The sequence below is a fragment of the Nyctereutes procyonoides genome, unplaced genomic scaffold (assembly GCF_905146905.1).
Source record: "Nyctereutes procyonoides isolate TBG_1078 unplaced genomic scaffold, NYPRO_anot_genome, whole genome shotgun sequence".
Taxonomy (NCBI): domain Eukaryota; kingdom Metazoa; phylum Chordata; class Mammalia; order Carnivora; family Canidae; genus Nyctereutes; species Nyctereutes procyonoides.
In genome coordinates, this window is record NW_026575032.1 from 4330829 (window position 1) to 4475007 (window position 144179).

The window sequence follows — 144179 nt, forward strand, 5'->3', positions numbered from 1 at the left end:
CTTTAAAGCTTGTATTTTTTTTTATTATTCTTCAAGTAATTTCTTCCTCCATCTTGTTTATTTATTGTCTGGAATTTTGCTCAAATGGATAAAACACTGATTTCTTAGGTCCTCATGATAGCTTACTCTGGTATTCTTAATGTCTGTAGTATAGCTAATTTCCAGGTCTTTACATTTCATTTTACTTGTTTAAAATTTACAATTATATTTTAACCTATTTAAGGATTTTTCAGTTTTTTTTTTCTGTCAGAGATTCATTTATTTTATATATCTTCTCAAACTACTGAGAGAAATTTGCTTCCCAAAATAATTTCTATTTCTTCTATTTCTTTCTAGCTATTATTTTGGTCTTTCTGTTTTACAGTAATAGTTTTCTGACTTGTAGGATGAACATCCTGTGACCCTTTCACAATTAAAAACAATCAATCAAATAGCTGCTAAAAAAAATTCCTATCTCCTTCAGTTATATACAATGTCTGAGATGGAGCTCTATGTATGTGAATGGGGTGTATTAAGTACACCCTCGTTTGTAACGAGTTTGTAACGAGTACATACCTCGTTAAGGTAAGCATGTATGCAACTACTTATCAGAAAAGAAAGAAAACTTAGTCCCCGGAATATCATAGTGTGCAGAATTATGTTGGTTCACAGATATCCACGTTTTGATCCCTGGAAACTGTAAATACATTTTCTTACATGGTAAAAGACTTTGAGGAAGTGATTAAAGCTGGGATCTTGGGACACCTGGGTGTCTCAGTTGGTTAAGCATCCAACTATTGATTTCAGCTCAGGTCATGATATCAGGGTTATGAGATTGAGCCTCAAGTGGGGCTCCATGCTCAGGATGGAGTCTGCTTGAGATTCTCTCTCTCTCTCTCTCTCTCTCTCTCTATCTTTCTCTCTCCCTGTTCCACCACTTGCTCTCCTTTAAAATAAATAAATAAATAAATAAATAAATAAATAAATAAATAAATAAATCTTTAAAAAAGATTAGGCTCTTGAGATAGGGAAATTGTCCTGGATGACCATAATGCATTCAATGAAATTTAAAGGGTCCTTACTGTGAAAGAGAAAAGTAAGAGTGTCAGAGACAGAGGCAGAGATGTGATGACAGCAGGAGAGATCAAAGTGATGTGGTTTTGAAGATGGAAGGAGGCCATGAGGTCAGGAATGTGGGTAGTTCTCAAAGCTGGAAAACAGAAGGAAACAGATCTCCCCCAGAGCCTCCAGAAAGAAACACAGCTTAATCAAACCCTTGATTTTAGCTCAGTGAGACGTATTTTAGACTTCTGGCCTCCAGAAATATAAGATTTTCATTATTTAAATCAGTAAGTTTGTGTTGATTTGTTATGGCAACAATTAGAAACACATACTGACTTTGGCATCTGTAAATGGATTGCTGCTTCAGCAAATAATAAAAAAAAAACGTGGAATTAGCTTGGGATTGGGCACAGGGGAGAAGCTGGAAGGATTTGGGGGAAGATTATGTAAAAAATGCCTAGATTGACTTGAACAGTTAGTAGAAATATGGACAATAGCGACTCTGCTAATAAGGACTCAGAAGGAAATGAGTAAGGAGAAGCGATCTATATGATGTTAGAAAACACCTAATTCATCAAAAACACAGTAGGCAGAGATTTGAACTATGAAAGTGATGCTAATGAAGGCTAAGATGGGAATGAAGAACACACTACTAGAAACTGAAGGTAGCATTATCTAGTGTTGTAGAGCTGAAAGCTTATAGAAAGCTTAGCTGACTAGTGTTCTGCAGTTAAATGGTACATGAGACATGGAGGTGATGAACTCCAATATTTAGCAGTGATTACCAAGTACAGAGTTGAAGGTGTGGCTTGTTTCTTCTTTGTACTTAGAGTGTGTGAGGAAATGGATGTATTGAGGGATAAAAATGTTAAACAATGAGGACCTAAGGCTTTCTATTTGGGAAATTCTCAGGCTATCCAGATTGTTAAAATTAGGAGATTCATTACCAAGAAAACATGCTCCAGAGAAAGCACTATGGTGTAACTGAACACTTTTTTCCTATTGTCTCAGAAGAATTTAAAGATCAAAGTATTCCATCACATAGAGGGCTCTTTGAAGAAATTGGGTGCATTTCTCATGGATCCATCCTCTCAGTCTTCTCAGCACAAATTAAAAATAGAGTTGGGTTTATCCAGGAAAGATCTTTGGATGATCCTCTTGTCTAATTGAGTGAATCTAGGAAATATAGATGATAGAGAATGTTATCCCAGCACGAACACTGCCAGTTTGGACAAAAGGGACAGAGAGAGGATATAATTGAAAGGGCTCTCATGCTCCCAAGATTCTACTTGAAGGAAACAGGTTGATAACACTACTCAAAAAAAAAAAAAAAAAAAAAACCTACTCAGCTGCAAATACATGCTATCCTTCAAGAAAAAGGAGAGGTAACTTCACAGGCAGAGGCGCAGCCTCAGGAAGCAGAGACTTAAGACACAGAAGATTATATTCAGGCCTTGGAACCTTTGGGAGTTTGTCCTTTTGATTTTGAAATCCCTTGGGACCAATGACTCCTCTTTTTCTTCCATTTCCCTAATTTATAATAGGAATGTCTATAATTTATATCCTATTCCTGCTTCACTAATGTATTTTGGAAGTAGATAATTTGTATTCTATTTTCACAAGTCCATATGTAGAAAGCAATTTTGCCCCAGAATGTATCATACTAAGAGCCTCATCTATAGCTAATGTAGATGATTTAGATTATAGAATTTGGGACTTTTGAGCCGATAAAACTTAGGCGTGATTACTGACATAATGGGTTGAGGTTTGGGGGTAGTTTGGGATAGAATGAATTCACTCTTTGGGAGTACATTCACATCTCTTTGTGGGAGAGATGTGAATTATTGGGTGCCAGAGAGTAGATTATGGTGGCTGAATAACAGTTATCTAAAGATGTTTTGCATCCTCTTCCCCAGAGTCTGACTTTGTTGCCTTACATAGAAAAGGCATTTTGCAGATTTGATTAAGTTAAAGATGTTGGGAATCCTAATTCTTGGTGGAACTAATATAATCACAAGGTTCCTTGTAAGAGGGATGTCAGACTCAGAGAAAAAAATATGCATAATGATAGAAGCAGAGATACAAGTGATATGGCCACAAGCCAAGGAAAGCAAGTAGCCACTAGAAGCTGAAGAGGAAGGAGCAGATTCTCCCCTAGAATCTGCTGACACTATAAATTTAACCCAGTGAAACTGATCTCAGAATTCTGATCTCCAGAACTGTAAGACAGTAAACTTGTGGTAATTTGTTATGGCACAGTAGACAATTATTATAAGAAAAGTGCTTTTTTTTTGTCCCCATAAAGCTCCAACATATTGGTGCATGGCCAGTAACCCTAAGGAATGGCTTAGCCCTGGCATTTGAGGCCCAAAAGAATATGTGGAATGTGAGGTTTCTGCTGTGGCCAGAGTAGGAGCTTTGAGGATTCAGATTCAATGCTTCAGTTAATGCAGTTGCTGCCATTGATATAAAGAAAAACATAATTCGCATCTTTTAAATAAATAAATATTTATTTATTTATTTATTTACTTACTTATTTACTTACTTATTTATTTGAGAGAGACAGACAGAAATAGTGGGAGAGGGCATGAGTGGGGAGGAGAGAGGAAACAGCTTCCTTGCTGAGCAGGGAGCACCATGCAGGGCTCTATCCGAGGACCCTGGGATCATTACCTGAGCCACCAGGCATACTTATAATTGCTCATCTTAAGTGAAGTATCTATGAGGAAGAAAAAGAGGGTATATTTACTAAATTCATTTTTGAGGCTAATTTAACCCTGAAGCAAAAAACATAAAAGACTAGCACGATAAAACAAAATTACCAATCAGTCTTCTTATTAACATAGAAGCAAACATTCTAAATAAAATACCAAGACAAAGGTATGGGTATCAAGTAGATTTTATACTAGCTATACATAGTTGGTTTATTTTTATTTTTTTATTTTTTTTAAAATTTTTTATTTTTTTTAAATTTATGATAGTCACAGAGAGAGAGAGAGAGACAGAGAGAGAGAGGTAGAGAGGCAGGCTCCATGCACCGGGAGCCTGACGTGGGATTCGATCCCGGGTCTCCAGGATCGCGCCCTGGGCCAAAGGCAGGCGCTAAACCGCTGCGCCACCCAGGGATCCCTACATAGTTGGTTTAATCCTTAAAAATCAATGTGAGTATAACATTAACAAATTAAAGCAGAAAAAAAAAGTATGCGGTTATTTTAAAAGATGCAGAAAAAGTGATAGCTAAACTTTAACATTTTTTCTTCCCCCTCTTTCCAAAATTTCTCTTAAATTATGAAGTACTTACAAGGATAGTGTGGTGCATTCTGATCAGGTGGGGGCCTGTAGCATGGGCAGTTAAAGAATTGACCCAAGGTAGAACAAAAGAAATAGAAGTTTATTGAATACACTGCAAAGGAGCAGCAGGCAGGACAGCAAAGGAGAGACTATCTGCCGCGAGGTGGTGGGGAGCGGCTATACTAATCTGGAGTGAGGAAGTGTGGGAACATAGGGGATTTTCCCTTCTTTGGTGACTGTCCCTGGTTGTAAGTAGCCCACTGATTAGGTGGGGCCTATGACCATTTCAAGGTGGGTCGCCTTTATAGATAGCTCTTTAACTATTGTAAAAACTGTCTACATTTTATTTTTTTAATATTTTATTTATTTATTCATGAGAGACACAGAGAGAGAGAGAGAAAGAGAGAGGCAGAGGGAGAAGCAGGAAATATGCAGGGAGCCCAATGTGGGACTTGATCCCAGGACTCCCGGATAATGCCCTAGGCGGAAGGCAGGCGCTAAACCCTTGAGCCACCCAGGGATCCCAAAACTGTCTACAATTTTAAAAGTCATACTTATTAATGCTCCATTGAAAATCTTACCTTTCAGATAGGGAATAAAACAGATACGTTCATTACTGACTCTTTCATCTACTTAACTGTTTATTAAGGATTTATGCCAGTGTGTTAATATAAGAAAAAAATTGACATGTATAAAGATTACAGAGAAAAAAATACTCTTTATTTACCATCAATGTCTGTGTAGATAGACATTTTTAAAAATTTATGAATAATTTAGAATAGGGATTTTAAAAGATTCTGAACAGAAAAATCACCCTCTTTCTAAATAATCTTCTGTGTTTATATTCTAGAAATCCAAAATTAAAAATCAAGCTTCAGGGGTGCCTGGGTGGCTGAGTCAGGTGGGCATCCAACCATTGGTTTTAGCTCAGGCCATGAACTCAGGGTTGTGAGATCAAGCTCCCTCTTGGGCTCCACATTCAGCTCAGAGTATGTTTGAGATTCTCTCCGTGTCCCTCCACCTCTGGCCACCCACCTCACATGCATGTGTGTGACCAGGCTCTCTCTTTCTCTCTAAAATAAATAAATAAAATATTTCTGAAAAATCAAGCTTTATTAAACTATATTTAAAATCATGAAAATATATCACAGGAAAAATAAAAATAAATGCAATTTGTTTATGAATAAATTTAAATATTTTATGAAGGAAATTAAATATGACTCAAAGAAATGGAGAAACATACAAAGTTCATGGACTGAAATCCTCAATACTGTAAAAATATACATTTTTCATAACTCAATCTCTAGTTATGACATAATCCAGTCAAAATACTTTGTTTTTTATTTTTCTTTTAGTTTTTCCTTATTTTTTAGAACTTGAAAGGCTGATTCTAAAATTTCTTTGCAAATGGAAATGCTAAGAATATAATGAATTCTTGAAGAAAACAAGAGTTAGAATACTTGTTCTTCCAGATAACATGACTTCTAAAAAGCTTTGATAATCACTCCTCAGTATATATACCCAGGAGGAATGAAAGCAGATAATCACATAAAGACTGTTGTACAAATTTTCATAAAAGCATTAGTTATAACAGCCAAAGTTTGGAATCAGCAGTTATAGGTTGAATTATGTTTTTTTTTTTTCAAAATTCATTTGTTATAGTACCTAACCTCCAGTACCTAGGATTACGACCTTATTTGGAAATAAGGTCATTGTAGATGTAATTAGTTAGGATGAAGTCATATTGGAGTAGGGTAGGGCCCTCATTCAATATAAGTTACATCTTTATAAATAAAGGAAATTTTTAACACAGATATAGCCACAGAGAGAATGCCCTGCAAACATGAAGGCAAAAACTGAGGTGATTTGCTTACAAGCCAAGGAATGACAAAGATTGTAAGCAAACCAAGCATAGAACTGCAGTTTCTTGGGCAGTCCAGGTGGCTCAGCGGTTTAGCGCTGCCTTCAGCCTCGGGCGTGATCCTGGAGACCCAGGGTCAAGTCCCGTGATGAGTTCCCTGTGTGGAGCCTGCTTCTCCCTGTGCCTGTGTCTGCCTCTCTCTCTTTCTCTCTCTCATGAATGAATAAAATATTAAAAAAAAAAGAACTACAGTTTCTTCCTCATAGCTGCAAAATGAATCAACATAGCCAATACCTTGATTTTGGATTTCTAGCCTCCAAAACTGTGAGACAATCAATTGCTGTTGTTTAAACCATAGAGTTTGTGGCATTTTGTTATGGTGATCTTGGGAAACTAATATACAATCCAAGTGTCAATTAACTGGTGAATAATTAAATATATCAAACTATATCCTTATAATGGAATACTGACAAGGTAAAGAATGAAGTATTACTATCCACAGCTACCTGGATACATATTTAAAAAATATGCTAAGTGAAAGAAATCTCACCTAAAATACAACATACTGGATAGTTCTATTTATCTGAAAGTTTTGAAAATTTAAAATTCAAGTAACTGGGGGGCACTTGACTGGCTCAATCAGAAAACCGTGCAGCTGTTGATCTCAGGGTCATGAGTTTGAATCCCACGTTGGGTGTAGACATTACCAAAAACAAAACAAAAACAAAAACTTTAAAAAATAAATGAATAAAATTCAAACAACTGGAAGCAAATCAATGAATATCTGGCATTGAAATTCAGGGTATGGGAATGACCCAAAAGAGCATGAGGAAAGTTTGTTTGTGGTGATATAAATACTCTATATCTTGATTTTTGGTAGTAATAACATGGTTAACATAATTGTCTAATTTCATCAATTTATACACTAAAAATCAGTAAAGTTCACTGTGTGTATATTGTATTTCAATAAAGGGGGTGTTATGTCACAGATATAGACAAATATACCAAGGAAAACAATAGAGTTTCTCAAAACAAACCCACCCATGCATGAGTACTTTGATTATGACTGAGGTATTATTGTAGTATGGTGGAAGAAAGGGTGGTATGAGTAAGTGTTACTGGGTAAAATGGACATCCACATGGGAAAAAAAAAAGAACTGGACCCTGTTGAAGATAGCGATGTTTCATCCCTTCTCACAATTCTCTCTCTATAAGCAGGTTATTATAACTTCCATGTGGACAGAATATGTGTGTGTGTGTGTGTGTATATATTATATATATATATATATACATATACATATTTTACTTTTTTTTAGAGAGGTGGAGGGGCAGTAGAAGAAGAAGAGAGAGAATCTTAAGCAGGTTTTATGCTCAGCATGAACTGATGTGGGGCTCTATCTCACAACCCAGAGATCATAACCTGAGACAAAATTGAGAGTTGGATGCTTAATAAATTGAGCCATGCAGGCATCCCAGAATATATATTCATGACCAAAAGATTTTCATTTTGGCCATTTAGTTTGCCTTACCCAATGGAATGTGGGCTCTGTCAGCCTCTGAGTTGTAGGATTAAGGTCAGTCATATGAAACAGACCTGAACCAGATCTTCAGTCTGGAGCCAAACCAATTAAGGCACTGCTAAACCACACACAGCCAGAAAGAAGCCAGAAAGTGCGAGTGGAAAATAAATGTTGTTGCTGGAAGGCACTGAAATTTTGGTTTTGTGTTACCCAGAAAAACATATTAATATAGATCCCTACCTCACAGCACACACACACACACACACACACACACGCACACACACATACTATATGCATGTGGGTTTATGGTGATCATAAAGTTTATTATCTAAACTGGGATGTTGTTGAGAGAGAAAAAAAGGTGCACTTAAGTACCCCAGACAATAGGTATAAAATAGGAATGTTCAAGGCAAAAAAGATGGCCATCTACATGTGCAATTCCAAGACTGAAGTAAGAAAGTGTCTTCATGATCTTACGGCAGTAAGTTTTTCCTAAGACATTAAAAAGTCTTAAACACATTTAAAAAGATAATATCTACTGTGTTAAAAATATAAACTCTATTTGATCAACAGATACACTAAATAAAAAAAACACGAATTGGAAAAATCATGTTAAAGAATATATAGACAACAATGGATTCATGTTTAGAATACTCAAAGACTTCCATATTTCAGTTTGAAAACAGAGCAAGGATAGAAAAATCAGAAGGCTTTAATAAGCACTTCACCAAAAAAAGTAACCAAAATAAGATGCAAAAAGTAATATAAGTTTAGTAGTAAGAAGACACAGTGAAATGCCAATCTAAATTCACCATGTGCCTAAGGATGTAAGTCAAAAAGAACTCTTCTGCACAGTTGGTGGCAGCGTGAATTGGCATTACCTTGGAAAACAGTTTGGTGAAGTTGAATCATACTCTTTGATCCAGCAGCTCTAAGTCTGGGTGTTTGCTATAAATAAATGTATGTACATTAGCAGGTACAAATTTAAAATCTAAAATATGCTGAGGGTACGGATTCTATTCACTGAAGCTCTTCATGCAGGAATAATATATATAATAAGATACAAAGGGATTTTTTAAAGTTTCATCCGGTTTTAAATGTGAAATTCAGATGAAGAAATCTTCAGTCATGAAAATGCTCATTGTACAAAGTAAAATGTGTTTATGCATTTTTTAAAGATTTTATTTATTTATTTATTCATTTATTTATTATTTATTTATTTATTTTTATTATTTATTTATTTGAGAGAGTGAGAGAAAGCAGGAGCGTGGTGGGGGGCAGCAGGGGAAGAAGAAGCAGGCTCCCTACTGAGCAGGGAGCCTGATGTGGGTCTCTATTCCAGGACCTCGGGATCATGACCTCAGCCAACCAGTGCTCCACAAAATATGTTTAAAACATTAAATAGATATGGTGATATACAGACATATTAGTGGAAGTTTCTACATGCCTAGATTCAGATCTACCTCTTCAATTTATGAATATGTGGACCAAGTGATATGTGCTATATCTCTCTCAATCTTATAAATAAGTGAAAGGCAGGTGTTATTACTGTCTCCCAATTCAAGACTGGAAGAGGATTTTTGTGCATCACAAAATCATTTTTAGATTTCTTGACAATAGTTCTTGACATTATTTTAGTTGAATTACAAATGAAAGAGTCCTTGGTTTACTGAGTTTCTAAAATAGAATACTCAATATAAATCATAACACAATCTACTTTTAGACCTACAAATATACAAAATTAATGACATTGGAGCCCACTTTAGTACTTATCCACTGAGATGATTTTCTGTATTAATTTCTGGAAGACAGTGAAATCTTAAGTCCAACGTCAATAACTATGCTTCCTACCAACATGAAGGACATGTACCCAGATATTTTTTCCTGTATTTTAAGTAGGATGATGTACAACGTTTTGCAACCTTACTTGGTAGGATAGGCAACTCTGCTTCATGAGAGATCTAGTTAGAGATTATAGAAAAACTGGTCAAGGTTCAATTTGGCTAAAAGATACTTCATATGTGTTTGGAAAGAGCTGAGGGCCAAGAATCAGAAGACACAGATTCCCAGTACAAGATAAATAATTTCACTTGAGTTCTTATCCATAAACTTGTTTCCTTATCCATAAACAGATGGTGAAAACACATGTTATTTCTACTACTCAGGACTTTTATAAAATCAAGTGAAATAATGTGAGAACATTTTTAAAGCTATTCATGAAAGACTTATTATTGATACTTTATGATTAATATCACGCTGTAGAAAGAGCACATTTTCTTGACATACTCAGCCCATCATTTGTTAAGGTATGCAGGCCTTTGACTTGTAGCTAACTTCAATAGTCAATTAAAATATATGTGATTTGTCTGCTAATAAAATATTATGCTATGTGGACAATGATAATATGCCATGCTACACGAAGTTATGCTGGTATATGTATATGTTTATTTTTTTAAGATTTCATTTATTTATTCATGAGAGAGAGAGAGAGAGAGAGAGAGGCAGAGACACAGGCAGAGGGAGAAGCAGGCTCCATGCAGGGAGCCTGACGGTGGGACTCCATCCAGGGTCCCCAAGATCACGCCCTGGGCTGAAGGCGGTGCAAAAGCGCTGAGCCACCCGGGCTGCCCATATGTTTATTTTTTAATGTACTTGACACTTATATGGATATATTTAAGATTAGATTTATACATAGATTTATAAATAAAAACTGAGGACTGCTTTAACATACTAACAGAAGGCAAATGTGGGAAAAGAATGTGACACTGTGACACTAAATTGTCATTAAAGAAAATGTCAAGTACTACATTACTTAATTTTTGAGATCTTTCCAAAAGAAGCAACTTCTCTTTAGTTAAATGACTACTTTAAATATTTAGAGCAATCACTTTGTAACTTCTGACCTCAAGTTTTATTTCTTCTTCTGTAATATGGAAATCAAAATATTCATTCCTTAATCACTTTATGCAATGTAACTCTACTTTTTTTTTTTTTAATCTGTATTTTCAGACCGTGGGTGGCTCAGTGGTTGAGCATCTGCTCAGGGCATGGTCCTGGGGGCCTGGGATCAAGACTGACATCAGACTCCCCACAGGGAGCCTACTTCTCCCTCGGTCTATGTCTCTACCTCTCTCTCTTTCTGTGTCTTTCATGAATAAATGAATAAAAACTTTTTTAAAAAATCTGTATTTTATTAAGAATATTTATGAAAGAATCAAGTATTCAAATTAGTAGAGTCTGAATCAAGTCAACTTTTCTTAAAAAGTTCAGGCTATGAAGAAACAAAAATGGTATTAAGAATGAAAATATATTATCCAGTATCAATTGTGTCCTTCATTAAGCAAACCATATACATTTTTTTTATATTAATGTGCTTGGTTAAGCATTTGAAAAATAGTTTTAACATTTGTCAGTATTGTGACAATCGTTAGCATAACTACAGGTCTTACTACTGAAATTCTGAATGGTGTCCCCCCCTCCCCCTTTAGCAAGAAACAGTATAGAATAGTCTGTGGGCAGAGTTTTGGGCATTAATGTGATATGGAATTGGATTCTGGCTTCTTTTTCTAACTCTTTTGGGACGAGCTCCAAATCTCAGTTTCCTTACCTGAGAAATGAGAGTGATGACTGACATCTACCTTTATACATTTGTTATAAGTTATACATTAAAAATATGTAAACTATGTAAACTGTGCAGGCCATTTTCTGACTTATAGCAAGCACTCAGAAATTGGTAGCTATTGCTCTTGAAAGTGAAGAAAAGAGTATCTTTTTTCACTACTATATAATCAACAGATGGATATAATGGAAATATGTCCTTTAAAACATTCTCATTAGCTAATCTGAAGTGGGTTTTTTTTTTTTCTGAGTTTAGAAAAATATGTCTGAACTTGATAGATAAGTGGGTTTTTTTTTCTGAGTTTAGAAAAATATGTCTGAACTTGATAGTTAAGATTTAAAAAGTTATCCATCCTCACCTAATTTATGTTATCACGATTACCATGATGATGAAATATGAAGTACTTCTAAAAACTAGGGGTAAAATTTAAATATGAGCATTTCATTCTGCATTAAGAGGAATTTTGCCAACCTCACAATAACTACAGAAACTGGAAAACTAAAATGTATCTTTGAGGAAGTCATGGATGTAGGTGAAATACAACCAGAATTGTGATAAGAAAAGGCAACCCAGAAGACAAATTTCTAAATTTATATTCCAATGATAGCATTCTGGCATCAGAGGAAACTATAGTATTATGAGAAATATTTGTCTATAAAGAATCATGCACTGACACAATTTATATTAGATTTTTATGGAGTAGTACAAACACAAAATACTTACCAAAATGCCTCAGCAAGAGTCATGCATCTGCTTGCCTAAGGGTGAGCGTGAGATGATGCGGTTACTATAACCTACACCAAAGCAATAGTGGTAGATCGATTCTCACTCCTGTGGGTGGTGTTATCTAATACCCCTCTGAACCCCGGGGGAAATAAGAAATGAGGCAAAAGCACTTCTTAGCATTTTATGGCATTCTGCACGGAGGGACACTAATTATATCGTCCTTGACTTATTATATCGCTTAGCCATAAAAATTGCGAAGAGCAGAGACTAAACCTTATAAATGATTTTAAAGTGTGTAGTATGCTGTCAGAAATGGATTAACCATTATGAAAAATTATGAAATCAAATTGGTAGCCTACATAGTTCTCACTCCCCCAACCCTTACCCACCCCCCATTCACCCCCCAGAAACTGCCAAGCCTTTATTTGCTATTTGATTCCAGCAGATGAGTAAATTCATGCTTTTCCTCAGGCTGGGTGAGACCGAGATTTAAATATGCTCTGCCCTGAAGACATCATCCATGTAGGGAGGGCTGACAAGTTGTTTTCTGCCTAACGTTTTTCTTTGCACATAAACAAGTGACTTTGTTACCATAGATTTAAAAATATTTTTTTCACTTTGCCTGTAATACAGAAGTCAATCTATCCCCTGATTTTTATTATAATAGCAGCTCAAGGAACTGTTATGGTACAACAAACAAAAATTCATAGGCTATAAGGTTGAAAAAGTGATTTCAAAAATTAATAGAGTATAACAAAAAGTATCTGTTGAAGTATAAATTTAAATAAAATACTAAGAAATACACTTTTAACAACACTTTATGACTCTTTTGTTCCAGGTTTGCTTTCCTCTATTCATCGAGCAGTCCTTATTGAGAAATGGCAACCAAACTACAAAAAAAACCAGTTGTCTTTCATGGCAGAGCTATCATGTTTTTAAAATTGTTGTGGCCTCATTTAAAGAAAGGTGACTACTAGAGTTTTAATATGTGATTATGATTATCATTGAATCATTTCAAGCAAAGGGCGTTTCAGAAATGAAATAGGATGAAGAAAAATGAAATAGGATGTAACAGCACAATAAATACATACATATTTTTTTTAGTATTTGTCATAGGTTGTAAAACAAATATGACAAATTAAAAGCTTACTTTCTTCTTATTTTTTAAACCTATATTTTTTTAAGATTTTATTTATTTATTCATGAGATATATATATATAGAGAGAGAGGCAGAGACGCAGGCAGAGGGAGGAGCAGGCTCCATGCAGGAAGCCTGACATGGGACTTGATCCTGGAGACTCCAGGATCACGCCCTGGGCTGAAGGCGGTGCTAGGCCACCGGGGCTGCCCTCTTACTTCTTATTTACTACAGTATTAAAAGTAAATAAATGAAAATGATGGTAATGATTGTTTTTGAGTATCTGTCTTTATAGCAATTAAGATTATCTCACTTGTTTTTTTCTTTTATTTTACTCCAGTTTGGGCATTCTTTCTACACCAGTGGCTTTCCCTCTGTTCTTGGGACACACATGGCTTCTATATGTTTCAGTAGCAAGAAGGGGTAAGGCCCTGGGAATTCCCACTAAAAGCCCATGTTTTTAGTGTCATCCTTCATCACCATCTTCTTCTGTACTTTGCATGTCTAAATACAGAGCATCTGTAGGAGGAATTAAAAATAATTGGCTGCAGGAAGAATAAGACAGGTTGGTATGAGGGAGACAGATACACACGAAGCTACACAGGTGGGAATGAGGAATCTGCCTTTTAAACCACTCTGCTGACAGTCTGGAGCCTCCTCCCTACCTTCTACTGTTCCCCTATGCTTCCAACTCCTGAGTCATCTTCTTGGTTCAAAAATAAAGTTTCTGGTTACTTTTCCCACTTCCATTCTAAAGACTCTTAGCTAACAACTGTTTCCATTTTTTTCTAAGTAATGCACCAATTTTCTCCCAACTACCTATATTCCATAGATTTATTAAAATCTCTTGTGTCATTTTTTCCCCTCTGTCCTTGTGGGTTACACTTTAAAAAAAATTATCACTCTCTTTTTATGAGCTTTTGGTAAGCAGATGTGACAATTCTCCGTAGTAAAATTCCACATTAATCTAATTTCTATTAGAACTTTTGGGTGACTAATTTCACTGCAAATCACCTCATTCTTCTCAGATCTTAAATATTTAATACTATCTTTGAACCTGTACATAAATGTGAATTAGCAAGATTCTGGGGGTCAGGACTTAGAAGAGAGTGATGAAGAATGATATGCTGTACTCCCTGTCATTTAGAGACCCTTTAGCAGTATTTTAATGAGTTATTCCTGACCTTGTGAATGCCTTATGGAGACTCAGCTCATACACTCATCTATTTACCTACTATCTTCAAGGTATCAGTGGGATAATTTCTGAATGTTAATGAAACTCCATCCACTAGAAAGGCATCTTTGAAAAAAGGGAACTGAAGATGGGACAATTGGAATTTCAGTTCAGTTTCATAATCTAAGAAACTCCCCTATTGAAAAAGCAAATACAATTCTTTTGAGTGAATTTGACTAAGAAAGTGATTTTACCAGTGATTTGAAGAAAGAAAAATGTGAGGTTCTTATTTTCTTGGTTGCTTTTATGTTTCTTCGCCTTAAAAGGGCAGATAAGATCAGAATTGAAATAGAATGGCTGCTTTTGTTATGACAGTAATGAACTAGAATGGGACCAGATAAAAAAGACTGTAGATATGGGGTCACAGAGCGGTGAGACTTCATGAATTTATTCATTGAAATGTGGCCATGTCTTCATAAAATGTCATCATTACGAGTGTAGATTGCTTTGTTGCACAATACTGCTAACTCTGCTATAGGGGAGTAATCCAAAACTGGCTTATACATTTGACTAAAAATAAGAAAATTATTAAAATATCAAAGAAAAAAAAAGTACAGGGTTATGAGATTTAACATTTTGTTTTTTGATGATGTAACAGTAAGTGTGTATATAAGTGAATGTTTCTGAAAAAGAAATATGGAATGAGATTTTTGTAAATAAACTGTTAAGTTATAAGTTATTCTAGGAGAACCAAGTAAGAAGTTTGTTTTAATCTGAAGACAGTTAAGTTCAATGGAGCTTTAAAGCTATTTCGAATGGAAATGCTTATTTTAAAAAAGTTGCAATGTTTTGATGTCTCGAGGTATACACTGTTTTCACTCATACATTCATTCCTTTGGTAATCTCTAGCTGTTCAGTTTCTTATTTTCTAGAGTCCAGCATCATATTTACCAAATAAAAATAATAATAATTGCTAAGAGTAAACAGATTGGAAATGCATGGAAATTAATTTTCATAAATGCTCAAACTTAAAAAAAAGTAACTTTGAAGTCTGTTATGAAGCTAGATTTCCCCCAATTCCTGTGCTTCTTATTTAATTTCTCTGAAAAACATTATTTAGGCCTTCATTTCTTCTTTCCAACTTACTATATTTTTTCATGTAACAGAACTAGAGGACAAATATATTTTAATATGTATATATAAACACAATAAAAACTTCACATTCTGTTGGATCTTCTTTTAAAATATATGTACATAATTTTTGTTATATGTATTCAGACCATCTAGAAAAATACAAAGAATTACATGACAAATATTCACAAAAGCACCAAACTTGCTTTAATTAATCAAAAAATTATAGATGCAGTTAAAGCCTTCTTAATATCATGTTTTAATATAAATCTCCTGTATAACTCTACAGAAGTAATAAAAAACCTAATATTGGTTTGTATTCTGCCTGGTAGTCCTTTTCAAAGATCTAGCTACTAATTTCTCTTTTATTTTCTTTTCTATATTAATAAATTCTGTTCTTATCTTTACTATATTATTTTAGTCTTTTTCAGTTTTACTCGTTTATATGTATTTGATGCTTTATTTTCTAACTCTCTAATGATTAACATATTTAGTTTCAATATTTATTTAAACACATTTAAAGCATCAACAAAAAAAAGATGTACATTTTCATCTCTGCTAGTCAACATTGTACTAGAAGTTCCAACCACAGCAATCAGACAAGAAAAAGAAACAAAAGGCACCCACATTGGAAAGGAAAAAGGAAAACTGCTCACAGATGGCATAATTATACATATAGGAGATTCCAAAGAATATACAAGAAAGTTATTAGATCTAATTAAAAAAAAGTGTTCACCAAGTTGCAGGTACATGATTATCAAATGAAAAGTAGTTCTGTTCTACACACATGAAATAAAAAAGCACAGAAAGAAAATTTTAAGAAGCAATCCCATATAGCATCAAAAAGAAAAACCACACAGGAATAAATTTAACCAAAGAGGTAAAAGGCTTGTACACCAAAAACTACAAACCGTTGCTGAAAGAATTTAAAGACATTAACAAATGGAGAGAAATATAATGTTTATGTACCAGTAGATTTAGTATTGTCAATAAACCAATACCCCCACAAGGGATCTATAAATTCAACACAATTACTATCAAAATTCCAATAGACTATTTTGAAGAAATTGAAAATCTGATCCTCAAATTCATACTGAATTCTAAAGTGTCTTAGTCAAACTATCTTGAAAAAGAATAAAGTTGGAGGACTCACACTTCATGTTGTAAAAAACTCCTGAGAAACTATAGTAATAAAAACAATGTGGGGATCCCTGGGTGGCGCAGCGGTTTGGCGCCTGCCTTTGGCCCAGGGCGCGATCCTGGAGACCTGGGATCGAATCCCATGTCGGGCTCCCGGTGCATGGAGCCTGCTTCTCCCTCTGCCTGTGTCTCTGCCTCTCTCTCTCTCTCTGTGACTATCATAAATAAATAAAAGTTAAAAAAATAAAAATAAAAAATAAAAACAATGTGGTAGTGACATAGGAATTGATATGAAATAAAATCGACAGTCCAGAGATAAATCATGTCTGTTACCAATCGATTTTTGACAATGATGCTAAAATTCATTCATGGGGGAAAGAACAATCTCTCCTACAAATGGTTCTGGAACAACTGGATTTTGAAGGTAAAGAATGAAGTTGAACACCTGCCTCACATCAAATAGAAAATTAATTTAAAATGTATCAATAACCTAAATAAAAGAACTAAAACCATAAAAACCTTCAAAGAAAACATAGAAATAAATCTTCATAACTACATGAAAACCACATTCATCACAGTGTTAATTTAGTGAGGGAAAGATACAACCTCAGCGATTGATGTCTCACAAGCTAGATGAAAGACACATTCAGTGCAATAACTGTGTTAAATGGACAGTACTTTGATTAAAGCCTTAAAGAAACCTCAAAGCATTCAGCTTAGTCAAACCCTGATCTGAGACCTACAGAAACTATATAAGATTAAAAAATAAATGTTGTTTTAAGAAACAAGTTCTTGGGTTATTTGTTACACAGCAATAAATAATAAACATACATTGAATATCTCCTCACTTTATCCTTATCATATTTTCTGTAATTTAGGTGTAACTTCCAAAACAGAAAAAAATGAAACCAATATTTGTTTCATTCTTTTAAAGTCAATATTTCTTACCTTTTTGCCACTGAAAACTGTTTAACATCATTCTTCCCTATTATCTTTCAATTCATTACTTTCTTCTTCTTCTTTTTTTAATCCCTGTGGAAACTCTCATTCATTATAGAGTTAATTCTTTTTTAGATTATTTTTAATTTCATTGACTATTTTTAAATATATTTTTTTAAGATTTTATTTATTTATTCATGAGAGACACAGAGAGAAGAAGAGGGAGAAGCAAGTTCCCCAAGGGGAGCCTGATGCGGGAACTCATTCCCAGGACTCTGGGATCATGATCTGAGCCAAAGGTAGACACTCAACCACTAAGCCATCCAGGCACCCCTAAAAAAGAATTTTTAAATTGTATTGTGTTCTCTCTCTCTCTCTCTCTTTTTTTCCTGGATTCAGAAACTAGCATTTCTGCAGTTTCAGTTTTTAAGCATTCATTTTCCTTTTTTGCTTCATGGAACTAATCATATTGTTTTGAGATTGAGAGAAGTTTAGAATTTGTAATGCAATCCTAGCTAGAACTGTGCAGAATTTTTGGAATTCTTCATGAAAGAATTGTAAAGGAAGACACAGAGAAGAGGTGAAAGAAATCTGAAGTTTCAGAAATTGGTATGGTAATATGTTTTAAAGATATTTTTCACATAATATTATTTTCCTTTTAGGTAATATAACTATTCTTTTCAGTTTATTAAACATCTTTCCTGGCTTTTTCTTTTCTTTTCTTTCTTTCTTTTTTTTTTTTTTTGATGAGCATTTCTTTACTATTATGTCACGTGCATTATGATGTTACAATGCCATGAAATTCTTGGCTCATTTTTTTTGTAACATTTTATATATATTTTATATATTTATGAATTATTTTATTTTTATATACTTATGAGTATATCATTTTAAGGAAAAGTAACAGAGATAATTAGCCCAGTTTTGAGGGAAAAAAATCCTTGAAAACTGCAGACTTTCCTTGTTTACTCTCCACAGGTGACATTTCTGCTTGGAGGACATAGAACAAAGGCTCATGTGTTGCTTTTAGATGTGAAGTGACTGTCTGACTCTGTTAAATGCTGTAATCAACATGAATTCTCTTTTGGCAGTGGTACTGGCTCAATAGTTACCATGATTTGGAATAGATTATAAACCACTAAGGAAAGATTGCTTATTTTACTCTTTCTGTATGAGTGGAACTGACACAAATAAAACTAGAACTTTGTTTAAAATTAGGAAAGATAATTGTTTCTTTAGTTATGCATGTAAAATTTGGAATTATTTCAAATCTATTTATAAAGTTATTTGAAAAAATACAATATTTATAAATGCAACATTGTGAGGTATTCTTATCTATATATTATAATTTCAAGCTAATGAGAACACTAAAAACATTCAGTATCCCATTTACAGATTCTATAGCCACATAGTCAAATCATGATTTCTAGAACAATGCTCTAGCATTGTGAAAAGAATGTAAAATGAGAGAAAATGTGACTTTACTCTGAATCAATTGGGTCCAACATTTCAGTAATTTAATCTTCTCTGTGTTCTGTTTTTCACTACAGTCTTTCTGACAGAGCTATTGATGCTTTCAATCTCTCCACTAGAATTGTATAAGAAAGACTTGCTTTTCTTAATCAGCTGGGGGAAAAAGTAAGAGTCTTTGCTTTTATCACACATGGAAGCATTTACTGTTCACCTAGCTGATGTTGAGAGGTTGATTTCTCAAAAGATTTAGCTTTTAGTCAAATGTGCCTGGAATGAACACCCTTGCACACCAGCATGCAAGAAAGGATGATACTTGATACTACGTTAGTGAGATTTTTTCCCCCAATGTTCTTTTGATTGCACTACTTCCGCTTAAAAGTAACTCATAGAATTTAAAAATCCACTAAAAACTTAATTAGACTTATAGTTTAAGGTGACTCGCAATGGATGCAAAGCCTTCTTCATGATATAAAAGGAGAAATCTATTTTTTTTGTTGTGTTTTCTGACAGAATGATTCAAATGCAGGGGAAGGATGACCAAACAGGAAATCCTTTTTGGTGGCCAATTAATTAAAGTCACTCCTCATAGCTGACTTTTATGACACTTTTAATAATATATGGATTAATGGACCTATAACAGTCCATTTCTGGGTGGGGGAGAATTTTCTGAGGCTTTCTGGTCTATTCAATAAAATGAAAGTAATTATGGCTACATTTTAAAATGAACTCTTTTTAGACAAAGCTTTCCACATGAAGATTTAGTAAAGTTACATCTGTTTTAGATAGAGATCTTTAAGCATCAGGCCTCAAAAGCTATTTTGATAACAAGCAAACACACAAGACTGAGAGACCTCAAAAGCTTCTGATTTCCTACCACAATTGGCTTCAATCAAAATGACTGTTGTTTTTCATATTTTGCAGAACTCATTTTATTTAGATAAAAGTCAAATGCTACTGAAAATCAGTTTCAATTGGGATAGCCATCTAATGTTTAAAAAAGGAAAACATCTTTTGAGTCAAAATAAATTTTCCCCGAATTTTTAAAGCATTCAAATAAAGAATATGCTTTGAGCCAGTGGCCCATCCTGGATGCTGGTGGTGGGTGGTTATCACTGTACTTGTTTCTCATTTTGTATGCCTCAAAGTAACAGAAAAGCTGGACCCCTCAGATTTTTAAATGATCCCATATAATATGGGCAGAAGTTCCTTAAACACAAGGGAACTGTGTTTTAAATTTGTCTGCATGCTGTCTTTTAAGGGTTCTCCACTTAACTCAATGAATTATAGTGACCTGGATTTTTGAAGCACCTTGTGTTTTAGAAAAGTTTTAGGTTTTGTTAATTAATTAATATATTATCTATAAATGTTTCTCTATGAATGAAAAGGGGGAAGATTTTTCAATGGATAAGGTATAGGAAGATTAGTTTCTTACTTCTACAATTATATTCCCCTCCCCCAAGGACACTCACCACCTTCTCTATCTAGCTCACACCCTAAAAAGAATGCGAGCTTCAAAAAGAAATGTTTGTTTTGTTCATGTTGTAATCCCAGGGCCTAGAATAATTATGCAGAGTGCATAGCTGACATTCCATAAATAGCTATTGAATGAATTAGTTAACAATGATCCCACATTTGGGACAGTTTAACATAATAGTTTGAATGAGAGCTACTGAAGTGATTATAAGGAGCAGAAACAAAGATGAATAGCAAGACCTTAATAAATACTAGGAATTATAAGTGTCAGGTGTTTATGACTCCCAGTTTTTTTGATGAAAGAAGACTTAAGACTTCAATCTCAGGAAGAGATAAGGTGAGATATGTTTCACCTAACAAACATTATCAAGGAAAATATGCTCAAATACTATTTCTTTCAAAAGGACCTATTAATTTTTATCAAGTATGTGAAGTCCTTTAAACAAAGCAATTATTATAACATCTCAGATGCAAGCAATATGAAGATATGTAGATGGATATATATACATTTACATACATAAAATGCCATATACATATATATATATCGATATCTATACCTCTACATCATAATACATACATACACATACATGTGTATACATCCAGAGAGAGATATATGTATGCATTGTATGCATTTTCACTATTGTGGGAATTTTTTTTATCTGATTCTCATTAAATTTAATCATGTAAGAGTCCACAACAAATTATTTTCCATTGGGTTCCCAAATTAAGTACAAATATTTTAAGTGAACCCCTAAAAGAATGAGGAATGCAATACACACCTTACCTCATAGATTTACACTGAGGCAGCTAATACAGAGTTGTACCAAGTTGATTTGCTTGTCATTTTATTTTTCACTGTACCTATAATCAATCTTCCTTTCCATTTTAGTCGTTAAAGCATGAAACTCTGCTTTGATCTTTGATCAATCATTCCAGACCAGTGATTAACACTTCCATTATATTTGTTTAATCAAAAAAAAATTTTTTAAGATTTTATTATTTATTTATTTATTCATTCATTCATTCATTCATTAGAGACACAGAGAGAGGCAGAGACATAGGCAGAGGGAGAAGCAGGCTTCTTAAAGAGAGCCCAATGTGGGACTAGATCCCAGAACCCCAGTATCATGCCCTGACCCCAAGGCAGACACTCAACTGCTGAGCCACCCAGATGTCCCTAAGCAAAAAAAATAAAAAATAAAAAATAAAAAATTAACATACTCTTAGGTTGGAATAAGAATATTTCCTTTAAGGATCCAACTTCTGCTTTGTCAAAGATATTTTAAAATTGTATTAGGAGGAGTAAATAAATATTTATTGTTATTCTACCCAGACACTAACCAGTAATCTTAAATAACCCAGTGTTTTAGTAACATATATTAGGAATTTATATGCCATTGATCATACTGAGGAACACAGTAAGGGATATAGTGACTCAGCACAATTTATTCCAATAATTGGAACTATTAAACACAGATATAACACTGTATAACTTAGCATTCTATAAATTGTTTGCACACTAACAAAATCCATGTTTTTGCATTAGTAATTTTTACAAAAGTAGTAGTAAATAAATGAGTAAAAGATAGCATAATAATTTCAAGTTCTTTCTTATAAAAATAGTTTCAAGTGCTCAAGAACAAGGGACAAATAACAGAGCTAAAGTTCCCTTACAAATTCTGTCACCTCCAGGATAAAGCATCAGAGATATTCCTCGTAAAGGAATAAAATCATCTAAGGATTCCCCACCACCACCAAAAATGAATCTTCTGAGTCACAACCAAAATTCCTAAATAAAGGCTATATAGGAATGTTGATTCTAGGGATTGTTCATTGGAAAGGATTCATAGCAATAATGCCCTCACTGATCTCTAACATGCTTGATGTGAAGTGCATGATAATTAAAAGTCAAATCTATTTGTTTCTTTTTCTAAGCAGAAGGAGAATAAATACTAAAAATGGAATCAAATTATTCCCATGAAAAGAAAAAAAAATTATTTCCATGTAGTTAGTTGCATGTAGCCCTAGTACATTTTTTACACTACTATTCAGTCTTCTATTACACAAATACACTATTTATTTATTCCTTCTAGTATTGATAGACATTTAGATTTTTCCAATGTTTGAATATTATAAATAATATGCTTATGGACATTCCTGTACATATCTATTTGTGCACAGACAGATGCATCTCTCTTGGGAAAATACTTTATGCCTGAAGTTGTCAATATGCATATGTTGAATTTTAGTAGGCAGTGGCAAATAATGAGCCCAACCGATTGTATCAAATTGCATTCCCACCAGCACTTTGAGATTGATTTGCATCTCATTTCACCTACATGACCTATTTTTGTTGTTTTTGTTTTAACTTTAGCCATTCTGTAGATTGTGAAATGGTATCTCAGTGTTTTGCTTTGGAGTCCCCTGAGAAACGATGAAAATGATCACTTTTTATTTCTTTCATGGCCATTTATTACATGATCTTTGTGTACATCGTTTCATATCTTGCCTATATTCAGTTGGATTGTTTATCATTTCTTACTGATTTGTGGCAGTTGTTTGTTTGTAGATTGATACACATTCTGCATTAGATGTTTGAAATTTTCTCCCACTTTGACTTACCTATTTACTTTCCTAATAATGTGTTGATGAGCAGATTTTTAATTTAGGTGAAACATATTTATCAAGCCATATTCTTATGCTAATAATGTGTGTTTCCTATTGAAGAAGTTAAATAAAACCTTATTTTACTGGCCAGAACAGACTTTGTGACAGCAACACCTATTTTATTTCATCATAAGCAATATATTACATATTAGTGTTTTGTAGCTGGCTTTAATTTAATTAAGGAAGTTGTTATCATTTGCTTGCTAACAGGTTTTCATGAAAGATTGCAGAAATTTATTAAAGGATTTTTTTTCTGACTATTAAGATGTTGGTGGGCATTTTTCTTCTTTATTCCATCGATGTGATTGACACAGGTTTTGAATGTCACAACAATCTTTTTTTGTTTAGAAAAACCCACTTTCCCCCTAAACCATATTCTTTTAATACATTGCTAGATATTTGCTATCATGTTGCTTAGGATTATTTCATCTATTACAAAGAAACATCATTCTGTACTCCTTTTTTTTTTCAGAGCCCCATATTAGCATGGTATCAAAAATATGTTGATCTCATAAAATAAACAGTAAAATATTCCTCTTTTCTATTTTCCTGGAGTTGTTATAAAATTACTCAATGTTGGAATAATTCATCAGGGAAGCCATCTGGGTCTAAGCTTTCTTTTCGAGACAATTACTATGGATTCAATTTTTCTCACACATACAGAAAAGTTGAACTATTTAAGGTTTCTATGCATTGGCAGCCAGTTATTCTTGGATCTCTTATGTTTCTGCGCATCTTGCAAGTCATGGCCTGGGTGCCTCTGCTCTGGACTAAGTTCACAAATGTTTATATAGTGAACAGCCTTGTAGGAAAGGGATATTAAAGGGCAGAAGTCTCACTGTTTAGAATAATAAAAATAATGTCTCAGGTTAAAGTTTCAACAGGTTTGCTTTCAGCTCGCTATTGAATATTTGATTCCTTACCCTTGTGGTTCTTTGGCAAGGTTGCTTTTTTGGGATCTTATCACATTTCTAGACTTTTTACTCTGTGACCCACATGTCCCTTACATTAATTTCCTACTTTCCTTCCTGATATATATTTGTTGTGGTGTGACTATTTTTTTATTAATTTATTTTTTATTGGTGTTCAATTTGCCAACATATAGAATAACACCCAGTGTTCATCCCGTCAGGTGCCCCCCTCAGTGCCTGTCACCCAGTCACCCCCACCGCCTGCCCACCTCTTCTTCCACCACCCCTAGTTCATTTCCCAGAGTTAGAAGTCTCTCATATTCTGTGGTGTGACTATTTTTGATCCAACTTTAAATTCACTATTACTCTTATTTCCTAGGTTTAATCTACTTTAATCCATCTACAGAATTCCCTTTTTCTCACATTTTAAATTTTTGTTTGGATATATAAAATTTGTGCATTCCAATAATTAAAATCATTTGAAGAAAAAAAAAATGTCATTCTGATTAGACTGCATCTAACAGCCTGCAGGACACCTTGGACCAATTTGTTGTAAAAACTGGTTGTCCCTTCTTCCTTCACCAACATACATACAAGCTCTTTTCCTTCCCTGCCAGCCAGACAGACAGATTGGAGAGGAGGCTCTGCATTCAGGGACAGATTCTTTTATGAGAAAAGGGGCAGCAGTCATTTAAACTTGATCTAACCTCCTTGCATCTTACAACATTAAACAGCTAAAAGAAGTAAAGTGAGAAGGCAGTGCTTGTGGAACAGACAATGCGTATTGGCACTGCCAGAGACTCCTCATTACGATCCACCTGCTTCCTTCTCCAGTTCAATCATTTCTTTTGAAGACAGTGGATTTTTCTGGTATGTTTCTATCTCCTATAATTTTGACTTATCGAATATCTCAACTTCAGCCATACCTGGTTGGACAGACTTAGTTACAGAGGAAGTGGATCAAGGCATCCAGGGGAGTAAAGTCTACTGAATTCTTAATTAGCTGTTCATTCCTTTTCTATTTCTGTGTAATTCTTTTCTAGATTACATTTTGTTAAATATTTTCTTAAGTGTATTGTTTATAGCTATTTCCATATTTTGATAATGTTAATATCCAGATAAGCTGTGGGTCTCTTTTAATGATCTGGTTTTTCTCTTGGTTATTTTTTTAAATAGACTTTTTACTGAATACTGAAAAATTATATGTGAAATAACTTGTACTCATCCTTGTAATCTGTAATCCTTTTTTTCTAATTAAAGTTTTAAGCTCTATTTCAATAATTAATTTACAACTGCCTAATATTAGACTATTATGATGCCAGCTTTCTTTGATTCTTCAGACCAGATAATGTATTTTCAAGGGCTAAAATAGAATTAGAATTCTATATCCAGAGAAAATATCCTTCAAGAATAAAGGTTAAATTTGGTATTTTCATAAAGAAAAATGAGAGAATTTTTTGGCATTAGACTTTCTAGAAAAACTACAAAAGTAAGTTTTTCAGACAGAGGGAAATTAGCAGAAGGAAGCCTGGAATATCAGGAATGATAAGACCACGTGATGGATAAGATTTGCAACAACAGGAATGCTCTCATACATTGCTAATGGGAGTAAAAAAATGTTGTAGCTCTTTTGGAAGAAGGTTTGACAAGTCTTACAAAGTTAAATATACCTACTATAAGACCCAGCAGTCTTACTCTTGGGTTATGTTCTCCAAAAAAGACCTGTTTATTAGTATTTGTTGCAGCTCTATTCATAACTGCCAAAAGCTGAAAAGAACACAAATATTCTTTTATAGGTGAATAGATAAAGAAATTCTGGTATACTTGCACAACAGAATACTAATTAGAAAGGGATAAACTTTTTCTTTTAACTTTAATTGTCAGAGGGGTTAAACAAACCTATAGATATATTAAAATTTATTTGGACACCATTTCTTTTGTACCCCTAAAATCAGTCATTTTTAGTTTTTTTAAAGGTAGATTTATGTATTTATGTATGTATGTATTTATTTATTTATTTATTTATTTATTTAAGACAGAAGTAGAGAGAGAGAGAGAGCAAGAGCTGGGAAGTGACAGGGGGAGCGAGAAAGCATACTCTGTGCTAAGTGTGGAGCTTGATTGACATGGGGTTCTCACAACCCTGAGATCTTGACTTGAGCTGAAACCAAGAGTCAGACACTTAACCAACTGAGCCACCCAGGTGTCCTGAGTGTTATTTTTAAATGAGAAATTTAAAATAAAATTTTGAAATGGAAATAAATTTTACTTAATTAACTTAATTAAATTTAATTTAATTTAGCCTGAGATATTGTCCTTAATTTCTTTTATTTTTTTTTAAGATTTTATTTATTAATTCATGAGAGACAGAGAGAGAGAGAGAGGCAGAGACACAGGCAGAGGGAGAAGAAGGCTCCATGCAGGGAACCTGAGGTGGGACTGGATCCGGGGTCTCCAGGATCACGCCCCGGGCTGAAGGCAGTGGTAGACCACTGGGCCACCAGGGCTGCCCTTGTCCTTAATTTCTTTTAGATGACAATTTAAAACTACCACAAACTCTAATTTTGCTACTGAAACTAAAAGCAATTTAGTTCCTAATTAAACTTACACCTATGCCTAGAAATATTTTAATAGTTTTGGCACTTAGGGAAACCTGTGATGTAAGAACCAAAAATTAAGAATTATTTTAATAGATTAAATGAATGTTCAACTTGTCTAGAGTTGGTATTTCACTACATTTTGAAATTTGTGATTGTAAAGGATTTCATTTATTTACTATACTGTAGGGGCAGAAATGAGGAACAGAGGGAAGTTAAGACATTAAGAGATTTTGGGAAACAAGTAAGACGAGTTGTTCTCATTTGGGGAATTAAAAAAGGAGAGTGAAATTTCGGTTTTAATTATTTGGGTGCAAGGTGGTGCCACTTCCTGAAGTAGGAGATGTTGGAGAAGAGAGTATCTTAGATGTGCCAGTAGAGATAGTTCACTTTGGTATGTACTCAGGGTGAGATATCCCATTATGATGTAAAGTTGAATGAAAAGTCTAAAAAACTAACCATATGGATCAAAAAAATAATAATTTCTATTTCTGTGTTAGATTATTTTAGGATAAATATTATGAGATTCTTAGTCGTGTAGTCTTTTAAATCTCAGCTCTGCCACTTAGTACCTGTGTAAACTAAAGCAAGTTACTTAGTCTTATAAACCACTATTTATTCAATCATAAAATTTGAGAATATCACTAATGTTTCATAGTTACTGAGAAATTTTAGGGGAATAAAAAATAAAAGCACATGATACAGAGAATACAACATCAGTTATATGTATTATATATTATATATACTATTTTCTATATTATATATACTATATATTATATATATATATATATATATATATATATATATATATATATATATACTATTTTCCCTTCCTTTGTGGACTATGAATTATATGAATTTACAGACAAATCTTTTTTCCTTTGAGTTAAACTCGGCACTCGTTTCCAGGCTAGATATATTTTTATAAAATCGTTTTCATTATAAATGTGCCGACCTTAAAAGATATGTCACCACAGATAGCATGGGATATTCAGACTATAATTTACTTTGTATTGATTGAATCTATTGGCTAATTGATAAACACTTTTTTTTTATTTTGACTAATAAGTGAAAAATAAGATAAATTGTTCTCAAAATATTCAGCTGGGGAAATGAGAAAATGTAGTTTTTAAAAGTTTTAAATTCATCTTCTTTTTTCATGACTGCAGAGGATAGTCAGGGAAAGCTGAGATGCTGGAGCTACAGAATAAAAATCTATGGAGACCAAACAGCATGATTTCTGCTACTGGACCTCATTTGTTGATGTCTAATTAAAAGAATCATTTGCATTTGCTAATGAATGTGTTTAGCTTCTACTCAAATAATTATTGAACAACCATGTGATTTATTTAAATCTCAATTCCCCAGTGACTCACTTTTCACGCTTACTTAAATATTACCTTTCAAAATAAGTGTTATTAATGTGTGCAGCACTGTGCATTATCTTTCCATCATAATTTATTTCATTGATTTTTTCCTCCCCTTTCTCTGTTTCCCTGTTCCAGCGTTTATTTAGCATACTAACTCTGGATGAGCTTATATTCTGGAGAGGACTGCATCAAATTCCAGAGAATCAAGCCTATTTTTCCAAGATTGGGTGAGCTCCCAGAAGACATTTAATGCTTCATAGTTTTATAGTTTAAGCAATGAGGAGAGGAAACTAATTCCCTCCCCATTCTCATGCCTTCTGTCTAAACGTAACTGAAACAGAGCCTCCTGTATTCTTGGTGATTTGTTTTGACATCCATGAACAGTCTTGCTGAGGTGTGTTTTTTTAATTTTTTCTTCTGCTATATCCATTATTGATTTTATTAATCTTCCATTCCATATTATACGGCATGAATAGGAAGCTATGCGACTATTAGGCCAAATCAATAAATATTCAGATGAGAAGCAAGGTAACTGATTACAAAGAATATAAAGAATTCATGTGTGTAAGAAGCTTTTGTAAGGATAATACTTCTTGTTTGTAAATTATTTCATCTTTATGTGTATGCTAAAAGTTTGAACAACATGTTAGTTTTCATACCAGAGAAATCCATTTTACAGATAAAAAAATCACCAGTAATATAGCAATATATTTTACTTAGATTATTTCTAAAATCTACATTCTCAAATTGCTATTAATAGCATGGAAAATGACTCACTTTTGGATATTTATTGTCTTTGGGGGCCCAATTTTTATTTCTATGAAACTAATGATTCATTATATAGAACAATCTTAATAAAATTACACATTTGGCCAAGAAATATGGCATGAGTCAGTAGTTAGAATACCAGTAATGATTTTCACAGACTGTAGCTTGGGTTTTGCTACTACAACTTTTTCTCATTAACTTTATTTCACTTCATAAAAGTTGGAAAATATGCAGTTTAAAGTGAGATGCCCAATTCTCAGATCCAAGAAAAGATGGAAGGGAAAAATGTTTTAATTTCATTTTCATAATACTTTTGTATTATTAGTATTCTATTTTCCCTAAAGAAACAATTTGTGATTACTTGAAGCAAATAATGGAAATTCTCAAATGGTTATTTAAACGTTTTCCCTTAATTCATGAGAATGAGAGAGAAATCACAGTAACTACATTTACGGTAATTTATAAAAGGCAAATCTGAATATATGATCTGTACTGATTAATTTTACCTTTTTTCACCTTCTTCTAGACTTACCATCTACTATGGAATTTGATCACAGTATCTGGAAAATGTTTTAGAAGTCATCAAGTACATCAATTACTATTTTCTTTTGTTGAAAATATATGAGAGATTAAGTTTAGTATGTAGGATTTTATTTTATTTTTTATTTTATTTTTTTTAATTTTTATTTATTTATGATAGTCACACAGAGAGAGAAAGAGAGAGAAGCAGAGACATAGGCAGAAGGAGAAGCAGGCTCCATGCACCGAGCCCGACGTGGGATTCAATCCCGAGTCTCCAGGATGTCGCCCTGGGCCAAAGGCAGGAGCTAAACCGCTGCGCCACCCAGGGATCCCAATATGTAGGATTTTAAAGTAGGAGAATAAATTTTAGCATTTAAAAGGTTTTAAATTAAAAAAAAATAAAAATAAATAAAAAAATAAAAGGTTTTAAATTGCTTGTATACTTTTTATAATGTATTTAATACAAATATGTTTTGTGTTGATTGGGAGAATCTTGAGGATTCAGGAGTGGATAAAGAAGGAAAGGAAAGAAAGAAAGATTATTTTTTATTTCCCACACATAAATCATTATTTTACTACTTATACATAAATATAATAATATATTGATGTTCACTACTTCTGTTTCTTATTTATTCAATCATCAGCTATTAAATGAGTATCTGTTATGTGCAAACACTATTCTAGACAGTCAACCTTCTGTTTTCAGAGCCTACATTATGGTAGGAAGGACAATGAAAATAAAACCATGTAAGAACAACAAAATGTCTGATAATTTTAATAGAAAGAAAAAGACCAAGATAACATAAAATATGACAGGAGAAGGGCAAAAGGTGTGTAATTCAATTGAGTGATCAGGAAAGGAGGAGGTTATGATGTTAAGACTATAGCCAGGATAATAGGATGTAGCTATCCATGAGAGAAAGTTTCCAGACAGCATTAAAAAAAAAAAAAAAAAAAAAAAAAAAGCAAAGTCCTAAAGCAGTAATAAGCTTCAGTGTAATGGAACAGAAAAAAAAATCAGAAATTATGGAAAATTGAGCAAGGAGAGATTGATAATGAGGTAAAAATGGAAAAGCAATTGGACTAGATTGTGTAGGCCATGGTAAGAAGTTTGGATTTTTTTTTTTTTTTTACTGTTGTAAGAACACTTAGCATGAGATCTCTCCTTTTAACAGAATTTTAAGTGCACAATACAGTATCATTGGGGCTAATGTTGTACAATAGGTCTCTAGAATTTACTAATCTTGCATAATAAACTTTATACCCATTGAATAGTAACTCTCCATTTCCCTTTTTCCCCAGCACCTGGAAACCACTATTCTACTTTCAGTTTCTACAAGTTAGAATATTATGGATACCATATATAAGTGGAATCAAGAAGTATTTGTTTTTCTGTGACTGGCCTATTTCACTCAGCATAATATCATCCAGGTTAATCATAGTGTCACATATATAGGATTTCCTTCTTCAATGTTTGAATAATATACAATTTTATGTTTGTAACTCATTTTCTTTATTCATTTACCAATGGATGTTTAGGTTGTTTTCATGTCTTAGCTATCTCAATAGTGCTACAATAAACATGAAACCACAGATACCTCTTGAAAAACCCTGATTTCAATTCTTTTAGATATATACTCAGAGGTGAGATTAGTGATTTAATTACTTCATATAGTTTACTTTTCATTTAAGGAAAAGGTAATTAAAGAATTATCAAGCAGAGAGTGCTATGATTGGTTACCTAAAAAAAAAAAAAAAAAAAAAAAAAGGTAAGCTCTGGGTGGAGAATGGAACATTGTGGGCTAAGAGAGAAGCAGAGGCAGGGCATTGAAGTGCAGGCTATTCTTTAGTCCAGAAGAAAGATGAAGGTGGTTGGCTTGGAAGAATATCATTGAAAGCAAAGCAAAGGAGGTAAGAATATGTTTTTAGAGGTAGAGAGTCACAAGACTTAAGGATGGAATGCATGACAGAAGAGGATTAAGAAAAGAGGATGGATCTAGGACACCACCTATGTTGAGTGGATGGTAGTGACATCTATAGAGAAGAGGTAAGATGGAAGAGCAAAAAATTAGGAGGGAAAGAATTCTGTCCAAAATGTTTGCTTGCTTGTTTGTTTGTTTAAAACACTAAGTTCAAAAGATATTTGTTAGATTTTCTTTTTTTTTTTTGTTAGATTTTCAAATGGAGGTGTCGAATAGATCTTTCAATTCTTTGTATATAGACACACACATACAAACACTATATATGTATTTTTAGATACACACACACACACCATGTTTTTATAAAATGTTTATGCTTAGTCCTAATTATATAATTTATTTCTGAAATATACTTTTAATGACTACATAGATGTACATTATATAAATGTAGCATAATTTATATGCAATCATTCATGCATTATTGGGCATGTCATTGTTTCTATGTTCCTGGATTTTATTTTTATTATTTATAACTCTATGTTTGTCATCCTTGAAGATAAATAATTATGCATATCTATTTTATTTCGCTGAATAAAATTTTCAAAGATTAAATTACCAGACAACAGAGCTTTTATGCTTTTAAAGATTTTGACATTTAGCTGCAATACTGCTTCCTGAAGAGTGTACTATCACAACTTCCATCAGTAGTTTACAGGAGTGTCATTTATCAGACTGAGCACCTGACCTAATTTTTTTTTGTTAATCTGTGCCATTTTTCCCAGAAGAAAAATGTTGTATCTAATTCGTAGTCTTATATTATTTTTATTTTTTAAAATATTTTATTCATTTATTCACGAGACACAGAGAGAGAGGCAGAGGGAGAAGCATGCTCCCTGCAGGGAGTGCAATGGGGAACTCGATCCTAGGACTCCAGGATCATGGCCTGAGCCAAAGGCAGCCTCTCAATCACTGAGCCACCCAGGTGCCCCTAATTTGTAGTCTTTACTCCTAAGTCTGGGAAACAAACTAGGGGTGGTGGAAGGGGAGGAGGGCGGGGGGTGGGGGTGAATGGGTGACGGGCACTGAGGGGGGCACTTGATGGGATGAGCACTGGGTGTTATTCTGGATGTTGGCAAATTGAACACCAATAAAAAATAAATTTATTATTAAAAAATGAAAAAATGAAAAGGTTTTCTTTGATGCAGTTGAGTGTGTGTGTGTGTGTGTGTGTGTGTGTGTGTGTGTTTAGCCATTTGCCTTTCTTTTGTTAATTGCCTATATGTGGGCTTAGGCTATTTTTCCTTAGCAATTTTCATATTTTTCATATCCATTTGTCAAAAACCTTTGTTATTAACATTTTAATAAGCATTGAAAATATGCTACAGTTTTTAATATCATCCATTTTAATTACAGAAGGTTTTGATGTTTGTTGAATATTACAAAACTCTATCAATGGTTATTTTCATATCTATGTTTGAATGAGTACTTAATACAATAAGGATTCTGTTTCTGCTTTTTGGTGTTTGACTTAGGACAGGTTTTAAGCTTCAGATCTCACTATTTTCCTTCTGCCGTACATCTGAGTAAGCCACTAAGAAAGCCTGGGTGCTTTCTTATATGGCGTTTGGCAGGGGAGACTCAAACTCTGCAAGCCTGTGCTTGCACGTGGGAACCCTCATCCAAGCCCCACTTCCTAACCATAATAAAAACCCCAAGCCAAACTTTTTTTCTTACTCTCTCAAGCTGTTTCCAGATCAGCTTGGGGAGTCTGTTCTGCCCTTCCCCAAAAGCCTCATTATGTGAGTAATAAATGTTTTCATATCCTCTTGGTATGTGTGCAGCCTCATCTGTCTTGACATCTGAACTAAATTATGGTTGGGGGTCCATTGTGTTTCTTCAGATTAGCCACCACACTTCGAGAGTACCTTTACAACCATAAGTCCAATAACTATTTGCCAATATTTCCTTTTATTCCTTAAAGTTTTTGTTTATGTATTTATTCTCTGAAAACTAAATCATTTTGAATTATGGCATGAAGTAGGGATGTTTATTTTTTCAAACATTAACTCATTTGTTTAACACTTCCTGGAAGCTATTAGGAGGAAGATAAAAGACATAGAAGGAAAAGTACTTTCTTTAATGCCTTTTTCAAAGGCATGACCATTATTTTATTTTAGAACTTAATGAAATTCTAGAAAAATCCTAGATACAATTTTGATTGTCACTCCAAGGTTAGGAACCCAGAGTAATAATAAAAATGCAATTTGATTATATTTTGCTATCTTAGGTAGTTAAAATAGAAATCATATGAATTAAAAGGAATCTTCTGGTAATGAAAGATGATTAGCAACATGAAGTGATGAACAGCCTCCTCATTGATAGCATTGCCAAAAGACTGGAGAAACTGAAAAGGTTTGATTTTAAAAATGTGAAAGACAAATGACAGTGTTTAAAGCCAATTAAGAAGTCATACATCTATTTCCCACTTCTGAGACAATACCATTGGGTAGGCGTTTTAGATTCTTTACTGTGGACCTGAAATCACACTACATATTTTATTTATCTCATTTAATACTCACATCTCATATGTATGTATAAACTGCATGTATGAAAAGATTGTATTCTCCCTCTTTACACATGAGGAAACCAGAACTTAGAATGATTACAAAAAATTGACTAAAGTCAGGTTTGTAAGCCATAGGATAAAGATCAGAACTCAGGTTATTTTAAGTATAGACTTCTAGAAATACATTTCCTTGAAATTATATCATGCATTCTTTCTGTAAAATCTGTTGTTCACTTAAGAAAAGGCGCGAAAGGAAATGGCAAATAATGTTATCATCTTTGCAAGTCCTGAGCAATCTCCAAGTCTGAGGTAATTTTAACCAATAAGTTTTCACGGAAATAGAGATTGTACAACATATTATTTTTTTCACCTTATTCTCATTAATTTTATTTTTGGTAGAAATTCAATGAAGGTATTTGCTACAGACACATATTGACTACTCTTACTGTACATGAAAAAGGAACCAATACAAGGAAAAAGGAAGGGCACTATGAAATATCAACTGTACATCCGCTAATTGAAGAACTTGAGTAAGCCTTGGAACAACTGAAATGGTAAGACTCTACAGAGTTCACATAAAACATAGAATAGGTCAGTCAAAAATAGTTAAATGAGGTACCTAAAGATAAATCCATATTTTAAGTGACATATTTGTCACTGCACGTCATTGCATTATAGTCACATATCATAGTGGCTACTTTAGGCAAGTTTCTAACCTTTGGTTTTCTACTTCATAATTTAACTTTATGAATGTTTAAACTTTCAGACTTCAATGTTTTCCTTTGAGTAGTATCCAATGATACATATGTCATTACAAATATATTATTTAGCATTTCATTGCTTGAAAAATGTCTCATGTATATATTTAATCAACTTTAAGGAAGGATTAAAATGAGTCCTTTGTTTTCTTATCATAGAAATGTACTTACATAAAGGAAGCTGTGTTTGTGATCAAAACCTTATTTCAAGTATCACTATAAGTACACTATAGATAAGACTTATTTTTCAGGTAAGTATTCATAGTAATAAATTTTCTGAACTGGAAAAAGTAAATGTGTATCACCCTGTTCAGAGGTTCTATTTATTTTTGTTCTTAGTTTACATTTATAGGATTGTACTCTTCCCCAACATCTTTCTTTTTATATCATGATACACCATGAGCTTAATATAGAATAGATTATTGAATATTTAGAGTTTATTATCTTTTCCTGGAAATTTTTAATAGTACCTTTATTATGTTGTCAGGATAGGTAAAGAATACTTTTTCCTTTAAAGGAAATATAGGCTGATCTTATGATGAAATATATACAGTATAATGATATGAACTCTTGAGAGTTCAATAAAAATGTGTTGATTGACCCATTTTAAATAATAATCAGCAGGGGATCCCTGGGTGGCGCAGCAGTTTAGCGCCTGCCTTTGGCCCAGGGGCGATCCTGGAGACCCGGGATCGAATCCCACGTCGGGCTCCCGGTGCATGGAGCCTGCTTCTCCCTCTGCCTGTGTCTCTGCCTCTCTCTCTCTCTCTCTCTCTCTCTCTCTCTGTCTGACTATTATAAATAATAAATAAAAAATTAAAATAATAATAATAATAATCAGCCTTAAAATGACACGTATACTTACATACAAGCATACTGAGACGCATATGTATACATGTATATATACATGCACACACATATTTCTGTTTAGGAATACAAAAAAGACGAGGAATAAATAAAATTTTATCTATGATAAAAATATTTCATTTTAAATATTTCATTTTTAATATTCATTTCATTATAATGGCTATAATTTTATATATATACACACATTTATGTAACTATGCATATTATAACTATATTATAATTACATATACAAAGCTATATATAAACTATATATATGATTATGTATACAGTATATATTAAAACTATATATGTAACTATAAATTATAAGTAATTTATATAACTATCTATAAATAATATGTATAAAACTATATATTTATATCTGTTTGCAAATATAAAAAATATGTAATTGGGAATTATATAAAACAACTGTATATATTATCTAATAATTATAGTAATTTATCCTTTTCCTGAAATGCAATTTTCTTCTATAATTCAATTCAGTAGAAGAATGTCAATGACTACTAAGAGGAAACAAAGAGAAGATAATCTGTAAATCATACATGTCTCAACATAAGAAATAAGCATCGCAGTCATTTGGATCCACTTTCCTATTCCACAGCATTTCTTTATATACTGTCATTATTGTGATTTTTAGGATGATTATTCTCACATCTCTCCTTTATGATTTTTAAACCTATGTGTGAATCCATCAAGTATATAGAATTTTTATATTTAGAAAAATTTATTTAAATTGACACATACTTTTTTAAAATTCTTCTGTGATTGTATTATACTCAACATTTTCTTTGTGAGATTTAATTGTCATGACTCATCTTTCTGCAGTTTGATCATTTTCACTGCTGCATACTAAGTATGCTGATGAATAGATATACCACAATGTATTAACCTAAAACAGTATCAACAGGCCTTTTGTTAGATTCCAGTGTTTGCTTTTATGAACAGTGCTTCTGTGAACATTCTACTGTATATATTTCCTGCTGCATATGTGCAAAAGTATATTCTTAGAAGTAAAATTGATTAGATATTGGGTATATGGATTTTCAACATTGTTGGGTAATAAATAAGAGATAATTCTATCCCAAAGTTGTAACAATTTATACACTCACCAACAGTAAAGAGAATTCTCATTGCTTGGAACTTTCTTGCTAACACATAATAGTGTTAGAGTTTTTAATTTTTTTCCAATCTAGTAGATGCATAATAGTATCTCTTTGTAATTTTAATTTGCATTAACCTGATTCTTAATGATATTATAGATCCTTTTTGGTTCATTGTCATTTAGACTATCATTTTTTGGACTGTTGCACTTTCTCCTTTGAAATAGTTACATAAAACATCTCTAACATTTATGTTTACTAGTATCTTGTTGGCTTTATGTGTTTTCAGTATTGTTACAATGATGCTGCATAACAAATAAACATCAATGCTTAGTGGCAGAAAAAAATAGACATATTTACCCCGTCGGTTTGCAGAGCTAGGCTCGCCAAGAGGTTTTCCTGATCTTGGCTGGGTTTATCCACACATCCAGCAGTCTAATAGGAATTGGCTGATCTACTAATTACAGTCCAGACAAATTAATCTCTCCTCTCTTATTGGATACTTCGTTTTCTTTCTAATTGTTGACTATTATTACCAGATGTATAAGGAATATTCTAATAGAGAAAAAAAATGCATGTCTGAATACTAAGTTCTTTAGGACAGATTCTTAACATGGAATCACTGCAGCAACACAGAGTAAATTTTGACAATTTATGTATTCTGTTAAGTTGTCTGCAAAAGGACTGTACTCATTCATTCAATCACAAAATATTGTATGAAAAATATCTTTTTCCATTATTAACAGTCAGTATTATCAATTTTGAGTATTTTTGTCCAAGTAATTAGTTCCAAAATATCTCATTTTCAAATCCTTTTTATTGCCAACACAGTTAAGCATCTTTTTCAATTTCAACAGCTTTTGTAATTTTTCATACCTTTTGCAAATTTATCTATTAAGTTGTCTTTTCCATGTTGATTTGTAGGAGTTTCATTTTTTTTCAAACTATGGCTTTCTTTGGACATTGATTGTTATTAATTTTGACATGCACAAGACTTTTTTATTTAGCTAAATTTGCCAGTCTTTTTTCCTTAGCGATCTTTTCCCTTCCTTTTTTGAAAGGCCCTCCACATCCAAAGTCTGTTTTTAAGGACCATTTTATTTTTTTATCTGAAAGCTTTTCACCATGCAAAGAATGAGTTTTCTTTTGTTTTGGTTTGAATTTTTGCTGTTAGGATATTTTTTATAGAGATCTTATATTTATCCAGATTTATTGTTAAGCATAGGTATGAATTGGAAATGTACATTTCTTTTGTCCCAAATACTGAAACAAACCTTATGGCAATTTTCTTCAAATTTTTACTTAAATTAAGGAATAAACAAAAAAATCACTTAAATTTTAGTTAACATATAGTACAGGTTTGGTTTCAGGAGTAGAATTCAGTGGTTCATCTCTTACATGCAGCAGCCAGTGCTCATTGTAATAAGTACCCTCTTTAATACTCATCACTCATCTAGCCCATTCCCCATCCACTTCTCTCCTTTAATCCTGTTTGTTCTCTATCCTGAAAAGACTCTTACAGTTTGTTTCCCTCTCTCTCTCTGTATGCAAACTCCCCCCCCCATATGTTCACCCTTTGTTTCTTAAATTCCACATATGAATGAAATCACATGACATTTGTCTTTCTCGGATTAACTTATTTTGCTGACTGACATCTACTTTATCCATTCATCAGTTGGTGGACATTTGGACTCTTTCCATAGTTTGGTTATGTTGATAGTGCTGCTATAAATATCAGGGTGCATGTACCCCTTCAAATCTGTATTTCTGTATACTTTGAGTAAATATCTAGTAGTATAATTGCAGGATTATAGGGTAGTTCTATTTTTGGCAAATGTTTATGCATAAGAATGGTTCTGAAATTTCCATTTCATATACTTTCATATAATTAAAAATAATACTTTCAATCCAGTTTTGCGTCTTGGTTTCAATAAAATTGATTATCAGTATAACATACTCTCATCTCTATTTACCTACTCAGAAATTCTTCTTCCTTTTATCTGCTAATTGCTACCTTCCACATTTCCTAATATTGCTAAATTTTAAATTTTATGTTTCTTCTCTCATTCAAAGAGATTTTGAAAGGGAAGAGAGAGATTTTTAAAACTTGCATTTATTTAGCCATTGGGAAGCAAAAATGGTTATTTAACTTGTATTTGGACTTTTAAAATGTTTATATATTACTTTATATATTCAATAATTATTTTGAAAAGCTATGGTCATACCAGAATCTATTTTTTTTTGCATTTCCTGGCAGGTTTTAATTGTTTTCAATACCTTTCCCAGTTCTTTACATCAAGTCCAATGGGGTTCTTTTCATACATGACAAATGTTTCCATTTATTCGGCATATGTCAATGTGCACAGCACTTACATCACAATAGGGCTCAGCACCTTTATAAAACTACAGACAGATCCTGCAAACCGCGGAAAGTACAGAAACCTTAGATCCCATCACAACAGTAGAAAATACTTTGCAATATTGCAGAGGTCCAATGACATCTCTATACGCTTCCCACCAGAATCCATTTTTATGAAAGGATTTATGTACTTCTTAAATATCTATCAAATGGCTAGAATTAAATACACATCTAATAATCAAAATGATTTTATATGGTATTTATTAGCTTTGTGCAAAATAGTTTGTGTATGTGTGTATATGTGTTGTAGTTGTTATTCTTGCTATTCATCCAACAGCCATCTCCCGATACATACTTCTTTTTTAAAAAGAATTCTAAATCTCTTTGTTCTACTCTTCAGTGAATTGGTTTAAAATATTCCCACATTCAGGATGTAAATTTTTATGTATTTGAGCTTTTTATTCCCTTTGTCTCATGAATTGTGCAAGTCTGAGCTTCTAACTTATTTTCTACCTAACAAGTTAACCCACCACAATTCCACAGTTTCTGGTAGAAGATGCATTATTTATGAGTCAAATGAAGCACAGTTTAATACCCACTGCATTATCAGTAGCCAGAATACTGTAGCTTTTGCACCAGTTCTATGAGCCCCAACAACAACAGAGAGATGCAGAGAGGTCCAACTGACCCTGCACACACAGTGCTATTCAACACAGAAGAGGAAACCTAAACTTAACCTCAGTCTTTTATGATGTTCAATAAGCAGACCTCTTTTTAATCCCAAAAGAGAACTATCTTTATTTGGTAAGAGTATAAGTAAACTTTACTCTCTGCTCCAGAAGGACACATCATTTCCATCTTTCCAGGTGTTTGTATGATGCAAATATCAGAAGATAGTCCAGAACAGAGAGCACTCAGTACCTCTGCTTGCAATACATGAAGAAACATGAGACCATCATGGAGAACTGGCTGAGTGAAAAAGAAGAAATGTGGCACATTAACTCTAAGTGGCTACATTTATCAACTCTTGAGACTCTCTCACCTCCAGACATCATGTTTTGAGAGATGGTAAATATACTGTGCTATTTATTGAGTCTGTAACTTGCAGCCATAACATGAACTGTAATAAATTTTTGCTTTCAAATAAGTTCCCTAACACTCAAAGAGTTTTAATAATTTGTCAAGTTTGAAACATAAAATTACTATTAGAGATAATAAATCATGCAAATTCTCATTTGTGGAATAACTTTGACTCCATGTGTCAAACCCATCCTATCGTTCTGGAAGCTGTATTTTTGCATTATATTTTGCCTGTATTCAACAGTAAACTTCTTAAACTTTCATAAAAGCTCACATTTAAATACAATGTCTTTTGAAAGTTTAATTACTTTCACATGAAAATCATGGAACCCACTATCATCACTACTATCAGCAGCTCTCAATAAATTACTGTCGGGAGATGGTATATAAATACCATAGTTCCCTTATTCCTTGGGTAGAATAATTTTTAGATAGGCTATTCATCTTTCTTCAGAATTGCACCATGCTCTAGATTCACGTTAAATAGCTCTGATGCACATTTAATAGCTCACCATATATTGACAGCTTTCCCTTCCTGTATTATGTCCCCCACTTCTAAAATTATGTTTCCTGTGCTTCCAAGTAATTATTTACATTCAAAATCTTGTCTTTGGATCTGCTTTTGAAAAACCCACACTAAGTTTATCAAAAGTGGTCCCAAGAAGCATTTCCTGGATCATTATAGTCAAATGACAACAAGAAACCCATTGATGGTTCTGGTAGAAGAAGCATAATCCTTGGAATGCTATAATGTTACAATTATTAAGTCTCACCTTACTGAATTGGGATAGGATAGGGATAAAGGGGGATGCACTGATCTTGCAATTTTTCAAGAAGTTGGCTTAATGATAATAATGGGAATTTCAAGAAATCTGGAACTGAATGGCTCTCATTTAATGCCAAGGATGCAATAAAGAAAAGGAAGTACAAGTTTAGGTTTGTCAACCACCAATTCAGATCACAACAGGAGAGCCAGAAGTTTTTTATGTGGAGCCAAAGACTCTCACTTCCTGTAGCTGGGGGGCTAAGGGTTAAAAACGAGGCCCAGGATAAGATTGTGAGTGAAGTAAACTGAAGGTTTTATTTGTTTTGCTCTTTTTTTCTCCCTATCAGTCACAGGAGGCCTTTGTTATAGAATAAGGATTATGACTCATAAGTATTGGGACCTTGAAACTTAGATGAAGACATCTGTTTGAATGTACCAAGCAACCTTGAACCTCCGCATTCCATGAACGCCCTGGGACTGCAAAAGTGGTTTACTGCCCCTTGCTCAAATACAGAAAACTGTCCTTGTCTGAGGACCATGCAGAGGACTTACATGAGGCAGATGCCTCAAAAAATGGTAATTGACCTCTAAGATTTGATCCCATCTTCTCTTGCACATTCTAGGCAAATAACTAGGATCATATTTCAGCATGCCCCAAGGGAAGTATTTCTTCTGCTTTAAAAGAAAAAGGTTTATCACTGCTGCTAGACACTAGTTGCAAAACATAGCTAAGATATCTACTGCCAGGAAACATTAGAAGCTTCCTGGCAATGGATCATAAGGATGCTTGACTAGAGTGCCTTGATAAAGTATTGAGGAAAGTACAAAAGGGAAAGAGTGAAAGAGTTTATTCCCAAAGATCCAATGACATACCAGCTGTCTATATTCTCTAATAGAGTCCAGAAATATCTATTTTATTATAACAGTGGGAAAGGTACTACCACCATTAAGAAGCTCACTATTTTGCCTGTTCTTTGAAATCGATCAAAATTGAAAGTAAGGTAAATTTCTGTGGTATTGGGCTCTCTAAGGTCAAAAGAGATAATGCAATTCTGAAATTATAAGGGTCATGTAGAAACATTTAACTATCAGAAGCAAAGTAGATATAAGCTAAAGGGACTTGACCTACAACAATCTACGGCAATAGCTAATATACCATGATATTCCAAGAGGTGAAATAGAGAAAAGTGTCTTCCTTGACTTATGTGACTAGAAAAGATCCAGAATGAGAGAACTAAAGACTGACATCAGCGGCCACAGTGGAAAATCACGATGTATCATCTAGTTTCTACGTTTGAGGAGGCTCTGGGAAACTGACCCAGAGCTCATTGTTTAAAGTGGAGGCTAGGTCATTTTGCAAAAGAACCCAAAACAGCAAGTATATTGAGTAGCAATTTCCCTCCATATTCCCCAAATGAACCTTTAGTCACTCCCTAAAATATCTGTACACTTGGAAAATGGGTATACTAAAATTTTTAGGATATTGAATGTAGAATATAAAATGACAATACTCGAAGACTCAAATGCCATCATGGCTCTACTGTTAGAGTGGGACATATAAAGGCTGAGTGGAGCAGCCCCAGTGGCCCAGCGGTTTAGTGCCGCCTTCAGCCCAGGGTGTGATCCTGGAGACTCAAGATCGAGTTCCACATTGGGCTCTCTGCATGGAGCCTGCTTCTCCCTCTGTCTGTGTCTGTGTCTGTGTCTGTGTCTGTGTCTGTGTCTGTGTCTGTGTCTCTGTCTCTCTCTGTCATGAATAAATAAAATCTTTTAAAAATACCCTTATAAAAATAAAATAAAGGCCAAGTGATAAATGGGATCCTAACCAAAGCCTATCTCACAATGTGTCCAGTTGTTTTCCAGGCCTACCCAGTTCCTCTCCTGGGTGGAGATATTTTGTTGTTGTCTTGATTCATGCATTTGGTTTCTTGTCCTCTGGAGTAAAAGTCATAATGATAGGAAAGGCCAGGAGGATGCCCTCACATTACTATCTTTTCCCCGACTGATGTAGTAAATCAAAACTAATTGCTCTACTCTAGATAAAATGGTAAATACTAGTGCCACTTTCAATAACTTAAAGGATCTAGGGATCATGATATCACTTATATCTCTGTCTACTAGTCTGGTCCCTAAAAAAGCCACATGGATTATAGCAATGACAGACTACCATAAATCACTCAAGCTATTGTGCTGCAGGTGGTATCTTTACCATAAGATTTTACATAAAATCTAGGACCTGACAAATATATTCCTTTAATCCCTGTCACAAAGAATCAGAATCATTCATGTTCACCTGGAATAAGCAGCAGTATAGATTCAGTTTTGTCATTGGATGAGGTTGACCCTCTTTGTCACAAGAAAGTCAGAAAGGATCTTGAACATCACGTTACATCTCACTGATCTACTACATTGAGGGCACCATGTTAATTTAACCTAAAGAAAGGTAAGTGGCAAGTGCACTAGATGCCCTTGCAAGATATAGGTAACATGGAGTAGAAGATAAATCATTAAAAGTTTCCAGAATATGTCACACCTGTATAGTTTTTAAGCATCCAGAGTTTAGAAATATGTCAAGGTATCTTCTCCAAGATAAAAGACAAGCTATTGCATATTGAACCTCTACCCCTTAGAGAAATGCAGAGAGCTTAGTAGGCTTTTTCATATTTTGAAGACAGCACATATCACATTTGAAAATACAATCCCACCCTATTTAGTGGTGACTTGGAAAGCTGTCAATTTAAAGTTATCTGGCATATTAAAAATGCTTTGCTAAGTTCTCTGGCAAGCCCCACTAGAAGTGTTACAGCACAGATCCTGGAACTTTAAGGGCAAGGACATGGCACCTCTAGCAAAGAAGTATTCACCATTTTAAAAGTAGTCCTTGAGTTGCTATTCAGCCCTAGCACGTGCCAGGCAACTGAGCGTGAGGTATCAAGTGGCTGTGCAAGCAGAGCTGCCCATCATGAGCCGAATATTACAAAAACCACCAAGTCACATAGGTGATTGGATGCAGAGTAATCCATCACACAATTGAAATTAAACATTTTGAATCCCACCCAGTCAGGTTTAGAGGGTAGAAATAATTTACAATGCAGGTGACCATGCCATCTATTCTTGTGTCATGGATGCTTCTTCTGCAGTTTTTACTTATGGTCTCCTAGGAAGCTCCCTATTACCTATTAGAAAAGAGAAAAACTAAAACTAAAACCTTGTTCATAATGGCTGATTAGATATATTGACACAAGCTTACAATGCACTAACGTGTATCTCTGAATGACTGTAAGGAGAGAATGTATCTCAATGGGCAGAGTTTCAAATAATCAAATTTGTGTAGATGCAGATCTGATTTGAGATAAATATGTTCACTAAATTCTGAGCAGCAGCAAATGGCTTTGCTGGTTAGCCAGGGACCTGAGAGAACATTGAAATATGAGATCACTGTTCTCAGGGGGGAAAATGAATGTAACCATAGGACCAAGTACAGAGATGATGGATTTCTGTGTCCCATGCTGATGTTCCCACATGGCACCCACAGCAGAGGCGCGGTCCACAGAACAAAATGGAGAAAATGAATCGTATAGGAAAGGTTGGTAGCACCACTGAATTTAGCACACCAGAATGAAAGTTATGGCTACACCCGATTGGCCAGTAGACCAGCAGGCAAGAAGGCATTCTTATGCCAGCATAGAAAACTGATCCTGACTATTACGTGGTGCTGAGATTTCTGCTCTATAATGTGGAAAAGGAGATTCACTTGAACAGTTCTTTTTTACTTCCATGTCCGGTAGTAATTGTAAATGGCACCTGGAGCAGGAGCGACGTTGGCCAGCCAAGGATATAATAGCAAGGGGCCCCAGCTCATCAGGAATGAAGTCTGCATTATGCCATCAGCCAAACATTCCAAAACAGAAGGGCTGGCTGAGAGTGAGGGGAATCTGAAATGGGTAGGAGAGGAGAAAGATGATGGATATCAGTTGCAGAAGTGGAAACTGTAATTTGTTCCACTAAGCCGTCCTTTATTACGTCTCTGTCCTCCCTAGAAATGGTGACTGGCAGCCATACTAAAGAAGCAGGGATGAGAGAGAGGAAATTTAACACAAGACACGAATAAATCAAAGCAGGACACAACGTAGACTTTAACATCCACTGCATATTTCACATCCCTTGATACTCTTGATGTGTTCAGGTAGACTTCCAAGTGTCAAGATCTGTAGACATGCACCCAAGGGGCTTTTTTTTTTAAATGTCAAAATCTGTGTGCTTATGAGTGCAAGGCAGCAGGCTGGAAGTGCCAAGGAATTAGCAGCCCTCAATCACTCTCAGTAGGTAGTGTTCAGTTATCCAACTCCACCCTTCCTCAAGAAGGATACATCTGAGGACTAGATTTTGGACCATTTCCTCAAGTCTTCCCAAATATTTAATATACTTAATAGTTCACCACTTAATCATTTCCTCTCTTTTGTATCACTTGCCCCATTTTCATGCCAGGGTTCTATGCCCTTCCAGAATAAACTGCTTAAAGTTGAATCCTTGACTCAGAGTTCACTTTTGGGAAACCCCAAATCATATGGTTTACTAGGAAGGGGGATACATGAATAGAGGATTGTATCCATGTCTTGAGAAATTTATATTTTGGAATTTAATACTGACGTGTGAGAAAGTAAACATAGTATTATGGTAAAAACAATCATAGAATTGAGAACAAGGTCCTGGGAGAGATCAAAGAGGAAAAAATCTAACATCATGTGAGAAGCTGAATGAATGAGGACCAACATTGTGGAGGACCTGACATCCCTCTACAGTCCTGAAGAAATGAAGAGAAGATAAGACAAGGTGTGTAGCTCAATGGGAAATCATTGTAGGATAGAATCGAATAAATCTAGATATTTGTTATTCATAATAACTGTTCAGCCCTTTGAGGTAACCCAAACCAAACTTCAAGAGTTTATAACATGACTCAATTCCTGTAGAAAGTTTGCTCTTGTGGAAAATTTTCTAAAAAACATACCTCCTCCTTTAGATAGCTGATCAGACAAAGAACACCTTGCATCTGTGCTTCTTGAACTTATGCAACTGCCACTCAGACGGAAGTTAGATTCCTCCTGTTACTTCTGAAGAGAGGTTAATGGCTTTTCTTTTCACATGCCTTTTATGAGCAGATTTCTGGAAAATGAAATTTCCCAATTCTACAGTTCATCACCCTTGTAGTTGATTGCAGAAATTAGTGATTAGAAATGGGAATATAAAGTGAACAAAATGTAATTTCCTTCCATCTTTGAAACTGCTTTGAGATGGGAAACTTTTGCTATTTCGTGTTCTAATATCTTCTCATATAATATGCTGTCAGTGGTAATGAGTTGAGTGAAGGCAATTTCTTTTCTCTCATATAAAGAAGTGATGCACAATATTCACAGAGCAAAAGTTATCCTCAAAACAAAAATATATATTTGAATTTTCTTAATTGATTAATGTACCAGACACTAAAATGATCTTCTCTGTCCTTTCTAGACTTATAATTTTTTTTTTAAAAGTGCAGTTTTCTCTATGGACTTGCTACTCACCACTAGTCATTTGTTCCTAATGCGTACTAGACCACATGATATTGCTTATAGAAGGATTTGTTCTTTCACAAATGACTTGCTTGGTCTGGTACAAAATGATTGTGTATAATGTTTCAATAGCTATTTTTAGGTGAATAAAACGATGATCCAATTACGATTGTTCAATGGTGCACTAGCCAAATGCAAATCAAGACCCTGTAAAGAAAGATAATGAGGGAAAATTATTTATGTCTTACTTTCTATTATAAAAGAAGCAATTCTGGAAGACAAACTAATCATGGTTTCTTTTATAACTGAGTAGTTGTAGGGAGCTTATAAAGTAACTAGAAGTTATTTGTATGCTATGGCTCAGAGACTGCCTGGCCCCTGACAAGAGTAATTTTCACCCCTACTTTTGAACTATGTGACTGTTGTTAATGACTTTGTATGGTCTAACAATGTGACATATTTAAAATATTTGGGGATGGACACTGAGGAGGGCACTTGATGGGACGAGTGCTGGGTGCTATACTATATATTGGCAAATTAAATGTAAATATTTTTTTTTAAAAAAGAAGGAGATTCTGACACATGCTACAATGTGGATGACACTGGAGGATATTATGTGAAGTGATATAAGCTAGTCACAAAAAGACAAATGCTGTATGATTCTACTCACAGGAGGTACTTAGATTAGCCCAATTCATAGAAACAGAAAGTAAAACGGTGGCTACTAAAGTTTGGTGGGAGGAGGAACTCTTAGTTGTGCAGAATTTCAGTTTTATAAGATGAAAAAGCCTCCATGAATGGACTGTGGCTATGGTTGCCCAACAGTGTCAATATACTTAATGCCAGTGAACTAACTATACATTAAAAAGCTATTAAAATAAGTTGTAAATTTTGCATATTTATCAGTTTTTAAATAAAAATTTTAAAAAGTAAATGAATAAATGGATAAATAAAAGTGGACAATTCACACAATGATGAACCAAGGGTTATGATTAATTCATTTTTGTTTACCTAGAATATTAAAGGAAAAAAAAGCAAAGGAAACAATTAATGGCTTTGTTTTTATAATGTCAATATAATTGGCTTACAGGCTTAATTCATTCATTCATTAAATTAAAAACAAAACCAAAATGTTCCTTACAATGTGTGCCCAAATAATTTATCAAACCAATGTTGTATTTTTCAAAAAAAAAATGTATGAGAAAAAATGAAGTCTCAAGATTTGGACATGTGCATAATGGAGCCTCATATGTTTATATGGTTCTGCAAAACAGTTTTCCATCCTTTTGTCCTTATATTTTTGTAATCTTTTTCATAAGATATTCTCTGTGTGCCCAAGTTGAAAGAATGAACACGAAGAATACAAAAGTGAAAAATATGTCCTTCACAGTGATATGAGAAGGGATATTCAATGAAGAAAAACTTGAAAAGTGAGATAAATATACTGAATGGGGTGTGAAATGTCATAATTTTTTGATTGTACAAAAACATATTCAGTAAGTCATGTACATTCGATGTCCCTAAACATATGACAGTTGTAAGCAAAAATATATATATAATTAAGCACTTAATCATTAAATAAAAGCTGAATGTCACAGCAAAGATAAAGACAAAACAATTTTAAGCAGTTCAATCCCAGTTTCAATACCATTGACATAAAAATGTTTTACCTTTCATTGCTAAAAATTAGATTTTTTTTCAGTATGTGAGAATAAATAATGTTAATAATAATCCATAATTTGCAGCTGTATACAATCTGTGAATTTCATATGTATTTCACAGAATCCACTGCATTAATATTATGTCACTCTAACAGGTGGAGATGATCAAGAAATAGCAGAGTCTCAGCGGGTTTTGGAAAGCCACTGAAACATGCATATGTGGAACTTAAGAAACAAGACAAATGAATAAACATAAAAGAGACCAGACAACAGACTCAAATACAGAAAACAAGCTGGTGATTGCTGGAGGGGAGGTAGTTGGGGAATGGGTGAAATAGATTAAGGGGATTAAGAGGACATTTATCTTGACAAGCACTGAGAAATGTATACAATTGTTGAATCATTATATTGTAAACTTGAAACTAATATAAAACTGTATGTTAATTATACTTGAATACAAAAAAAGGAAGTAGTTGAGACTCAGCATTTTATAACTTTGAACACCTCTTGTCTATATTATAGTATGTTAATCTTTTAAATATAATATAAAAGAGGATACCAGTTTGAAAATGCAGACAGATACAGTGACAATTGCTCTACAAAGAATATGGCAAGTCCACCAGTAGTAGTGCGACACATAGAGAATTTAAAACCTAAAAAAGCTCAAACTCCATGAGAGCAAGAACTATATCTGTCTGTCAGTGAAGGACACAGTGCTGGACACATAGAAAGTGCTCAATAAATGTCACTGAAGCAGTGAGGAGAAATAAAAGAGTAATAATAATGACCAAAAATCCTGAACATTGTTTCTAAAGTATGTTGCTTCTTTCTAAAATGAACCTAGATGCATTCTTTCAGACCAACAATAAAAATAAATATAACACATGTACAAGCATACATAGAATGGAAGGACATGATAAATAGCTATCAAAAGAAACTGTTTTTGTGTTTACAAAATTGTATATTCTTTATTACCTACCAGTATTGTATAGAGTTATAACTTCTAAAGTCAGATTACTACTATTCAAAGTGCTAACCTTATCAATTACTAGTTGTATACCATTGGGCCAATTTATTAACCTCTATATAATTTCCTTATTTGTAAAATGAGGATAAATATCATAGCTACTCACGAATTAGTTAGGAGGATTGAATGAATTATCTCATGGAAATGTTTAGAGAAGCATTTGGCATATTGTTAGTGCTATATTCATCTTATCTATTATTGTTTATTAAATCATAAGAAATAGAAATAACATTATACCCTTACTTTATCTTATCTGACCTACTATAGTAATCTCCCCATTTCTATTCCTTCCTTTCCAAGTCATCCTACATACATTCTACTCAGAAAAATCTTTCTAAAATATGTTCTTGTTATGTCAGACTATACACAAAAACGTCCACTGCCCCCCCAAATTTTATTTATATGTATATAATATATATAATAAATATATATATATAATATATATATATATATATATACATAGCCTGCCATTTAAGGCTTCTCCCAACCTAATTTTACAATCTTATTTTCTATTGTTCCCTTTCACTTATCTTTCCTATAAATTAAACTGAATTCCCCATTTTCTGAAATGGCCCTGCACTTTCCCTTCTATGATTGGCTGTCTTGACCTTTCTTTTGGGTTACAATGTTGATTCTCCATCTTCCCCATGAATCTTTGAATCCAATAGTTTGAATTAATATATTATAAAGATAAAGATGTTATAAATATATGGATGTGTACATGAATATGGGTGGCTCCTTCATTGTTACTGTAAGTACCCGTCCGTTAATTTTGTGCATCACGGCAGGACTAGTATGTGTTTTTAACTATCTAATATTTCTTGCCTTATTCACTAAGACTTTCCATCTCATCTTGGATTTATGGGTGACAAATTCTATTTCATCCCCTTGGAGACCTTGTGCCACTATAATACATTGTTTGCATCACCTGCAAGGTGACATCTTACATTAGTGAATAGTCCTACTGAGAGATGCCTTATCTTTGACAACAACCCAAGACCAGCATTCAAGTTTCATTTTATGTGAAAGTTGATTCAGTTTTATCCAGTTTTTGTTAAATCATAAAATTTAGTTTATATTTTGATTCTGGTGAGTAATTAGCCTTGTGATCAGGGGAAGCCAATTCTTTTGATTAAATCCTCTATGTGCTATACATTGGAAAATACACAAGAACACGTAAGTGAAATATATCCAGCTCATTGAGATAAAGGAAGTAGATTTTTAAACAGATTATGAGTAGTAGATTTTTAATTGAAAGTCTCAGATTTGGGCTCTTGTTTGATTGGTTTGCAATGTAGGGCAGTTGACTTACTTTTACTTTGTGCAGCATCTTTAGGTGGGGATACTATTGCCTGAACAGCCTACCTAATAAAGTTGTTGTGAAGAGCAAATGAGACCCTGTACCTCTGAATACTTTGAAATTTTGTGCTATACAAATGAAGGGTACTATTATTGAAAAAGAATGAGATAATTTTTAAACTCCTTTTGTATAAGTGTAACGATATGACTTCAGTTAAAACATCATTATGTTTAGCATCATTAATGTTTAATATTAATTATGACATGAATATAAATAATCTGATAATATGTTATTTTTCTGCCCACCACCAAGCTGGATTTATCATATATATAGAAGAAAAGCCTCTGCCTTCTCAGAGCCTTGCTGGAGGGGGGGTCACTGGTGAGGAAGGAAGCATGAATACAGGGACAATGAATAGTTACTGCTAGGGTTTAGAAAGAGTAGGAACCAAAGAAATATGCATTGGTTTTCTATTGCTGTTATAACAAATTACCACAGATTATGTGGCTGCAAACAACTCTAATTTATTATCTTACATAATGAGTCTGAAGGTTAGAATTCTGAAATGTGTAAATGTCTGAAGGGGCCAGCAGGGCTAGTTCCTTCCGAAGGTTGTAGAGGAGAATCCATTTCCTTATTTTTCCAGTTTGAATAGGCTGTACATCAAGTCATGTGCATTCCTCAGGAAGGGGACTAGCATCCCATCACTTCTCCAGCTTCTGACATCATATCACTTTCTTCCTTTGACCCTTTGCAACCATCTTATAAGGATCTCTATGATTACATTGGATCCACCTAGATAATCTCATGTGCTCTCTAAAAATACATTTTAACTTAAGCACACCTGCAAAGCCCGTTTCCTATGTAAGGTAACAATTACAGGTTCCAGGGATTGGATATGGATAGCTTTGGGGATGGGTTATTGTGCAGCCTACCACAGAAGGGGAGCTTTCCACCTTCAAATAGTCCATATATTACAGACTACTACAACCTCCTAAATCACTCAGTATTATTGCTTCAAGATAGTCACTACTAATTAAAACAGAAGCAAAAAAAATATGAACTGAATATAGAAATTACTTTTTTAATTTCAATACTTTTTCTATGTTTTGTGACTCGAAATTCCTACTTAAAGCAATACTTATATATGATGACCAATCTTTTCTTTCTAGTATATGCTGAAGGACTTTTATAATAGGCTTACACATTTTACTTTGTCTTCACTTTGAGTGAAACCACTTTTTTTTATTTTTATTTATTTATGATAGTCACAGAGAGAGAGAGAGAGAGAGAGGCAGAGACACAGGCAGAGGGAGAAACAGGCTCCATGCACCGGGAGCCCGATGTGGGATTCGATCCCGGGTCTCCGGGATCGCGCCCTGGGCCAAAGGCAGGCGCCAAACCACTGCGCCACCCAGGGATCCCCGAGTGAAACCACTTTTGATGATCTTACCATCTTCTGTCTCACTTGGATAAAATTACTTTTGAGGATTTATTTATTTTTTACTTTAGAGAGAGAGAGAGAGAGAGAGAAAGAGAGAATGAGCAGGAGGGGCAGAGAAGGAAGAAGAGAGAATCTCAAGCCTAAACCACACTGTGGGAAGAGACCAAGGTGGGGCCCAATCTCACCAACCTGAGATCTTGACCTAAGCCAAAACCAGAACCAGGCACTCAACCAACTGCACCACCCAGGCACTCCAAAATTAATTTTTGAATCAGATTGTCAATGATTGAAAGCTTTCAGCTAGGAAAACTGAAATAGGATCAAGTGACAGCTGTAAGTCTCTATTACAATGTTGCCTAGCAACGTAGTTGCAGGTTTCCATTATGAGGAATGATACTATTATACAAAAGCATCTTAGGAAAGTAATGATAGGAAGTCCTAAGCTTACAAAGAAGCTATCATTTCTGGTTAAGGCAAACAAAGTCATTGAGCTTTCCAGTGAAGGTCATAGAACTAAAAGGATAAATTATGATTTAAGTCACTAAAAATTCTGAAGTTATTGTTTCCTCATTCCTATTATTTATGTTCTGGTACTTTGCAGTCCTTTATTATCTAGTATCTTGGAAAAGCAAAAAACAAAAATCATTAAACAATAAAAAAATCATTACATCAATCAACAATAACACACAAGTATCATGACATACTATTACCCAGATCTACAGTAACACTGAAATCTTCTGTAAGCATTTTGACATTTATTTATGTGAACTTCAGAACATTGCAATGTTGTTTTGCAAATATAAATGGAACTGAAGTGCTACTTAATGTTCATTTTGAATCAAATGAAATGTGACATAGTAATAGTAGGGGACTATTCATCTAGGAAAAGCTATAAAACACAGTCACAACAAATAATGTGAAAAGTCAAATTTCTTTAGATGTTTTACCCATGGTAATACATTAATATGAAGTGCCATTCATAATGGAAAGAAAAAAACCAGTTCAGGTACATTGGTATGCTGGTTTAATTTTTAACAGGTCATCAAGTTAAGTACTGATGACATTTGTTTATATTGCCCCTGAAAACTTTAAGAGTAGACATCATTTTTTTTTAAGAGTAGACATCATTTTAAGGCTACTTACTAAATTAAGGGTAATAGTCTCTCTCTCGATGTACTATCATGTTAATCCAGCATTAGCATTCTTCTAATAGCTTGCTAGTACAACAGGAGCCAACCTAACCCTAGATTGGTCAGCAGGCTGCCTTGGAGTGGCCTTCCATGAGTGGGTGCTTCTTACACCAGCAAGGCTGGAGCCCAGTTGCAAATACAAGTCTTCTATATCAATTAGGGGGTCCCTGTCAACTCCCAAATCCCTTTTTAATATAAGAGGTATCAGAGGCTCTGGGTGACTCTCCTGAAGCACAATTTGTTTTGCTTTCTGCATGCACAGCTCAAAGACACTTCTCCAAGTGTCGGATATAGTCCAGGGGTCTGTGAACATTCCACCAGCCATGTACCTAAATGTTTTCCTAATAAATAAGCTCTAAGCTCACACTAATTGTCATCTCTGGTTTTATTTGCATCCATTATTCAACTCCTCATTGTTCAGATAAAATCGCTGCACTTTTAGAAATTTTAATTGGTTTTCTTATAGACATGGAAACTCCAGAGATTTACACAAGCCAGGGCCAGTTTCTCCAAAAGATGTTTCAACTATAACATGACAAAAATGGTAAGAACCACAGGTATGTATAAGTATCTTACTGTTTGAATGTTTGTAGTAGTCAAAAAGTATTTAAAACTAAAATATTATCATCAAAGACTTCCTGGATCATTTCACACCTAAAATAATTTGTCTAAGTGACCTTTAGATGGCTGTATTAATTTCCTAGGGATACCATATCAAATTATCACAAAGTGGGTGGCTTAAAACAGAAACTTATTCTCCCATAGTTCTGGAGACCAGAAGTCCAAAATCAAATGTCAACAGGCCCACCTTTCCTGTAAAAGCTCTAGAGGAGAATCCTTTGCATCTTCTAGCTCCTGGTGGCTCCTGGGTTTCTTTGGCTTATGCTATTATAAATCCAATCTCTGTTTTAGTCTTTCCATGGTTTTCCTCTGTATATCTCTCTGTGTTGTTTTCTACATCTTATCAGGATATTTTCTTTGGATGTAGGGCCTACCCAACTCTAATATAATCTCTTCTCTATTCTTACCTTAATTAAATCTAAAAAGACTACTTCCAAATCAAGTCATGTTCAGAGGTTCTGAGTAGACAAAAAATTTTGAGTGACACTATTCAATTCACCAGATGGTATATAACACATATTTATATACATAATTTCTAAGGAAGATGAATGCTGTGTTTTACATTTTAGGAGAGTTCCTAATCTGTTACATGTCATGATTGACCAAACATTCAATAAAAGTGTCTAGTATAATTCTGATATCTATGTGTAATTGGAGTTCCATCCAATGTCCCAAAAGTCCCAGAGCTAGTGAAAGAATAAGATGGGGGAAGGGAGAAAATTTATCTCCAACACCCTATCCACACAGGTAGGTTTCATTAAGCATTCCTAGCACCTACCTCAGTATAGAGAGGGGAGGAAGCAACCAAAGAGGACCGAGTTACTAACTACCTGTTCCTTCTAATCGTTTGCCCTATTTTCTGAGGCAAGAATTTCCTTCAAGATCCCATGATGCTGTGTGGTGAAATGGTAGCAACTCTCCTGAGACAGATTACCTTTTCCTGGTCTTCCTTTTTGTTGTTCACAGGGACCTATGACCAGGTTCCTTTTCTCCTAGGGATAGAAGAAACCTACTGATGACTGGTCCATCCTGTCAAAGTTGCTATGTAAAAGTCAAAATCAAAGACTCCTTTCTTATTAGTATAGAGAGCTAAGTACCAAGAACCTCACCAGTTTTTCCACCTTTACTGCCTCTATGACATCTAGCAATATCAAAAATTAAAGGAATTATATAATCAATAGTTAAAAGAATGTAAAGCTTTTGCTTTCTTTTACTGAAGTACATAAATATGCTCACTCTTGCACTCCTTCCTTCATCTCTCAATAATCACAAAATACAAATTTAAGAAAGCACATTGATAGCCAGTAAGATACTTCAAAGGATCTTTGTATGTGAATTTGCTTAAAATATTTGGAACAATGTCATAGCCATGTGATTTCTTCAAATTTTAAAAAAATGGGAATGAGTAGAAATTCTAAGGAAAAAATACTATTTACTTTTAAATGAATATGCATTATTTGAAGTCTATTGCCTTCCCAATGTTCAACTTTTCCCAGTATGACCATTGCCATATGTTAATTTTTTTAAAGAGCACACTCCTCCTTGTGACTTCTTTCATGACATTTCTCTTTAAAATGAAATATAAAGTGAATTACAGAGACAAATATAATACAAGATAAAAAATTAAATTAATTAGTAAATAAGGGTGAATGGAAATAAATTTTAAAACTATTGAATTCCTCCAGGAATGCCATGATTAGACACACTCTATAAAATCAGGTTCTGTCCAGTTGCTGGAGGAGGATTATAGATTGACTGTATGGTTCCTACCAACAAGGGCATTTAAAGAATCCTGAGACATTAAACTTCTCCACTATGTTCATTAATTGAAATACACCAGTATAATTATGAGCAGCTTTTCTTTGATATTAAATGAGCTTTTTCTTTGATATTAAATGTAATTCCCTCTCATAAAAAGGGATTTGGGGTTATGTGGTAGAAAAAGTCCTCATTTATCACCCTAGAATTAATACAATAATGAATTGTAAGTTGATGTTTGTCTTAAAATGTCTCAATAGAGGCCATAATACGAAAGAACAGTTCAGTGGAAACCAGTTCTAGGAGGTTTGTAAACATTCAGGAACACTTACATGCAGCAGCTACAGAAGAATCATCAAATTAGAAGCATCTTGGCTCAGGAGATCAATGTAAAAGCATATCTCTTCTGTTATGAAAATTATCAAAGTATGCTTCATACCAAAGGCAAGTCCTATTTAATTAACAGTTTATATTCTTAAATGATTTCTAAGACTTAATGAGCTTTTAATAAAATATATTAGTAGAAATATTATATATATAACTTCATTAAAAACCTTTTAAAAACTCATCTAATATGTTCGACAATATTCAGTTTTGTGTTCACTTTATAAAATTAATAGTAGGACTTGCCAGTCAAAGATGACTCAGGAATGATACAGCCTTGTTACAAGAAAAATAAGAAAGCATGAAAAAAAGAGCATTATTTTCATAGTATACATGGGCAAGCCTCAGTTATTAAGGTTGACCTTATACTTGAATCCATCATAAAATGAGAAGATGGAAGACTGAAGTTATATTTTTGGCAGACAAGAGCATCTTTGGTAACAATGTAAATAAGCAATGGATTTGTAAGTGTTCCTTAAATCTTAATATATTTAAGTGTAGAAAACAGATGATACTTAATAACTTGTGTGATGATTTTTTAATGTCATATTTTATAACTTACTTGAAAATTGACATAATAAAACAGATGATAACTTAATAACTTGTGTGATGATTTTTTAATGTCATATTTTATGACTTACTTGAAAATTGACACAATAAAATGATGAGATCTCTTGAAAGCAGAGGACAAGAATGATGACCTCTGCAAACAATGCTGAACAGAGCAAGAGTCAGGTAGGCAGTGTGGATTTTGAATATTTAAGAACATAAGAGTATAATTAGTTAAATAATTTTATATCATTTTAGACAAATGTTTTGTTATAAAAATAACATAGAATTTATGGAAAAATCATAATTAAAAATGTAAAAGAAGTAAATAAAATCCCTGTAACTCCTACTAGAAAAAGCCATTGCTAATATTTTTTAGTTGTGAGGGTTTTGTCCTATTTTTCATGTAACTTATCTACATATTCATCAATATTATAGAAATGATCTAAAAGAACAAACAAAATAGTATTTATTACTTATATTGTCAGAAATAACTAAAAGCAAAGGTTATTACAGAGACAAATCTAAATTTCCTATAATTATTATTTGTTCTTAATTACATTTATCTTTTTTCTAGGCCTTAAAAATATTAACTCAAATACTGGGGTTTATGTCTCTTTTTCAAGATCACGTGAAGTAGTATTAAAATTGTTAACATTTTATAGCCTTCCAAAATTCACAAAGCACTTTAAAAATTTTATTTAACATATATAATCTCAATGGCACCTGTGACGTTTAAATGTTAACTTACAGAGTACTTACCAAGGCAGAGCTGCACACGAGGTCTTACGGTTTTTGAGACAGCTCTTTACCAAGAACACAGAGAAGCTTCTAATGCAAACTTCTCATGGTTTATAAACTTATACTTGATAAACTGCCCAATATTGTTTGATATAATGTATTGATCATATAGGGGGGCACCTGGGTGGCTCAGTCGATTAAACAACCAATTCATGATTTTGGCTTAGGTCATGATCTCAGGGTCCTGGGATCAAGTCCCATGTTGGGCTCTCTGCTTAGGGGAGAGTCTGCTTCTCCCTTTTACTATCCCTCTATGTTCTCCCTCTCTGGCTCTCTCTATCTCTCATAAATAAATAAATAAATAAATAGAAATAAATAAATAAATAAATAAATAAATAAATAAATAAATAAATAAATAAAATCTTTATGAAAAAGACACCCTGGTTTACAAATATCTCTTCTTTCTTTAGCATCACTAAGTAGCTCTTCTACTCCCACTTGGAGTTTTATGTTGATATATAAAATGTGTGAAAATTATATTGATATTACATGTTATAAATGTGAAAATACATAAAATTTCACTTAATAACTATGTTTAGAGTAATACATAGATCTTTGAAAAACAGTTTAAAATTATAATAGTATAATTTGTCTTTTACTCTATGCTCTTTTTAATTACTTTGGCCCTATACTTTTTTAAAGTTTTTATTGTTTCCTTTATTTGCTTGCAGTCAGGAGAGGTTGTTTAAGAGATGTAAAATAATTCATAGCTGAAACTTGTCACCCCTAATCCTTCCAAGTGATCAGTGTCTCTAGACTAGAGGCTAATATAATGCTCCACAGCATTTACTACTTTAATGGCCATTACAGGCCTGAGAGGAATTAAAGTAGTTAAGCTTGACACAAATTATTGTTATGATCAAAATACATACACTAGCCATCAAGATAAAGAGGCACCAAGATTTACATGTGAAAGATGTTATGTCTCCCAAAAGGTTCAGGGCGTATTTTTTGGTTTTATGTAATGTGGCAATTCACATACAGAAATAAACACAATAAAGCCATTAAAAGAAAAAAAATCCTTCAAGTTGGGCCATAAATACACTCATATTTTATACTTAGGAGATTACAAATTGAAATTTGGTTTTCCTTAATTCTTCAAATATTTTGGATTGTTTAAACAGGTTGATTCTCTCTGATTCTTAACACATTCTGGAGGATTGTTTTTATTTCTCTTTTCTGCTGCTTAGACCATACAAATCAAGTAGCGTTAAGTAAACTACTACGAATTCTGCTAAAAGACTTGCTACAAATATTTACTTGGAAGGGTTTGGAAGCATCCATTGTCATGACTGCTTTAAACCCAGTCTCAGAACAGTGCCTTTAACTTTTAATGCTGACGATTGGAAAAACATAACAAGACAAAGCTGGAGAACTTGGTAATAACAAATTTGGTTACTGTCTAAAAAAGTGACAATAGGGAAGTCATTATTTTCCCCTCTCATGTGAAATCTATCTATCGTCAATATTTCTAATGTACTTCTATCATCTATGTTATAGCACAGATGGGTCCCATACTCTTTATTATAATTTAATTGCTTTGTCCCTGATGATGTCTAGCTTTAACTTCACTGGAACATTGCCACGTTTCTAGTTATGCAAGTATTTTATTGGAGACATATGGTTTAAAACTCAGACATTTTTTCACAGATTTCTATCTACTTTATAAAGGAACCATTGACACTTAGGCATACAGCACAATATTAAAAGTTTTAAAATCACGAACAGGTTTTATGACATAAGCTTGCTCGTCCATATTTATTGTCATTCTGTCCTGGACTAAATATTTAATGTGCAAATAGATAAATGGATATAAGATTTAAGATAAAGTTGGAGGGAAAATGACACAAGGAACTTACATAAGCAAGTCAAATACTGATTTTAGATATATGCAGTCTTTTTACTAAGTATTCTTGTATTTGATATACTTAATATATTCTGAACATAAATCATATTGATTGCAGTAGAACAACAAAAAATAAAACAGCTTTTAATTTCATGCCAAATTTTTAGCATCTGATATTTAATTCATGCTGTTTAAAATTTCTGAGATGGGGCAGCTCCGGTGACTCAGCGGTTTGGTGCCGCCTTCCACCCAGGGCTGATCCTGGAGACCCAGATCGAGTCCCCCACTCGGGCTCCCTGCAAGAAGCCTGCTTCTCCCTCTGCCTGTGTCTCTGCCTCTCTCTCTGTGTCTCTCGTGAATAAATAAATAAAAATATTTAAAATTTTAAAAAAATCTGAGATGATAGAATTCAGATCATTGTATAATCTTGTTTCCCATTTGAAATAACACATCTGAAATTTTGGGTAATTACCTTTGAGAATCCAAAAAATATTAAAAGTTAGTGATATTACCTTCTCTGTACATGTTAGTTGTTTGGCTATCAGGTCAATAGGTTTCACAGTAGGATTAATTATAAAGTAAGTATTTAATTTGACATTTCAGATTGCTCAGCCTATTGATTTTTCAGAACTCCCTCTCAAAGTCCTATTTAAAAAATTCATGTTTTTTTTTTCTTTAAATAGGTTAAGAGTATAAACATTTTGCTTTTTTAGCTTACCAATGAAATTATGTATAAATGTGCAGAATGCCACTGGAATCTTTTGTTGGTATCATTATCCAGAAGAGTCAATCTCATTCTCTCTTGCAAAGCTTTTTGCTCTACATTTCTGATGCTTTATTCATCTCTGTATGCTTCACAGAACTGGGAATCTCTTTTTGTTGAAAATACATTGTTGACCATCTTCACATTTTTTTTCCGGGGTAAGTGAAGGATTTACCTAAAATCACCAGCTTGTCATAATTCTAGTATTCTTGTTTTTACCTGCTTTATATCTGATTCTTATAAAAACAGAAAAAAGTGCACTGAAAAAGTGGTATATCTAATTCAAAGTCATTATTTTAAAAATATGAAAAAAATGATCTGTAAATCCTGTTGAGCCTCTAATGTTCTACAGTTCTGTGGTTTATAAAATACTGTTCCATAGTTTGTCTCATTCAATCCTATCTATCATCTAGAATATGATAGGGAAGGATCTATCACATATATATTTTAATATATGTATTTTATCGCATATATAATATATGTATACACCAGTTTCCCAGGAATAGAGAAAACTAAAACCAAGGGTAGTCAAAGTGGAAAGAGTTGGTGGGCTTGTTTTTGAACCCTAGATTGGGGACAAATTATCATCTCTGGAAGCCTCAGTTATATTATTTGACAAAGAAGGATTGGGAGGGTCAAACATGCATATGCCTAATACATTGCAGGGCACAAAAGTTACTTCCTTTAAGTATTATTTTCCTCAGGATATATTATTCAGTTAGAAGATATTACATTAATATGGGAATCTGGACTAATTCTACCATGAGAAATTATTCAAAGTTTCTTTTTAGTGCCTCACACCAAATCAACTGGATGATTAATATATTGTCTTTGTCAACAGATTTATTCACTAAGGTGACTTACCTCCCTAACTCTTAATTGCCCACTTTTCTCTACCTCTATATCAACCAGGAAAGTCCAAGACCCTATCATCCACCAACTGGATTATTGAAAGTCTTATTTAATTTCTAAGCCATTTGGTTACAGCCATAATGGATTTATAGGATTAGTTATTTAGTTTGTTGGGCATAGTTTTTATGACAAGAGGAAGGTATCCACAGGTTATATAATCCTAACATATGTGTCTTGTGTAATGATTAGTGGTCACTTCTTAAATCAATGTTAAATTCACAAAAGGCCTCCATTCTGCCACCAGTCTACCAAAAGTGCTCTTGTCAGAGTAACATAATCTCTGTTTTTCTGAAACCCATGGTCATTTCAGAGTCCTTGTCTTACACAATCTCTCAGTTACATTTAACGTGGTTAATGGCTTCTTCTTAAAACATGTTACTTGCTTGAATTTGGGATCCATGTTCTCTTAGCCTTTCTCTCTCATCAATCCCCGATTGGCCTCTGTTTCTTGGGTGGAATAAATAAACCATGCTTTTTTTCTCATTTGTAATATTGAAATGGCTGAAGACATAGTCAGTGAATCCCCTCTATTCTCTACCTATATGTACCTCATAGGATTCTCATTCTGAAGCAACTATGACTTTCAATTGTATCTGTACTCTGTACCTGAAGTTGTAGATTATTATCCTGAACCTTTCTCCTGATTTCCAGAGCTGTATGTCCAACTGTCTAGTCATCATCATTTCATCCATGCTTAATGGGTATCCCAAACTTTGCTTTCTCTCTTCTTTTTAACTAGCATTCATTTGCACTAGTTTCTTGTCTCCCCACACTCTCCCCCAATACAGAAATCAGAGCCTAGAAAAATTGGAAATTTATTTCCCAGGATCTTTTACCAGAATTCCAATATAGATACTGCCAATGAGAAGGATTTGTCTGGAATTTGAATGATATATAGAAGGAGAACCAATTTTTTAGTGGCAGTGACAAGGAAACATGTGATTAATGTAAAGTTTGATCAGTACCTTCCTCCCATTCTCTTAAGATTTACTTACTTTGTTGCCAGAGGCAGCTGAGATAAATGTAAGCAGTTTCCACAATGTCTGTACTTAGTGATTGCCTAATGCTAGCAGTAATCTCCCCTCATCTTTTTGTTCCTCAGCCATTAACAATTTCTTTCTAAGATTCTCATTCCATGCACTGACTTGTTTATGGTATCAGAGTGGTGCCTATGTTTGGGTCAAACTTTTGCCTTCTCAATCAGTGAAGAAATAGCCAGCCCCTCAAAGACAGAATGAACTGATTATTGTTCTAGTTAGATAGGAAGGCAAGAAAGTTCTCATCATTGATGGAAATTTTTTTTTATGATATGCAGTAGCAAATTAATTAGGTAGATTATGTCCTATAGTTACATGGAATGAGATTTCTATCAGAAGCAGATTTGGGATGATAAAACAGTTGTCACTATAAAATGGTATCATGAAAAGTTGCATATAAAAAAACTGGAGAGGATTGACTGCTACTGAACACACTGCAGGGCAACAGAATGAAAATGACAAGCTCAGTCTATATTCTTTTTTTTTTAAGATTTTATTTATTTATTCATGAGAGACACACACACACAGAGAGGCAGAGGCATAGGCAGAGGGAGAAGCACGCTCCATGCCGGGAGCCCAATGTGGGACTCGATCCCAGGACTCCAGGATCACGCCCTGGACCAAAGGCAGGCGCTAAACCACTGAGCCAACCAGGGATCCCCTCAGCCTATATTCTTAAACCAAGACATGGTTCAGAGAAGTAATGTGATTCCATGAGTCATGTCCCCTCCTTCTTCCCACATATCTCTGTGGAGAACAATCAGTCCACTATGAACTGTTGAATTATAGCCTGAGTTCATTCACAATATTATCACTAACCTTACATAAAACTTTAGGTCTCATTGAGGGACCTGTGAATTGGAGTGCGGAGGGTTTGGGTGAATGCCAATGGGTCTAAGTACCTTAAAACTTCCAACATATTTTCAGTTAGAGGCACCACTTTCTTTCCCATCCAAAGTCATCCTTCCACTGCTCAAATACTTCCTGTGTCCTTACTTAATACAGTTATCTAATGAGGAGATATCCATTCTTTATAAATTCCACATATATGACCATTTTTACTTGCAGTCATAGAAACCAGTAAAATGAATGAGATCGTACGTAGGTCAAAGCAACTTATATATCAGAAGAATTGCAAACTTTTACAAATGTATGCCAGTAGAAATCTAGAAAACAAAATAAGAATGGATTCTAAAGATGTGAGAATAAGGAGGAAAGAATAATAGACTGAGCCATGTTTATCAACATAGGAACATTCTCCAGACATTCATAATTCCATGTTAGCTCAAGCATCTAGGAGTGGCAAGGACAGTTCACTTAGTTGGTTAACCAAATCTTGGACAAAATAGTGGTCTTTGTTAGAAACAAGTGAGCTGCCAGAAGTGGTTTGGTATCTTTTAGAGCAAGGAATCCAAACAGTTAGAGATAGGCATGTTTACACAGAATAATGAGGGCGAATTGCTCACCCTACTATTTTCCTTTGGGAGGGACCAAAGGACAATTAGCTTAACCACGGTATTAAGAACATTGGTGAAGGGACAATCTTAACTTCTGGGACTGTACTCCGTAAGCAGGAATGAAGGTGAGAAATGTTGCCCTGAATATGGCTTGCTGATATTTACATGGAGGGGCAGAGACTGTGCTAGCACTTAATTGCTGATGACACAGTAAGCGTGATAGGTGTAATGGGAAGCAGAGCCTGAGCTGAAGTCAGTAAGCTGGGCAAGCAGCAATATTTGACCATGGCTAATTGATCATGGGGCTTGGGGAACTGAAATAGATGAGCACACTACTAAATTCTTCCTTAATTTGTGGAATAGAGGAAAGTCTCTCATGGTGCCTGGGTGGCTCAGTCATTAAGTGTCTGCCTTCAGCTAAGGAGAGACTGCTTCTCCCTCTCCCTCTGCAGCTCCCTGTGCTTGTGTTTGCTCCCTCTCTATCTCTGTCAAATAAATAAATAAATCTTTAAAAAAAATGGGGGGACGCCTGGGTGGCTCAGCAGTTGGGCACCTGACTTTGGCCCAGGGTGTGATCCTGGAGTCCTAGGATGGAGTCCTACATCGGGCTCCCTGCGTGGAGCCTGCTTCTCTCTCTGCCTCTCTCTCTCCGTGTTTCTCCTGAATAAATAAATAAAATATTTTTTAAAAAAAGAAAAGAAAAGAAGTCTCTTGTTTGGTGAATATACCTGCTTGAGTCACTGTAATGGACAATAAGGAATTCTCTCCCAGTTCCAAGCTTGAGCAAATTTACTGTTCCATATCCCTTGAAAGAAGTGGATGATGGGTCTGTTTGAAGAAATACTAGAGACACTGCCAAGTACATATACTCTAAATCTTCCTGTTTCTCCTATAATGTTCCCATGGCCATTTAAGAGGGTGGCTGTGGTTTAGGGAAAGAAAATACCCAGAATTTGAAGAATTAATGATGTATTTGAAGTGAAGATGTTTAGAGATCTAAAACATCACTGTGGCCCGTGAATCAGGGAGGGGATTGTGACAGTCTGATGATAAGTGGAGTTTGGGATGGAGTCTATGTTAGAGTGAACTCAGTGTTTGTGGATTTACCCATGAGTTTTCCTCCTTATTTGGAAGCTCACAAATTCCTTCTTTAGTTAAAGTGTACCTCAAACTAAGATTTATTATATTAGGGAGGACCAAGTGTAAGTTCCTGAAACTAGTTTCCCCACACCGTTAATTTATGGTTTAATAAAGTGGAAAACTGAAATCAGTACTACATCCCCAGAAAAATGACAGAATTTAGTGCCTCCATGAAAGACTTGAAAGATGTCTTTCGTGGTAGATCTTCATGGTAGGTCTTCATTTAACTCACCTATCTGGTATATCTAAATATGACTTGAAAAATGGCAAGGAATATCATAAATATAATCAACTGATGACTCCATTATCAGCTATGGTACCAGATATGGCTTCTTTACTGGAGCAACCAGCAGAATGATTTTATCCTGATATACGGCTATTGATCCATGGTCAATGTTGTTCAGGCAGGAAAAACAAAAACAAAAACAAAAAAACCTTTGGATAACTCCTTCTAACTCACTCATTTTGGTCTTCCAGGAAATCAAAATCATTGGTGGCAATTTGCTATCATCTCTGCATTCCCTGATGTCTTGAAGCTCATAGCAACTTTCCCCGACCTTTGCTCCCTGGATCCTTCCTATGGTTTTTCTTCTAATTCTCTGTATGAAATCTCCTCCTGCTGCTTTGTTATAAGTCCTAGAGTGGTTATTTGTTTTCTGAATGAATTTTATCTAATTTAGCCCAGAGTTTTGTCCTCTCCAACTGTTCTTAGTCTCTGTGACTAAGACTTTCATTTATCCAATAGTTCAAGACAAGCCTTGGAGATGTTCTTGAAAGTAACCTTCATTCTCACCATTTCTCCTACTGGAGAAGTGCTTCTCAGGGCTTCCTACCACAGGGCATCATAGGTGCTCTCGTTTCTGCCTCTAGGGCTCTTTCCCCCAGCTTTCTCACACTTCACTCTCTTACTTAATTTAGGTCTCTGCCCTTATCTCATCTGCTCAGAAAAGACTTGCCTCACTACTATTACTTTTCCTTATTACCCCTGGCTTTATAACATATACTGATTTTGATTTTGACTGGTGTATTATTTTACTCTCTTCACAACTAGAATAAGCACTCCAAGAAAGCAGACACTCCATCTGTTTTAATTAATTGATATATCCAGGGTTGCATTGGTGGCTTGGTGGGTTCAGTGACTCAGGTCATCATCATGGGGTTCCGGGATGGGGCCTCGAATCAGGCTCCACGCTCAGTGGGGAGTTCACCTCAGGATTTTCTCTCTCTCTGGCCTCCCCCACCCACCTCTCTCTCTTTTAAATAAATAAGTAAATCTTTTTTGAAAAAAATATTGATATATATGCATCACCTAAAATCAAGTATGCAATTAGTAGGAATTTAGTACGACTTTTTATTTGTTCATTTAAATCTCTCTTTATTTGATCCATACTAAAAATACAGCTGCATAAAACAATAATTATAAATCTTTGTTGGTCGACATGATGTAAGGAGCACTGGGTATTATATAAGACTGATGAATCACTGAACTCTACCTCTGAAACTAATAATACATTATATGTTAATTAATCAAATTTAAATTAAAAAGAAAGAAAAGAAATGTTACAAATTTCTATATGTTGGTTTTTATATCCGGAGGCTTTAATGAATTCATGTATTTTTAAGCAATTTTCTTAGTGGTTTCCGTGGGTATTATAATTAAAATATTAATTTATAACAGTCTAGTTTGTATTAATACCATTTTAATTCCAAATATACAAAAATTTTGTTCAAATACATATCCATTCACCCTTTTATGCTATTGCCAAAAATTATTTCTTTAAACCCTGTTGTGTCAGTACAGCTTTAATACATTTACTTATTTAATGAGTAAATAAATCTCATATATAAATTGTGTACTCATAAATTATTATTTTTAAATTTAGTACAAAACATATTCATAAACCATTTAAATGTATACAAATTATGATACAATAGCATTATGGGGGGTAGGCTTTCATTCAATGATTATCCTTTTTTTTTAAAGATTTTATTTTATTTATTCATGAGAGATACACAGAGAGAGAGAGAGGCAGAGACACAGGCAGAGGGAGAAGCAGGCTCCACGCAGAGAGCCCGATGTGGGACTGATCATGGGTCTCTAGGATCATGCCCTGGGCTGATGGCAGCATTAAACCGCTGAGCCACCCGGGGTGCCCTCAAGGATTATCCTTTTAGGTGTTGTCCAACACACAAAAAATGACTTTCAAATAAAACTTAACTTAGTAACACACCAGTCTATGGATTCTTGCTTGTCTGGCCTGGCTTTGTCTGCTCTGAGCATGTGAAACTTCACTGCAGTTCTCAGGAAATGTCTTACCTAACCCATGTCTCTGTTTCTGCAGTGGTCATTTAATTTACTTTTTATGAAAACAATAAAAATTTCTCTTTTAATGTTGGACCAAAATTCTGAATTGAGAAATAAGCACTGTATAGTAACTTCATCATAAGTTCATCATCATTATAAGGAACATATAAATTATATGCATGATTTTCATGTTCTATTTTTTTCTTTACTAAGGATGTAGTAAAGCCTATCATCAGATGCTGACATAATATCTCTGTTTCAGTCCAAATTCTTCTTCTACCTCTGTGCAAGTTCTGTTGCTCACCTTCTGATGACACGTAATAATTCCATTCCATTTTGGTTGGCCCTGGGTGTCACTTTCTTCTATCAGCGCAGTGATTGCTCAGGCTACCCTCCTGCACTTATTCTGCTGTCAGATTTTGGACAGCAAAGTACCAATTGTATATGTTAAAGAAGCTACATCTCCCAATATGCTGTGAAAAATGCCAATTCTTAATTTCAAGTACTATGAAATGGTGTTTCTCTCAGTCTTTTGTGCCTAATTGGTGTCTTTTACCTTCTGGGTCACACTGCAAGGATAGAGAAGTCTATTATATTCCGTTTTTGATGGTAGAGGAAGTAACTTTCTGAGGGGATCTCAGTTAAAATCAGATCCTCTGCTGAGCAGAAATAATTGAATTTAACCCTTTATGTTGAATACCATTAAACAATGTTCTTCTGGCTGCAGTAGATATTGCCATTTTATTGTTTATCCTCACTATCATTTTTCTTACATTCACAAATCGTGATCATGCAACTTGCATGCTTATTTTATAGTAAAGCGATAAAGTAGGAAAGTCTTTACAAAGAAACTAGAATATCAATTACCAGACAACTACCTTTTCATATTTGTCAATTTTCTGACCTTCTTCTACTCAGACATTCATAGCATTTCTTCAGTCGTCATGCATACCACTTTTAGATGGTCTCTGCTGACTACAAAGTGCTGTATTTATCCCAGTTACCTAAAAATAACCATACATATGCTTTCAAGGCATTACATGTGCACAATGCCTAGAATATGTGATGGAGATCAGGCAAAGGTTAGCGTAAGAGATATGCATTTGGAAAAATCAGTGTGTTGGTGGTACCTGAAACTAGGAGATGATCAAGGAGTGTGTGTTTTGTGTTAAATCATATGGAATAACAAAATTGCAAGCATGAACAATAGAGTATGTGTCAACAAGAGGCACAGAGATGTGAAAATAACCAGGAGAACATATGATTATGGAGATTAAATGGTTAAGGATGGGTGGCTCCCTGGGTGGCCTGCCTTTGGCCCTGGGCCTGATCCTGGAGACCCAGGGGGGCCGAGTCCCACATTGGGCTCCCTGCATGGAGCCTGCTTCTCCCTCTGCCTGTGTCTCTGCCTCTCTCTCTCATTCTCTCTCTCTCTCTCTCTCTCTCTCTCTCTCTCTCTCTGTGTGTGTGTGTGTGTGTGTGTCTGTCATGAATAAATAAATAAAATCTTTAAGAAAAATAAAAAATTTAAAAAATAAAGGGTTAAGGAGTTTTGAGGATGAAGTGTGCAATGCTGTCACATGATATAGCAGGTTATAGTGCTGTAAGGACTGAAAGTATCCTTTGAATCTGGCAGTTGGGAGATTTTTGGTGACTTTAAGGAGCCTGATCTCAGTGCAATGAAGCCACAAGACATATTCAAGGGGGTTACTTGGAGACAAAGCATGAAAGTCACACATTTAAGAAATTTGGCAAGATTATGAAGAAATGATATCAATTGGCCTAAATTATTTAAAAATAAAAGAATGAGCATGCAGATGATGCTATCAGATAGTCATTTCAAGGGATATAAGAAGATTTTGACCACGCACCAATGAAAAGTGGTAATAAAGACCTAAATGAGTTTTCATCTGACCCAGCAACAAGATAGCCTTGTCCTCATAAGGCTCACCTCAAGTCAAATGGGGGTAATGGTGAAAGTATTTTTAATGTAGATTTAGACTCAGGCTTTTCTAGGTGCCTATATTAGAAATATGTATTAAATAAGTGCTACAATAAATACCACAAGTAGATAAATAAGTATATAAGCAAATAAATAAGCTGTATTAAAATAAAGGCACAGTAAAATTAAAGTTGCTGGTGGGAAAGAAGTTTATATGATCAACCAAATGCGATTACTAATTATAATAATAGCAAATACATAATATTTGTAGTGTGCCAAGCTCTCCTCACAGAACCCTCAAGACATAGCTACTATTATTTTCCTCATATAACAGATGAAGAGACCAAGGCACAGAGAAGGGAAATACCTTGTCCCAAGTCCAGTGGCTACTAAGTTGTATTGCCAGCACTTGAACCAAATAAATAGTCCAAGTCTTATATTCTTAAACTCCAGCAGATGAATGCCTCCATAGTGAGTGTAATTAGTTGACATCAATTTTGGCTAGTTTAATAAGAAAAGGAATTTATTAAGGTTTAACCAGAATGCAAAGGTTGAAAGCTGTGTGAAAGAAAAAAGCACCTAGAGTCACCCCATGAAGTGGTACAGGGGAGGTACACAGCTGCCTTTCCAGGGCACAAACACTTCAGCATAGATGACAACCAGCTAGCATTGGTGATCTGCACAGATCACAACACAGTGAGAACCAACATTGGATATTGTTTGCTATCCAAAGAACCTCAGTCATCCACTCTACTGAAACTGGCTGCAGTTCACGCTTCTTTGGCCAGAATGGATTCTCTGTGGTGCCAGGTTTTCTCATCTGTTTGACAACACTAATTTTTAATTTGACAAGATGTATTTGAGTGGAACAGGCTAGGAAAGTCTATACACCAGAATCTGGGACAGCAAGTATCTGGCTTCTATAAAAATGACCTTAGGAATATGTTCAAGGGGCTTAGCAGTCAAAGTCAGAAAAGAAAAAAAAAAAGAAAGAAAAGAAAAGAAAGAGAAAAAGAAAAGAAACAAGGCAAGTGTCAGCTGCATGGCTTGTCCAAGATGGCTAGAATGAACAGTGGCAGAGTTGACAGATTGGAAATAAATGGGGAGCTCCAAAGATTGCTCATGAGGTTAAAGAGAAGTCGGTGTGGGGCAGGGATTGTGAGAGAAAAGGAGAAAGGCTCTCTCAACAGAGTGAAGTGTTCCAGTTTAAAGGTGTAAGGTAGAGCTAGTCCGGGTGATGGCCAGATCCCAGGATAGGTCCTAGATTTTGTTTGCCAAAGTCAATGGAGGTAAAATTGTCACATTAAAAAACATTGTACATTTTAATACTTGCTTTTTAGATGAATTTTCTTGATGGACTTGGAAATCTCTCAACTTTATAATTACATTCCATGATGCAAAGAAGTTCTCAAAGGCTTTGGTGAATGAGGAATATGGCTTTTAGGTGGGTAGGTGACAACAATGAGGAAAAGTAATGAGTGCCAAAGTCACAAGGCAGGACTTCCAACCAATGGGAGTCCTTTACACAGCAATGGATCTCCTTTGTCTAGAGAGGAAGAATTGCAGGTAGGGAAGTAGTATACTTTTATTTATCTTGTCATTCATACCCCAGATCATCTGAGCTCTTCAGGTAGTATGTGACCTTGTCTCAAGGAAAAGTTGGAAGCTATTATACAGTTGTATTTTAGGAATTCCCACTATTCTTTATTCTTTTTCCCCTCTTTCTCTCTCATTCATAAATTTATTCATGTATTAATTCAGCCAATAGATGAATGGATGGGTAAATAGAGAAAAGAAGGAAAGGAGGGAGGGAGGGAGGGAAGGAAGGAAGGAAGGAAGGAAGGAAGGAAGGAAGGAAGGAAGGAAAATATTTTTGATGAGTTAGCACCATGCTAGGCAATAGGTATACCACCATGAACAAACCAATTGATATACACTATATAAAGACAAATTATAGTACTATGAGAGAAGGTAAAAAAGAGAAAATTTAGGTTGAAAGTTCAAGGAGGACCTCCCTGAGGAGCAAAAGTTAGCTGAAACCAGAGGAAGAGCAAATGTTAACACTTTCAGGTAGAGAATGCATCACATGCAAAGGCCCTTACGTGGAAAAAGGAAAGATTCATTTGAGAAATTGAAAGAAGTCCAGTGTCTGGAGTATTTATGTTTGTGTTTTTCCTAACTCATTGATTTATTTAAAAGTATCTTATGAACTGAGGCCATATACTATATATAATGAAAGACTTTAGAAACATAGAATGTCTGCTGCAGAAACCTTGTAAATTTCTAAAATTTGAAAACCTTCAATGTGCATCCTTTATATATGATCATAATACTCATATATGATTATATACAATATATAATATTTTAATGTTATATATTTAATAATATGTATTATAAAAGTTTCAATCTAGATTATATATTAAATGTGTGTATGTATAAGTATTGTGTGTGTTTATAAATATGTGAATATACAAATTCCATGATCTGGTTTGATGGGGCAGGCCATTCTCCTCAACTTAGGAGATAGTAATAATTTTGATACCACTTTTATAAATCACATGGGAAGTCTAAAGGTAGTATGGAGAAAGGACATTTTTCAGTATATGAACTGACTAATAAATCCCCAAAAGGAATTATCTATCTACCATCGTGTGTGTATGTGTGTGTGTATATGTGTGTGTGTGTGTGTGTGTGTGTGTGAAAAGCAGGCAGATAACGAAAACATGATGTAAAAACACTTGGATGAGACAGGCAAAAAAAACACTAACAACAACAACAACAAACAGAACGCCATTGCAAAGGAACAACAATTCAGTCTAGGTAGGATGACTTTGAAAGCATTAAGGAAGACAGTTTGTGAAATTGAAAGCTTGTTAGGAACATCTCTTAGTACATCAAAGCTCAGCACTAATGTCCCTGAGCAGTAGCATTCTGGATTTTCACTCCAGGAGACAGCCTTGAAGACAACGCATCTTGGTTGTTTGAAAGAAATGCCATCTACAACTTTTCTTTGCTATCTTAAATATATGTTTCAAATTATTTTCTTCCAATTCTATTCTGAAGGGACATTAATCTTGCTTCTACACTTTCAGAAATTTCAATTCTTTTTAAAGGCAGCAAGGATTCATGTTCTTTTTTTCTTATCTCAAATGCAAGAATCCTTTGGGCATTAATATTTTAAAGCATTACATTATGAAGTAAACGAATTAAACAGATTTTTGGTACATTGACCATGATAAAGAAAATGATAGATAAGACACCAGGTGAAGGCAAAGAGAAGTACTGCTACCCACTACTTTATAGATAAAGAAACCAACGTAAGGAAAATGGAAGTACAAGCCTTAAATCATAGACTTACAATAAGATGTGATTATTATGCTTCTATTTTGCTAAATAGTGTTCTAAGGTTTGAGGATTCAAAGGTCATAGGTAAGATCCATGACCTTGGAGAGCTCACAGTCAACTGGAAGAGAGAAGGTAAAAAGATATAGTGGTGAAGCTTCGTATTTTAAGAAACTGTGTGACGTTCCAGAGGTTCATGTATGGGGTATCTGACCTATTGTGACCCAGGCCATCAGAAGAAAATATTTTGGGGAAGTAACTTGAATTTAAAAGATGAATAGAGATTATCCTGATGAAAAAGAAACAGTGAATTTGGGCAAAAAGGATAGGTATGTAAATATTTGGTCATTTAAAACAATGTAGCATGTTGGGGAAACATAAATAATTTGGAATAGATGGAATATAGGAAAAAGAGGCAGAGAAGGTTAAGCAATAAAAATCAAGGGAGAGGTAGAGGTTAGATCATTATTAGCATTGAATATAATTTTTAGGTTTTAGTTGTTAGGAGGAAGCAGTGAAGAGTCGCTGATAGATTTCTAAAAGGTGACTACCCTTACCTGAATTGAAATTAAAAATATATATTATATGTTTTGGCAAACATAAGTAATTAACGGATTGGAAGTTGGCAAGACGACAAGGTTAGAAACCAAGTAAGATTCAGTGGCAGAAACTATGCAAAAGATAATGAAATTCTGTCTGAAAGAAGTTAGGATAGTTGGTGAAGCGAGGATTCTAGTCACTTGTGTGGGTTCTTTAATTACGCTGCATCACCCCCTCCATTGCTGAAAGTTGGAGGGAAGGGTGAGAGACTGGATTCAATTTGGAAAATGAAGAACCCAACCCCCACCATCAAAGGAAAAAAAATCATCACAATGCCTATAATTCATTTTAAAATATTTAGCACAGACAGTAATTGGAATGTGTATATTCATCAGTTAAACTATATTCTGGGAAAACTCATTCCACCTGATGAGGAATTCACACTGAAGAGGTGATCTGCTGGAACTATTCTGAAAGGGTCATACTTTAGGGTCATCTCTATAAGAATTATTTCTGTCCTTAACGTGACTTCACTAATCTAGTGTAATGAATCTTGGAAATGGTAAATTTTATTAGTGGTATTTGTAGTTTTATAATAAGTTTAATATCTATTAAAGATGGGCTTTCATAGGTCACTTTAGAGATAATCAATATGTGCACCAGTTAAAACTGGTTCAGTTAAAAGAGAAGACATTTCACTTTGGTATGCACGTGGAAAACATCCTAGAAATTGCACTGTGAGCATCCTTAGGGATAACGCTGTAATTTGAATTCTAAATGATCCTGTGTCCAAAAGCCATTTGGTATCAACTACAAGTATCATAGACTTTGTCTGTAAAATGTCATCTTGTCACCTATGAGTGACCCTTCCATTGCAAACTATGCTTAGAGAACATTAAAAAAAAAAAGCTGAAACATAATCAAGCCTATAGAAGAAACGTATGAATGATTTTGTACTTCATTATAAGAAGATGAAGACGTAGAGCAATATTGGAATTTGTGATGAATTTCACTCTGAAATCTGATTTGGTATTATCTGGCACTGAGATTATGGAGGAAGTGGCTAATCCTCATCCCCTCCTAACTACATTTGGCTATCCTTATCTACTAAAACAAACGAGATCTATGCATGATTATGGTGTTCTTTTACCTCTTTGCTCTATGATTAATTCTCTGAACTTCCTCAGCATTGGTTTTATCTTAGGAAACTGACTTCTGCAAATATATTTACCGGACTCACTTGCCAACGGTTTGTGGATAGTTTGGGCCAGTAAGAAGTAGTTGTGGGAAGAGCGCCAAGAGGATAACTGCTATAATAAAGTGCTGGGAACATGGGTATGAGGAGCCCTAGCATCCTTAAAGGCCCTTCAGTGCCTTTTTTCTGAAGGCAGGGAATGGTAGCTGGAGAGACCACCACTAAAATGGACTTTCTGGATTCTGGGGTCATAACAAAGATCTCTTAAGGTAGCTGATAACAGTTAACAGGCAATGTGGGTAAAATTACTATAATGGGCGGGAGAGACAGATTGGCAATTAGAGTGTTTTATCTGTGTCTTCTGACAGGCAAAATGATTTTGGAGCCTCCAGGAATGAAACAGATGGGCCTCCTATGAGTGTATTACTGAATCTATGTAACTGGGAAAATGCTGAATTTGATGAGCAAAAGCAGCCTTGAATGGCTACAGTGGAAAGACAAGGACTATCACTGTCTTTAATTTTGTACATTTGAAGGCGGTTTAAACCATTAATTTTGATATACTACAACGCTCATTTTACACAATTAAACTGGAAGCACCAGTCTCTCTTTTATGGAAGGATTTTACTGTTATGTATTTGTTCATTTCTCATCTCTCTCTTCCCTCTAAAATGGAAATTCTGTGAAAGCGCAGAAAATTATGCTATCACATTGACCACTGAAACCAACAACCTATTAACAGTGCATAATAAGCCAGTCAAATTAGTGACTTTGTTTCTGGTGCTGTTTCAAACATTTATTATTTGTGTGATTTTATGAATATTTGAATGAAAAAGTGAAATCAGATCAGACATTATATTAGCTACCAGTCAGCTTAACTCAGAAACCACCCCAGACAGCTGTGTTTCAGTAAGTGAATAAGAAGATAAATTGCATCCATATTCAGTAGGACAAATCATCTTCTTAGTATACTTTTGTAGTTCCTGCCACAAACCTCTCCCTGTCACACCAGGAGTTTGGTGGAAGTGTTACTATATGGCTAGAGGTGATTTAAGAACTGGACAGTTAGGAATTCGGCCTGAGATGTAAAGAGAGACCAGCTGGAACGCTACAGTGAGAAAAGTTCGCGCTTCTATCAAGGTAGGAAGACGGGGAAGAAGAAATAAAGGAACAAAAGGCCTCCGAGGGGGAGGGGCCCCGCGAGGAGCCGGGCTGAGGCCGGGGCGAGTGTCCCCAGGACGGGAGAGCCCCGTCCCGGAGGAGCAGGAGCTGCACCAACCTTCCCGGGCGGGCGGAAAGGGGCTCGCAGGGAGGTGGAGCAGGACCCAGGAGAGCGGGGATGCCCTCGGGCTCCCGGGGACACTAACAGACACCTGCGCCCGGGAGAGTGCTCCGAGCTCCCTAAGGGCTGCAGCGCGCACGGCGGGACCAACCGGAGCAGCTCAGAGGGGCTCGGGCGGCGGCTCCGCGGAGGGGGCTGCGGGGCGGGAGCGCGAATCCCACAGCGCAGGCCCCGGAGCACAGGGCGCCGGGACACAGCCCAGGATCCGGCCTCCCCCGGGACAGGCATTCCTGCGGAGGCTAAATCCAGGCTTCCAGAGTTGCCATAGCAACTGCTGCTGTTCCTCCTGGGGCCCCACGGGGGTAAACAACCCCCGCTGAGCCCGGCAGCAGGCAGGGGCAGAGCAGCTCCCCCAAGTGCTAACACCTGAAAATCAGCGCAGCAGGCCCCTCCCCCAGAAGACCAGCTAGAAGGACCAGTGATACTCCCCCGTGTTCCAATACAACTTGTTTTTGGCCACTCTGCACTGAGCAAAATGACTAGAAGGAAAACCTCACCTCAAAAGAAAGAATCAGAAACAGCCCTCTCTCCCACAGGGTTACAAAATCTGGATTACACTTCAATGTCAGAAAGCCAATTCAGAAGCACCATTATACAGCTACTGGTGGCTCTAGAAAAAAGCATTAAGGCCTCACGAGACTTCATGACTGCAGAATTTAGATCCAATCAGGCAGAAATTAAAAATCAATTGAATGAGATGCAATCCAAACTAGAAGTCCTAACGACGAGGGTTAACGAGGTGGAAGAACGAGTGAGTGACATAGAAGACAAGTTAATGGCAAAGAGGGAAACTGAGGAAAAAAGAGATAAACAATTAAAGAACCATGAAGACAGATTAAGGGAAATAAATGACACTCTAAGGAAGAAAAATCTACGTTTAATTGGGGTTCCCGAGGGCGCCGAAAGGGACAGAGGGCCAGAATATGTATTTGAACAAATCCTAGCTGAAAACTTTCCCAATCTGGGAAGGGAAACAGGCATTCAGATCCAGGAAATAGAGAGATCCCCCCCTAAAATCAATAAAAACCGTTCAACACCTCGACATCTAATAGTGAAGCTTGCAAATTCCAAAGATAAAGAGAAGATCCTTAAAGCAGCAAGAGACAAGAAGTCCCTGACTTTCATGGGGAGGAATATTAGGGTAACAGCAGACCTCTCCACAGAGACCTGGCAGGCCAGAAAGGGCTGGCAGGATATATTCAGGGTCCTAAATGAGAAGAACATGCAACCAAGAATACTTTATCCAGCAAGGCTCTCATTCAAAATGGAAGGAGAGATAAAGAGCTTCCAAGACAGGCAGGAACTGAAAGAATATGTGACCTCCAAACCAGCTCTGCAAGAAATTTTAAGGGGGACTCTTAAAACTCCCCTTTAAGAAGAAGTTCAGTGGAACAATCCACAAAAACAAGGACTAAATAGATATCATGATGACACTAAACTCATATCTGTCAATAGTAACTCTGAACGTGAACGGGCTTAATGACCCCATCAAAAGGCGCAGGGTTTCAGACTGGATAAAAAAGCAGGACCCATCTATTTGCTGTCTACAAGAGACTCATTTTAGACAGAAGGACACCTACAACCTGAAAATAAAAGGTTGGAGAACCATTTACCATTCAAATGGTTCTCAAAATATACCCTAAAAACTACAGAACACTTCTGAAAGAAATTGAGGAAGACACAAAGAGATGGAAAAATATTCCATGCTCATGGATTGGCAGAATTAATATTGTGAAAATGTCAATGTTACCCAGGGCAATTTACACGTATAATGCAATCCCTATCAAAATACCATGGACTTTCTTCAGAGACTTAGAACAAATTATTTTAAGATTTGTGTGGAATCAGAAAAGACCCCAAACAGCCAGGGGAATTTTAAAAAAAGAAAACCATATCTGGGGGCATCACAATGCCAGATTTCAGGTTGTACTACAAAGCTGTGGTCATGAAGACAGTGTGGTACTGGCACAAAAACAGACATATAGATCAATGGAACAGAACAGAGAACCCAGAAGTGGACCCTGAACTTTATGGTCAACTAATATACGATAAAGGAGGAAAGACGATCCACTGGAAGAAAGACACTCTCTTCAATAAATGGTGCTGGGAAAATTGGACATCCACATGCAGAAGAATGAAACTGGACCACTCTCTTGCACCATACACAAAGATAAACTCAAAATAGATGAAAGATCTAAATGTGAGACAAGATTCCATCAAAATCCCAGAGGAGAACTCAGGCAACACCCTTTTTGAACTTGGCCATAGTAACCGGAGAAGGACAAACAGTGTATGTTCTCATTCATTTAGGGAATATGAATAATAGTGAAAGGGAATATAAGGGAAGGGAGAAGAAATGTGTGAGAAATATCAGAAAGGGAGACAGAACATGAAGACTCCTAACTCTGGGAAATGAACTAGGGGTGGTGGAGGGGGAGGAGGGCGGGGGGTGGGGGTGAATGGGTGACGGGCACTGAGGGGTACACTTGACGGGATGAGCACTGGGTGTTATTCTGTATGTTGGTAAATTGAACACCAATAAAAATTAATTTATAAAATAAAAAAAAAAAAAGAACTGGACAGTTAAACTTATCACAGAAATCAAAGCCATTTTCTTAATCATTTGTCTGAAAGTCATGTTAATTTCATGATGCTAAAATATTTCTTTTTTCTTATTAATTTATTTTTTTTAAGTTTTTTTTTTTAATTTTTATTTATTTATGATAGTCACAGAGAGAGAAAGAGAGAGAGGCAGAGACATAGGCAGAGGGAGAAGCAGGCTCCATGCACCGGGAGCCCGATGTGGGATTTGATCCTGGGTCTCCAGGATCGCGCCCTGGGCCAAAGGCAGGCGCCAAACCGCTGCGCCACCCAGGGATCCCTCTTATTAATTTATTAAAAATCAGTGGTAAATCTTTCAAAAATCTATATTTTATGAAACAAAAATATAAAGAGAGTAGTAAATACTTTTTTAAAAGATTTTATTTATTTATTCATGAGAGACAGAGAGAGAGAGAGGCAGAGACACAGGCAGAGGGAGAAGCAGGCTCCGATGTGAGACTCGATCCTAGGACTCCAGGATCACTCCCTGGGCCAAAGGCCGCCGCTCAACCACTGAGCCACTCAGGCGTCTCCACCTGTAAGAAATTATTGATCATCAACATAAAACAAATTTGGCAATGTCACCCAGGTGTCCTGTGAGTAGTAAATATTTGAATTAAATCCTAATAAAATTATAACTTTGAGGAAAGTAAGAGGACAGTTCTCCATTATCTATTCTATCTCATGGGTATTTCTCATGAAAGATAAAATCTAGCAATAATCTTAATAATGTAAGTAGAATTAATATTAGGTGCTCTGAACTATTTTTAACAGAGAACAACATAAACATGGTAAATTCTTTGTAAAGATAACTTAAATCCTGTCTAGATAAATTAAACAAAAATCAAATGAATCTTTTGATGAGCTATGTGACTAGATCTGTAAAGTGGTTTTATTTGATTCTGCCCTCATTTTTTTTTCAGAGTAGGGCAACCTTGTCAGATTCTTTATACTGACCTTAGACTGCTTTCCTCTGAGACTTCTGTCTTGCATTTCAGCACTAAGTAGTTTGTTAGAATTTTTATGACTCCTCGAAAAAGACTCTGAGAACATTTTCCAGTAATGAATATTGGGTCATCTTTGACAACCTTGAAACAAACGGGGAATAATATTAAAGTACACTTGCCATTTTTATGTTTTTCAAGTGCTTAAAAATCTTTGGAACGCAAATATTGATTCAGTATAATAACTTCTTAATTTTGTTATTGACCCATTTCATATGTATAAGCCTTGTTAACTTTCTTTTTAACATATTTCAGTATATCTGGTCATGCAGGACAATTCTTGTTTTTCCACAAAGATCACAGAGTTAGTGAAAATTGTAATTTTCACTGATTATGTATAAAATACAATAAATCAGGTTTATCTGCCTCTGGGTATGTTATTTCTAGCATCATTTTTAACATAGATATGTCTTAAATAGTTTGGATACAGGTTACTTGATATTTATCAACCACATATAATCTGTGACTCTTGTGAGTACGTTTCTTTCTAGTGGTTTTTAAATAAAATATCACTTATCATTCATAGGTATGTTCTTCTCTTAGTTTCTTATTATCAAAATAATACATATAAGTTGTGAAGAATTTGGAAAACATTATGGAAGCTCTCTTACTGAGTTCTCCTTAACTGGTTGTCAAGAGTAACTCTCATGTTGTGAGACCAATTTCCAACGTGGGCAGAGGCAGGGGTTTCCCTCACCGCCAGCAAGCAATTTTTAGGCATCAACAAGGTATCCAAGAACTCAGTTCTGTCCCTGTTTACCCAGAGATAGCATCAGATTCCATAGGTTAAAGGTTCAGCCCTCTGAGACCGCCTCCACCCCTGCCTCTTCAGATGCCAATCACAAGTCCAGGTTGCTACCTGTGCTCCTAACAGATCAGCTACAGATTGGAGGTTCCAACAATATTCTCCTTGGACTTCAGATGCCAAAGTCCAGGTTGCTACCCGCACTTCCAACTAACTGGCTATAAATCAGAGGTGCCCATCATTCTCTCTTTGGGTTTGATTTGTTTGCTAGAGCAGCGCACGCAATTCAGAGAAGCATTTACTTACTAGATCACCAGTGTATTATGAAAGGATCTAACTCAGGAACTGTCAAATGAAAGAGATGCTTAGAGCAAGGTATGGGGAAAGGTCACAGAGTTTCTACGTGCTCTCTAGGCACACTTCTCTCCAAGAATTTCCACGTGTTCACCAACCCCAAAGCTCTCCAAGCCCAATCCTTTTGGAGAACTTTTTGGAGGCTTCATTATAATTGGCATGGTTGATTAAATCATAGGCCAATATATTGGCCAGGGATTCAATCTCCAGCGCCTCTGTTCTCCACGGGTTAGGGAATGAGACTGAAAGTTTCAATCCTCTAATAACATGGTTGGTTCTTCTGTCAATTGGCTCCCAGCCTTCAGTACATTCCAAAAGTTACCTCATTAGCCTAACAAAAGACACCTTTGCTGCTCATCTGGAATGACCAAATATATATACTTCTTATAAATCACAACATTGCAGAACCAGGTCTCCACTGTGTCTATAAAATGCTGAATACTACAGGCTAGTAGGCTCCAAGACTCTGCTTTACCAGAGTTTGCTGAATATGGGTTTGTTCTCAAAGTTGTGGATGCTGGTTACTTAATATTGCAATTACACAATGTAATTCAATATTAGACAAAGCAATGATATATAGTTGTTGGAAGATATTTTTTCATAAAAATTAAAAATTTTTAATTTTGAGAGAAAGAGAGAGAGATAGTGAGAGAGAGCATGAGCAGGGGGGAGAGGGAGAAGCAGTCTCCCCTCTGAGCAGGGAGCCTGATGTGGAGCTCAATCCCAGCACTCTGGGATCATGACTTGAGCCAAAGGCAGACACTTAATTGACTGAGCCACCCGGGCACCCTCATAAAAATTAAATCGAATACTATGGAAATAATAAGTGATTGAAATGTTTTTTGAAAATTAATTTTTATGGGGCGCCTGGGTGGCTCAACGGTTGAGCATCTGCCTTTGGCTGGGGGCGTTATCCTGGGGTCCTGGGATTTAACCCTGCATCCGGCTCCTTGCAAGAAGCCTGCTTCTCCCTCTGCCTGTGTCTCTGCATCTCTCTGTCTCTCATGAATAAATAAATAAATAAAATCTTTTAAGAAAAATGAAAAGAAAATAAATTGCTGATAAAACTGGTATGGGTGACGCAATCTTAAAACATAGCAGGAAAATTATAAAAATCTCTAAGGATCCTCAACTCAAATTGTTAAACAGATGTCTGTAAATTCTTGTTACATATAAGAGAAAGAAAAACTTGAAATCATAAACATAAATTTGGCAATGTCAAATCAGTTTTTAATGGTTACCTTTGCAATATTTTGTTTGATTTTCTTTTCTTTTCTTTCTTTTTTTTTTTAACCCTGGTAATAGATCTATCTGAACAAAAGCAGGCTTAGTTATAATGACAACAATAGAAAATCTTCTTTAATGTTGAGCATAAACGTGTTGAAATACTAATCTCAATAAATGATTATCAAAACAGTTATAAAGAATTTTTGACATATGAAATAAATTAATGTTGTAATAGCAATAATTATTTAGGTGGTGAAAGCCAGTGTTACTAAATGGTTGCATAATGATTTTATTTACATTGCATTTATTTCTCTTACTATGAGAAACTATTGTCCTAGTAAGATGCCCAACCTCTATAACATACATGTTGCTTGTGCTAAATTATAGTTCATAAAAGTATAGGGCTGCAAATATGGCATTTTCAAAAAATATTTTTTCCAAAAGGATCAAATTAGGATGCTTCTGCCAAAGTATATTTGTGTTTCCATGTCATTTTAAAATAATTTTTTTTAAAGATTTTATTTATTTATTCTTGAGAGACACAAAGAGAGGGAAAGAAGCAGAGACACAGGCAAGGAGAGGGAGAAGCAGGCTCCATGCAAGGAGCCCGATGTGGGATTTGATCCTGGTCCCCAGGATCACATCCTGGGCCAAAGCCAGGCGCTAAACCGCTGAGCCACACAGGGATCCCTAAAATAAATTTTTAAGAAAATTCTGTGACCAGCGGTGTATGAAGTACATTGTACTGAAATATATGTCATACCAGAAGATATAAGCTCTGCTTAAGCTGCCTTCCACTAAGCCATTTATTTAACAAACATTCTTTGAGTGTAATGTATCCATCAGGCTCTGCTCAAGGAACTGGTAACAAAAGAATCAATAAGAAATGGTAAATTGCTGCTCTCAAGAAGTCACGTGTATTCCAAGTGGAAAATCGCATTCTGCTACTTGCATGTATAAATAAGAGTGCTTTTAATAACAGTGCAAAGGAAAAAGCAGAAAAAAAAGCAACACGACACAAACAGAATTCAATCTATAGGTATTTATCATTGTTAGGCAGTCGGTTAGGCTGAGCCCAGAAAGATAAAGCAGATGCTGGCCACCCCCTCGGTGCCACCGCCAAGGGTTAACAGCAGCACCTTCAGAGCCTTCTCTAAGGGTTAACAGAACAGGAGAGGCCTGGCAACAGAGCTGCTTCCAAAGCCATCAGGGGACTTCTAAGAGCTGAGCATGTGCACAATAGGTGCAACTTGCTTTTAAGTACCTTTAGGGTCACAAAGCTCATTAAAAGTCCATAAATATGAAATACATAAATAAATACAATTGTAACAGAAGGTATCATAGGTAGGCACATGCACAGAAGCCAAAATGTTATATAACCACCAGCTGTCACTCAAAAATGTCAATCAGAGCTAAATTTACAACAGTTTGTTTCATGTAAATTTACAAATTTGCAGAAAACAGGCTTAAAAGGATACAGTTAGAGCTTCTCCCGTGACATTGCTACTCTTGCTTGGGCAGTGGCACCCTTTCACCCTTGAAAGGTGATCTACTGATCTACTCAATAAACTCTATCTCCCCATTCTAGTCTCAGATTCTCCAATTCTTTGATGGATCTGAGATGAGAATCAAGCGATCTGGGAACATCATCACTGATTTTCACATTGAAAGAAACCACCCACAATATATATCCATGTATTACCACTAATGAATATACTATTTTCAATTACTCCTCTTTTAGCTGTGTGTGTATGTGAAATCTTTGTGATCCTATCACCCTTGAAACCTTGTCCAAAGCCTAGTTTTGTCTTATTTTGTTTTTAATATATATAGGAAATAACCAAATATTCAGTGTTTATTTTTTCATTACATTCAATTGAAAAAAGCTAAGGAATATGCTTGAAAATGTGCCACGTACTTTATTTACTCAGTACCAAAGCAGGATGTTCTCTACTCAAAATTTATACTCTTTACTTAGGTTACTTTATACTCTTAAATATTTATGCCCTTATTTTAAAGTTTTTAAGTTCAGACAGGCAAATAAATTTTAACACAGTGAGGGGCACATGTTCCTAAGTGTTTATGTTAAAATCATCTTTCCAAACTGTATCTATGGTGTGGAATCATGGATAAAATTAAGAAAATTAAAATGTGTTTAGAGAATGGGCATCTCATATTTCATATTACTACTCACCAGAGTACAAGTTAGATTTAACTCTATATTTTGGAAATACTAAAATGTTTCATTATTTTGATAATGTTAAATGTAAATCCCAATTATTGCACATGCAAGGTTTATGAGACTCTGGGATACAATGACCCACATTTATTATTTAAATGGCTAAAATTGGGATCCCTGGGTGGTGCAGTGGTTTGGCGCCTGCCTTTGGCCCAGGGCGCGATCCTGGAGACCCGGGATCGAATCCCACATCGGGCTCCCGGTGCATGGAGCCTTCTCCCTCTGCCTGTGTCTCTGCCTCTCTCTCTCTCTGTGACTATCATAAATAAATAAAAATTAAAAAAAAATAAAAATAAATAAATAAATGGCTAAAATTAAAGACCAGAAGGAGACATTATGACACTGTCAATGTTTTTTTTTTTCTGTCAATGTTTTTTATCATTACTATTGTTTTTTGCTTTTACCATTTTTTATTAACAATATAAATTCGCTTACCATTTTATTAGTTACATCACTATTAAAAATTATGCTATCATATATTGCCTCACAGAATAGTTTTTATCAGACATACTAATTTCTAAGTCCTGGATGATGATCCCTACCCCATTTTGGACACTGAAATTACTAAATCTACTATCATCTACTAATATCAGAAACAGCTTCAAAACAGTATCAAACAAGCAGGATTAACATGGAAGATACAACCTATGTGTAGAAAGTATATCTTTCAGAATTAGGGTCGCTTAGGGTCAATGTTTGTGATCCCCATGAATTAAGGAGGAGTGCTGAGAGTCAGCTACAAAACAAAGGCACTCCTTTCCTTTCCCATATCAAAGTCCTCCCCATTCTCTCTCTGAAATATAATGAAAGCTCAATCACAGAGTTCAGCCAACCCAACCCTTAACCTTGATATCTAGAAATTACCTGGAAGGGAATTTAAGAACCCTTAAATTCACTGTGCAAAAGTGACCGGTGTGATTTTGGATGCACCGAGGCCCAAAGGAAGAGACGATTAATGCCATGTTAACTGAGAAATCACAGAAAAAAATGAGGGGGGCGGTGACAGCTGAGATCTCTCCTTATGGAATTCTTGCCCGGCTGTTCTGCTGCTAACCGAATTGACTGAGTGGCCTAGCCAGGTTTTTGTTATTTATGTTCTGTGTCCAAAACGCAGATTAAAAGAATCAGGTGAACGTATCATGTTTATCTGATAAAATATCAGAATAGTTTTCTATATTTAGATAGCTAACCCAGAGCTTCCTGTGAGAGCTCTGGGGAACAATGGAAGCATTATGGGAAAGACCACAGAAAAATAATGACCCTCCCATCAGAGAAAAGGGCCTTCTGGGTGGGTATTTTGGAATGCACAAATGCTACAAAATATGTAGATTATTCTATCCTTTTAACTATAATAAAATTGTAATGGATCGAGAATGTTTTAATAGGCTTAGGTTACTTTTCTCACACCAATATAATTTAATGTGATATTTTTGAGAAAATTATTTAGATTTCCCTTCCCAGGAGTAAAATTTTATTTTACTTTATTTTGCAAACAATTTAATTGTTAATGAAGTGCAATATTATGATATTGATATAATGATTGTAATTCAAACTCTATTTTCGTTTATAAGACAGGAGTACAACTTACTCTTGAGAAATTTAAAAAATTAAGCCAGTTAAATCTCTCAATTTCAGGAAAAAAAAATAATTTTAAATATAATGATTCAATTATTTTATTAGCAAGATTCTTTATATCTCTCAGAAAAATTAGTGACGAAACTCATCCTTTGGAGTAAAGTTAGTTATTACACAAACAGCGATAGAAAGCAGTCAAGGACCAAAAGGTAAAGAACTACAGTTACTGTATTGAAGTTAAATAAAGCTAAAAGCAGGAAAAAAAATGATATTAAATAAAAGCTGTCTTAAAGATCTATCTTTATTTCTCTCTGGTAGATATTTGAAAAGCTTTGTTTTGTCCATGTGTGTGGATGTGATATGGGCGTATGTTGTGAATGTGAGTATGTGTGTTGCAAATGCATTGTGTACCATGGACGGTTTAAATTTTTCATCAACTATGATATTTGTTGTTTTTTCCTTTGGATTTCTGGCATTCAGTATTTTATTGATTATTTATTTTTATGTTCTCTCCATTTCCCCCATGGAGAATGGGACCTGCATTCTGTTACTATGGAAAGATATGATAGATTTGATTTTGTTTCGTCCTTAGAGCTGACCTTCCTTCTCCATCCTTCATTTTACGGTTTCTTTTAATGATCCTATCCCAATGATCACTCTTCCAATTGAGCTCATTTTCTTTCCTAAATTCATGTTCTTAACTCTTCCCAACCCTTTATACCTGCCTAGAATTATTTTTGTGCCAGATTTGCCATTGCCCACTATAATTCAGAGGTTCTTAATATAAAAGACTGAGAAATGTAGAAAATACTAGTATATGTATATTTAAATTATGGTATATTCCTAAACTGAGGTTTAATCCCTTAAAATATGTCCTCAGCTGTCATATATATATACATATATATGATATACATCCCATATATATATAATGGAATTTTATCATATGTCAGTCCATGTGTGTGGGGACTGCCATATATATATATATATATATGTTTTTGGAGAAGCGATGATCACAGAAGCTCAATGATATAAAACCATTAAAAATAATATAAACAGATCTCTGAAGAGATGAAGGATGATCTGAGGCTTCAATAGGAAAATCTGCAGAAGTCTATCATAAGAACAAAACCAAACAAGCCAAGAAGTACTAGGAAATAAGGTAAATAGGTGCAGTTAAATGTCTGAATTTAGCCAAACTTCTTAACGGGGTGGAAAATAAAATAGTTTGTAGTATTTTCTTAAATAGATCAATATTTGTTAGACACCTTTATAATAACTTAATTAGTTATGTAACTTCTAAGCCTCTTATTTGATAATTGGTTTATGAATTAATAGCAATATTTTGCTGCACTTTAGCCACTGTATTATTTTTTCTGTCCTTCATGCTTTGTCTTATATCTTCTGCAATATTGATTGCTTCTTTTTTGATGTAAGGACAATGAGTGTGTGTGTGTGTGTGTGTGTGTGTGTGTAGGTGTGCCTATGTGTACATGCATGCACACATACATGCATATGGTTTCTTTTCATTTATCATTATTTCTTTTTCTAGAGGTAACCATTATGTCACCTATATACTATATTTATTCCAACCAGCCAAAAACAAGAGAAACAGGAAGGAGAAAGGTATGATTTCACTCTAACACGCTTGCCCTAAGTTTTACTCACCTCTCTCATCTCTACCCCATTGTCCAAACCTTAGTTATATTTTCACACATATGCAAAGGGGACAGTGGGGTTTAGCTTCTACCTTGTAATCATGTACTCAGCTATAATTTTGAGGTACAATTACTGAGAACAAAGGGAGAAAACATTAGAAAGCAGTAAACTAGCAGTCTGTCACCAATGGTCACACGTGTTTTATAATGCAGAAGTTAGATAACCTGCTTTTAATTTAATCACTAAGGTTTTCACAAACATTCCTAAATTTGTAGTCATTCAAAGATCTCAGTATAAAACAAAACAACAATCTTTAATCCTTCTGACAAAAGGCATTTTGTCTGGAGCACCTGGGTGGCTCAGTTGGTCTTGATTTTAGCTCAGGTTAGGATGTCAGGGCCATGAGATCGAGACTCATATCCAGCTTCATGCTTCACACTCAGTGGAGCCTGCTTAGGATTCTCTCTCTCCCTATCCCTCTGCACACCACCCCCCCAGCTCTCTCTCTCTCTCTTTCTCTCTCTCTCTCTCAAAAATAAATAAATAAATAAAAATAGAAAAACATTTTTATTGCTTTCCTTTTCTTCATTATTAACCCCTTTCAGCTTTCCAATTTGTCTTTATCTATTGTCTATCTATCTATCTATCTATCTATCTATCTATAAATCTATTTCTTTTTATTTCTGTCTTTCCTGTGTTATTTTGACGATAGGTTATACCTCCTTCAGTAGCAGATACCTGGTGGCTTAGGTAGATGTCAATCTAAGCCAAGGGAGGCATTGGAAATCAAACGTTATGGCTAAAGATAGGAATAAACAACCTCAAGTAGGTATTTGTGTTTCTCAAAAATGTGTGCAGGTCACTTTTGTCCTCAGTGGGATCAGAGCAAGAGTGGTGTCTCTGAGTTTGATTGAGGGCCCCCTCCTACAATACTAAAAAGCTTTAGTATTTTTTAATACTAACAAAATAATAGTATATTTTTTTTCTGATTTCTCTTATAATGGTCTAAAGTGTCTCACTGAGCATTGCCCCAGAGGCTCTTATACCTGAACATTTGTATTTTCAAATGCTTGACAACATTTGAAATGATCACGACTCAACTATTTTTTAGTGAAAGTTATAGAAATATTAAATAATTTTCTTTAGGAATTTATTTTACCAAACCAATTTGATGTTAGTGTTCTACAGGCAATTGTTCTTAAAATACATTGAAAGCATTCATTATTATCTATCTCTCCTATTCATTTTTGATCACTGATTTGTTTCCTTGAACGTTCCCACACTTTTCACAAGTCCAAGTGTTGGTTGTCTACATTAAATGCCATGTTAATGGCACACATTTGTATAATCTTCAGGCCTTCAGAGTGCTAATTTAATCATAAAGTCTTGACTTATATATTTGATTATTAGTTCTGATAATTAATTTATACTTCAGTTTCCATGTTCTTTTTAAATCATAACTTGAATTTTTATGGTTAATTTTCTATGTATGCTCATTTCTCTCATATTTTTCACTTTTTTTAAGATTCTGGACATGCTTTGTAAGTCTATTTTATGTACTGTTAATTTGGTGTCTTTAGTGTAAATCTACTTTTTACTCTTCCCTTTAAACATCTAATTTGGCAATTATTTCTCTTTGAGTGTCATACTTTTCATATCTATTCTGTCCTTATTTAATGCAATTAAAGTTTTCTTTTATATTTCCAAGAATAAGAAACAAATGTGTTCTACATTTTCTTTTGTGTCATGAACTGAATTCATTTCAGGAAGGATTTTCTTCTGGGTCATTACCATTTTACTTCTCTTCCCTATGTCTCATAATGCCTTTTCATATATTCAATTGACATTTTCTGTTAACTCCTGTTAGAACCTGATTTGTTGATATGTGTCATACCATGACAATGGCTGATGCATCTTACTTTAAAGTCCTCCCCCTGGATCTTATTGCAAAGGAAAGGAATGATTCACTCTCGCTGTTGGAGGTGAGTAAGGATGCAGATATTCAAGTCCTTTTCCATAGCAGCAACTTGGATGCTGATAGAAGTCCCCAGCTGACTTTAAACCAGAGGGCAGAGCAACATATAAAGCAGTTAGCACATTGGTCCCCTTACTGTGGCATTTAGCAAATACTGGTTTCCTTAGTAACGCTGTGTGCCTTTTCAAATTGTTCAAATAAATTCAAAGGCCTACTCAAAAATAGGTAAAAATAAATTTCCATAGGCCTAGTATCATGGTTCAGAGAACAATGAGAAGTAGGACCGAGGTAATTCATGCTGCTCTCAGGTATATAGCTTATAGGATTTATAGCTGTGACTAAAAGGCTGAAAGGCAAAAAAGCACAAAGGAAGTCCTGGAGATTTTTTGCTATGTGGCTTCCCCTGTCAGTGTTAGCCAGAGGCACTTAAGGTCACAAGCCTGGAGAATTAGTTGTGCCGACTTCCAAGGCCAGAGTCCAAAGCACAAACTGTCAGTGGAAGCTGTTAAGGACTATTCTTAGTGTATTTTGGTCAAGCAAAATAACAGAGAGGGATGATTTTTAATTCTAACTTATCTGCATAAATACCTGCACAAATTTGAAATATGCTCTCTTCTTATTTTTCGCTATGAAGATGTTAACTTGTTTTTCATTTCCAAAGAGATTAATGGCTGTATTATTTATAAATAAAATATGATGGAAAATCAAGAATGAACTCTCCTGCCAGAGATCCAGTCACTCTTTCATGTTTCCTTCCAGAGGTAAAATATGCAGAAAATTTGTATGTTGAGTTAACACCCAAATCCCTCATCCCCGAACTGTATTTAAATAACAGTAAGTATGGACTCCAGAGAAACAAGAGATTACTTGTGAAAAGTTGTCCTTGAGAGAAGAAGGTGAGTAAACACATATGAAGAGTTTAAAATCCATAGGACCTGCAGAAGAGAAGATGTCATCAAAACCTGAGTTAGTCCCTAACATCACACCACATGGGACACCTTTCCTGTGACCCTGAGGTAATCAACAGAGGGGGCGGGCTGGCCGACTTAGGTTGGTTAGCCTCAGTTAAACACTGAGCTCTCCTACACAAGGACAGAAAAATGGTGTTTCAGAGAGAGATCCAGAGAATTCCTTTAAAGTACTTGTGGAGCTAAGATTGTGCAGAGTATTGATGTACCTTGAAATCTATTGATCCCAGCAAGGAGCACGCCATTTGGATGATCAGTAAGATGGTGTTATGTTAAATTTCAGTCCAAAAGCAAGCCATGGGGCAGAGTCAAGGAGGAATAACAAGGATCTGGGGGAGACCTTGAAAACTGAATTAGGAAAAGTGTCAATTGTCCAATTGTGTACAATTAGGAAAAGTGTAATTGAAGATGCAGCTGAGAGCCCAGTGAAATGCCTAAGATCACTAGAGATAGGAAGCCATTATGGGAGAAAACTTACATAATTCTGCTAATTAGCTCTGTCACTCAGAGCAAAATTTTATATTCTACTCATGAATGCAATAGTTTTGCCCTGGTGTCATCTTAGCATGACATACAACGACTAACATTTATTACTTTGTCTTGATTTTTTTTATATGTATTTGAGGGGATCACCAAAAGATATGTAGAGTGGCAGATGAAAATATTATGAAATGTATTTTAAAATATTTCATTTATTTGACAGCAAGGATGAGAGAGAGCACAAAAAGGGGGAGCAGCAGAGGGAGACAGAGAAGCAGGATTCCTGCAGAGCAGGGACCCCAATGTGGAGCTCGAATCCAGGACCCTGGTCTCATGACCTGAGCTGAAGGTAGACACTTAACCAAGACAGAGCCACCCAGGTGCTTCAAAATTTTAAGAGAAGTGAAGAAAATTTCCCTGAATATCAAAATTACCTTTCTAACAAGGTGTGTTTGTTTGTTCAGCATTCAACTTACTTTAAAGGACGGGCTAGAGGCACATCATAGGCATAAATGTTTCGTGGTAGAACAAATACTTCACAAGTTGCCCACTGGGGGATAGGTATGAGAATGCTTCCTGAGTAAAAATAATAATATAATTCCAATATGGTTAATAATAATACTTGCCACATCGCATGCTTTCAGGATTCTAAACTTTGTAATAAGCATTTAATAGGAATTCTTACATTAAGTTTCTAATGACTCTTTTGAAATAGTTATTATTACTCCTGTTTCATCCATGAGGAAAATGAAGGTCATAGAGGAGAAATGATCGCTCTGGGTAACCAAGCTTATAGGTAATAGAGCTGGGGTTTTGAAGGCGTGTTTCCGAATCTAAAGCCCGGGATTTCTCTACCACATTATAGAAGCCTACTTAGGGAGTCATCTTAAGTCTTCCAAATCTGAGGTAAGCCATAAAGTTTGTCCAAAGATTTTCTTTTTTTTTTTTTTTTTTATATCTGTGGTATCCAGGATACCCAAGAACACAATGGAAAGTTTGACAGATGAATCAGCATCTTAGCGAAGCTGAGAGAATCATAAACACCTCTCACATCGCATGTCAAAAAACACGGATCCAAACCATCTGGAAAACGGTTTAGCTGTACCTCCAGGGCCATACTTGGTAAGCTTTCCTTTAGGACCTCTTTTCCATGCCACATTCACTTGGGAGGGATCAGGCAATGGATGAGTAATTGTGGTAACTCCAAATTTAAGCTAGATCTGAGCAGGTAACACAAGTGATATAGAAACTATAGGAAAAGGTTTGTGTAATTAGTATCACAGGAATCATCACATCTGCACTGAAGGCCACTCGGCCGGCCGTTTGTTCCTGACACTATTCTTTTTTCAGGAAAAAATCCCCTAACACATGGAACTGGACTGAAATCAAGCACATGGAAACAAGACAAATAAAAGGAACAACAAAAACAACAAAAAGCAAAAAGAGGGGGAAAGGCACAAATCCCCCCTGACTTATGCAGAAGGAAAGTTCCAGAGGACATTGCCTTAACAATTTGCAGGAAATAGAAAGGCAAAGCTGCCTCAAAGGAGGGATGTGGAATCAGAGGTGAGCAAAGCAGTAGCCGTGCAAGGCCAATATGACCACCAAGGTTACCTTTGTCGCACCACTACTTTCACTGGGACTTAGCTTCACTGCAGCCAGGAAGCTAATGAAAACAAGCCTGCCAACAGTTCCATTTTCTGACTGGGCTTTTTTTGCAATTCAATTCTTTTAGATATTTCTTACTTCCATTATTTTTTATTTAACCACTGTTAATTCACCAATTTCAGTTTAATGAACTATTCCTGAGTAAATACATAAGTGAATTATTAAATCTCATCAGATTCTTTCTTCTCCTGTAAAGTACTGAGTGAACAAATGCAATTTATTGATTTGTGGTTTGGATTCACAAAAGTTCCTATTGCATTAAACCAGAGTAAACTTGAGGGATGCATCAGTACAGGACTTTTTTTTTTGGTGGAGGCAGTGGCTTCCAATATTTAAATGATTTTTTTCAGTTGGGTTAATTTTTTTCTTGTCTATAGATATAACTCAAAAATAACCCACGACATTTCTGATCATTTATAGGTAATATATTCCCATTTTCTCATAAAAGATGCTTATAAAAATATATAAATTCAGTATTTAAAATGCTCAGACTTAAGAATTCCAGTTTCAGGGCAGTGGTAGAGAGCTTGTAGGAATATCACTTCTACCCTTAAATAAAGAAAAAAAGCTGAAAAAATCCACAAATACTAACAACTTTTCTTGCACGTGTTAGAGAAAAGAAGTTTTAGGGGAACCAATTAATCTGAAATCTGGAGAAAGACATGCTATGAGAAACAGAACCTGATCTTAAACAGTAAAACTCATGATATATATATATATATATGTCTGTGTATATATGTGTATGTGTGTATATATATATAATATATGTGTATACACACATATATATAGTATTTATATATATATATATATATTTGGCACTAAAATATTCACATGCTCCTTTTTAAAATTATAAACTTCTCATTGATTAATTGATAAATCTATTGAAACTGAAAAAAATTTATTAAAATTTAACACAATTCTTTGCTTCTTTTCAGACTCATTATTTACAAATAAAATAAATCCAGATGAGTAGAAGTTTGTTTCCACTACTTACAACCTTATATATCTGTTAAGGTTTTGATTTCAATGTCTTTGATTAAAAAAAAAAAAAAAAACAACAACACTTTCCATTGCCTTGCATACGCATTGAAACATTTCTGCTACTATTATTTCTAGCATAGTCTTAATCACCCATATTAACTATAATTCGTATTCAAAATATTTACTGCTTCACAGAGCACACTGGGAGGTAGATATTTGGGAATTGTTTGTCACACAAAGTATCTTAGCAAACCAAAAATACTCATAAGCATACATGATATGCTGTCCTACATCCTCCCATATTTCCTCCTCATCTTTTAGAATTTGCAAAATGAATGTATCCGTCCATATGATCCATAAGAATGAGCATTCTGTAACATTACAAAGAAACAAATGCACATACACAAACATAATCAATTACTTAGTGACCAAAATGTCAGTATTCTAGCTTACTTAGAAAATATCAAAATCATTTATCAAAATCATATCCACAAATTACCTCTACTAAATGTTAGTGTGAGATCTGAAAGTAACTAAGGGTCTTGGAAATTACATTTAAACTCAATGCTTCTGAGCCATTTATTCTTTATATAAAATGTGATCATAATTACACATTCATTTAATTCAATAAAATTTAATCATTTCAACATCGTAAATATGTAGATATTATCTTAACTAACAGGCAAACCAATATACTAAGTCTAAAGACTCAACAGGTTAAGTAGTTTCTTAGTGAAAATACAGACTATTTTTTTTAATTCTATATTATACTTTATTTTTTAAAGATTTTTTATTTATTTATCCGAGAGAGAGAGAGAAAGAGATAGAGAGGCAGAGACACAGGCAGAGGGAGAAGCAGGCTCCATGCAGTGAGCACGACGTGGGACTCGATCCTGGGTCTCCAGGATCAGGCCCTGGGCCAAAGGCGGGGCTAAACTGCTGAGCCACCAGAGCTGCCCTATATTATACTTTATACAAAGAAACAATACAGTTATTCCCTTGAAAGAAAAAAAATTATGAAATCAATCTGACTTGTCCAGAGTTTCAACTTTTCTCATATTTATTTGAATTCTTACATAAAACTTCTTCTGAGCTAGTAGTTTCTGAAAGAAGCAATCTTTTAAAAGGCTATCACATTTAAAGAATTAGATGCTTGTTTTCTTTATTTTTTTAGATACTTGGTGGGGGTTATTAGATTCATGAGGTACATAAAAATCTCTTTATGCTACTCAGAACATATCTTGTTACTTTTAGTAGTAATAATAATATTTAATACCTATGAAAGTGGGAAAATATTTCATACACGAAAAGTTAAAGGCTTCTTTTCTGAGTTGTAGGCATACAGAGTGCTTATAGTTTCATTTGTCCAACCTCAGATATGGATCATAAGTAAATGCCAAACACAAAACTAATTGGATCAGATTGCTGAGAGCTGTTCTTACTTACAGATGGCAGAAAATATTTTCTTAATTGATCTGAGCTCCCCCCCAAATAAGCAAAATAATCAAAACTAGACTTATAAATTATATTTTCTATTGTTCCTTTTCCAACAAAAAATAGGCATTTAATATGTCAATAGAAATTGCCAAATTGTCCTAAAACCAGATTCCCACACCCTGCAGCCACTAATGAAGAAAAACGTATTGGCCTTGCACAAATGAGATTTTTACTTAGAGTTCTCTCTACATGCAGTGAAGGCCATCTCAATGTTTTGAGACAAGATAGACTCACTGGTCCCTATTGTAGAAAGAGAGCAAGAAGCATGACTTAGACAAAAGAGGGAAGGAGTAACAGACTTAACCAGAAACCCAACCAAAGACCAGGAAATTAGAATATCAGTAACACAAAAGCAACAACAAAAACTAAAGAAATAGAATGTGAACAAGGGTAAAGTTTGGTCCTACTTGGGAATCACTCTGAAAGCCAAGAAAATGTGCCTGAGCATCAATTGTCCACGAAGTGCACTTGGTTGGCTTCATCAGATAAATCCAACTGGAGGATTTCAGTATCTTGGTGGGTTCTGCAGAAGTATCAAATTATAATTAAAAAAATTAAAACCATAATTTTCATACAAATAGGGAATGACCATGACAAAGTTTAGAACTCAATAGTGAGGAAATAAGTAAAATCTCAAGCAAGGTTTTGAGAACATTTGAGAAACTGTGTATTTATAAGCATCATTTTTAAATAGTTAAAAATAGATCAGTGGCCTACAGAACTCTAAAACTATGGCCTTTGAAATTATCTTGTCAACTGCACAGAAATGAGCAAGTGGACATGTAATCTCTCAGTGTGTGGATGCTGAGTTTGAAGACAGGTGTATTCTAGAAATTTGAATAATCCTCTAGTGTGCCTGTGAAATAGGTCCTCAGTATGATAGATACTCTCTTTTTCCTTATTTGGTTATTGGCATCTTTTATTTTTAAAATAAACTCATGTAAAAGCGATTCTTATTAGATCTAAAATTGTAACATGTTTCTCAATATGTTCATTTTCTTGTTCTGAAATTATCTTTCACTGTCACATTATTCAAGATTTCATCATGATACACTAGTTACTAAAAAAAACCCACAATAATTGGTTTTAACATCGTCCAATTTGAATTTTCAGACTTTTTTAATACAGAAGACCAATGTATGCTACTTAGGGAATAGAAGATAGTTATTGCAAAACCAATAAAAACAAAATTTAGGGGCACCTGGGTGGCTCAGTTGGTTAAACAACCAACTTTTCATATTGGCTCAGGTCATGATTTCATTGTTGTCTGATTGAATCCCATGTCTGGCTCTGTACTCAGCAGGGAGTTGCTTGAGATTTTTTTCCTCTGCCTCACCCCCAACTCTCTCACTCTCTCAAATAAGTGCATCTTTAAAATATTTTTTAAAAATCCCCAAATTTAGTAAAGTATATTAGATAAAAAAGAGGCAATACAAATAGAGTATTAAAGGATCACACAATTTGATATATACATAATCCACCAGAATTTTTTATATATATGTGTATATAACACATATACATATATAGAGAGATATGTAGATGCATATCTATGTAACATATACATCACATGCCTGCATCATATATATCTACATATATATCAAAAATTATATTATGTATATCAAAATTTGTATATATAAAAATAGATCTGCATGACACATACATATATCATCATATATATGTATATAAAAATTTATATGTGGCATATATAAAATGTATAAATTTATATTTTTAGTATAGCTTATACACATATTATAAATTTATAGATAAATTTAGCTGTTTTATACTATTATTTATTAGTCTTATTAGATTTTAACACTAATCTTCATTTTTTGTCATTTTATTTCATTCATATTATAAATTGAAAGTAGCCAAGAATATTCAACTATTCAAACACAATATGTTCATAAAATTATTTTTGCAATATCCTTTGTTCCCTCATTGATAACTTAAGGAGGTAGGTGTCTCTTTCTGTCATTTATGTCTTGTATGTTTAAGAAACAGAGAAAAGAAAATCCCTAGAGTTACCATCAGTAATGAGCATTTGACATGTTTCACATATCAGTTTCATTATTTTGTCAAGAACATTATTCTAAAAACAATGGAATCCTGAAGAAAATCTCTTTCCTTTTTGAGGGGAATAGATTCTGAAACTAAAAGAGCATACAAAGAAGGAATCCTAATCTTTATTTTTTATTTTTAGAAGCAATTGTGTTTCCTTATCTTAAACATACACACATGGAGGAATGTGCTTAAAAGAAGAATTGTCCATTTTTCTTGAGGGTCATTTCCATATTTGCACTACCGTCCTTTTACTCTTCCTATTTTTTTTAGGAGAACTGAATAAACTGGAAGTCAAATTAAGTAAAAATAAGGGAATTTTGTCTATCCACTTCCTACTTCTATTTTTTATCATCCTTGCTTGCATTTCAAATCAGACACTTCCATGATTATGTCTTAAGAATAATAGGGAATTTGCTTTGGACTGTATATTGGACAGTAAATACCAGTTTAGATGAAGGAGGAGATAGGAGGACTAAAATTACTTGTCAGGCTTTTCTGCCCTGGTGGAATTCCAAGAAAGATGGAGAGGGGGTGAGCTGGAAAGAACATTTTATATTTGATTAATAACAATTTGTTCTTTGAAGATTTTATAAAGTTCAAAAGTAAGAAGAAATAAAATGAACCAGGTTAAATAGAGGTTTACAAGTTCTCCGAAGGTTTGGTGGAAAATTGCCTTTTCTAAGCAACACTGAGACTTTTTGTATCATGTTGCAGAAACCTCATTAGGCAAGAAATTCTTAGAATCTCTTTTTGGTTTATACCAATTAGCTGTTTGTCTGCAGCCTTACTTTTTGTAGCAATTAACTTTGTGGAAAAATTGTCTGTTAAATTATCTTCAGATAATATTCACAAAACTATCCTCGATTGTTTTCCTATAACTAAGCCTTTGTTATTGCTTTGGCCCTTGTGTTGTTGCTGTTACAAAATAATTTTTTCCATGTCAAAAGGCCAATTTCCCATTGTTGCTGAAGTAAATCAGAGACTAGAAGGACGGGATTATAAATGCCTTATATATGCATTTCCCTCCCTCTGGTGGGTTAGCTGGGAAAGACAATAAAGCAGTCTGACTGCCACAAATTATCCTATGACTTGTCATTTAAATACCATTCTCTATGAATGCCTGATTTCTTAGAAGAAGGGAATCAAATGATGTTCTTTTGAACACTGACAATTTAATTCATATTCATGAGTTCTCAAAAAGATTTCCAGGTTATTAAGATAGATTGAGCCAGATTCTTCCAAACAAAAGGGGCACACCTTCTAATCATTGAGACATTCAGATACAAAAGAATGTTGTCTATCCATATCCATATTTTGAGTTTATACCTATGAGTTTATACATATCTACATGCAGCCAACTATGTGTATCTACTAGAGTTGACTCTGAAATTTTTCTCCACACTATGCCAGATTCTTTTCCTCTCACTTCTTTTGCTAGGATGATTCTCAGAAAAGGGAACAGCTAATATCACCTTGGAACAGAGTAAGACATGATGGAAGGAAATTTCCTTCCTCGTAGGGAACAATGAAAAGCTTACTAATTCACTACAGTGGATTGGGAAAGGAGAGGAGGATGGAAGCAGGGTTATGTGATAAGATGCCTCAGTCTTTCTTTACTATCTTGAAAATCAACCTTGGGAAGCAAGCATAGAGCTGGGCCACATCCAGAAAAATGTAACAATGCAACTGTGGATATCAAATTGCTAGGCATGATTCTCAAACACATCTTGTGTGGCCAATCACTTGAAAACTCCAACACTGGATCAGAATCATGCACAGATAGAGGTGGACAAATGAATTGGGGGCCATGTTCTTGGTTACTATACCCTGCAGAAGGGTGAGAATTATTGGTGCTTGAAGTTCTTATTTCTTTGGTGAGGAAACAAAGAGTTGCTGAAAGGATCAATCGACTAGCGGAGGATCAACACAACCATGAATACCTACAGTCTGAACAAAAACAACATAAGGGACAAAGACTTTCCAAAGTTAATAGGCATCTAGCATTATGCAGTTGATCAGGGGGATGTCTGAACCAGGCTCTGAAATCAAAGAAGATCTAGGCAGAAAGCATAATATTGAAAACTAGATAGTATGTGGGCCTTGTTCCTAAGATTATAAAAAACCCATCTTCCTGAATATCATCTTGCAGAAGAACACAGGGAAGCTGAGACAGTCTGTCTTGACTTTTCTGTTTAACAAAATGCTCTGAAGTTTCAAATGAGATAAAATGACAGATACTTTAATATATATTTCATGAAAAAAATTGGGTAAGTTTTTATCTTAGCAATTTTTTTTTCAAACCAAGATATTCCAAAGAGAAGATCGCAATTGGAAGAGATTTAAACTGAAAGAGACTAATGTACTGGCACATTTTAAAAATCTCTTCTCTCCTCAATCATTATTCAGGAGAAGTAAGGCCATGTGGAATAGTAACTAAGTCACAGAAATGAATGGAGCTGCCTTCTTTCCCCACCTGAATGTAGTAGGTGTATATATGTCATCTCACTATATAAACATAATACATTTGAGAAGTTTGGGAATTTGTGTATATGGTGGAAGATAAGGGAAGAGATATATTTTATAGGAAGTTATTTGAAAAACTACTTTTTAAAAAATCTCTGAAAGGCAAATTGATATGTTTCTTTTGTAGATAATTTTAAAAATGCAGAAATTCATATAGAAAATAATTCATGGATATATTGTATTGTAATCTTATTTGGAATAGTGCGGATGAAGAATAGTACTATAATTCAGAGAATTTTATAATTAGAGCCACAAAATTACTGTCATTTTGGTGGCCCTTCTCTCTTCACTTTTCAGGTAAATTTAAGCTCCTTTTACACATCCAACAATTCTGCTTCAAGCTATTTTTGGGATTTCCTTTGTGTCCTTGAAAGTACTTTTGCTGAGTATGAAAATGCACCCTGCTACTAGTTCAGTTTCTCTGTGAATAATTGGTGCTGGATGCTAGGGCTTTCTTTAAAGGTGATGTCAAAAGAGCAATATCTCATCATCTGCAAATGAGACCAGTTTTATAGGTTACTCAACTACTTATCAGAAGACCTTGAGCTATATCTTGTGTCTCCTGACTACCAGTCAGTGTTTTTTTTACAACATACTATCCAGCCAATAAGTTCCTTAAATATAGTATTCAAGTTCAACCCAGGTTAGAACTTCAGAAGCATGGGCCTTACTCATCTCTGGGGTTGCCTGGGAAACTATCTCTCACTGTTGACCATTGGCTTTTGTTTTTTTTTTTTTTTTTTTTTTTTTTTTTTTTTTTTTTTTTAAATTTTTATTTATTTATGATAGTCACAGAGAGAGAGAGAGGCGCAGAGACATAGGCAGAGGGAGAAGCAGGCTCCATGCACCGGGAGCCCGATGTGGGACTCGATCCCGGGTCTCCAGGATCGCGCCCTGGGCCAAAGGCAGGCGCCAAACCGCTGCGCCACCCAGGGATCCCCGACCATTGGCTTTTGATGACAGAAGAAATTTGCCCAGAAATAACCCAAATATACTGGCATGCATGTTTCTTTTATTGAAGTTCAAGCTGATCTTTGCAAAGCTCCCAGTAGAGATGAACCAGAAGGGATACTTTGTCACTTGTCACGTTAGACTTCATAGGGCAGAAGGTATAACAGGCTCTGTTAGTAGGTAGGAGAGTCTCCCATAGAAGGTTCTCTTCCCTTCCTCCGCTTGTGTCTCTGCTTCTCTTTCTGGGTAAATAAATAAAATCTTAAAAAAAAAAAAAAAAAGAAGGTTCTCTTCCCGAAACATTCTTTTTTCCACTGTCATCTCCACTTTCTTCTTGTACTCTTTCTAGCCTCTGCACCACTTCAATTTAGTGTTTTCTCTTCAATAAGAATTATCACCTCTCCCTATATCAACAAAAGAAACTCTTAAGTTCCAAAATGGCTCCCCTAATAGAATGGTGGGGATTATGGATGTCTTAGTTCCACCCTCCGCATGGAAATACATAGAGTTGGGGCACCAGGGTGGCTCAGTTGGTTAAGTGTCTGCCTTAGGCTCTAGTCATGATCTCATGGTCCTGGGATCGAGCCCTATGTGGAGCTCCTTGCTCAGTGGGGAATCTATGGGAGATTCTCTCTCTCTTTCTCCTTTTGCCCCTCCCCACATCCCTTCCCTAGCTCATGCTGTCTCTCTCTCTCAAATAAATAAATTGAAAAATATTTTTTAAATAGTTTTCAAGCATTAGACTTAAGTATGAACAAAATTAAACAGATTTTTTTTTACTGTTGCATATTAAACTGTTTACTTTCCTGCATATCCTTATGATACAGGTATGGACATTCACACGAAATTACTTAGATATTTGATACTACAAGTACCATAATATATTGTTCAAAGTGGAAGTTAAAAATGGTTAATGGTGTGTGTGTCCTTACTAAAAAGACCATCTTATCCATATAAAAGCGATTAAAGAGAGGCTAACAACAGAGAACTGTCTCATTGTTTTGGTTTTCTGTATGAATAATGATGCTAACTGACAGCATTGGTGTTTCACATCTGACTGCCTTCATATTCCCAAGTCAGGGCAGCAGCAGAACCATCATTTATAATTTGAATTCTGAATACTATCACAGATGTTGTTCAGTAAACATAAAAAAGGATAATTTTCTGGACTTGAAGTATAATATTTTTTCCTAAAATCCCATCTTTACTCTTTAATATAATACTCTAAATATTAAAATGGAATAAAACATAACTGTACTGAGATGTATTTTTCATGTCTAAATTTGCTTCAGTTTTTACCTTGAGGAATGTTAATATGGATTAATTTTAGTAATTAGACAACATTGTAATTGATATGTAATATTCTCTAGTCATATATACATAAAACAATAGTTAAAATAATAGTAAGAAAGAGCAACCAACTCAAAATGACTTAGGCAAAACCAAGCCAAAAAAAGTAAAGAACAACCACAACAAAAAAAAAAACAATTTATTTATTGGCATAACTGGGCAGATTGTCTTTAGCTTGGCTGCGTATGCAGACGTAAGCAATGTAATCAGTACTCTATTAGTTTTATTGGAGCTTAGCTTTGACGATATGCTGGCAGAGTCAAGTCCAATAGATATAGCTTCTTCCCAACAGAAACTCCAGATTTGTCCTGGCTTTTACTGGCTCTCTTGGTTCTTGTGTCTGCATATTGATCATTGTAACTGGAGATGGCTAGGGCACCCAGGTTCCTAGAAACAGGGTAAGATATGGATTCAGAACAAGAAAATAAAAATTCCCAAAGAAAATTGAAATACTATAACAAGAGGAAAGGAGAACAGATATTTGGAAGGAACAAACATTATTACACTCATTCATTCGTTTATTCAATGAACACTTATTATGTGTCTGTAGTGGGAAAGATGTGATTCCTGACACTGGGTACTAAGTCATGACTAAAATAAGAAATCCCCTTCCTTTTTAAATTTTTTTAAAAGATTTTATTTATTTATTCATGATAGAGAGACGGGCAGGGGGGCGCAGAGACACAGGCCAGGGGAGAAGCAGGCTCCATGCAGGATGCCCAACACAGGACTTGATGCTGGGACTCCAGGATCACGCCCTGGGCCAAAAGCAGGAGCTAAACCGCTGAGCTACCCATGGATCCCCAAGAAAGCCCCTTCTCTACAGAAATTTTCATTTGTGTAAGAGGATGGACAGTAAGCAAGCACTTGATAACAACATAAGAGATAAGGCTAAAGGCCATGAAGAAAAGTAAGAGAATAGGGAGCAGTAGACACTGTTATGTTAAATAAAGTGCCCATTAAACAGTATTCAGAGAATCCATAACAATATTAAATTTAGGGTGTACTACTATTTTACTAGCTGTTAATTAAAATGACATAAATGTAAAGTATAAACCTATTCTCACTATGCCTAAAAGAAATGTTTGAATACATGTGATTTATAATAATTTATATATATTTTTCTGCATGCATGTGCACATACATATATTCCCATATTTATGTATTATGCATGTGTGTGAAAGAGGATTTAATATGAGAGCCCGTGAAATAAAAATTTTACCATGAATTATCTTCAGTGTGAGATGTTTGTAATAAATCATCTATGGAAGCTAACTTGTCTTTAGCAGAGAACAATATAACTAGCCTTTGTATGTGCCAACCCTGTGACTTAGGCCAATGTGTTCTCCTAAAGAAGTAAGTTTTGAAAAGATTATTGATGAATTCACTTCTATAAAAGGAGAGTAAAATTATAATAAATTGATTTGTGAGCATTTAAACTTATTTAAACTTAAAAAGTAATTAAACTTACTGTGAGTTTTAATAGCTTACTTTAAAATATTTCAATATTTTGGGGCACATGGGTGGTTCAGTGGTTGAGTGTCTACCTTTGGCTCAGGTTGTGATCCCAGAGTCCTGGGATCCAGTCTCACATCTGGCTCTGGGAGCCTGCTTCTCTCCCTACCTCTATCTCTGCCTCTCTCTCTGTTGCTCATAAATAAATAAAAATCTTAAATTTTTTTTCAATATTTCCAAGGTGCTATAATATTCTGGGAAAATTAATGATAAAAACTAATATACACATTTATGTAAGATCATACATTTTCCCTTTTCTTTTAAGTTCCAATATAATTTGACAGGGCACTTAGGCCTACTACATAGAAAATGCTCAAAAAGTATTTGTTGAATGACTGAACAGATATCTTATAAACTCCTGTTATATCATTCATGGGAAGGTATACAAACTTATTTTGGAGTGGTACTTTTTGCTTTAATTTTTCATCCTAAAAGCCCTCGTAGGACAGTTTCAGCTTACTAAACAGTAGGTAATGCAACAAATGGTCAGAATAACATCCTAAAATGAGTTAAGGAAGTTTTCTGACACTACTTTGCTCCTGGGAGTAGCATTTTCATAGTTCTTTTTATGGAGCTAGAATACATTTTTGGTATTTAAATATTCCTATTAATTAATATTTATCAAGCACTTACTACATTGTCCTCAGTATTTTATATGCATTAAAATATAAAATCCTCATAAAACTTTAAGGAATGAAGAAGCCAACTTACCTAGAGGCTAAATAACAACACAGTCTGCACAGCTATTAGCTAAAGTCAGGTACAAAACCAGGCCTGTCAGCTTGAAAGGTGATGAAGAACCCATTTCCATGATGGTTTTCTCTCATGACTGGCAGGTCCACGCTGGTTGTTGATTAGACATTCTGCTGAGGTTTTAAGTTGTCTTCCAAGTAAGCCTCTTCATGTGGCTGCTTTAGCTTGGGTCTTGGAAAAGAAAAACAGAAATTGCTATTTACCTTAACATTTTCATTGCATTCTATTGGTCAAGACAGTCACAAGCCCAGCTCAGATTCAAGAAGAAGAATTTTTGGAGTAATAGAATTTGAGGCCATCTTTAATCAGTGCAATCTGCTTTCTGTCCATAAATTATTCCCATCCCTCCCATATTATCAACTCCCCAAATCCTCAAAACCTCACAGATTATAGCACTGAGGTCCAGGATCTCATTATCCAAATCAAATTCAGGTGCAGACTGCATGCCATGGGTGCTTCAGTTCTTCTGAATTTAAAGGTCTGTGAACTACAGGGAAAATGAACCAGCCCTGGTACACGCAACTTACAATGATGTGTATGGACCAGGAAAATAGACACCCAATTCAATTACAGGCAAAGAGAGAGGCATATTGCCATGACTCATCCATAGATTTAAAAATCTATCTGTACACATGCTGTCAGTTCCTCGGGGCATAGTCATTCTCCCTGGAAAAATGTTCTTGGTTCTGCAGTCTGGGAATTTGGCTTATACCCCTGAGTTACCTTTTCTAGGAGAACTGGCATGTGAATGCAACTAAGTAGCTTTCAAACTGGCTTCCTTCCCATAAGAAATCAGAATTCCAAAATTCTCTTCGTTTTGAATTGGTACTTACCTTTCAGTGAAGTCTGCTATAATTTCTCTTAAAATGTTGTATTTTTCCTGTGTATCAAATTAAAATTCACCCAATTAGACAAAATCCACAAGTACTAAACTTTTAAACCTGTCATAAGTTCAAGATAATAACTTGGTTTTGATCTTTGCCCTGAGACCATTTTCTACAAGGAGAAATCTCACTGCCTGAAGAGGTTGAGAATGAGAAAAAATTTACCTCCAGGCCTGGTACATCACATTTCTTTATAGTATCTCTACATTTGTTTGAAAACTGAACGGTTCTGTTTTGTATGGAACATTTCTGTATAGCTACAAGAAGCCAGTTGGCGCTCTAAAATTTTGCGTGGAAATCACTTCACTCATAAATCATTAGGAGTCCTTTCTATCTTTCATATTATCAGACTATGGTGTTGCCAAACTTTCCACCAATACATAACATAAAGGACCCAATTAACAATTTCCTTACTTTCTTTCAAACTTTCAAGAGTCTCCTTGAGGTCTGTTAGGAGCCTGATCATTTCCCGTCCCTCCATCCTCAGCTCCATATCTGTTGAAAAGCCAATGCCACTGATTTTGACTAAGATTGGAAATCTGTTTTTGAATTCTGTGTAACTCAGTAAAATCTATTAATTAAGTAACTATTTGAAAATTTTAAGATATATATTTATGCATGAAAATTCAATTTCCTATTTGTGGTTGGTGGGAGAAATGATTCAATATGACTTGTCTACTGTATATTTAGCTCAGGGCTAGAAAAGCCTAAAGCCACCCAGGGCAACTTAATAATTTGGCATCCAGGTAAGTTGATCATTTTATACCATTCAAAACCATATTCACTAATTTTTTAAAAATATTTTGTTTCATGGGAATTGGAGACAAGCTTTCTATTTAAAAATTCAATATGGAAATAGCTTCATATAACTTGCTTCAACTAGTTAAAGGAAGATCAATTGTTTTCTCTCTTTTTTGGTATATTATGTTTTTCACTTTAATTTAGATTTTTTTCCCTCATTCGGTGTAAGATTTCACAAAGCATGTTAGTAGAATAACACTTCAAGAAATCCTGAGAAAATATTTTAGCTGTCTAGATTAACTCCTGAAAATAAAAGTCATATTATTATCTTAGTATAACAATGTTCATTCAGATGTGTTTATATGTATACATGTGTGTGTTGGTTTTAGTAATTTTGAGGCAAGCACTGCCTTGACTCCCCAAAATTGAAATTACATTTGTTAAAATTGTAAAATGTAATCTCCTCAGTTTTAACCCAACCATCAGCTACTTTATTTCTAGAACCATTTCCCAGTATTTTTTTTTATCTTCTTCAAATTAGGACACACATTTGCATGATATCATAATTAAATGTCTCATAGCTCATTTTCTGGACTAGTCAAGAAAAGTTAAAACATTCTCAAATTTATTGAAATAAGCCCTGTTGTCTTGTAACACATAGTAAAACAACCAAAACAAAATGGATTTTTCTTCATAATCCTATTATAGGATTGTAATATACTTTAATTTACATGGACTATTAAACCTTTGATTGAAGTGGAAAACTCTTGGAGTTAGAATACTAAGTTAACTGAATGCAGAATAAATGTTCTCTACATTTCAAAAGGCAATTATCCTACATGTTACCTCTTTTTATGATTGAAATAGACTTGCATTGCTCTCTTTTAAAATATATTTTTTCACAGACAAGTTATATCAAGTTACAACTCAAGCTTTTCTCAGAAACTTCTACTACTCTAACAACTTGAGTTTTCAAACAAAATTTAAAAAATATTTTTTAATGAAATTTCTGTCAGTGGAAGGACTCAAGATATACTAAGAGCAGAGAAATCCAAAACAAAAACACAATGAAATTTCCACTGCAATGGGAAAAATCAGAAACACTGATACCCAAATGTCACAGAAGTGTGGAACCAGAATTTAAATAAAAATATGGAAAGAAAAAAAATTGTGGAACAACTGGATCTCTGAAATAAAATATTTCAAGTGGGAGAGTAACCATGTGGGAAATGCACTGGCAGTTTCTTATAATGCTCACTACATATTTACTCTATGACTTTGTAATTCAGCTCCTTTGTATTTTCTTAAGGGATATGAAAATATATCTCCACAAAAAGACTTAGGAAAGAATATTTACAGCAAATTTAGTAATAACAGACAAAAACTTGAAATAATCCAAATATATATCAAAAGATTGGAAAAATAGTGGTATACTTATACAATTGAATGTGATCCAGCAATAAAATAAGATCAGTTAATGATACACATACTAACATGCATGAATCTCCAAATTGTTATATTATGTAAAAGATGTCAGATACAAAACTATAAAGGAAAAGATAAAGCGCATAAAAAATTTCAAATATATTTGACCCTAAGAACTTTATAAATGATGGAATCTTTATCTTTTCATATATCAACACAAATATTTTTAATAGGAAAAATAATAATTGCAGACAAAAAAATTCATTTTCAGAATCTGAGTATAAATGATTTTTAAAAAATCAGTATATTCAGTTTTAAATTCTTATAATTTTAGTGTGTATTGACCTTATTTGTGAGGCTCAAGATGAAAGATGTCTCTTTTAAATTTATTTCAGGGGATGCCTGGGTGGCTCAGGGGTTGTGCATCTGCCTTCGGCTCACGTCATGATTCCAGGATCCTGGTTTCGAGTCCCACATCGGGCTCCCCACAGGGAGCCTACTTCTCTCTCTGCCTACGTCTCTGCCTCTCTCTCATGTGTGTCTCTCATGATTAAATAAATTAAATCCTTTTAAAAAATAAATAAATTTCTTTCAGAAAATAGACTCATCAGAAAAATAAGAAAAACAACCATCAATAGTATACTGACAGAATAGCCATTAACGAAGCAGTTATTCTTAATTTTCAAGTTATTCTTAATTATTCTTAATTTTTCAAAGCAGTGGACTCTTTTAATAATTTACTTGTTTGTTTAGCACCTACATAGTAAGTGTCTGCTCTCTACCAGGTCTAAGCCTGGCTTCATGGATACAACCCCTGCAGTCACACAGAAGTACCCCTGCTCTGTGCTCAGAAGTACCTCACACATGGTCTAATGCTGTGCTGTTATTGTCTTAAAATTCTTGGTAATTTTTAAACAAATTTTTCCACATTTCTTTTGAAGATTTATTTATTTATTTTGAAGGGGAGAGGGGCAGAAAGAGTAGGAGACAGAGAGAGAGTGGGAGAGCCTGACTGGGCCTGGATCTTATTCCCCCGGGATCATGACCTGATCTGAAACCAAGAGTCAGACACTCAGCTTAACTGAGTTACCTAGGCACCCTGGAGCTCCACATTTTAATTTTACACTCGGCCTAGCAAATTACACAAGCACTTCTATCTGATCCTATGTTGTGCACAGGCGCTGACCTCAAGAACATCCAGTCTGTTTGAGAAAGAAAAGAAGTAGACAAATAAATCTATGATTAAAAATCACCATATTTACACAGTGTTAGCATAAACAGCAACAAAAAGAGTGCTATTATAAAGATCAAAGGGACAGAATGTTAATCCACTTTAAATTACTTGGTCTAGAAAGGCCTATTTGAAAAGTGAAATTTTAGCTAATATCTGAATTACAAACAGGAGCAAGTCCTACAATGAATCAGGGAAATAGCCTTCCTTGCTTAGGAAATACAGTCAGCAATGGTCTACAATGGATGTGGTAATCAGAGAGATTTTCCTTCCACCAGCTGCTTACCTGCTTGCTTCTTCCAACTGTCAACCCCTCAGAATCTAGAATCTACTTCAGTCTCAATGAGCTACCTCATACAAATCCCATGCCCATTGTAGGGCATCCCATATTTTGCACATCAAAATTCATCTTAGTATCTACTTCTGGCGAAACCAGTCTCTGCCACTTGATACCAGGAGTGATCCAAGAATTCAGGCTAGGGACACTACTCCAGCTCATATAGTGGATGGCATGAAAACCGATAGCTCTGAGAGGGCAGTATCTCTAGGCCAGGTCCATGCCAATGCAAGCAATCTTATGATTTGGACCATAAAGATTCTACATTGTTGGAGTTATCAGTGGTGGAAAAGTCACCCAGGAGGAATTTCTGGCAAATGAAATTAGAACACCCACTGTGATTAGGACAAAAGGCCAAGACATTGGAGCAAAGAATTATATACCTTTTCAAAAACAGCTCATTGGTCATACACTTCGTATGAATAGAGTAACTACGAGGTTAGACTATATGTAGCATGGCTGGATGGTTATTACTTTAGCTCATATAATTTAATCAAATATAAATATGGCTTTTAAAAAAGAACATTGTTTATTTTAATATATTGGCTCATTCACCATTTCATATGTTTATTATACATACTATGCTGTATGTACATAATTTACTATGCATATTGAGAATCAAACTTTTTCATAAGAAAAATATGTAAGTGAAGTGAGTTTACACAATTTAAAAAGAAAATAAATGATTAAAATTGCTGATTTGTGAGCTCTTTGAACGTATAACCTGAGTTAATAGGACTGTGTGATTTGGCAGGGAGGACAATATAGATACAATTGTACTTTGTTAGTTACTCCAGGATTTGTTAATATTTTCTTTTTTATTCATCCAAATATATTCTCCCTTTCAGTTGCAAATGTCACCAAGCAAAAGTTATTCAAAAATGAAATAAGACTCCAAATCCACTGGCCACAAAGAGTAATGATACAATCTTTTGAAATGAAAACATAACTAACTCCAGAGTGGAAAAATCTTTGAATAGCAATAGGCTTCAGCCCCTGTTTTATATAAAACTTTATTTTGACTAAGAGTTTTAAGCTTCCAATGTCTTGAGAAGGATCACTTTCACATAGATGACATAAAATAATAAACATGTTTTCCTTGTATTCCTCAGAGAATAGGTATTCAGCTTATGTGCAATAGCATGCACTTTTTCAGTAAAATTTTCTTAGACAGCAAGCATTACATGGATTTTGATAAAAAATAAATCCTGCTTTAAGAAACATATACACATAGAAAAAGTAAAAAAAAAAAAAAGAGTATACTGTGTGTTTTTTTTTTATGATAGTCACTCAGAGAGAGAGAGAGAGAGAGAGAGAGGCAGAGACACAGGCAGAGGGATAAGCAGGCTCCATGCACTGGGAGCCCGACGTGGGATTCGATCCCGGGTCTCCAGGATCGCACCCTGGGCCAAAGGCAGGCGCCAAACCACTGCGCCACCCAGGGATCCCAAGAGTATACTGTGTTAATATTAATGTTAACTTTAATCAGCAGTATGAACTAATGTACACATTTGTTGTTGCCACTATATTGCTTGGAGGTTATTGGATTATTCTTCAGTTAGTTATATGTATGTCTTCTCCCCAAGCTGCCTATAATCTATTCATGTATTTTATTTATTTATTTATTTATTTATTTATTTATTTATTTATTTATTTAGAAGAGGGACAGAAGGAGGGGGAGAGGGAGAAGGAGAGAGAAAATCTTAAGCAGGCTCCATGCCCAGTGCAGAGCCTAACTCTGGGCTCCATGCGGGGCTCAATCAGGGGCTCAACTAGACATGACGCTTGACCTCAGAACTCTGAGATCATGACCTGAGCTGAAATAGAGAGTGTATGAGCCACCCAGGCCCCCCAGTTTGTAACCTCTTTAAAAACAAAGGCCAGCTTTTCTATATTTACTGAATTCTTTTATTTCCACTACGATTCTTTGCATTTTGAAATCATTGTCTCATTTAATACCTATATCTACCCTTTGCATAGGTATAATTATCATCCTCATTTTACAAATGAATAGACTGTTGGCTCTCTTAAACTAGATCACTTGCACAAACTTGCAAGTAGCAGAATGGAGACTTGGACCCAGATATAACCTGATTCCAAAGCCAATGTTATTCTCTCTATATACTACAATAATTTTCACATCCTTCTCAGTTTTGAAGTGGATCACAGAAAATCAAATGAGGACACATTTTCCCCCTCCAGTGTCAGAAAACTTATTAGTATAAAAATATAACTGCAAAGTCTGAGGTTACTCTCCTTCCTCCCCCACGCCCTCTCACCCTTCCTCTTTCCTTTTTTCCTTCCTTCTTCCCCCCTTTTTTTCTTCCTTTCTTCCTTCCTACATCCAACCAGCGTTTGGACATCTATTCAGTGCCAGAGTGGGTGAATGATTTTTTTCTAAATAGGTCCCATCAGAACCTGAAGATGAATCACAAGATTTGGAAACAAAGTACTGTGCATTATGCTGTGGTTCATAATATTGTTCCCTTGGGTAGAGGTTACATTGTAATCTTAATTAGACATCCGAATTTTAAGTTTTTATAATAGCAGATTTGCTGGGTTTTGTGCCCTGCTCTCCACAAGTCTTCCTTGTAATAACTGTAGCAAAATATCAAATTTTAAATGATTTAATATTAAGGAAAACAGGAGTGCTAAGTGTTCTCATTATTAGTGTTTTGCTTTGAGTGTAGAATAAGAGTAAGCCCTACTTACTGCACTCTCACTATATGCCAAATATTTAAGACTTTGTTATTCTTGTTTTAAAAATGAGAAAACTGAGACTTAGAGAAGTTCAGCAATTTCCCAAGATGACACAGCTAGAAATTGTAGAACCTAGATATGAAACATGGTTGTCTTTGCCAGAGCCTTTGCACTCATCCCCTGTCCTATTTAGTGCCTAGTGCAGGGAGTTTGAATAGATTTAACCTAATAGAGTTTTTAGAACAATAAAGTATATTCTCATGAAAGGCCTAATTATCTAAATAATTCCAAAAATTGTGATGTTGAAGCAGATGGTATAACTCTATAATAGAATTAATGTCCTCTCATTATACTTGTAAATTTGCAATTAGAAGAAAGACTAAATTTATTGGTCATAAATGCACCTTCAAAAAACCCACAATATGATTAAATATTTTTTCTGTCCAAACAAATTGGAGCAGTAAAAGGCTTTATTGTGGTACATTTGCAAATTTTCTAATTTATCCTAAGTTGTTCCATATTTTTCTCTAAGATTTTTAGTCTTGTTTATTTCAGGAGAGAATGAAAATTTTCTTCACACTGACCAGAAGAATAGTGTGTTTAATTTCCCTGAAGAGCAAAAATCCTGTGTCATGATTGTTGCTGTAAAAGAAAATAGTCAGATCTAATGGTTCCTTGCTACCACCATTGTTTCAATTTAAATTGTTGTAGGAGACTTTAATTATCCACCAGATGCTAGAAGTTGTCAAGAAATTAATGGCTTACCTCATAAAAACAGTATCATATAGAAAACTGAACTACATCTAAGCTAAATTCTTTGATATTTCATGGGAGTCATGGCAACTTTGTAACTTCTTCCTAAAGTTTGTAACATAACTGTTTCCAGATAGGCAACATCAAAGTCTTAAGCATTGAATGTGTGTACACACAAACTTGAAAGGCAGTAAGGAATCCGGATTCTTTGGGCTATATATTGACAACATATTCTTAGCAATTCTGGAGTTGCGAAACTGTCTTGACTCATCTTTTCAGGGGACAGTATTCTCAGGGGAAAGTATTCTTCATGAAAATAGCCTTCTTAATTATTTGAATTTGAATCTTAATTTGAATCTTATGATTCAAAGAACCGCTAACATAAGCAGAAGACATGGCTTGGTAGTGGTCATTTTGATACATTTCAATGTCTTAAAATGGATCTTTATCTACTGCAATGGAGCTTGAGAAATTTGTGAATATATCTTATCCAAACCTTAACAAAGGTTATCCAACCTATCCCACTTTCCAGTACGAACTGTGAAAATTGTGAAGGTTATAGTCTACATAAAACTGCCCATCAGCAAAGCTTCTTGTCCTTCCATGCAGCAAGAGAGGTGGTTTCTCTTTTGTTGTTCATAACACAATGTTATACACAGTTCCTTTTTATACCAAGTCGATAACATCTAGAAGCCTAAAGAAGATTCATGAGGGCATAGCTGCACTTCATATTTCATATTATCTTTTTTCATTGTTATCACAAGAGTAGCTTTTACTGGAATGATGGGTTGCATACAGATGGATTTTACAGTTATAGAGGGGAATAAAAAACATTCGTAATAGCAGGCCTGAGTAAACTTAAGTCTGTCAGTATGTAACTGGGTATTTTCAGGAAGAATGGATAAAAATAAAACATATCTGAGGACATTAGTAATGGCTTCTGATTATATATGGTATAATTATTACAAAAGAACTACTTCTCTAGTAACTCTGGGTCAAATTCTGAAAATGTAGTTATTTGATTTCCATATCTATTACTTATAACATAGAACTGGTTTTGTATATGTTTAAAGAGTGTTTAGCTGAGCTAGAACACAAATACAATGATTAACAACTAGAGCTCACTCTCTCTCTCTCTGTTTTGTTATGGTGAGTTGTTTATTTTGGTTTGTGGTTATTTTATAAACTACAGAGTTTTAAGTATGTTTAGTTCAGAATATTAGTTGTAACAATAAAGCATTGTTGTTTTTTTGAAGGCCAACCTCACTCTGAAGCTAATTCTTAACAGTGTCTATGAAAAAATATCATTTGTCATTTTGGAGTGCTATTTTGAGACTATACTAAGGTTAAAGATTCTGAACATACCTTTAAAAATAAATTTTTAAAACTTTCACTCCTGAAAAAAAAATCATTTTAAATCCACATCATCTGTTCGGTGTTAGAAGTAGAAAGCCGGATTGAGTAAAAGAAACAACTGTTGAAAATCAACAAATTATGCTTGATTTCAGAATCAGAATTTTCTCAACCTATCAGCCAAAATTCTAAGAAAATATTTGTTGCATATTGAAATACTCATTGGAATTTGGAATATGTCTTCAATTTTAAGCCAACCCACCACTTTCAATATTAATATCTTAACAGCTGCTATAAATCTAGGAATATGGACTCAGAGACTTTGAAATAATTTTATAGTTAAAATAATACTGCTAACATTGAAAGTACATATCTTTAGGATACAAATAGGTTTATCTTAATTATAAAAATAGATTAGTTTTTCTTAAAGTGTTTTTAAAGTTGAATTCAATAAAATTTGTCTCAAAATTTATTCTATCACACATACTTAATTTTTTATTTATGCTGAAATTTTCATGCAGAATTATTCATCAGGAGAAATGTAACATTATATTATGGACCTTGAATTCCCTTCTGTCACTTGTTATTTTGTATAAGAAAATTGCTCCCGAACAGAAGAAAATTTTTCTTTTAAGACTGTGTGCGCAAAGCCTCCACGGAGGAATGCGTAATCTACTATTGTGCTACCATAGTTACTTGTGATCTTAGAAACAGTGAATGCTAAAGGGCATCTGCTCATTCTTGATATTCAGGCACATTTATTTAATTATATCTCCCAGCTGTAAATCAAATAGCCTCTCACAAACTTTTAAGCAGAAAAGTAAAAGCATAAGAAAATGTTTCTTTCTCTGGCATCCAAGCATAGTGAAAAACCCAATAGCTTTTCTTAAAAAGACTTCTTAAAAAGCTCCTAAATCTTGGTATGTTTGCTGATTTGTCTTTGAATTATTTATGAAATAAAGTTTATTTTTATGTCCTTGTTTCTCCCTGCACTATATGTGTACATTCTATCTGTACTTTATTACCAAGAGACCAAAGATGTATGTAACTTAAGATATGAGATACATTTCTAATTGATATTTATTTACTTATGTCTATTCATTATTATCTTTCACAGCTTGGAGGGTTGACTGGGCTCAGCTGGCTGGTTGAGACTCTCCTGATGTGTCACTAGAAGACTCTACTGATGTGACATGCAGTTGAAGGGTGTGACTGAAGCTCTTTGAAGCTGTTCAGCATTAAATATCTAAGTCCTCTTCCTCAGTCAAATGTCTAAATCAGAGCTGAGATAGCAGGAAGAGTTGAGGCCTGGCCAGGCATTCTCTTTCTAAGTGACATCTCCAGATATCTAGCATGACCTTCCTCACAGCATGATGGTTTTAGGGTAGTAAGAATTATTCCATGTCATCAGCTAAATTCTCCCAAAAGGAGTGTTCTAAAGAAAACAAGGCAGAGGATTCAAGGCTTCTTGTGTCCTGGTCTTGGAAATCCCATAGTATCATTTCCCCTACACTGTATGTTTAAAAATGAAAAAGTTACATAGGACAGAGGAGAGCACAAAAGGGAATGAACACCAGAAAGGTGTGGTTCATCTCTAAAGATTAGCTACTATACAAAATATGAATGAAACTAAAATCTAATCCTTAAAAACCATTAAGAAACTCAAAATGTCTCAGTTACTTTCATAATGTCTAATTTGGCTTATTTAAATAAATATCACCTCTTCCTATTTTGTCAGAGAAAACTTGCAGAAGAGATGATGAAGTAAATCACTGAAATTAAGGAAGAACTCAGTTTCAAATCTTAAGGATTTAGTTGAGCTCCATCTAAAAAAAAATGTTTGGTGTATTCTTTTTTAATTTAAAAACAGTTTAAGGATTAATAGTTTGCATTTAATTAATGTATTGGTGTGGCTATATACACACCCTGTTTATTTTACAGGAATTTTCTGGCTTGCTGTATTGATCATGAGCTTTATCTTACTGCTATGTAGGCAGCTGCTGCATTCAACCAGGTGCTACTTAGCACAAGAAAAGATGGGAATGTTAACAAAGACCCTCCCTCTCTCCCTGGGTTTCTGGGTAAGCTCTGACTGCTTAGAAAAAAACTAAAACTCACTTCAGTTTAAATTCTTATGTTCTGTTCATCAAATGCGAGAAGAATGCAGTGCCAAACAATGAGACTAACCCCTCCTAGTTGGCTATTCCATTTTCTACAATGAAAAAACAATGTTTTTACATAATCAAAATGTGTTGAACAGAAAATGTTGAAGGGCTCACATTAATCATTAGAGTCATTATTCTAATGATTAATGTAAGAATATTAACTTAAACTTTTGAAAACAAGATTAAGTGGTAGAATTAGTCCTTTTAAAAAATTTCATGCATTAGAAAATCAAAGGTGATCAAAGAGACTTAAATGATAAGCAAGTCAATCTCAATTTATACATAATTTATTAAAGATAGAAAATTTGGAGATCAGAGACTATTTCTACATCCTCTCGATCCTTGGATGTGGACTGTTACGGTAGGGAGTGATGAGCTGTACAGTTGACCACCATGGGAGTCCACCAAAAGAAATGGAAAAAATTAGTCATCATGATCCCTGGAAAACTGCCTAACTAGTGACTTGCCTCAAGGGTGAAAAGGGCAAATACCATGAGATTTTATGAATTTGTAGAACTGTTTCCCTAATTCAAATCAAGAAGGTTGAATTTAACTTTTATAAGTTTTATGTTTTTAATTAAATAGAGATAGAAATAATACCTCACTTAATGACATAGAGTAACTAAAAGAGTTTCATGCAGTAGCTAAAAGAGAATTCATACTAAATAAGAGGTTGTAGCAGTCACAGGAGTAATTAACTAGTTCTCCAAAAGACTATGCTCTTAAAGAAATATCAATTTAAAGGGTCCCTGGGTGACTCAGTCAGTTAAGCATTAGACTCTTTTTTTAATTATTATTTTTTTATTCATGAGAGACACAGAGAGAGAGAGAGAGAAGCAGAGACACAGGCAGAGGGAGAAACAGGCCCCATGCAGGGAGCCTGATGTGGGACTCATCCAGGGACTACAGGATAACACCCTGGGCCCAAAGCAGGCCCTAAACTGCTGAGCCACCCAGGGATTCCTAAGCATTAGACTCTTGATCTCAGCTTATGTTTTTCCTTAGTGTCTTGAGTTCAAGCCCCATGTTGGGCTACACAGATCCTAGTTAAACAAAAACAACAAGCAAAAAAACAAAAACAAAAAAGAGGAGCACCTAGGTGGCTCAGTCCGTTAAGTGTCCAACTCTTGATTTTGGCTCAATTCATGATCTCAGAGTAGTGACTGAGCCCCCATAAGGCTCCATGTTGGTCAGGGGGTCTGCTTAAGATTGTCTTTCTCTTCCTCTCCCTTTGCTGTTCTCCCCCTCCAAATCTATTTTAAGAACCTGGGTGTTGAAGACCCATAAAACACCCTCTAACGTAGACCAAAGGAAATAAATTCATTTTTTTAAACATTATTTAATATTTGTTGCATGACTTCTTTGTGCCAAGCAATGTGTTTAGTAAGTAAAATAAACTACCTTCTCTTTTGGAGCTTCTCAATGAGTCAGGAATAAGACAATACATAAGCAATATTTCAGTTGTAAATACCCAAATGCTACAAAGGACACAGATTCTCCTGAAAAGGAATAGAAGGAGGTCATTTTTACGAAGAGTGATGAAGGAAGATCAAAGGCAAAATTTCACTTTTGTCCAATTATTTGACAGTTGTCCAACAAGTATTAATCAAAATGAAAATTTTTATGTGAGTAGACACTGTTTTTAAATGCTCTAACAGGAGAAATAGTACATTTTAAGAAGTAACTAGTGTCTAGGTAGGTGGAACATGGAAAGTGGGAAAATAATATGAAGACTGAATGAGTTAAGATGAGCAAGATAATTTAGGGTTCTGTATGCTAATATTAGAAATTCAGATTCTCTATTGAGTGATAAAAAGAAGCCATTGAAAAATTTTACTAGGGTATCATATGGCCCAATTTCCGTGTGTTTTTTAAAAATATTATTCCATAATTGTTTGGAATGGAGTTGAATAAAAGTGATAGAGGAAGAGTGTAGAAACATGAAGAGGTGACCAGGGGCCTGCTGGGGAAGCTAAAAAGAAATGTGTAAATGTGAGAGGTACTTTTGAAGAAGAATTGACAGAACTTGATGGATTGCATGTGGGGATGAAAGTAAAAAAATATATATAGAAAACAATTCTGGGATTCTAGGGCACCTGGGTGGCTCAGCAGTTGTGTATCTGCCTTTGGCTCAGGTTTTGATCCTAAGGTCCTGGGATCAAGTCCTGAATTGGGCTCCCTACAGGGAGACTGCTTCTCCCTCTGCCTATATCTCTGCCTCTCTCTCTCTGTGTCTCTCATTAATAAATACAATCTTAAAAAAGAAAAGAAAAGAACAATTCCCAGGAATATAGGTTTTAGAATGGACTGAATGATAGTGCCATTTGCAAAAATACAGTAGATGAGGCTTTAAGGGTACAAGCAGAAATTCTGCTTTAGAATTTTAATTTCGAGACTAGTCTGACAGCCAAGGAAATTTCCAAGTGTATAATTATCTGATTCTGGACTACAGATATAAATTTGGGATTCATAAAACCACAGATGGTCTCTAAAACCACAGAATTAGGGGTATGGGGCAGAGAGGAGACCTAGTTAGTACTGATCCTGAGAGACTGCCAGGAGATGGGAAGAGCTCAAGGTAAAGAGCAGCCCATATTGGAAGAAAAACTAGAAAAAAAAATGGTGTTACAGGAATTGAGGACAGTGTTCCAGAGAAAGGGAGTGGCAAATCCTGCCAATTTCTGTCAGGAGATTAAGAAATATGAGGAGAGAAAGAGAAACAAACCACTGAATTTGGCAACAGGCATAGCAGTGATGTGTTCAATCATAGAGGACTCCAGAGGACTCCCATGTGGTTTCAGCCCATTTTAGTGACCCAATTAAAAACACAATCAAGTTACCAACAATAATTAATTAAAAATCTTAAAGTGTATTTATATAAAAATACTAAAGGATATCCAATTCATAACCCAAAATTAAAGTTCTTATAATCCCATTTCTCTCTGTTTGCACTCTCTCATACACCTGAACTTTCTCACATCCTCAAAATCTTCACTTTGGCTGCTCACTTTCAGATACTCTCTCAGTTCTTTTTTTGCTATAATGGATAAAGTTAACAATTTGTGGATGTTTGTTGACTTTTTTTCTGGTGATTTGGTTTGGTTTACTTTATTCTTTGTTTTGAAAGAACGAAACTTTACTTTCTCTTATTCTTCATTTTCTAGTCCCATTTTTTTGCAATAAAGAAGGCCTGGGAAATATTCCAACGAATAATACTATTATAGTCTTTCTAACTCTTTCTTTGATCTTATCTTTTCCTGCTTACATTTTCTACTTTCTGTCACCAAATCTTGGAAGATAAGCTGGCAAGAACAGTCTTTCTTTTAGCAGACAATGGGTGGCTAGTCAAATGAAAAGCCAAAGGTGCAAAGACAAAATTCACATTAGTATATATGAGGAAAAGCTGTAAATTTGAATAAGTTCATACATATTATCCCTTTTCACATGACAATCATAGAGATTTATCACTCTCAGATGACCCAGCTAACAAGAAACATCAATGTCAAATTTGCTTACAGAACCAAATTGTTGCCAAGTTCAAGGAAGAGAAGAGATATGTGAAATTTTCCTTATATAGCTCATTCCAGTATAGTGCAAATGATATCTTATATAAGAATAATTGTACAGTTATTGTTCTTAAGGCTAAGTGAAGGCATAAGTAATTTAAGAAGAAACAAAACAGCAGTGTGGCAAACAATTTGTTGCCAGGAAAGTATAGCATAAAAGTAAAAGGAATAAATAGGAGTATATTCAGAGGGTGTTACATTTACCCAAAAGTTAGAAATACAGCATTTGAAATATATTCAACAAATAAAAGTATCCTGGGATTCAGTTTTGGTTTCAGGTGTGTGTTCAAGAATGTAGAAATTCTCAGGGCAATGAAAAGCCACAGTCACTTGGAATATGATCCACCATCATAAAAATGAGATTTACCCATAGGACTCTAGACCACTAACCTCGGGACACCAACTAATTATCAAAAATAGTATCATATTGAAAGTTATTGAATAGAGTAGGCTGTGGATTTTGGATTTATGCCTCAGTGGTATCAACTATCCCATTTTGACACATCATTAGAAATAACATATTCTCCAAGACAAAGACCTAAAATTTTTATTGTTCTAATTTTTTTTTCATTTCACAGATAAGAAAACTAAGATACGTTAAAATCAGTGGCCTGACTAAAAAAACAAATTTCTAAAACAGAAAAAAATGTTTAAAATGTTCAAGTATTTAAAAAATGATTAATAAAAAAGGAAAAAACCAAACAGAGAAACTTCCATGATTATTTCATCCTTGTGGTCTTTATAAATGGGAAGGATGAGAACTTGAGAAGTATAGGAGGTCTGGATTTATGATTTTCTACACAAATGTTAGCCACATTTTTTTGCAGTTAACAAGGTAACCCATTAGTGATGCTCCCAGATATGTAATGGCTCTTGTCATAAGATCCATCCTAAGTGTCTACTATATTATTATCCTAGTAGAATCTGAAAAATGAATATCTTAGCTTTATGTCTATAAATTTCCTCATGATTAGTTTCAATTTCCTTTGGTCCTCATTTTCTTCAGAAGGTTTAAAAGGCAAAATGACTCTAAGAGGTATGGACTTTGCACATTGTACTAGTGAGTATTCATTTAACTCAGTTAACTTTTTTTTTTATCATCTGTAGCCTATCTTTGTCATATACAAGAAAGAGAGAGGTGATTGACAGCAAAAAGACCTATTTTAGAAAATAAATTGCATGTCATTTGAAGCTCTGTAATTCTTGTATTATTAAAATTTGTGGAAAGGGGAATACCTAGGAAAAAAGGACTGATAATTAAAAGAAAACAAAATAGAAGCAGTTCAAGGAATAATCTAGATACTGGATTTAACGGTCAGATGTTTTAAAATAATTATGACTAACATTTTTAAATAGAGGAAAAATATACAAAAGAGATGGAAATATTGAGATTTTCAACAAGGAATTGAAATCTATATAAAAAAAACATAATTGAATGGATATCTTAAAACTGAAAATTCCAGAACTTATATTAAGAACTCAGTGGGAGGGTTTAAACGGAGACCAGGGATGCTTCGGTGGCTCATTGGTTGAGCATCTGCCTTCTGCGCAGGGCATGATCCCAGCCAGGGTCCTGGGATCAAGTTCCACATCAGGCTCACCTAAGGGAGACTGCTTCTCCCTCTGCCTATGTCTCTGCCTCTCTCTGTGTCTCTCATGAATAAATAAATAAAATCTTTTTTTAAAAAAGAAGACTAAACAAAACAGAAGATAGAATTAGTAAACATATTGAACAGTTATAAGAATATATTTCAGCTGAGGGGATCTCTGGGTGGCTCAGCGGTTTAGCGCCTGCCTTCAGCCCAGGGCGTGGTCCTGGAGTCCCGGGATCAAGTCCCACATCAGGCTCCCTGCATGGAGCCTGCTTCTCCTTCTGCCTGTGTCTCTGCCCACCCCACCCCCAGACTGTCTGTCTGTCTGTCTGTCTCTCTCTCTCTGTCTCTCATGAATAAATAAATAAAATCTTAAAAAAAATCTATTTCAGCTGAAACAGAGTAAAGGCTAGAAGTTTCCAAGCCTAAGAGATATGATGTGGGACTCAGCAGAATGGTTTAACATGTATTTATTTGGAATTACAGAAGAAAAAAAGAGAGAAAATAGGGCAAAAACAACACTTGAGGAAATATACACAGAGAATTTTTCAAAATTGGTAGAAGGTATTTGTCATTTGGGAACTCAGAAGTTCTGCAGACCTCAAGCAAAATAATTAGAAAGAAAGCAACCTTTGGCACGTTACAGTCAAACTGCTAAAGCCAATTGAAACAGAAAGAAGAAGAAGAAGAAGAAAACAGCAATAGAAGAGAGAAATGTTAACCTCAAAGAATTGATAATAAGTGATAATAGATTTTCAACAAACAACATGAAAGCCTAAGAAAATGGAATATTAGCATTAATATTCTAAAAGAAAAAAAACTAAATCAGTAGACACAAATTCTACAACCAGCAAAAATATGTTTCAAAAATTAAAGTAAAGCAAATGTTTCTATTCAAACAAAAGCTAGGTCAATTCATCACCAAAAGATCTACAGCAGAAGAAATATTAAAGGAAGTTATTCAGGCTAAAGGTAAGTAAACCTGGAAGGAAACACAAAACTTAAACTTGGCCATGGTGAGTAGGTGAGTAAGAGATTGAGACTACAGAAGAACGATCGGAGTTGTAAAGCTGCTCACTTTCAAGAGGAAGAAAGGTGGCCATGAGTCAGGAATCTAGATGGCTTCTAGCATCTGAAAAAGGCGAAGAAACAGATTGTCCCCTGGATATTCAGGACAGGAATGGAGCTGACACCTTCACTTAAGCCTGGTAAGATCATGTCAGACCAAGATCATAAATTTGTGGGAGTTTCTTAAACTACTAATTGTGTTATGACTCATTAATGCAACAATAAAAAACTGATATCGAAATGCAAATTGAAGATACAGTGAAAGTCTATTATACACTCACCAGAACTGCTAAAATCATGTTCCAGCATGAATGTGGAACCAAAGCTCCCATTGCTGGTATGAGCATAAAAATAATGTATATACTACTGAAAAGTTTGTCATTTTTCTCCTAAAACTAAAGTACACCCATGTTATGATTTGGCAATATCATTCCTGAGGATATATCAGTGAAAAAAATGAGTAAATACATTCACAAAAAGACGTGTATAAATGTTATCACTTGTTTATAATAGACAAAACCTGAAATCTCATCAAAAAAGAATGGATAAAAACTGAAGTATATCTATACAATGGAACACTATATGGTGATTATAATTAGTGAACTACTATGTAAACAATATCACCTCTTCCCTCTCTCTATATATATATAAAATAAAGCATATATAATATAAATGTGTATGTGTACATATGTATGTGCTTTTATGTATAAAATCAAGCTGAAAGCCTAAGATCAGAGCATTTTATAAACCTTTATGTATTTCATCTTTCAATAAAAAAATACAATAGCACGATGTCCTGTGGAATTATAACTTCTGCAGCAAAAAATAAATGGCAATAACATCAAAAAGGGCTAGAGTCAATGCATGAAATTAAATCATGCTAGGTTTCTTGCATTTTTCAGAAAGTAATGGGAATATTTACATAAGGTAAATTACAATAGGTCAGGGAAATACGTTTAGTATAGGTAAATCACTAAAAGAATAATATAAGAATAAATTACTAAAAGGCTAATTCAAGGAGAAAATAGAATGAAAATACTGATGAATCCAAAGTAAGTCAAGAAAGGCGAAATAAAGAAACAAGGAGGAGTGCCTGGGTGATTCAGTAGGTTAAGCATCTGCCTTTGGCTCAGGTCATGATCTCAGGGTCCTGGGATCCAGTCCTGCAGTTGGCTCCCTGCTCAGCAGGGAGTCTGCTCCTTCTCCTACTCCCTCTGCCTCTCCCTCCCTCCTTCCTCCTCCCCTCTGCTCTCTCTCTCAAATAAATAATTAAATATCTTAAAAAAATAAACAAGGAACAAAGTGAAAACAAATTGTAAGTTGAAAGATGTGAATTACCACATTATTACACTGAATGTAAAGGAACTAAACGATCCAGTTAATGTTGAATACTTTTGAATGAATAGAAACGGAAAGATTAAAGTTCAAATATAAATACAGAACTCAGGAAAACTACTCACAGCAAGAAAAAAAATGATCATCATCATTACAAAGTTGAAGACTAGGGCTTTATTTTAGTGCTTTAACAGGATAAGTTAAACACTATTCTCTTAGATAAAGAACACATAATTAAAACAAGAAGACATTTGAGTTTTCCTTCAAAAGGATCATTCAACTGGAAATCAAATTAAAGTGCTATAAAGTGGTAATTGCAGCTAGGCATCCATTATAGTTCCATTTCTTAAAATAGTTTTGAATACCACCAGCTCCAGCCTTCAAAATTACTTTCATTGGCCAAAATTTTTCAATATTGCTTTTTCAAGAATTAAATCTTAGTGGGAATATGAAAAAAAATATCACCCTCCACCATATTCCATATGTCTCTCTTGAATGGATATTACATTTATCATAAATTGTTTTTGACAGATTTATACTCTTGACATCACAGAGCAGGGGTCCATCCCTTGGCAGTCAGTTAAGGCCTACCTTGAAGAAGATTATTCTTAACATCAAGCAACCAATGTCAAATGTTATGACAGAAAATTGAAATGTACAATTCAGGTCTAATATGCATGGTAAAGGGATCCTATTTCTCTTCCTGAGACTCTTTCTCTTATCTCTAGATTTTGACAAAATGGCTGTTTTAAATGTCTCATAACACTGATCATACAAGGGTGACTAGCATACTGTGGGAGCCAAGAGGAATAGCAACCTATTAGAGAAACCAAGTTTAAAATTATAAAGCTTTATATTTAAGCTAATAATCTAATTATATGTGGTATCTTGCGTTCATTTTGGGGGGTAGTTAACCCTACTATTCTTTACCCATAGCTTTTTTTTTATCATTAGTCTTTTTTTTTAAGATTTTATTTATTGATTCATGATGGACACAGAGAGAGAAAGAGAGAGAGAGAGAGAGAGGCAGAGACACAGGCAGAGGGAGAAGCAGGCTCCATACAGGAAGCCCCATATGAGACTCGATCCTGGAACTACAGGATCATGCCCTGGGCTGAAGGCAGGCGCCAAACCACTGAACCACCAGGGATCCCTTTGATCATTAGTCTTGCATCATTTATGTGTCTGTTAGTGCTGAAGGAAGCACCAGGGGTAGTGGCAGAAAGTCACATGGAGGCTGGGCTTTGAAACTCAGGAGCTGGTTCTAGAAGCTCCAAATTACCCTCCTGACATGAAAATTCTCTGCCCATCACCAGCAACTAAAGAAGAGGATTTACTTTCATGTAGAAGTATTCTATTTTGTTTTGGGTTTTTTTTTTCTTGTTGTTTTATGCAGAAGAGAAAAAAAAAGAGATTTTAATCAGAGTCACTACTTGATGAATGATTCCACTTAGCCCACATTGAAAATCATATTTTTGAAGGAAATAAAGCTCTTCGTCTGAGTCATCTTGAGTAAGATCTATAAAATTGTCACAGATATAAAAAAACAAAAAATGAGGAAATCAAACACAAAATATAGAGAGCATTAAACTTTGTTTCTAACATATCCACGGAATAGCAGGCACTGATGTAGAACAGGGGAAAGCAGCATCCGTAAACTGATTGGACTGTGACTAGGACAGACACCTGTGCTGCATACAAGTTAATGTTCAATATTATACCATTCTTTCAGACAGCTTTTGCTGAGGTGAGTTAAAATAATTTGAGCTTAAAAATTAAACATCCTGTATGATCACATTCTCATGACAAAAAAGAGAGAAACCTATGTACTCTATAAAATCCCCAAAATGAACTTACTAACTAAATGCATCTTTATCTATTCCATTTTTTTTCTGTAAATAAACAGATGCACTTTATTGAGGGTGCTTTTGTTGCCATATATAAAAATGTGTCAACTGCAGAAGTTATTAGGTGTATTGCATTATTTTGTAAATGCAAGATTTTATTCAAAATATATTTTAGATTATGCAAAATCATTTTTTTTCAAAATGGATAGCATACGGTCATTATAAGACAAAGGGATGACTTTTAGGATAAGAATAGGTTTCCATGTAACATTATAATACTTTATTTTAAAATGATAGACCTAAGATCTAAATAAGCTACATGATTCTTGAAAGATCAGAATTTAAATAAACTGCAAACTATATCTTTCGAGTCCCAAACCTGTGTTTTTAAAAAACACTATGCTGTGTTAGTATGACAAATCATTGTTTATGAGTAATGTCAAAATATAAGTGAAGTCCCTAGGCAATTCCTATCTATTCCTCCTCATGTCCTTAAATCGTGACTATTCCTCCTAAGTATTATTCTCAGGCCTCCCTGCAATATCTCTCAGCAAAACTTCCTACCCTCCCAACTGATTTCATCCCATCTTGCTTAAGCTCATTCTTCCTTCCCCAAAATGTACAGTCTAAGACCTAAATGTGTATGTCTTCAATTCTCTCTCCAGATGACGTTCTCCTTGACACATCTGTTGGCATATTGATGTCCTCTTTCTCCCAGGCTTCCTTGTCTCACAGCTTATCTCTAGTAGTGTTGGCTGACTTGGTTTAGAGTTCCCAAGTTCAACCAGTAAGCCCCTATGGACTCCGATAAAACCTCCAAATCTTGGAATAAGAATGTTAATGATAGCAGGAAGTGACTATTTAATGATTTAATGTAGTGCCATACTACCTCGATAACACAGGAATTTCTTTGTGATAACCTTCTTTTCCACTTCAGTGAACTCTCTCCTGTGTTTTTGCTGTTTTATCCCCAGTTGTTAGAATTGGGCCTGGCACAGAGTAAGTATTTAATAAAATTATTACCTGACATAAATCTTCAGGTGTTACTATCTCAATTATGCACTGAGCCATAGAGAAGTTATGTTCACTTGAGTTCTCAAAGCAGTGTTTGGACTGTAAAGCCCTTTGTGGAGCACCTGCTACATCCTTCCAGAGATGTCCTTCTAGTTCTAGAGAGTAGCATACAGTGGAGAATGAGGCAAAGTTTTTGTCTTTCGGGACTTGCATGAGGCAGATCAATTTGTATATAAGACTATGCCTTGGAGTCATACGTTAACCCAGGAAAAGGCGTACTAGAATAAAGGATGTGCCATTATAAAATAGGGTGGCCAGGGAAGCCATGGACGCGGTACTCTATTTGTTCCTATAATGCCCAATTAGCAGTATTAACCCGTGTCAACACGTTAATAATTTAAATTTTTTTTATTGTAATTCAGTCTGAAATACAAGGATTCAGGTTAAGAGTTCCATCCTATCTTAAGGTATATATTGAAATAACTTGTTTTTAGTTAATCTCATGGATTAAAAATCTAAATTTATATGAATAAAAGTTAGAAGCAGTGATTAAGGAACTTTACCAAAAAATATTATTCATGTTTTCAAAGGATTGATTTATACATTTTTATTTAAACTAGTAATGGATTCATTGTAGATCTGCAACAATTATAACACACATAGGAATCACTGTATTGTGAAAGGAAAGCAGTGACTTTTCACATATTGAGTTGGCACAATAAAAAATTATCTACTTACGGCCTGTTTTACAGAAGTATGGATAATTAGCATAAAACTAATGACCCTACAGTTAAAAAAGACCTCAAAAGATCCACTAGCTTTTTGTTGTGCAAGTCTGAAAGATTAAGTCACATACTTGAAGTGATAGTCAATCAGCTGGGGATCATTGAAAAGAGAGGGATGTAGATACCAAGTTTCCTCTCTTTAATTATAGGGTTCTAGAATATGAGTAATTCAGTGCCAGCTGCAATTGGCAGGAAATTTTCGGGTGATATAATGGAAATTACTGCAAAAAGTTAAGGAAGACGCATCCCTAAAGGCTTTTGTTTTGTGGGTTTTTTGTTTTGTTTTGTTTTTTGGTTGTGCTATGTTTTTGTACTTTTTTTTGGTTTTGGTTGAATGAGTATAAGAAATCCTATTTCTCCCTTTGTTCCAGGACATAATGTTCAGGTGGCGCCTGCCTTAGCTTCACATCCTTTCTTCCTCCTCTGCATTGTTCAAATTCAAGTCAGCATCTTTTCATGCTTAAGCAGCGTACTTATCAAAATAGCTTAGTTCTCTACTCAGAAAATGCTAATGCACATTACTCATGATGAAAAAATATTTTTTATTGTTTTTAGGAATCACGCTGATCTTTGAAAAACAAGATTCTAGTTTTTACATTTAAAAAGGGGAAAATTTTAAGAATTAAAATTTTAAGAATTAAAATGAAGCTAGACCATAGTCTTGGGTTTTACCATGTTTCCATGGTCATATTATTGTGTTTATACCAAAACTTTTTTCAGATAAAAGTATTCTATTAGTACTTAACGCTATTAATAGCCCATTTTGTGAAACTAACGTATTCAAATGCAGAAAAACCTTCATTTTTTGTGTGTGTTAGATTATCCTATTTATGAAAATTTATAGAATCTCATCAAATGATGGTTAAATGAATACTACTACAAAACAAAATCCTTTATTTCTTTGGCCAAGTATTTACACACTTTGTAGTGCATTTCCTCTCCAACCACTTTTACTGAAAACTTGGGGATCCATTTTCTATCCCTGAATGGAGTCAGCTTTGTGCTGTGCTGGCTTAGGGAGAGGAGGGGTTTCATGATGGAATGGCTGAGCAAGCAGCAGCTGCCCCCTCCACGGGCTCCATCCCTGAGTGTCACATGTCAGAGTCTTGAACAAATAATGCACCATTGTCCACACTCACAAAGCTGATGGTCTGGCCTTGTGAAGTAGCAGGGCATTAGAGCCCAAGGGATTGTGTTCATACACACCAGCACCCTATTCAGTGCTTCACTGATGAGCTTCAGCTAGGGTTGGGGGGTGGGGGAGATGCAGGTCAAAGCCCCTCCTGTAGGTCCTTGAGTTTGTGTTGTTATTTTCTTTGTCATTTGGCATAGTGGTACAAAGTATTTAATATTATGGAAGGCAGCCAAGAAACATCTGTCTTTAGATTAGTTTGATTTAAGCATTTTTTTTTTAGTGTTTGTAGAGTAATTTAACAAGCACAATCTTTAACAGTGATTCTAACTAACGACTTCGTTCATGCTGCTTTTACGTAGTTCAGTGTTTCATACACACTCACCACCATATGGATAGCTGGACGATTGCAACTTTCATCCTTTTAAGAGTGGAATGTTAGCTGTTGATAATTTAGCAAACAGACCTTATCAATTTGAACTAAAAGAATCCCTAACTATATGACAGGAACTCCTGCTGACTGACTCTATGGTTTGAGAAGCATGCGCTACAGTTATTTCTTTTGTTTCAGAAGCTCATGCAAAACTTGATATTCACAGCTGCTAGGCATCAACTTGGTTGAGAAACAATCTCACCACAAAAAAACAAAAGTGACTGATTCCAGATTATTGCCAGATCGTGCATTGTACTGCTGGAGAGGATTCAAGTTGAAGTGCTACAAAAGTAGCCATGACCCAGGTGGGCTCTAAGGTTTCAGGGAGCCAAGCCAGACTCCTGTCTGCTGATACTGCTTGATAACATCTAGGAATTCCTAGTAGTGGAATAAGTATGGTAGCTATATTTTTTTTTTTCTCCTCAGAATGACTATACCGAAGCAGATAACTGATAGAGGAATTACAAGATTGAAACGAATACATGTTTGCTTGCTGGGAAGCTTAATCAAAATTCTTGTTTACAACATAAAATCAAAACTATGCATGAACCTACATACAAGCATGCTTTTTGTAGACTGATACGGGCTAAGTTAGAAAGCCATATATAAAGAGGGCCTGGATAGAATTCAAGAGCATTAAAAAAAAAACAGTTTTAATCATATTTTTAGTTTCATCTCTTTAAATACCACTCTTGAATATTAGTAAAACTTAAAAAAAAAAAAACAATTGTATGAGAAAATCATCCTAGTCACACAGAGAGGTAGAAAGTCATAATGACAAACTAGGAAAAGGAAGAAGAAAATATTTACTGCACCGTTGTATTACAGTAGGAATTTTTGTCAATAATTCTTCAAGAATTAGGTCTGTGTTGAGAATTACTCATCTCTGTCCACCTATATGTGGGTCATGTTTGTTGTACACAAGATTTATTGCTATAATATAGATTAAACATGCTTAAAATAATCAATATATTAAAGCATCGCATCTTTTAAAACTTTAAAATAACCAGGGATTTAAATGAAAGCATTGCTGAAAAGATTTCTACATACATATGGTTTTGCTTTTGTTCAATATGTGTCCTGTGCTCTAAGAAGAAGAGATCTGCTTCTCCATTTTCTGTCCTTCTATTGTTACACAGAGAGCTCCATGCACTATAATTACCATTCCCACCCATTTAGGGACATTACTCACATATGTTCCTTGTGCTTTCATTCCGCGCTTCCATTCTAGAAATGTATGGTAATAGTCATGTATCAGTATTAGCTTATATCTGTGTCTTCTTGCCTCTGCCAAGCAATTTTTTTTTGTTTTAGCTAAATGAACATTTTCTCACTACATAGACTTTCTTCATCTATCCGCCTAGTAGATACAGGTACGCTAAGAATATTCAGAATAAGAGCCACTCACAAGCCTCACTGAATCTAGACTCCCAAACTTTACTATGCTGTGAGTCCCTTGCTTTAAAGGCAGAGTAATTTCTTTAAAGAGTACATGGTTGGATTCGGAGGAACAGAGAATCAGGAGCTGAAGTCGATGCATGCTGTAAGCAAGTCAGTTTCCTTGCACAATCTTATATGACTCATCTGTAAAGTGAGGAAGAGGAAAAGTTATTCTCTAAGAGGTAAAGTTATTCTCTAAAAGCTTTTCCAAATCTAAGATGTTGGATATCCTTAATTCAACAAATGAGCTTATGTACACAGCATTATTGTGACTCATAGACCTCAAAGATGAACAAGATTCGGTCCTGCATTCACCAGGTTTTCCATAGGGATAGATCATACAGAGAAAACAAATATAGAGATATAAGTCTGTCTTGCTTTGCCTTTCCCCTGCTAATATTCTACTGAAAATCCAGTCTCACTTTGTTTTTTTTTTTTTTTGACAAGAGACACAATGGTATTCGGGGCTGCAATGTGTCCTGCTAAAAAATATGAATTCCCTAAGCTTCCTTGCTCCTCTAAATATAGCCATATGACATGCCTCTGAGCAATAGATCTAAGTTGAAGTCGGCCAGGTGGATTTCCTTGAAAGCACATTATTTTTCATGCTAAGGTGACAGGTTCAGCTAGTTAAGTGTCACCATTTGCAATCCACTTTCAATAAGGGATATGGAACTGATGTCTAGAGAAAAATAGCCATTTTGTACCCATTAGCAGGGAGCAAGGTAGAGTCTGTACCTCAGTGACTCCAGTGGATGGCTACCCAGCTCTAAGTTACCTACAATTCAGACTTCCATGAAAATTAAACTTATTAGTGATTAAGACACTACGGTTTTTATTTCTGTAATTTGCAGATTAAGCAACCTTAGCTGATATATTTGCTCTTATATTTCTCAAGCAGCTGTTCATGTTCAGTGTACAAACACCATATTAGGTATCAACAGGTTAAAATCTAAATATATACACACAACTTTTATGCTTTCATTGAGTTAATAGCTTTTTATCTCTATAGAATTTTTCCTGTCTTTATTCTGTTAGTTGCACTTATATTATTTCTCATATTTTTCTTTCATTCAATAATCCTATTAAAATGTCTAGTTATCTTACCAAAGAATTTCAGTAAGAGAACTGCTATTTTATTTACACGTTCGTCAAATACTATATCTGTTTCCTTGAGGAACAAATGGTCCCAAAATTTGTTATGCTTTTAGTTATCTAGCACTTCCTTATTCTCTTGATTTAGCATCATTCCTCACAAGCCATTTGATCTGTTTAGCAACTCAACTTACTCTTAATCCTAATCAAGGAATTATTCATATGTGTTTTACTCTTATTTCTTTGTGATTTATTTCCAACAGTTATAATCCTTGGCTTGTATCACCCTATGTTACTATTTCTTCCCCATGTAACTGTCAGCTATGTTCTCATTTCCCTTTGAATGATCTCTGTGCCACTCTGATCATCTGCATCTCTGGCCACATTTTTCAGTTTGACATTTTGGACTATCCTTATTACATACATTGTGTGTTTTAAGACAATAGACAAACAGAATGTACATGAACTTTCTTTGTGACTTATATACTGGCATTACTGGACAGGGAACCAGTCCTGAACTCAGGTTCTGCTGCTCAAAGCTTGAAAATTAATACATGAGAAACAAGTGATGGTGGGAATGGAAGGTTGCTTTATTCAGGAAGCCAGCAACTTGGGAAGTTGGTGGACTAATGTCCCAAAGAGCATCTTCCCCTTCCAGGCAAAACCAAAGGGTTTTAAAGGGGAAGTTCAGGGAAAGGGAAAGAAGGCTTCTGTGCAGGAGAAGCTGGTTCCCCGACAGTTGAATGTCAACATGACCCTGAACAGACTTGCTGGCACCAGTGGCAGCTGTTTACGAATGTAGTCAGGCCTTATCTTACATGAAAGTCTGGTCCTTCACTCCTCAAAGCCAGTGGTCTGAAAATCTCAAGGAAAGTAGGTTAATTCAGCTACAGACCTAGTGGCTTAGGTCAGCAAGCAAGGAGTGCATAAGCTTAAAGGGAGTTAACTCTTAAGACTGGTTGGAGTGCTACTACACGGAGAATGCTCTTGTCCTTTAAAGACTTCTGGGGGGGAGTAGATAATTTAAAAAGATTGTTATAGTTTTCTATGTAGGATATACTCCTAAAAATGTTTATAAGAAAGACAGAATAATCTAAGGGATATACTGCTAATAGCCTAGAAATCATGTCAAATGTTAAGACCTGTATTCTTCTGAGAACTCCAATAAAACTCGCTAAAATGTATTAGTAGTTTTCTAAAGCATAGCTATTGATACAAATCAAATTTGGCATGAAGTAAACATTTGGAGAATCGTTAAAAATTATTTTATGGTGTATACACATTTACTTTTCAATTAAACAAATTGTATAACTCCTCCTGTATTCCAGTTGCTACGCAAAACTCAGAGGTTCAAAGCAGAAGCAAGACGGATGAAATCTCTGTCCTCATGCCACTTTCAGTTGATGAGCATAAGCTAAAATGTTGTGATTGGTTTGCAAACTACAGCTCACATTCCAAGTACAAGCTGCTAACTGGGTTTTGGTAAATAACCAAATTATTGAAACACAGCCATGCCCGTTAATTTACATATTGTCTCTGATTGTTTACATGCTACAGTGGCAGAGTTGACTACTTGAGACAGAGATTTCATGGCCCACAAAGCCAAAAATATTTGCTTTCTCATCCTTACAGAAAAAAAAAATTGCTAACATCCAGTTTAATTGTTCATATCAGTAATTAAATAACAGTAACTCACTGTTTTAGTCAGTTGTTTAAAATACAATCTGCATGTGGTGAAAGCAATGGGAGTTGACAGTTTTAATAAAAAAGTCATACCTGTTTGTACAAGAGCCCTTATTCTCTGCAGCTATTGCTGCACTAATTTGCTTGTAATCTTCTCCCAAATATACCATGTCATCAATCCAACATAAATCTGTAATTTATCTTCACCAATTTTATGATCCTCCCATTTAGGTACAGACATAAACCATAACTACATGATAACTCATAATCATTATACAGGTTTCCCCATGATATCCTCATGATAGAGCATTCCTGTGAAACCTTCTGTTAGTCAAATGGCTTAAAGCAAAGAGGTAATTATCATTAATTTATATGGGAAAAAGTTTTGAGTGTTCCCAGACCCCAAAAATAACCTCTCAGGCCTTTCTGATACCTTAGGATACATCTTGCTAATGGGTGGGCAAATAACTTGAGATAAAGTACAGATGCTCACAGACACAACTCAACGCTCAGGCGGTTTGATGCTGACTGTAGTTCTGGGAAAGGAGCTTGGTGGGCCACTCACTGCTCCAGGCATGTTGCTGCCTCTGCAAGAGCTCGCTGCAAAACAAATACTGAAGGCTTATTTCCACTCTTTTGTTATTTTTCATGAAAGTGAAAAAAAACCCTCTTTGGATTTTTTTTTTAGTTAACAAAAACAGGTACCAACATAGGTCTTTTATAGAAGCAAATGGGTGTAACTCCGTCTTTCATAAAGTGGGGGCTATCTCTATTAAGTACGCTGGAGAAATATTACATCAGGTTAGTGTACCAGTAGAACACCTTAGAATAATTCATTTTTCTTAAAACTTACAGTGGCTTTGAGGTGTCTTACCTATAAAGATAAAAATACTTGAGGATTTATTCAAATATTTTTGGTTGAATACATTTGGTCATGTTAATGGGACCCTGTAGATTCCAGTTGTAAAATATGACTGTCAGGAAATAGCCCTCTTATGAAATAAACTTAAAATCCCTTCACATTCCCAGGGAGTTTATAGTCTAAAGCATATTCTTCTTTCTCCTAGTAATTAGCTATTTGCATAGCACTGATAAAGCCTCCTGGGTATTCCATCAACTTCCTATTTAATTTTAAGGCAGTACTTTTTGATAAAAAGTGTATAGGGAAAAATGAATCTCCTCTTCATTTTCAAAGGGATGTATGTGTCTAGCTTTATTTAATTTTATTTCATATCAAATTTCTAGAGAAATAAACTTATACAAAGGATAGAAAATTACAAGGGATAAATACAGTTATATTTTGAGCATCATTAAATAACAGGTGAAAAATTCATGCCCGAGAAATGATAGATCTGCAATTGACCCTCTGCTCTTTCAAAGAAACAAATATCTGATGAAATACTCTTGAATTATGTTTATTGAAAAAAAAAGAAATTAACTTTTCACAAATACTTTAGAATAACCTAGTATGGTTATATATATATTTTCATCATTTAGAGTGCTGCTATTAATTTTATTACTTAAGGGTCTGTCTGCTCTCTCTGTGCATAAGATAGTGTGTAAGATTATGCTATCTAATTATATGGGCTATAAAGACATAAAAATTGATATAAGGGGGATAGCAAAAAAAAAATAGAGTAGCCAACATTGATTTGTAGGCAGCTTTCTAGGTTCTTAACCACTGTTATGATATATGATTAAGACAATTTCATCAGTCATACATCTTTTTTTTTTAATATATTTTTTTAATTTTTTATTTATTTATGATAGTCACACAGAGAGAGAGAGAGAGAGAGAGAGGCAGAGACACAGGCAGAGGGAGAAGCAGGCTCCATGCACCGGGAGCCCGACGTGGGACTCGGTCCCGGGTCCCCAGGACCGCGCCCTGGGCCAAAGGCAGGTGCCAAACCGCTGGGCCACCCAGGGATCCCATCAGTCATACATCTTAACACTGACATTTTAAGAATGAGAAAAATGGAGAGAACAGAGACTCAGAAAGCATAAATAATTATATTTTTGGTTAGTAAATGACAGAGCTAATGTTGCAACTTATAATTCTAAGACCCAGATTCTGTTCTCCACATCATGTTACTTTAATTTAAAATATTTGAATGAACAAGTATCAGTATACTTTCATTATATAAAAAATAAATTTGGGTCCATATATTTGAATAAATATATAGACAATGATCATGCAAAGGATAGATACCTACCTCATAAGTATACTTGTAGGCACATTTCCTCCCTGAATGACAGGACAAATCTTCAAGGCTTCTGCTAATTACAAAATTATATGGTTTATGAAAAAAATTAAGTTCAAAAGTTGATATGCAATAATAATTCAAGAAGAGGAATATTGGACTTTTGATTAAAAGTAGAAAATCCTTCACTAGACAAATGCATATTGTTAATATTTTCATAATAAGGAATACATTCTCTTTACCAATATGTGTTAAAATTTTAAAATGCAATGAAAACTCTTAAATAACATTTTTAAATGTTATTTTTCTAGAATGGATGAAGACAAGAAGCATAACATAAAAAAGTCAATGTTTCAATGTTTCAATTCAATTCAAAACTTCAAATATATATTGAAAAATTTCAACTAATACTTGAAATTTGCAATTAAATCTTAGCATATAATCTCACCAGAAAAAAAATGATAAATTAGTATGGATTTAGATAACATACAGATGTTATCAATTCCAATGTTACATTGCCACTATCAAAAATTTATGTTTTAATCATATTTTATGATTTTTGCATGTAGAGGTCATTTAGAAATACATTTGTGAAGTCAGCTTTTTTATTTTGTGATTTTCAGTAAAGGATGTGTTACAGATAAGTAAATGAAGCAGAATGTAAGATAAATAATGTATAAAGTATTCTTTCTTTTGCAAAATTTTTATAAATAATTATTTCAAATTATTTTACATTGAAAAGCACTTTTTAAAGTATTGAGAATAAAACTGTTTTAAGAAAATACTACTCAATGTCAACAAATGGGTAATTACAAAAAGAAGACCTTTTACAAAATAAGAACTTTAGTGGTAGTATACATGCTGATATTCATAAAATCAAGGAAAGAATTGGTAAATACAGTTTGTCTTTGATTCATGGTACTTGGTATAATGTTAAAAAGGAAAATATGATTGCCTTCTCATATATTACACTTTTAAGAAGGCTACCACAGCCTTAAGTAATTATATCAAATAAAATTTCTATGTTCAGGTTATTAACATATCTTAACACAGAAATTTTCTCCATTTCACGTAGGCACCAAATACATATTTATTAAATGAATGAGAATGTAACAAGACAATGGGTGGGTGGGGGGAACCATGTGGGAACTGCCAAGTGAAATTAATACAAACTACAAGAAAGGGGCAGAAATGCAATTGAGGGAAATAGGTTTGTCTTTGTCCTGCTTGTACAACACTACATATATCATCCTTCCTTCTGTCCTTTTAAAAATTGAGGAGTGAAAAAAATAAAATAAAAAAAAATAAAAATTGAGGAGTGAGCCACAAAAGAGGATGAGATAAAGTAAGATAAGATAAGATGATGGTGGCTGTTGGTGAGGAAATCAGCCATTGGGTTTTGCATGTTCTTGTTGGATATTCTAAGAATTCAGAAGTCTAACAGCTATTTACCTGAGCAGTTTCTCAAGGTGTGACTTCAGTGAGCAACCCTGGGGGAGAAAGTAGCATCTCTCCCTGGGCGGATAGAAGGCTTGTTCTTGCTACCCAAGTTGAGTGTCACTCTGCTGTAATGCATCCACTACATGTGCAGGCATCTGTGGGATTTGGAGGGCATAGGGCAACTGGCATAAAGATGAAGCTCTGACTATAGTTTTTGCTGTGAGTAATAAAATCCTTTATCTCTAATCCAGGAGTTTTGCGAAGTCAGCATATGTAAAACAGTAATATGTTAATTTTCTTGTAAGTAGGGTAAAATCTCCATGCTGCATAGCTCTAAACAACGGCATCACTATCAAAATTGTAGGGGTGTGTGTTTGTGTGTGTGTGTACAGGCAAAATTTATAATTTTATAGCTATAACTTCATATATACTTACAAATGGATACATCTATATCCCATATCTACCTTTTTTTTCTTTTAAATGTAGTCCTTTTAACTAGCTGTTGATATCATATAATCTTGGGCCACTCATTTAATTTCTCTGTCCCCTACTTTCCTCAGCTATACTTTGAGAGTACCATTGACAGATAATTCACAAGACTGTTATGAGAATTAAATGTTATAAGGAATGTAATGTTCTTAGAATAATGTTTGGCATTCAGTAACTTTAACCATTCTACTTTACCGTTAATTTGTTATTTTATATGTTGGCAAATTGAACACCACTAAAAAATAAATTTATAAAAAAAAATCTATTGGTATCTTTTAGAATCAATCATTTTTCTTTTTTTCTTCTTTTTTTAGAATCAAACATTTTTCAAAGATATTTCACTGGAAGTACATTTATGATGCTTCTATAACTATTGAGGAACATAGGATTGGGGGAAAATACATGCCAAATAAAGAGTAACATCTATATTTATATTTAACATATATTTTATATATAAGTGTAGTGATTTGATTTTTAAATGAAATTTTCTCATTTTGCTTTAGAAGTACATAAAATCATTTTTCTAATTTTTCAAATAGGTTGACTGCACAAAACATAATACAAACTTTCTTCTATTTTTAAAACTGATAGCTTTTGAAATAATTCAGACATACTATTTAAAGATTTTCAAAGCTATGAAATATATCTAAAAGACAACAGTGGCCTCTAGTGATGCAGACACTAAAATAACAGGATGGAAATCTAAAGCATTCAAAGGAAAAAAAGTTTAGATGATTTACTGGAATGTTTAGTCTAATTGATGAGGGGTTAATACCTCAGAAAGTCTTCTCCCTCAAAAAATGACTCTGTACGCACTGATAAACCAGTGTACACACTTTTAACTGAAATAGAAACTGGCATCTTCGCTTCTACTGTTTAGATTTAATTAAATAAATCACATATAATCACAGGAATACTATTTTTTTTCAAACACATTTGATTAGTAATTAATGAAAACTTGCTTGTAAATATTAGTACCACACTACGATTTGGAAACTCACCTGAACTCCAATCTGTTACACTTGCTCAGAAAAAAGCAATGTCATGGGGATCAAACCATTAACTAAATAAATGTTTAAATAGATTTTAGAGTCAAAGAAAATTATTTTATCATAGTTGTTTATATGCACATGCATCATGCATGCATACAAACAAGAATCAGATTTCTACATATTGAATACTGTATATATATTCATATATGTCATATGTATACATATCCCCACATGGGTAAATTATATCATAATAGCTATAAATTGTCTTGTGACATTAAAAAAAAATACTTTAAATTATCCTGTGTAAGATAGCTGGAAGTTAACATTCACTTCTTCAGCGGGAGAGCTTCTAAAAGGAAAAAATAAATAAAAACCTATTGAGGAGAATGAATATTTGATTTATAGTCAAATAACTAGTCAATAACTAGACCAAAGCAATAATTAGATTAAACAATAAATCAGCATAATACATTTTTAAAATTTTCTTATTATTTATTCCTAACTTTGATTCCCATTCACTGTTGTTTCAAAAACTAATTCTTCCACTTTGTTGGTTAATTCTTCACTTTCTGTCTTCATATACTTCTGTCTATTTGTGGTTGTATCCAACATTATTAAAATCCTCACTTATAAATTGTTTTATGTTTTTAACTTTTATGGACTTTTTTGTATTTAAACTTTCCTTCTGTTTCTTCCCTCTTCCTTACACTGGGTTAGCAGATCAAAATTCTTTTTTTGGTTTTTAATTTTTTTTTAATTTATTTATTTATGATAGTCAGAGAGAGAGAGAGAGAGAGAGAGAGAGAGAGAGAGAGAGAGGCAGAGACACAGGCAGAGGGAGGAGCAGGCTCCATGCACCGGGAGCCCGATGTGGGATTCGATCCCGGGTCTCCAGGATCGCGCCCTGGGCCAAAGGCAGGCACCAAACCGCTGCGCCACCCAGGGACCCTGCAGATCAAAATTCTAATTTTTAGCTATCAGATGAGTGAATTCTGACTTTCAAACATTTAATCCAATTGTTTTGTGGCTTTATTTTATCCAAAAATTTGAAGCAACATGGGAATCTGTTTAATTCACAGAATTGAAAAAAACATCTAATTTACTTTTCAGAAAGGGAATTCTTATCTGAGAAAAAATCCAGACTTTTCACAACTTAAAGAAATAAAACTTCCAGTGCAGTAATAAAAAATTGAAACAATTTTCTATCAATAATGTACAAATAACCATCACAGAATGTTACCATAAAAATTAATATGAATTATTAGACAAATGCATTTAGGTAGATGTGGTGCTTTCTCCTGAAGAATATAAAATCTGAAAGCAATTCTGAAGAGCAGTTATCAGCATATGAGCACTTAAGTATCTGTTAACACATACAGGAAAGCAGCAAGAACTTACATTTGCTCCACAGATCATTTGATGGGAAAGATAGTGAACAGGAACTTGATGTAATTTAAGGATAAAGTTGAAGAATACTATATTTTTTGAATCATCAGAGAAATTTTTATGTGTTAGAAAGCATTTAGGGCCACGTGGGTGGCTCGGAGGGTTAAGTGTCGCTTTTAGCTCAGATCATGACCTCGGGGTCCTGAGATCAAGCCCACCTCAGGCTCCCTGCTTAACCAGGAGTCTGCTTCTCCCTCTCCATCTCCCATTGCCCCCTCCCCCTCTTCCATGTGCACATGATCTCTCTTTGTTTCAAATAGATAAATAAATAAATAAATAAATAAATAAAGTCTTAAAAGAAAAAGAAAGGATTTCTGAAGACATTTTGAAAATAATCGTCATAAAACTTAAAATCAAAGCAATATAAGCAAAGTGGTATTAGTTGAGAGACAGATTCTGAACCCAGACTACCTGATTTCGAGCCATTGCTCTGGCAGATGGTAGTTTGGTTATTTTACCTCTATTGCCTCAAATTTTTCATCTGTAAAACAAAAATAAAGATAATGGGGATTTAGTGAGCATTAAAAGAGCTCATTAAAGAATCAATCTATGTAAATATTAGCTATGATTATGAATAAAACGATTACAAGAAAATGATCAAAGGAACATATATCTACAATTTCTTAGGCAGAAAATAATTAGACTAAACAATAAATTATCCTCATTAATATTTTTTATTTTCCTTGTATGTGTTCGAAAATTTATTTTCCACTCATTGTTTTTTCAAAAACTAATTCTTCCATATTTTGGTCATTCTTCATCTTTTAAAACAGCAAAATGAAATTGACTGAATGTACTCTAGCTGTACCTGAGAGGTTTATTATGTAGCCTGAATTTCATTTTGATAATTGATACAATAAACATTTATTGGACACATTCTAGGAGCTTTTGCTGTCCTAGGAGCTAAATAGGTAAATAAGAGATTAAATGGAATATGATTAGTACAGTGGATTTCAATCACCTGGAATGCCAAGAACATACAGACTGCCGAGCATCAACTCCAGAATTTCTGATTCAAGAGATAGGGAGGATCCATGATCGTTTTTGTATTACTAACAAGTTCCTGTAAATGTTGATTTTGCTATTCCTAGGAAAACACTTTGAGAACAACTGATGGAGTGTGTTATACTGTTGGGGCTTAGGAAGGATGCTGTAAAATGGACCCTAACTTGGCCTTGGAGGAGAAATGAGGGAAAAACTCCCAGAGGATGGGGACCTTAAAACTGAATTTGGAAGAATGGTGAACAAAGTCATGTGAAGCTAGACTAATTATACTGTTGCAGGGGACTTCTTGTTAGCTAAACTTTAATAGCTTACTTGTTTAAAGTTTTTATTTATTTACTCATGAGAGACACATAGAGAGAGAGACAGAGACATAGGCAAAGGGAGAAGCAGGCTCCATGCAGGAAGCCCAATGGGGACTCAATCCTGAAACCCCAGGATCACACCCTGAGCCAAACGACCGCTGAGCCACCCAGGCATTCCTTTAATAGCCTACTAATCTGGACCAAAGCTAGTCTTCCAATGAGGTGGAAATTTTATTCACTTAAAACGAATAGCATTTCTGCCTTCTGACAACAGTAGTTTCAATGAGGTAAAAGAATGCCTGATAGACATAAATAAAAATCTGACCTATAAGCTTTAAATAAGCTGGGGCAATTTTGTTCCCAAAGAAAATTTGATTCTTAACTTTTTCTGAGAGTTATAGTTCCAAAGGGTTAAAAGAAAGGATTAAATAAGACACTTACATAGAAATTTGACCTTGAAGGAAGATGCTTTCATCTCTTAGCAATAATTTATTCTGTTTCCTTAAACAAAGACATGACCAACATAGTTTTATTAAGTCAACCACTTAATAAAGTGGTTTGAGTTTGAGTTTGTTGTGTTGCACTTAAGGACAGGAGGCTGATTTCCTAGGCTGGTGATTTCTGCACTACCCTGTGATTAGAGGGTTAAAACTTTTAGACATACCCGCTGACCTCATGGGATGGTAGGTAGCAGGGCTGGAGGCTGAATCCATGGCCAATGGCCGAAGATCTAAGCAGTCATACCTTTTATTGAGGCATCCATTCAAACCCAGAAAAATGAGGTTTGAAGAGTTTCTAGGTTGGTGAAGTCATGGAAATTTGGTGAGAATAATGCACTTAGGACATGGAAATCTTTCTTCATACTTTGCCCTATGCATCTCTTCCACCTGGATGTTTCTTAGATATGTCCTTTCATAATAAACCAGTGATTCAGTATATAAAATGTTTCTCTGAGTTGTGTGAGCTACTCTTACAAATTCTTTAAGCCCAAGAGGGGTTTGAGGGAACCTCTAATTTATAGCTAGTTGGTCAGAAGTACACAAAACAAATTGGATTTGCCATTGGTATCTGAAGTGTGTGTATGGCAGTGGGAGAGGGTGTGGGAAACAGTCTTGTGGGACTGAACCCTTCACCTCTGGGACCTGAATAGGGTAACATGTTACATAAATATCCATGATTAACATCCATTAGTTAATATAAAATAATCCTTATTTTATTTGGTACTTCGAAATGTTTGATCTGTTGCATTTTTTAATCTGTATACAATAATCAGTCTGAAGTTTTTATAAGAAATGTCAAAAAAAAAGAAATGTCCACTAATTCATTTGAGATATGTCTGGAATGAAAAAAGGTATGAAAAGAATATTCTAAGAGAGGTAAAGCCGATATACTTCTTTTCACTGAGCAATTCTAATGTGATAGGAAGTAAACTTCTTCCTAAAAGATTCTCTTGAGAATACTAGTACTTTACAATTTTATCATATATTAACCCTTCTAAAATACTTAAGCAATTAATCTAAAAGAATTTAGGGTAGAAAGAAATACACACAAGCATAGACACATACACCAGATCAAAATATGGCCTGATCTGACTCATTGTTTGATTAAGACATGTGTTGTCTAGAAACCTGAACAAGAAAATGTTTAGTCATTATCCATAAACTCTTATCTCAAGAACTTTATAACCTTTTGTTCTAATCTCCATGAAGCACATTTCCTTTAATACTTAAGTGAAATAACTAACATTGAATGTTAAAAATCGTACCTGCATGTAAACTCTTATCCGTTAAAAAATTACTAATCTGTTATTTTTCACATTACTATTATGAGAAAGAGGAAATATTTTATATTAATTTCTCCAAGTCTGCAATTTAGACATGATATGCTAACATACAAGTTGCAATTAGTTTCTTTACAGAATAAAGGAATTCAATATGTACACATAGCTAGATCTAAAGAAAAATAAAGTTTTATTTAAAAAATTTTATAGCTATTAAAACTATACTTTCTTAAAACTCTAGGGAAAAACAATGCAAAGTAGCATTTGTATATTTCACAGCAAACATCAGGTTTGTCTGTCGAGTCATAGGAATGGTTGTTATTTACTTAGCATCTTACTTTTGTGGTTCTCTTTCTCTCTTTTTCTTTCTTTTTTTTTTCTTTACCATTTTATTCTTTGCTTGCTGTATGCCAGCTTGATTTCTGAGCAGCTCTTATTTTCCAGTAGTTAACACATAAAAACTGTTGTGGATCCTCTTCAAAATGCATGCATTCCATTACCTATCTATACACTTATTGAAAGTCTATCTAATGTAAAACACACAGTGGCAAGATAATGGAAGTTTGCAGATATAATTTTAGTCCCTAAGGAACTTGTTGATCTAAAAGGAAAGGGAAGCTACATAACTAATTTAGTACTGTAAAAGGCAGAAACTAATAAATATCAAAATAGAAGTATTGATAAAATGCTGGGAGAATTTAGAGGAGGGACAGTTAACGCTCAGATGAAAGAGTCAAGGACAGGTTTAAGAAGGCCATGATAAAAAAAAAAAAAAAAAAAGAAGAAGAAGAAGGCCATGATACTTCAGCCTGGATGGGAAAACAGTGGTTTTTGTAAACCACCACTACTTGGAGGAAAGAAAACTCCAGGTTAACAATGTAACAGATAGCAGGGATGAAACTGTTAAACAATGAACAGAGAGGAGAACTACATCCATTGAGTACAGTGTGGCAAAAGTTTTACATTCACCATTAGCTTGAAATAATCTAGTTTCAATGCTAATGGCCACAGATCTATAAAAATGATTCTAGAGATAGTCAAGAACTCCTTATATTCCTGCAGAGAAAAATTTGCCCTTTTCCAATCCCAATTACCACTACAACTCTCTGTTTTGGGACAATCTGCCTTGGGACCATCATGACCAATATCTTAATCACTTTTCTTCTGTGGTTGTTACAGATAACTCATAATTTGCAAATCTGATGGGCAGGATGACCGTTTAACAGAATTGTTGTAGGACCATCCCAGTATATGCTTTTTATCTTAGTATAATTGTTTTGGGGGCCTCTTTTTAGGTTTTGATGATAAATTATATAGTTTTATACTTCTAAGGCTCTATAAATCAGATGTCTGGCTTTATTTCCTGTATGTCCCCAAACTTCCAACCCTTCCTTGGTACTTTCTGGATTAACCAATGTCAGTTACCTGAAATATTCCCTCTAACCTTTCTCCGAATATTTCTTTCCACTTCTTGATCTACCTGCAACCAGCCTCTCCCCTGAGCAGGTATTTCCACCAAAGTCCTTGCAGGTAAGGGTTATTTTAAATTCCATCCTTACTCTCCACTTGTATGGTGTGCAAGGCATCCTTATTGATTTTCATTGATGCTTCCAGACCCTATCCCTTTATTCTTCCCTGTGAACTGTCATCTGAGATTTTTATGATATAGGGCAAATACAACAAAACTGTCCCTTCTCTTTGTGGTCATCTACCAACTTAAGATCCACTCTCCCTCTTTCCTTAAAGGTTTAATATTTTGTTTCCTTCTACATTCCACAGTCATGATTCAGGTAGGTAATACTCCAATGTTTCATCTCTGAGCTGTTGTCCACTAATGATCTTGCTCCCCCCACCCCGTCTCAGCCACATAATCCCTTAGTTATGACCTAGACCTTGTCATTTTTAGTAGCTACAACTTCTCCATAGCCAACATTTCACGTATCCTAAACTTCAGCCCAATCTTCAGTTCATTTTCCAAAATACCCTGACTCCAATAATTTGTTAGCCCCCCAGAGCTCTGACATGGTCATCTTTCCCTGTTTCTCAAGCCTTTCATGTCCTTACATACTCCTTTCCCCAACTGAAGTCTTATGATCAAGCGTTACAGACGCTATCTTACATATACCCCAATCATGCTCAGTTTACTCCAAGCCTATACCTATAACGTATGGGAAAAAGGAAACTCCCCTATGACACACAAACATGTTGACCATTCCCTCTTCAAATTTATGATCACCAGCTCAGATTGTCCTCTAATAAAATGGCAAATTAAGTTTTTCTAACCCATTCACATTCCTGCTCTCCTAAAGAAGCATTTCACATTTATTCCCATTTCTCAGCTTCACTTAAGGACCTTGCTTTGGGTTTTGGTGAAACTATCTAAAGTCTCAGAAGAGAACTACCACTATCAACTCTCTCCACCTACCTACATTCAGCCACATACACTTTCCATTTCTCTTGTTGCTATCTATGAATGACTGATGTTCCAGTTTACAGCAAAACCTGTGTAAACTCTGTTCCATTAACTGTCACCATTCAAGGACATTTCCTTGAAAATCACTTTATCCTACATCATGAGGTTTTCCTTTTCTTGACTTTCTTCATAATATTTCGTAATTCCTGCTACGGTTAAAAGAAGAAAACTAAAGAAGACAAAATCAAATCCTCTCAACTTTAATTTCCTCTTCAAATACTATTTCAGTTTTCTCGTTCCTTTTAATAAAATTCTTTGAAACCAGTATGTTCATGGTTTCCAATTCCTCACCTCCCCTTCTTCTTGAAATATTTGAGCCAGGCTTTCATCATTACCTGTCTCATAGAACTGCCCTTGTGAAAGCTTTGAGTGACCTTCTATACTGTTGGTTCTCATCCCCATTTTCCATGATATGTCAGCAGTATTTGACAGAGTTGGCCATTATCGTCTCTGAAACACTTTCTTCCCTTT